This window comes from Pristiophorus japonicus, chromosome 5 (genome assembly GCF_044704955.1).
Source record: "Pristiophorus japonicus isolate sPriJap1 chromosome 5, sPriJap1.hap1, whole genome shotgun sequence".
Lineage (NCBI taxonomy): Eukaryota > Metazoa > Chordata > Chondrichthyes > Pristiophoridae > Pristiophorus > Pristiophorus japonicus.
Genome location: NC_091981.1, coordinates 32,784,023 through 32,928,201, shown reverse-complemented (window position 1 = coordinate 32,928,201; position 144,179 = coordinate 32,784,023).

The window sequence follows — 144,179 nt, the reverse complement described above, 5'->3', positions numbered from 1 at the left end:
CTACTTCCTGTATACATGACACATTAGCTCCGATCATACATAGTTGAGTCTACACTATTAACTCTCTTTACATTGTTAATTAAAGCATTTATATCACTTTCTTGTATCTCGGTCTCTCCATACATGGTTACATCTGTCATTTTAAAATTTCTATCATCATCATTAAGCATTACAAACTTGCTCTTAACATTACTTACACAAGCATTGGTTTCAATTTTCTCATCAGTTACTCCGGCATCACAATTCCACGTTACATTATCATACCTGCATTCGCCAACTGCATTTTTAACTTTAAAATCCTTGTCATCTTTAGAGTGAAACTGCCCCTTAAAATTCTTTGGGTTACCGGTCTCCTTTAAGGGGGCCTTCCAATCTAGTTTGCCGCTCGGAGCCACGTGTCGCTCCTCCAACACTGTCCCTCGTGGTCTGGTCGCGGCCATTTTGATTTTAGGTTCTTCGCCTCGTGGTGCGTCTGCCATCTTCTCGCTCTCCTCCAGGTGGCTATGGTGATCTTTTTATTGTGTTCCTAACACAAATGAGACTGCACACAGGGAGGTTAAAGTAACAGTGACCCAGAGTGAGGAACAGGCCTTAGGGACCGGCTTATATACAGTGCTTCCAAAGGATGCTGGGATCCCTTGGGACTTCAGGGGATGCACTCCCTGGTGGCGGAACATGGAAGTGCATGCTTTACAGATACACAACATCACTCCCCCCCCACCAAAGTCAAAGTGAAAACTATTTACAAGGTGAGGCAGTCGGGAGCCTTTCTTTCCCTGGTGGACCGCCTCAGTACAAATGTGTGTTCTGGTGTATTGGCTGTGTCCTCGCTGGGCTGGCGTGTTGTTGGCCCTGCAGGGCTGCTGGGTGAGTCTGGCCTTGCTGGGCTGTTGGGCGTGATGGGTTCGATTTCCTGGTCTGGGGTGGTGTTGTTGATCCTTTGGGTGTGTGTTGTGGGCTCGTAAAAGATGGTGTCTGCTGTGGGTTGTTCAGGGCAGTCTGTGAACCGCAGCCTCGTTTGGTCCAGGTGCTTTATGCAAATTTGTCCATTGTCTAGTTTGACTACAAACACCCTACTCTTCTTTAGCTATCACCGTGCCCACGATCCACTTGGGTCCATGTCCATAGTTTGGCACATACACAGGGTCATTCAGATCAATTTCCCGTAACACAGTGGCGCGACCATTGTTTACATTTAGTTGCTGCCGCCTGCTCTCTACCTGATCATGTAGGTTGGGGTGAACCAGCAAGAGTCTGGTTTTAAGTCTCCTTTTCATGAGTAGCTCAGCCGGGGGCACCCCTGTGAGCAAGTGGGGTCTTGAGTGGTAGCTGAGCAGTATTTGGGACAGACGGGTTTGGTGTGAGCCTTCTGTGACTCGTTTAAGGCTCTGTTTGTACTGCCCGCTCTGCCTGCCCATTGGAGGCTGGTTCAAACGGGGCTGAGGTGACATGTTTGATCCCATTCCGGGTCATGAATTCTTTAAATTCGGCACTGGTGAAATATGGCCCGTTGTCACTGATCAGTATGTCAGGCAGGCCGTGGGTGGCAAACATGGCCCTCAGGCTTTCAATGGTGGCAGTGGCGGTGCTTCCCGACATTATTTCACATTCAATCCATTTTGAAAAAGCATCCATCACCACCAGCAACATTTTACCAAGAAACGGATCCTTGACCATGGTCTGGAGGGCCAGGACAACAAACTTAGTGATGCCTCTCTGGGCATGTTGCTCAACTGAGCGCATACACTGCGTTGCCTTACACAGGACTCTAAGTCAGAGTCGATACCGGGCCACCACACGTGGGATCTGGCTATTGCTTTCATCATTACTATACCCGGGTGTGTGCTGTGGAGATCCGAGATGAACGTCTCCCTGCCCTTTTTGGGTAACACTACGTGGTTACCCCACAACAGGCAGTCTGCCTGAATGGACAGCTTGTCCTTTCGCCGCTGGAACAGCTTGATTAGCTCTTGCATTTCAACGGGGATGCTGGCCCAGCTCCCATGCAGTACACAGTTTTTTACTAGGGACAGCAGAGGATCTTGGCTGGTCCAAGTCCTCATCTGGCGGGCCATGACAGGTGATTTTTCATTTTCAAATGCTTCCATGACCATCAACAAGTCTGTGGGCTGCGCCACCATCAACAAGTTTGCAGGCTGCGCCATTTCCACCCCCGTGGTGGGCAATGTTAGCCGACTGAAAGCATCCGCACAGTTCTCGGTGCCTGGCCTGTGGCGGATGGTAGTTATACGATGATAGCGCGAGTGCCCACCTTTGTATGCGGGCTGAGGCATTAGTATTTATCCCCTTGTTTTCAGCGAACAGGGATATGAGGGCCTTGTGATCGGTTTCCAGCTCAAATTTGAGGCCAAACGGGTACTGATGCATTTTCTTTACCCCGAACACACACGCTAATGCCTCTTTCTCAATCATGCTGTAGGCCCTCTCGGCCTTAGACAAGCTCCTGGAGGCATAGGCGACAGGTTGCAACTTCCATGCAACATTAGCTTGTTGTAACACACACCCGACTCCGTACGACGATGCATCACATGCTAGCACAAGTCTTTTACACGGGATATACAATACAAGCAGCTTGTTGGAGCATAAAATGTTTCTGGCTTTCTCAAAAGCAATTACTTGTTTTTTTTCCCAAAACCAGTTCTTACCTTTATGCAAAAACACATGTAGGGGTTCTAAGAGGATGCTTAACCCCAGTAGGAAGTTCCCAAAATAGTTGAGGAGTCCCTGGAATGACCGCAGCTCCGTGACGTTCTGTGGCCTGGGCGCGTTCCTGATAGCCTCTGTCTTGTCATCTGTGGGCCAAATGCCGTCCACCGCGATATTTCTCACTAAAAACTCCACCTCTGTTGCCATGAAGACACATTTCGACCTCTTCAGCCGCAGCCCCCTACGCAATCCAGTCGCTGGAGGACCTCTTCCAGGTTTTGTAGGTGCTCGACGGTGTCCCGACTCGTGACCAATATGTCATGCTGAAAAACCACCATGCGTGGTACCGACTTGAGTAGGCTCTCCATGTTTCTCTGGAAGATCGCTGCAGCCGACAGAATTCCAAACGGGCATCTGTTGTAGATGAACAGTCCCTTGTGCGTGTTGATGCAGGTGAGGCCATTCGAAGACTCATCTAGCTCCTGCGTCATTTAGGCCGAAGTCAGGTCGAGCTTGGTGAACATCTTGCCTCCTGCCAGCTTCGCAAATAGGTTGTCTGCCTTAGGTAGCGGATATTGGTCCTATAACGAGAAATGATTAATAGTTTCTTTACAATCGCCGCAAATCCTGACCGTGCCATCACTTTTGAGTACTGGAACAATCGGGCTGGCCCACTCGCTGAATTCCACTGGGGAGATGATGCCCTCGCATTGCAGCCTGTCCAGCTTGATTTCCACTCTCTCCCTCATCATGTGAGGTACCGCTCGCACCTTGTGGTGAATGGGTCGTGCCTCTGGGACCAAGTGGATCTGCAACTTCATCCCCGAAAAGTTTCCAATGCCTGGCTCAATAAGGGAAGGAAATTTGTTAAGAACCTGGGTACATGAGGCCTCATCGACATGTGATAGGGATCGGATGTCATCCCAGTTCCAGCGGACTTTGCCCAGCCAGCTCCTTCCAAGCAGTGTGGTGCCATCGCCCGGGACAATCCAAAGTGGCAGTTCGTGCCCCGTGCCCTCATAGGTGACCTTGACCATGGCGCTGCCCAGGACAGTGATAAGCTCTTTGGTGTAAGTTCTCAGTTTTGTGTGGATGGGGCTCAGGGCTGGCTGAGTACCTTGTTGCACCACAGTCTCTCAAACATCTTTTTACTCTTGTTGGATTGGCTAGCGCCAGTGTCCAGTTCCATGGCTGCGGGTAAGCCATTCAATTTTACATTTAGCATTATAAGTGGACATTGTCGAAAATGTGTGCACCCCTTCCTACCTCCTCTCTCTGAGGCTCGAAATTGCTTTGATCCACCATGGACCGATCTTCCTCTGCCACGTGGTGGTTAGCAGGTTTTGCAGAGCTTGCAGCTCATCTGCAATTGGAGGTGCCCCATTGTTCCACAGCTCTTGCAAACATACCCTTTGAAGCGGCATGAATAGGCTGAATGGAAGCCTCCACAATGCCAACAAGGTGTGAATTGCCTTGCATTCATCCTTTGTTGCGGACTCTGAGTCATCTGGGTCACCTGAGGCCTGCTGGCAGTTGCAGACTAGTGGTTTCTGCCCTATACATTTCTGCTCGCAAACACAGTTTCAGTTAATTTATGATCATTGCTAGCGCTTGAGTGCTGAGAGATTTGTTTGGTGTTATCACTGATGGACATAAACGCCTGTGCTATTGCAATGGCCTTGCTGAGGTTCGGTGTCTCTACAGTCAAAAGTTTTCATAGGATGGTCTCGTGGCCAATGCCCAATACAAAAAAGTCTCTGAGCATTTGCTCCAGGTAGCCACCAAACTCACATTGTCCTGCAAGTCGCCTTAGCTCGGTGACGTAGCTCGCCACTTCCTGACCTTCAGATCGGTGGCAAGTGTAGAATCGATACCTCGCCATCAGCACACTCTCCCTCGGGTTAAGATGCTCCCGAACCAGTGTACACAGCTCCTCATATATGAGTTATCTGTGGGTTTCACTGGATCCAGAAGATTCTTCATGAGGCTGTAGGTCGGTGCCCCGCTGACCATGAGGAGGACCACTCTCCTTTTTGCAGTGCTTCCTTCTCCGTCCAGCTCGTTGGCTACAAAGTACAGGTCTAGCCATTCGACATAGGCTTCCTAGGCCTCACCCACCGAGAACTTCTCCAGGATGCCCACAGTTTGCTGTATCTTTGCGTTGGATTCGTATACTCGTCACCAGTTATTGTGTTCCTAACACAGATGAGACTGCACACAGGGAGGTTAAAGTAACCGTGACCTCAGTCTTTATTAAGACACTCCAGAGTGAGGAACAGGCATAGGGGCCGGCTTATATACAGTGCTCCCAAGGGATGCTGGGATCCCTTGGGACTTCAGGGGATCCACTCCCTGGTGGCGGAACATGGGAGTGCACGCTTTATAGATACACAACACTTTTCCTTCTCAGGTTCAGCCACAGACGTCGGGAATCCACTTTTTTCGACGATATTCTTTCCTTGGAGTTCTGCCACGGCCTGGAAGGTGAAGTCTGGACATTCAGTTCTGGTGATCTCGCCATGGTGTTGAGAAGTCGTCACTGCACAGTCGAGCTGGACAGTAGGATTTCTAGGTGCAGCGATGGATCCAAGTTCAGGACTGCGAGGGATGTGGATTGCTGGAGCCCGGAGGCCGTCATCACTTCGACTGACTTGGACCTGTTTCATCCAACTTCTTCTCAGCAGCGTTGGACTATCGCTGGCAATGATCCACAGGGGGAGTTTGTTCATCACGCCGCTCTGAGAGATCTGGACGTCCACGCTGCCAACGACTGCAATTTTGCCTTTGGTGTAGGTGAGCAGCTTCGCTTGGACAGGAGACAGTTTTGGTCGTTTGGCAGGATTGATCCAAAGTTTTTCAAAGGTCGTCTGGCTCATCAAAGACTGGCTCGCCCCTGTGTCGAGTTCCATCGAAACTGGAACTCCATTGATGTCTACTTCCATCTTCCATGGGGAACTTTCGGTGGAGCAGGTGTAAATTCCATATTCTTCTTCCAGGGGTTGAACTTCTTCATCTTCTTCTGTGTCGGAACCCAAGTGATCAGCCAACTCTTCAGCAACACGGAGAGTAAAGCTTTTTCTGCACATTTTCTGAAGGTGCCCTTTCTCTTTGCAGCCTTTGCAGGTATAGTCTTGGCACTGGTGGGCCCTGTGGTTTCCTCTACAGTGCCAGCACGGGGCTAGTCGGTTTGCCCCATGTGGCGGACTCAGGCTTGCGGGACTCATAGCAGCATTTCTGTCTTTAGAAGTAGCCATTCAGTTCACTGTGTTTGTCACTTTAGAGTCCTGGGTGTGGGTCATCATTCGCTTGGCCGACCGAAATCATGTAGGCCTGGCTCACTTGGATTGCCTTCTGCAGGGTAACTGTGATGTCTGCAGAGAGCAGTTTGTGGAGAAGGCCCTTGTGGCCAATTCCAATAATAGATATGTCCTTTAGTGCTTCGTTAAGGTGGTCACCAAAATCACACGGTGCAGCCAATCTTCTTAAATCTGCAGCATACTTAGCAATTTCTTGGCCTTCGGGTCACCAGTGAGTGTAGAACCGGTGCCTGGCTGTGAGGATGCTTTCTTTGGGTTTTAGTTGCCCCTGTATTAAGGTTACAAGTTCCTTATATCTCTTGATTGTTGTCTTCGCTGTGGCTAGTAGGTCCCTGACGAGGCCGTGGATAGTGGGCCCACAACTACGAAGCAGGATGGCCCTGCACTTGCTTGGCAGTGTAGCCGCTGTGTCCCCATCCAGGTCATTGGCTATGAAGAAGTGTTCCAACCTTTCCACGAAGGCGGCCCTATCTTTCCCATCGGTGAATTGTTTAAAGTTGCTGAGATTCGACATGTTGTGCGTGTAGGTTGTGACCCCATCGGCAGTTATTGTGTATGTAGGTACTCTGTTCATGACTCCATGAGGCAGGGGTATGGTACTTAAACTGTGAAGACTGTAGTCCTTTATTGCAGCTCCTAGAGTGAGGACACCAAGAGGTGAGCTCCCTTTTATACTGGGTTACGTGCAGTGTGCAGGTGACCCTTAGGTCTCCAGCAGCAGCACCCTCTGGTGTACAGGTAAGGTGTGTACAGGATGAAGGTACATTCAGTGTTACAGTACATCATAACATTACATCATAACATTGTAGGCATGCATACATAACAGCACCTGTAGCCCCAAATAACGGGCAATACGCAACCAAATTTCTAGGCCTCTGATCCTATTATTGAAGTGTTCAGCCTCCCTCTAGACTAGAGCATTGATAACATCCAACGATCACTTATAAGAACAAAAGAACATAAGAAATAAGAGGAGTAGGGCATTCGGCCCCTCGAGACTGCTCAGCCTTTCAATAAGATAATGGCAGATCTTCGACCTCAACTACACTTTCCTTCACTATCCCCATAATCCTTGATTCCCTTAATATCCCAAAATTCCCTTAATATTAAAAAAACTTGAAATTCGGTAGCATCTACTTCATGTTGTTGAAACTATTCAGCAGGGTAATGCATTCCTCATAATCATAGGCAGTCCCTCGAAATTGAGGAAGACTTGCTTCCACTCCAAAAGTGAGTTCTCAGGTGACTGAACAGTCCAATTCGGGAATTACAGTCTCTGTCGCAGGTGCAACAGACAGTGGTTGGAGGAAAGGGTGGGTGGGGAGTCTGGTTTGCTGCACGCTCCTTCTGTTTGCCTGCGATTGTTTTCTGCATGCTCTCGGCGATGAGACTCGAGGTGCTCAGTGCCCTCCCGGATGCACTTCCTCCACTTAGGGCGGTCTTTGGCCAGAGACTCCCAAGTGTCGGTGGGGATGTTGCACTTTATCAGGGATGCTTTGAGGGTGTCCTTGAAACGTTTCCTCTGCCCACCTGGGGGTGGTTTGCCATGTAGAAGTTCCGAGTAGAGCGCTTGCTTTGGGAGTCTTGTGTCCAGCGTGCGGACCAATGTGGCCCGCCCAACGGAACTGGTCGAGTTTGGTCAGTGCTTCTGTTATGTCTCAAATAAAGCAAATTGACTGAGTACTGTAGACTTGATCTGTAGACCTTAATCTCTTTATTATGACTTCAGAGTGCTGGCACAGTATGGGAGGCCTGCTTATATGCAGTGCTCCCAAGGGATGCTGGGATCCCTTGGGACTCCAACAGATGCGCCCTCTGGTGGTGGTAGAATGCTGGTTACAAGGTGTTGCATACATAATATTGCTCCCCCCAAAGTCAATAATATACTTATTTACAGGGTGAGACGCTGGGATTTTCCGCTCCCTAGTCGATCATCTCTGTACAAACACAGGTACAAGTGAGTTGATTGGGTCTTTGCTGGGCTGTTGCGCAGCTGGCCTTGCTGGGCTGCTGGGGATGATGAGTTCAGCTTCGTGGTCAACCGTGATGTCGGTTACCACTTGTGTGTGTATCGGAGGGTTGAAGTTGGTGGTGTCCTTTTCAGGTTGCTCGTGGCTGTCTGTGAATCGCAGTTTGGTTTGGTCCAAATGCTTTCTACAAGTTAGTCCATTTGCAAGTTTGACCTCAAACACCCTATTCCCTTCTTTCGCTATGACAGTGCCAGCAAGCCATTTGGGACCATGTCCATAGTTGAGTACAAATACAGGGTCATTGACTTCAATATCGCGTGACAAATTTGTGCGATCATGGTACATGCTTTGTTGATGCCGCCTGCCCTCGACATTATCTTGGTGGACTAGAGAGAGCCTTGTTTTGAGTGCCCTTTCCATGAGCAGTTCGGCAGGGGGAATCCCGGTGAGCGAGTGGGGTCTTGTGCGGTAGCTGAGCAGACTCGGGACAGGCAGGTCTGCAGGGAGCCATCCCAAAACACGTTTCACGCTTTGCTTGATGGTTTGGACTGCCGTTCTGCTTGGCCGTTAGATGCGGGCTTGAATGGAGCAGATGTGACGTACTTGATCACATTGCGGGTCATGAATTCCTTGAATTCAGCGCTGGTGAAGCACGGCCCATTGTCGCTGACAAGGACATCAGGCAGGCCGTGCATGGCAAACATGGCTCGTAGGCTTTTGATGGTGGCAGTGGACGTGCTTACAGACATTATTACAAATTCAATCCATTTTGAATAAGCATCCACAACAACCAAAAACATTTTGCCTAGAAATGGGCCAGCGAAGTCAACTTGGATCCTTGACCACGGTTTGGAGGGCTATGATCACAAACTTAGCGGTGCCTCCCTAGGTGCATTGCTTAGTTGAGAGCAAGTGTTGCATTGGCGCACGCAAGACTCCAAATCTGTGTCGATGCCCGGCCACCGCACATGGGATCTGGCTATAGCTTTCATTATTACTATGCCTGGGTGAGTACTGTGAAGGTCACGTATGAATGTTTCCCTGCCTTTCTTAGGCCAAACCACGCGATTACCCCACAAAAGACAGTCTGTCTGAATGGACATTTTGTCTTTGCGCCACTGGAATGGCTTGATCTCTTCATGCATCTCCGCTGGGATGCTGGATCAGCTCCCATGGAGGACACAGTTTTTTACAAGGGACAGTAAAGGATTCTGGCTGGTTCAGGTTCTGATCTGGCGGGCCGTAACGGGTGACTTTTCATTTTCAAACGCATCTATCACCAAGAGCGAGTCTGCAGGCTGTGCCATTTCCACCTCAGTGGGCAATGGTAGCCGACTGAGAGCATCAGCACAGTTCTCTGTGCCTGGCATGTGGCGAATTACATAGTTATGTGCAGACAGCGTGAGTGCCCATCTTTGGATTAATACCTTTGCTCTCTGAGAAGAGTAATATGAGCGGCTTATGGTCAGCTTCTAACTCAAACTTAAGCCCAAACAGATACTGGTGCATTTTTTTCACCCCGTAAACGCATGCCAGATCTTCTTTTTCTATCATGCTGTAGGCCCTTTCAGCCTTGGACAAACTCCTGGACACAAAAGCGACTGGTTGCAATGTTCCCGATTCATTTGCTTGTTGTAACACCCGACCCCGTACGAAAATGCATCGGAATCTAGCACTAAACGTTTACATGGGTCATACAGAACAAGCAGTTTGTTGGAACATAACAGATTTCTGGCTTTCTCAAAAGCAGTTTCTTGTGATTTTCCCCATACCCAGTCATCTCCCTTGCATAGCAACACATGTAGGGGTTCTAGCAAGGTACTTAACCCGGGTAGGAAATTACCCAAATAATTGAGGAGTCCCAGGAATGACTGCAGCTCCGTCACGTTCTGTGGTCTCGGTGCGTTCTTGATGGCCTTCGTCTTGGCGTCGGTGGGTCTGATGCTGTCTGCCGCGATTCTTCTCCCAAAAACTCGACCTCTGGCGCCAGGAAAACACACTTCGGGAGTTTTAACCGGAGTCCCACATGATCTAGCTGACTTAGAACCTCTTCCAGGTTCTGCAAGCGTTCGATGGTGTCCCAACCTGTGATCAATATGTCGTCCTGGAAAACCATAGTGCACGAAACCGACTTTAGCAGACTCTCCATGTTCCTTTGAAAAATAGCCGTGGCCGCTCGAATCCCAAACGGGCATCTGTTATAGATGAACAGACCTTTGTGCGTGTTGATGCAGGTGAGGCCTTTCAAAGATTCCACCAGCTCTTGAGTCATGTAGGCCGAGGTCCAACTTGGTGAACACCTTCCCTCCTGCCAGCGTCGCAAATAGGTCATCTGCCTTGGTAGTGGGTACTGGTCCTGCAGCGAAAAAGGTTAATCGTTACTTTGTAGTCCCCACGAATTCGGACCGTGCCATCGCCCTTGAGAACCGGAACACTCGGACTGGCCCACTCTTTGAACTCAACCGGTGCAATGATGCCCTCTCATTGCAGCTTGTCCAGCTCAATCTCCACTTTCTCTCGCATCATGTATGGCACCGCACGTGCCTTGTGGTGGATGGGTCGTGTACCAGGAACAAAGTGGATCTGCACCTTCACCCCAGAGAACTTTCCGATACCTGGCTCAAACAACGATGGGAACTTACTCAAAACCTGGGCACATGAGGCGTTGTCGACGGACGAAAGCGCTCGAATGTCATCCCAGTTCCAGCGGATTTTTCCCAGCCAGCTTCTGCCGAACAGTGTGGGGCCATCTCCTGGTACAATCCATAGTGGGAGTTCATGCACCACTCCATCATAAGGAGACTTTTACTGCTGCACTGCCAATTACAGGGATCAGCTCTTTAGTGTAAGTTCTCAGCTTGGTATGAATAGGACTCAGCTTGGGCCTTTGTGCCTTGTTGCACCACAGCCTCTCGAAGGCCTTTTTGCTCATGATAGACTGACTCGCACCCGTGTACAATTCCATGGATACTGGAATTCCATTCAGTTCAACTTTTAACATGATCGGTGGACATTTCGTGGTGAAGGTGTGTACCCCGTACACTTCTGCCTCTTTGGTTCGAGTCTCTAGTTCAGTTTGATCCACCATGGATCAGTCTTCCTCTGCAATGTGATGGTTTGCAGGGTTGCAGCTTGTCTGCACATTCGCTGGAGGTATCCCATTGTTCCACAGCTTCTGACACACAGTGTTTGAAGCAGCACTGATGGGCTCGATGATCACTTCCGCAGCGCCAACAAGATGTTAATTGCCTCGCATTCACACTTGATGGCAGATTCTGGATCATCTGAGGTCGTGCAGCTGCAGGCGTGAATGTTCTACCATATGCATTCCTGCCTGAAAACGACGTTACTTTGTGTACAGTACTTGCCGATGCATCTTTATGCTGCAAAATTTGTTTGGTGTTCTCGCTGGTGGAAATAAATGCCTGGGCTATCGTTATGGCTTTGCTCAGGTTTGGTGTTTCAACAGTCAATAGTTTGCGAAGGATAACCTCATGGCCAATGCCAAACACAAAAAAATCTCTTAGCATTTGCTCCAAGAATCCACCGAATTCGCAATGTCCTGCAAGGCGCCTTAGTTCGTTGACGTAGCTCGCCACTTCCTGGCCTTCAGACTGTTGACCTGTATGAAATCAATACCTTGCCATCAGAACGCTCTCCTTCGGATTTAGGTGTTCCCAGACCAGCGTACACAGTTCTTCATATGATTTGGTTGTTGGCTTCACCAGAGCAAGAAGATTCTTCATGAGGCCATAGGTTGTTGCCCCGCAGACAGTGAGGAGGATTGCCCTTCATTTGGCAGCATTCTCATTCCCTTCCAGCTCATTTGCCACGAAGTATTGGTCGAGTCGCTCCACGAAGGCTTCCCAATCGTCACCTTCTGAGAATTTCTCCAGGATACCAAGAGATCTCTGCATTTTCACATGATGGTTCGTTTTCTATTACTTGTCACCAGTTGTTATGTCATAAATGAAGCAATGTGACTGAGTACTGTAGACTTGAGTAAGTGTGACCTTAGTAACTTTATTCTGACTCCAGAGTACTGGCACAGCATGGTAGGCCTGCTTATATGCAGTGCTCCCAAGGGAGGCTGGGATCCCTTGGTACTGCAACAGATGCACCCTCTGGTGGCGGTAGAATGCTGGTTAAAAGATGTTGCATACATAACAGCTTCGATGCTGGGGATGTTGGCCTGATCGAGAACACTGACGTTGGTGCGTCTATCCTCCCAGGGGACTTGCAGGATCTTGCAGAGGCGTCGTTTGTGGTATTTCTCCAGTGATTTGAGATGTATACTGTATATGGTCCACGTCTCTGAGCCATACAGGAGGGTGGGTATCACTACAGCCCTGTAGACCATAGGCTTGGTGCCCGATTTGAGGGCCTGATATTCGAACACTCACTTCCTCAGGCGGCCGAAGGCTGCACTGTCACACTGAAGGCGGGTTGAACCTTGTCGTCAATGTCTGCTCTGGCTGATAATAGGCTCCCGAGGTATGGAAAGTGGTCCACGTTGTCCAGGGCCGCGCCGTGGGTCTTGATGGGGGGGGCAGGTTGGTGGAGGACCTTTATCTTGCGGATGTTTAGTGTAAGGCCCATACTTTCGTATGCCTCAGTGAAGATGTTGACGATGACTTGGAGTTCAGCCTCTGAATGTGCGCAGAAGCAAGCACCTTCTGCCTACTATAGTTTGACGACAGAGGATGGGACGGTCTTGAATCTGGCCTGGAGGCGACGAAGATTGAACAGGTTTCTCACGTATCCTACATGGTTACTGCTTGTACTATTACAAGGTGTGCCACCAGAGGGCACTGCAGTGGGAGACTTGTAGGTTACTTGTACAGGTGTGCCAGGCCTAGTATAAAAGGCAGGCCACCATGCGTGATCCTCACTCTGAAGTTACATTAAATGGACTAAAGTCACTACAGTTCAAGTACAATACATTGCCTCATGGAGCCACTATCAGAGCATCCGAAGACATAACAATTGCCGATGAGATTACGGACCTTCACGCGAAAATGGTTAACTTTGTTACATTGCAGCAGTTCGCCGATGGTGATGTTTGGGACACCTTTGTGGAGAGGCTTGAACATTTCTTCACAGCAAATGACCTGGCAGGCGACAATCCAACCACACTGACTAATAAGCGCAGAGCTATCCTGCTAACCAGTTGTGGGCCCACCATCTATGGCCTTGTCAGGGACTTGCTGGCACCATCGAAGACAATTACCAAGACATACGAGGAGCTTGTAACGCTGATCCAAGAACAACTCAAGCCCAAAGAGAGCATCCTCACAGACAGATACCGGTTTTATACCCATCGACGGCCCGAAGGCCAGGAAATCGTGAAATATGCTGCAGACCTCAGGAGGCTGGCGGCACTGTGTGATTTCGGCGACCACCTCACCGAAGTGCTGCGGGATATTTTTGTCATCGGAATCGGCAATGAGTGCCTTCTTCATAAGCTACTATCTGTGGGTACCACAGTCACACTGCAGAAGGCCACCTCCGTGAGCCAAGCATTCATGACCTCGACCTGCGGCTCTAGGCGGATGACTCATCCTCAGGACTCAAACCCGGCAAGTACTGTGCACAGAATGATGCCTTTTAAAGGCTGGACTGTAGAACGTGAATCTTCTCAGGGGAGAGAGAACAGGCCCCCGAGTCCCTAACTCAGAGTCCGCCGAGGGGGGCTAATCGAGTAGCTCCATGCTGGCGTTGCAGAGGGAACACAGGGCTCATCAGTGCCATTTTAAAGACTATGTCTGTAAAGGCTGCAGCACAAAAGGTCACCTCCAGCGAATGTGGAAAATAAATATGACTCACTGTGTTGATGAAGAGTCTGCAGATGGCCATGAATCCAGCGCGGATTATGAAGCGATAGTCAGAGATGCAGCTCAGCCCCACGATGAGGTATATGGCAGGCTTACCTGCACCACCGAACCTTCTCCATTGAGGATGGAAGTCGAGATAAATGGCGTTCCAGTCTTCACGGGGGCGAGCCAGTCAGTAATGCATCAAGAAGCCTTTGAGAGGCTATGGGACAATCAGGCTGAACGACCCAAGTTGGTCCTGGTTCAGGCAAAGCTGCGCATCTACACCGATGAAATCATCCCAGTCATTGGTAGTGTGAATGTAAAAGTACTCCATGAAGGCGTGGTGCACAAGTTACCACTGTGGATTGTTGCAGGTGATGGACCAACGCTGCTCGGAAGAAGGTGGATGGAGAAGATCCATTGGAGCTTGGAAGATTTCATCCCTCCAGCTATCGACGTCCTCCGTGCTCAGAGGCAAAACAAGCTCTCACCTGAGGTTGGGTCCTGCACTAGGAAGCAGACCAGCACAGCACCCGAGGCACAGACCACTCAGCACGACCGTGTGGAGATAATCCAGCTGAGACAACCCGAACGCACCTCCAATGGCAGGACTCCGGAGGAAGAAAATTGGAGGCAACTTCCCAGCCTCGGTGGCAGAACCGGGGAGAAGAGGATCACAGCAGTCGACATCATGGAGGGAAGAAAGATGGCATCTGAACCACGAAGTGAGGCGCTGAAGAAAAAGATGGCGGCGGCCAGACCACGAGGTGCAGTTCTGATGAAGCAACATGTGGCACCAAGCGAAGAAGAGGATTGAGGTAAAGAAAGCAAGGCTCTCTTAAAGGAGGCCTGCAACTCACCACACTTAAAGGGACAGTTCATCACTCTCAATCAATGTAATAGCAACTGTGAGTTAGATGTAAAATGTGCAATTGATGATCAGAGTTGTGTACATGCAATAAGCTAAGAAAAGTCACGCGATTGCGATCGGAGCTACAGGTTATTTACAATGAGTAACGAAACTTTGTGCAATGTAGGATTTCAATTGCATACAGTCAATGCAGCGGGCAAACATACATCGGGAGCATACAGGTCCAGCGAGCTACCCAATGATGTAGCCTGCATCCCTGGGACCAAAGTGATGCACCACGGAGTGTGGCCACAAGCAGCTAATATATACGAGCTGCAGAGCAAGCGATCTCAGGAGGATAACGGCACCGGTATCGATACCCTGCCCCTGATCGGCTCCACCTCTCAGGCATCCGATGGCACCAACCGCCACAAGCCTGAAAGAGCAAACTGCACGAAGGCGCAGCCCCCAGACCTTATTGCCACCAAGGCAACTCCCAGGAATGAAGGGTCACCCACAACGGTTCAACCCAAATGTGACTGGGACCAGCCAGGATCCCAAACCAAATAACGCCCAGGCAAGCGAGCCAGCAGTTCCCTGTGCACTGACAGACGACTGCTCCTCAGGGAGCAGCAGCGACCCGGGGCACAAGGAGACGGCAGGGAGGTCACAGGTATCTGTGAACCTGCCCGACGCTAGGAGCAATGGCAAAAGCCCCGAGAGCAGGCAACTTGAGCCAACCAGGTTCCCACTGCCAGCACTGGGCACCGCGCCGCCACCAGACTACCTGGACACCATCCAGCAGTTCTGGCACTAGTTTGCCCTCACGCACCGATGCTGACCCTAGCACTGACTCCATGTATATTCCAAGTATGTACCACACCATTCAAATGTACTTGCCTCACTACGGTACCACGAATGTAATACTGTAAATGCAAATTTTTTTGGACTCGAATGTATATAAATGTTATGAGCCAACGGTACAATCCATATGTGGGGAGGGGGAGAGAATGGAGTGGTCATGGACGCACAGATAGAAACCACCAGCACCTCTACTGCCAATGAAACACCACCTACTCCCCAAGATGGAAACGACCCTCCAAGGGTCAACCAGATAGAGCTAAGCCCAGAACAAAGTCTATGCAAAGGAGATTTGTACTAAGGACTTGGGGGAGAGTGATGTCATGTATCCTACATGGTTACTGCTTGTACTATTACAAGGTGTGCCACCAGAGGGCACTGCAGTGGGAGGCTTGTAGGTTACCTGTACAGGTGTGCCAGGCCGAGTATAAAAGGCAGGTCACCATGTGTGATCCTCACTCTGAAGTTACATTAAATGGTCTAAGATCACTACAGTTCAAGTACAACACATTTTCTCATGGAGTCATTATCAGAGCATCTGAAGACATAACAAGGTTCCCACTGGTTCTATAGTTTAGTTCCACTCCAACTTGTTGAGTGTGAGGTGGAGCATTGCAGCGAGAAAGGTCGAGAAGAGGATTGGTGCGATGACACAGCCCTGCTTCACCCCGGTCCGGATGATGATTGGGTCTGTGGTGGACCCGTTGGTCAGGATCACGGCTTGCATGCCATCGTGGAGCAGTATACTAACTCTCGCAACACAAGAACATCTTACGTTCAAGCAGGGAAAAGTTGTTGATACCTGAACCCCAAGCAGTCCCTTTTCATGTTGTTGGCCTGTAAAAGGACTGGGCTACAGTTGCTAGTGGAAAGTTTCAATTGCTTATTTTCTGGGCAAGCTGTTTCTTATGCATGCATATGAACGTCCATTTTATGGAGCTCACTGTTAAAACCGTACTCATACAGGGAAAGACATCCTCAGTGTGAGGTGTAGCAGTACCCTAAATCTGTTTATAAAGAACAGCTTTCTGCCTTCAGTTAACAAAGCACAGAGGAACCCCTCCTCCATTCTATCACATTTCCCTGCAGAATCCCCAATAAGCTGCTGTTAAACCATTTTCCCTCCCCTCCCTTCCCTCCCTCTGAGATGGACTGTGTGTCCCCTTCTGCGAATACGTTAATTTTATCCTAGAAAATCCCAACACATTGCATTTTAGAACAATGAAAATCGATTATCAGTGAGAAGCCTTTTCTGTTATTTCTGATAAAGCAACTGGGAAATGAAACGTGTTCTCAGTTATAATGAATCTGATTAATTCCCTGATGAATCCTCTGCTGTGAAACATTGTATTACGATTAATTAAAAGCAGCCCTTACTGTTGCACTTCTGCAAACTATGCATCTATTCTAAAAAGAATAGAAAATGGTTAGCATATGAAGTACTGCTGAGATGCGGAGAGATTAGCACTTGTGGATTGAAGCACAAAGAAACAATAAGAAGAAGGGCAGAATTCGGCACTCTTGGTGTCATGGCCACAATGCATTTATATTTCAATCTATGAGAAAATGTGTCTTGAAAAGAGGACAAAGGTATTCATTGGCATAAATCTGGGGGCTAGAAATTCGGTTGTTTAGCGACACCATTAGTGCCAGAGAAGGGTGCTAAGGGGCTGCTACACACCTACCGCCAGAGCGCCATGCTGACGGCACCAAAAATGGAGTAGTCCTCCTGCGCTATCACTCCGTTAGCGTCCTAAGAGGAATGTGGAATGCTTCGCGTAGCGCTCCACTCTCCTATTGGAGCTATACAACTGAATATCGCACTTTGAGGCGGTAGACATCGCCCTGTGCTAAAGATACACTAAATATATTCAAAAAGGAGTTAGATATAGTCCTTACTACTAGGGGGATCAAGGGGTATGGCGAGAAAGCAGGAATGGGGTACTGAGGTTGCATGTTCAGCCATGAACTCATTGAATGGCGGTGCAGGCTCGAAGGGCCGAATGGCCTACTCCTGCACCTATTTTCTATGTTTCTATGTTTCTATACTCCCTCACCCCATACCGAATTTCCAGCCTTGGGAGTGTAGTGGAAGGGAAGGGAAATCAGGTGAGATCCATTCAGGTGTTGAAGTTGTGCCCATAGTGGGGCCGGGAACTACTGGGATCGTTCAAAATAGATGAGGCCACCCAGATCCTCCAGTGGGGTCAGGATAAGGCCAGTGGCAGAGTGGGACTCCTGCTCTCCAGCACATTTACAGCAACACATTGGCGGGAATATTTACCTGGATACGTGATGGGAGCTAAGTTCAGTAGCGCTTGGGAATCCCAGAAGTTGCTGCAGTGCACCTGTCAGTGGCTTTTTAACCTAGCCACTGCATTTGTATCTGACTTCCTGGTTTCTCGACCAATTAACACGAGTGGACATGATGCCAACACGCATGGGTCTATTTCAGCTGAGGTATTTAAAGGAACACTGCAATGATGAGAGGTTGAAGGATTGTGGAGGTGGAAGAAAGAATGGTTGGTGATAACAATGGATTCTCAAGTTGCCAAAGCTGCCCCTTGCTTTAGTGATGCCTCCATGGACCTCATGCAGTGAGGTGTATGAGCCCGCAGGGAGGTTTTATTCCCTTCTGACGGGAGGAATAAGCCAGTCTAACGAAGAAGGCATCGCTGGTGACAGCGGAGGAGGTGAGCAGCAGGAGTGTGGTGGCACACTCCTGGATACAATGGAGGAAGACATTTAATCGCCTCATCAGGTCAGGAAAGGTGAGTACAATGCCACATTGCCCTACATCCTGATGTCCGTGTCACCCCAACCCCCTCACTCTGCCTTCCCAAGCCTACCCCTGCACATCACTCCTCACACCAATGCATCTTGAAGATGCACCCATCCCTCTCTGTCTATGCACTTCCTCACATCCCCATCTGATTAACCACCACTGACACTCACCCTCATCTTAACCCAACCTCCGCCTTTTCCTCATAGTCCCTCAACAGATGTTATCCATCCATCCATTCCACTCCTTGCCTCTTGGTCTCAAGGGCCTAGAAATTGGCCTACTTAGCGCCTTTTGTTATCGCCTCGGGCGATAATGGGGCACCAATCACTTACCGACCGGCACGGCGAGACGATCGACTCCCACTAAATTCGGCGGGAGGTTTGCGACAGCGTAAGCATATTGCACCCGGATCTCCTTCGCCCGAAGATCTTGTCGCCCCGGTAGCGCCCCGGACCCGAAGTTCAGTTCCGCCCCCTGCAGCATCGCTGGGCGAAAACACCGTCAGCTGCAGGAGCAGCTGCAGTATGTAACCAGCATACTACTGTAACCCTTATACAATTGTAACCCTTATGTAACCACTACATACTGTACATACTTACTAGAAATACATACCTTGACCACAGGGGGTGTACTTGTGAGAGACACTCCTTACCTGGAGATTCAGATATATAAGGTGAGGTCCCTCGCAGGGCCAGCACTCCTTGGTCCAGATAATAAAGGTGAAGATCACAGAGTGACTGTGTCTGCAGTATGTGCCTCGTGTGATTATGTTTAAGAGTTAAGGACTCAACACCTGGTGACGGGAAACGGGAATCACTGAACCCAGAGGATGGTCACCGGTAGCTCAGAGGAACATTACTGTGTGGATGAAATTTTGGATGATTTTGTGGAGAGACTCCAGCAGACCTTTGTCACGAAGGACTGGCTGGGAGAGGATGTGGCTGACAAGCGGAGGGCGCATCTACTAACAAGCTGCGGGACAAAAACGTATGCGCTGATGAAGGACCTGTTCGCACCCCACAAACCGGCCGACAAGTCTTTTGAAGAGCTCAGCCAGCTGATCAGTGAACACTTAAAATGGGTGAGTAGCATACACATGGCCCGGCACCGATTCTACACACACCGACGTCGGGAAGGACAAAACATCTCAGACTTCGTGGCAGACTTGCGGCGCTTGGCCAGCCTCTGTAAGTTCTCAGACACCTGCAGGGGGAGATGTTAAGGGATTTTTTCATTGAGGGTATTAGCCATGCCGGGATCTTCAGGAAGCTCATAGAGACCAAGGACTTAACTCTAGAAGGGGCAGCATTGATAGCTCAAACTTTCATAGCCGGGGAAGAAGAGACCAAGCTAATTTACGCGAGTAGTCCTGCGTCCAACGTGCCGACGGACCAAGGAGTTAACGTGATAAACGCGGCTCAAGATCTCGCAGTCAGGCAAAGACATTTTGAAACTGCAGCAGTCAGACAAAGGCATTTTGTAACTGCCCAAGCTAAAACCGACTCTAAGGAGGGCCCCCGACAGGGACAATGGAGAGGGGAGTGGCAATTCATGCCATCAAGGAGACCATTAACACCCAACCATCAGAGTGTTTAGAAACAACCAAGGGAACAATCAGAGAGGAATGCCTGCTAACGGTCCTTTTGTGAACAACGATCTCAGCCAATGCTGGAGATGTGGGGGCAGACATTATACGAAAAGCTGCAAATTTCAGCAGTTCGTCTGTAGGAATTGTAATGCCAGAGGACATTTGGCTCGGGTTTGCAAACAGCCGGTAGAGAGGCTAATCTATGAAACATTGGAATCAGGCGAGAGGCTTGCAGTGCAGGACAATACCTGGGGTAAAGCCATGGATGCTGAAGTTCAGCCGGTTCATGTGGCTGACGTCCACAGCTCATACACCAAAACACCACCCATGATGATGAAAGTTTTATTGAATGGCATCCCGGTGTGATTGGAGCTAGACACGGGAGCTAGCCAGTCCCTCATGAGTGCACAACAATTTGAGAAACTGTGGCCACACAGAGCTAGCAGACCCAAACTGGAACTAATTAATACGCAGCTATGGACATACACCCAAGAGATCATTCCAGTGCTAGGCAGTGCAAACGTGGTGGCAACACAAAATGGGTCACAGAACCGGCAGCCACTCTGGATTGTTCCAGGAAATGGCCCCACGCTTTTGAGAAACATAGAAACATAGAAACATAGAAAATAGGTGCAGGAGCAGGCCATTCAGCCCTTCTAGCCTGCACCGCCATTCAATGAGTTCATGGCTGAACATGCAACTTCAGTACCCCCTTCCTGCTTTCACGCCATACCCCTTGATCCCCCGAGTAGTAAGGACTTCATCTAACTCCCTTTTGAATATATTTAATGAATTGGCCTCAACTACTTTCTGTGGTAGAGAATTCCACAGGTTCACCACTCTCTGAGTGAAGAAGTTTCTCCTTATCTTGGTCCTAAATGGCTTACCCCTTATCCTTAGACTGTGACCTCTGGTTCTGGACTTCCCCAACATTGGGAACATTCTTCCTGCATCCAACCTGTCCAAACCCGTCAGAATTTTAAACGTTTCTATGAGGTCCCCTCTCACTCTTCTGAACTCCAGTGAATACAAGCCCAGTTGATCCAGTCTTTCTTGATAGGTCAGTCCCACCATCCCGGGAATCAGTCTGGTGAATCTTCGCTGCACTCCCTCAATAGCAAGAATGTCCTTCCTCAAGTTAGGAGACCAAAACTGTACACAATACTCCAGATGTGGCCTCACCAAGGCCCTGTACAACTGTAGCAACACCTCCCTGCCCCTGTACTCAAATCCCCTCGCTATGAAGGCCAACATGCCATTTGCTTTCTTAACCGCCTGCTGTACCTGCATGCCAACCTTCAATGACTGATGTACCATGACACCCAGGTCTCGTTGCACCTTCCCTTTTCCTAATCTGTCACCATTCAGATAATAGTCTGTCTCTCTGTTTTTACCACCAAAGTGGATAACCTCACATTTATCCACATTATACTTCATCTGACACGCATTTGCCCACTCACCTAACCTATCCAAGTCACTCTGCAGCCTCATAGCATCCTCCTCGCAGCTCACACTGCCACCCAACTTAGTGTCATCCGCAAATTTGGAGATACTGCATTTAATCCCCTCGTCTAAATCATTAATGTACAATGTAAACAACTGGGGCCCCAGCACAGAACCCTGCGGTACCCCACTAGTCACTGCCTGCCATTCCGAAAAGTACCCATTTACTCCTACTCTTTGCTTCCTGTCTGACAACCAGTTCTCAATCCACGTCAGCACACTACCCCCAATCCCATGTGCTTTAACTTTGCACATTAATCTCCTGTGTGGGACCTTGTCGAAAGCCTTCTGAAAGTCCAAATATACCACATCAACTGGTACTCCTTTGTCCACTTTATTGGAAACATCCTCAAAAAATTCGAGAAGATTTGTCAAGCATGATCTCCCTTTCACAAATCCATGCTGACTTGGACCTATCATGTCACCATTTTCCAAATGCGCTGCTATGACATCCTTAATAATTGATTCCATCATTTTACCCACTACTGAGGTCAGGCTGACCGGTCTATAATTCCCTGCTTTCTCTCTCCCTCCTTTTTTAAAAAGTGGGGTTACATTGGCTACCCTCCACTCGATAGGAACTGATCCAGAGTCAATGGAATGTTAGAAAATGACTGTCAATGCATCCGCTATTTCCAAGGCCACCTCCTTAAGTACTCTGGGATGCAGTCCATCAGGCCCTGGGGATTTATCGGCCTTCAATCCCATCAATTTCCCCAACACAATTTCCCGACTAATAAAGATTTCCCTCAGTTCCTCCTTCTTACTAGACCCTCTGACCACTTTTATATCCGGAAGGTTGTTTGTGTCCTCCTCAGTGAATACTGAACCAAAGTACTTGTTCAATTGGTCTGCCATTTCTTTGTTCCCCGTTATGACTTCCCCTGATTCTGACTGCAGGGGACCTACGTTTGTCTTTACTAACCTTTTTCTCTTTACATACCTATAGAAACTTTTGCAATCCGCCTTAATGTTCCCTGCAAGCTTCTTCTCATACTCCATTTTCCCTGCCCTAATCAAACCCTTTGTCCTCCTCTGCTGAGTTCTAAATTTCTCCCAGTCCCCAGGTTCGCTGCTATTTCTGGCCAATTTGTATGCCATTTCCTTGGCTTTAATACTATCCCTGATTTCCCTTGATAGCCACGGTTGAACCACCTTCCCTTTTTTATTTTTACGCCAGACAGGAATGTACAATTGTTGTAATTCATCCATGCGGTCTCTAAATGTCTGCCATTGCCCATCCACAGTCAACCCCTTAAGTATCATTAGCCAATCTATCCTAGCCAATTCATGCCTCATACCTTCAAAGTTACCCTTCTTTAAGTTCTGGACCATGGTCTCTGAATTAACTGTTTCATTCTCCATCCTAATGCAGAATTCCACCATATTATGGTCACTCTTCCCCAAGGGGCCTCGCACAACGAGATTGCTAATTAATCCTCTCTCATTACACAACACCCAGTCTAAGATGGCCTCCCCCCTAGTTGGTTCCTCGACATATTGGTCTAGAAAACCATCCCTTATGCACTCCAGGAAATCCTCCTCCACTGTATTGCTTCCAGTTTGGTTAGCCCAATCTCTGTGCATATTAAAGTCACCAATTATAACTGCTGCACCTTTATTGCATGCACCCATAATTTCCTGTTTGATGCCCTCCCCAACATCACTACTACTGTTTTGAGGTCTGTACACAACTCCCACTAACGATTTTTGCCCTTTAGTGTTCTGCAGCTCTACCCATATAGATTCCACATCATCCAAGCGAATGTCTTTCCTAACTATTGCATTAATCTCCTCTTTAACCAGCAATGCTACCCCACCTCCTTTTCCTTTTATTCTATCCTTCCTGAATGTTGAATACCCCTGGATGTTGAGTTCCCAGCCCTGATCATCCTGGAGCCACGTCTCCGTAATCCCAATCACATCATATTTGTTAACATCTATTTGCACAGTTAATTCATCCACCTTATTGCGGATACTCCTTGCATTAAGACACAAAGCCTTCAGGCTTGCTTTTTTAACACCCTTTGTCCTTTTAGAATTTTGCTATACAGTGGCCCTTTTTGTTCTTTGCCTTGGGTTTCTCTGCCCTCCATTTTTCCTCATCTCCTTTCTGTCTTTTGCTTTTGCCTCATTTTTGTCTCCCTCTGTCTCCCTGCATAGGTTCCCATCCCCCTGCAATATTAGTTTAACTCCTCCCCAACAGCACTAGCAAACACTCCCCCTAGGACATTAGTTCCGGTCCTGCCCAGGTGCAGACCGTCCTGTTTGTACTGGTCCCACCTCCCCCAGAACCGGTTCCAATGCCCCAAGAATTTGAATCCCTCCCTGCTGCACCACTGTTCAAGCCATGTATTCATCTGCGCTATCCTGCGATTCCTACTCTGACTAGCACGTGGCACTGGTAGCAATCCCGAGATTACTACTTTTGAGGTCCTACTTTTTAATTTAGCACCTAGCTCCTTAAATTCTTTTCGTAGGACCTCATCCATTTTTTTACCTATGTCGTTGGTACCAATGTGCACCACGACAACTGGCTGTTCTCCCTCCCATTTCAGAATGTCCTGCACCCGCTCCGAGACATCCTTGACCCTTGCACCAGGGAGGCAACATACCATCCTGGAGTCTCGGTTGCGTCGCAGAAACGCCGATCTATTCCCATCACAATTGAATCCCCTATCACTATCGCGCTCCCACTCTTTTTCTTGCTCTCCTGTGCAGCAGCGCCAGCCACGGTGCCATAAACTTGGCTGCTGCTGCCCTCCCCCGATGAGTCATCCCCCCCAACAGTACTCAAAGCAGTGTATCTGTTTTGTAGGGGGATGACCACAGGGGACCCCTGCACTATCTTTCTTACACTGCTCTTCCTGCTGGTCTTCCATTCCCTATCTGGCTGTGGACCCTTCTCCTGCGGTAAGACCAACTCATTACACGTGATACTCACGTCATTCTCAGCATCGTGGATGCTCCAGAGTAAATCCACCCTCAGCTCCAATTCCGCAACGCGGACCGTCAAGAGCTCGAGGCGGATACACTTCCCACACTCGTAACGCCCAGGGACACCGGAAGTGTCCCCGAGTTCCCACATGGTACAGGAGGAGCATATCACATGGCCGAGCTCTCCTGCCATGCCTTAACCTTGGATACACTTAAATTGATAATAACAATGTTACAGTTCACTTACTGATATAAAAAATAAAAGAAAAGCTACTCACCAATCACCAGCCAATCACTTACCTCATTGGCTGTGACGTCACTTTTTGATCACTTTCTACTTCTATTTTGCTTTCTCTCCCGCTGTAGCTGCCTTTTGATAGGCTGCTCCCGCGTCTCACCAACTGCCGCTGGCTCTCGATCTCCCGCTGGGCCTTTTATAGGCTGCTCCCGCGTTTCACCAACTGCCGCTGGCTCTCGATCTCCCGCTGGGCTTTTATAGGCTGCTCCCGCCTCTCACCAACTGCTGCTGGCTCTCGATCTCCCGCTGGGCCTTTTATAGGTCGCTCCCCTCTCACCAACTGCTGCTGGCTCTCGATCTCCCGCTGGGCCTTTTATAGGCTGCTCCCGCATCTCACCAACTGCCGCTGGCTCTCGATCTCCCGCTGGGCTTTTGATAGGCTGCTCCCGCGTCTCACCAACTCAGAAGGAGCTGGCTAGCTGAGATGAACTGGAAATGGGGGGGATGTGCATGCCATTTCATCTGTGGAGCGAAGCTCATGCTCACAGGTACTACAAAAATTCATGTCACTGTTTCAACCCGGTGTCGGAATGTTCAAGGGCACAAAAGTAGTTATACACATCACCCTGAACGCCAGACCAGTGCATCACAAAACCAGAGCGGTGCCGTACGTGATGCGTGAGAAAATAGAGAGTGAACTGGACAGGCTGCTCAGAGAGGGCATAATTTCGCCTGTTGAATTCAGTGACTGGGCAAGTCCCATTGTTCCTGTCCTTAAAGCGGACGGCTCGGTTAGGATCTGCGGTGACTACAAAGCTACCATCAACTGGGTGTCCCTGCAGGACCAATACTCGCTCCCGAGGGTGGAGACCTTTTTGCCACGTTGGCAAGTGGCAAGCTGTTCACTAAATCGGACCTCACTTCGGCCTACTTGACTCAGGAACTGGCTGAAGAATCCAAGCTTCTGACCACCATCACGACGCACAAGGGTTTATTCATCTACAACAGGTGTCCTTTTGGCATCTGTTCGGCGGCCGCTATCTTTCAGAGATACATGGAAAGCTTGCTGAAATCCATTCCCGGCACAATCGTATTCCAGGACGACATCCTAATAACGGGTCGAGAAACCGAGGAACACCTCCACAACCTGGAGGAGGTGCTACGCCGACTGGACTGGGTAGGCCTGCGGCTGAAGAAGTCCAAGTCTGTGTTTTGGGCCCCAGAGGTCGAGTTTTTGGGCAGGAGGGTTGCCGCAGACGGGATCCGGCCTACCGAATCTAAAACAGGCGATCCGTCATGCGCCCCGGCCCGGCAACACATTGGAGTTGCAATCGTTCCTGGGACTTTTGAACTATTTCGGGAACTTCCTGCCGAACTTAAGCACATTGTTGGAGCCGTTACACGTGCTCCTGCATAAGGGTTGCGAATGGTTTTGGGGGGACTGTCAAGAACGGGCTTTTAACAGGGCACGGAACCTGCTTTGTTCTAACAAACTGTTAACGTTGTATGACCCCTGTAAAAAAACTAGTTTTAACATGCGATGCATCATCATACGGGGTTGGGTGTGTGTTGCAGCAGGGTAATGGAGACGGACAACTCCAACCGGTGGCTTATGCCACCAGGTCGCTCTCCCAGGCAGAGCGTGGATACGGCATGGTCAAAAAGGAAGCACTCGCTTGCATTTATGGTGTGAGAAAAATGCACCAATACCTTATCGGCAGACCGTTCGAGTTAGAAACGGACCACAAGCCGTTAACTTCTCTGTTGTCCGACAGCAAGGCTGTCAATGCAAATGCGTCAGCTCGCATACAGTGATGGGCTCTCATGCTGGCTGCATATGACTACACCGTAAACTGCGCTGACGTGCTCAGCAGGCTTCCCCTTGCCACCACCGAGGGGGCGGCGGAGCAAAGCGCTGAGAGGGTCATGGCGTTGAGGCTTTTGACACCGCAGGCTACCCCATCACAGCCCGCCAGATCAAACTCTGGACCAACAGGCACCCAATCCTATCCATGATAAAGAAATGTGTCCTGACGGGGGATTGGGCGCCCACGCACGGCGCGTGCCCCGAGGAGGTCAGACCGTTTCAGAGACGGATGGATGAGCTCTCCATCCAAGCCGACTGCCTGCTATGGGGCAGCCGAGTGGTCATGCCCCAGAATGGGAGGGAAGCATTAATCAGGGAACTCCACAGCGAGCACCCTGGCATTATGTTAATGAAGGCCATTGCCCGGTCACATGTATGGTGGCCGGGGATTGACTCAAATCTGGAACACTGGGTTCGCAGGTGCACGACGTTTGCCCAGCTGGGCAACGCCCCCAGGGAGGCCCCGCTCAGCCCATGGCCCTGGCCCACCAAGCCTTGGTCACGCATTCACGTGGACTATGCGGGCCAGTTCATGGGAAAAATGTTCTTGATAATTGTCGATGCATACTCGAAATGGATCTAGTGCATCATATTAAACTCATGCACGACATCCATCACTGTGGAGAACCTGCGCACGGTTTTCACGACGCACGGCTTACCGGACATTCTGGTCAGCGACAATGGCCCGTGTGTCACCAGCCATGAATTTCAGGAGCTTATGTGGGGTAATGGCATCAAACATGTCCCGACGGCGCCGTTCAAGCCGGCTTCCAATGGCCAGGCGAAACGTGCGGTCCAAGTCATAAATCAAGGCATGCTCCGCATCCAAGGACCCTCTCTGCAGTACCGCCTATCGCGCCTCCTGCTGGCCTATAGGTCCCGGCCGCACTCGGTCACGGGAGTTTCGCGAACTCCTCATGAAACGTACGCTCAAAACGCGGCTGTCCCTCATCCACCCAACCCTGGCAGACATTGTTGAGGGCAAGCGCCAGTCCCAAACTGAGTCCACGATCGTAACTCAAGGGAGAGGTGTATAGAAATGGATGATTCGGTATTTGTACTTAACCATGCATTGGGACCCAAGTCGCTGGAGGGCATCGTAATTGGTAAAGAGGGAAACAGGGTCATAGTGGTCAGACTCAATAATGGGCAGATATGTCACAAACACTTGGAGTAAGTAAAGAAAAGGTTCAGCATAGACACCGATGAACATGAAGAAGAGCATGAGATGTCAACCACACCACTGCGAGTGGACGAGCAACAAGGACAATCACCAGCATGCATAGTCCCTGCGGCCAGCCCGGACAGGCCGGAATCACCTCAGGTGACAGAAACGCATGCCAAGGCTCAGCCACCAGAGTCTCAACTGCGGCGCTCCATGAGAGAGCGTCGACCACCTGATAGACTTAACCTTTGAGTCAAAAAGACGTGAGGGGGGAGGTGATGGTCATGTATGTAACCAGCATACTACTGTAACCCTTATACAATTGTAACCCTCATGTAACCACTACATACTGTACATACTTACTAGAAATGCACACCTTGACCACAGGGGGTGTACTTGTGGGAGACACTCCTTACCTGGAGATTCAGGTATATAAGGGGAGGTCCCTCGCAGGGCCAGCACTCCTTGGTCCAGGTAATAAAGGTGAAGGTCACAGAGTGACTGTGTCTGCAGTACATGCCTCGTGAGATTATGTGAAGAGTTAAGGACTCAACAGCATCCATCGGGATGCCGGGAGCTTCGGGGCGAAACTTCAAGGCGAGGTGACCGAGGGAAGTAAAACAATTTCCAAATTACTGTTTCAGCTGTGTCAGCTGTGGGTCAGTGGGTAGCACTATTGCCTCTGCGACAGAAAGTTGTGGGTTCAAGTCCCACTCCAGCGACATGAACACAGAAAATCTAGGCTGACATCCCAGTGCAGCATTGAGGGAGTGCTGCACTGTCGGTGGTGGTGTCTTTCGGATGAGACGTTAAACTAAGGCCCCGTCTGCCCTCTCAAGTGGACATAAAAGATCCCATGGCACTATTTCGCAAAAGAGCAGAGGAGTTATCCCCGGTGTCCTGGCCAAAAGAAACAGATTATCTGGTCATTATCACATTGCTGTTTATGGGAGCTTGCTGTGTGCAAATTGGCTGCCGCATTTCCTATATCACAACCATGACTACACTCCAAAAGTACTTCATTGGCTGTAAAGTGCTATGAGATGTCCGCTGGTCATGAAAGGTGCTATATAAATCCAAGTCTTTCTTTTTTTCTTTTTCATTTTTTTTGCTCCTTCTTCGGCCGCAATCGACCAGCCCGGCACTCTGCTGCAGAGCATCGGGCTGGTCGCGCTGGATCGCGGCTGCCATCAGGGACCTGGTAAGTGGTCCCAATGCAGAGCCTGCAATGATGGCCCTTCCCTTTAAGGGAGGGCAGGAGCCTCCGAACGCGGAAGAGCTGCATGTCCCAGTGTGCAGCACTACACACCTACCGCCCCGCTTGCGTCCTGTTGCGCTCCAGGAAGGAAGTGGAGCCCTTGATTTAGCACTCCACTTCCTTCCTGGAGCACAAACCCTGAATTTTTTTTAAGTTGAAAATCAGCAGCGCCTGCCGTGAATTTTGTCAACTTTTAAAAGTTAACACCGCAAACGGGGCGCTCCGGAAATTCTCCCGCAACGTCTCTCGTTTCCCTCCTTGCTGGAGCACAGGGAGAGGCAGGGAACCGGAGGTGGCCCTTCAGTCATAGCCACACTCACAGCTGCAGAGGAGGAGACACTCAAAATAAATGGAGTGTTGGTGAGCGTGGCGGTGGGAGCTGGAGTGACGGGGGAGCTCCCAGCTACCTGGTGACGGAATGAAATATCACACAGGAACATGGCATACAACACTCCCTTGTGTTGATTTGATGTCAGCAGCCAGCTAAATATGACCATGTACATCATGTTCACTTAAAACATTCTTACCATGACAGATCGAATTCATGTCTTTAATCTCCCACAGGCCCATCAAGTGTCCAACAGGCGGTGTAGCCGGAGGAGGAGGAAGAATCGCGAACACTGGGGGTGCAGCATCATAAGACGCATGCACACCAAGCACCAGCGCAGACTCATCGGTGGGGCCAGTAACTCAGAGAGTGGTGTTGTCAACTGGTGTCTCACACATCACATGAGCAGGACATGATGGTGGAGACAGGGACAGCAGTGGAGATTCCTCGTTGGAGGGCGTAGGACGCTCCCAGCTCTGCTCAGCTGGTCGCAGATGCTGACCTTGGGTGTCCGCGACAAAGAGGATGATTCTGGGATGGATGAGGCTCTGGCGGGATTTCCAGTCGCGATGTGCACGCTTGCGGAGAGAATGGCGGAGTCCTTCTCAAGCATGAGTGGCATGGTGCCGCAGCCTTAGCTGTGATGTATTTGTCCATGGAAAGGGTGGCCACCTGCCTGAAGCATCAAACGCGGCAGGCAAACTCATGCATGCTTGCCCTCACCAACAGATTGCACACTTTGAATGCCACCTTAACCAGGATAGATCAAAACCTCACCTTGGCCGTTCATCGCCCCACTGATGTGCAGCAAAGTGCTCTCCAGCTCATTGCGAGCAGGGAGGTGTGGGTGGGCCATGAGAGGGATGCTGGTGAAAGGAAACATTGACGTGGGGATTTCTGCTTAAAGTGCTTCCACTTCTCACCTGTTGTCCTCCCCACCACCCCACCCCCCCGCCCCGTGTCAGTGGCCCACATGCTGCTTCCTGTCCCGATGCCCGAGTCTGCCCCTGCACAGGTGCAGATGGAACAGTTTTTGGCTGGTCTCTCACGGGCTCCAAAACGCAGAGGACATCGGCCAAGAGCATCTGAGCAGGCAGAGCAGGGAAGTGAGCAGCCTGCCTCTACGTCTGCTGAAGCCACAGGAGTTGCACGTCCTTGGACTGAGAGGAAAAGGAAGATAAAAGATTATTTGTTGCACACGGGTATGCACATGGGTGCTTTAGACACATCACAATAATAAGTTATTGTATAAGTTTTGATTATATTATTTCTTTGCACCACTCCCCAGTCTTGCCCACTTTTGCCTGCAGCCTGCTAACTGGCCTTCTCACTTGTGCTGAATGGTAAAACAAGAATTAAATCCAAGCAAATCTGTGAAAGCGATGCTTTGTTGATTGCAGGACTGCTTTGTGCTGGAGGGTTCTCACGGGTGGGGGTGGGAGGGAGGGGGCGCATGGGTGGCTGGGAGGCAATGTGGCGGCAAGTGTGTTCAGCATGTGGCTGCCAGATGGGTACAGTGGTGCAACCTAACTAAATGTACCATGATGAGTCCATTCTGGGCAGAAATGCACGCTGTTACTGGTGGTGCTGCTGCTGGAGCTCATCTTGGGCCTCATCTGGGGTCCAAGGTGAAACAGCATAAGCGACACCCCTGCTGATCTGAGAGATGACAGATTTAATGTGGACATCAGAAGTCCAATCCTCTAATGTGGTGAGAGTGACCTCCAATGCAATGAAAGTCACCTCCAAAATAGTAAAAACCACCTCCAAAGTTGTAGAAATCACCTGCAAAGTACTGAAAGCAAACTCTCAGAACAAGTGCTGTGAGGAAAAACTTTTCACTTAAGCAAAGAAGCAGGTGTGAAGTCTCTGTTTGCCTGTCATTTCTTTCGCCCCCTTAGTTGCTGCGGTGCTCTGGCCTTGCTTCCACCGGCGAGGTCCAGGAACCTCAGGGAACCCATAGACCCCGGGAAAACTGAAACCCCCTGTTAAATACCTGTTAACTACTTCTTAATTGCTTTTAGTTGGCAACCCACCTCCCCCACGGGGTGGTTCTCGCATGCAGCCGAATGCGTTCCAATGAAATGTGGAAGTGAGCGGGTTGGAGCCTGCTTCTCGAAGCACTGTCAATTTCAGCACATTTTACTATCCACCCCTCCCAAACCCACTCACTGCTAGTAAAAATCCCCCCCCCCCACCCCCGCCCCATTTATCAACCTTATTTATCAACACTTGCTCTCCCGCGTAATTGTTCATCCATATCCTTCAGTCTCTTTCTATTGAGTGTATACTCATATTCCCTTGTTTTGCAATATTTCGCAGTTCTCCCCCTTGGCTTGAGTACAAAATCCAGGCTGGCACTCCAATGCAGTGCTGGGGAAGCCAATCTTTCTCACATGCACAATGTCTAGTGTGAACACCCTGCATGTTTTCTCATGCAAAAATATTCACACATGATTTAAAGTTTAGTAGAAATTAATGAATGTTCTATTACACGCGCATAGTATATTATTAATAAAACTTAACTGAAAGGAATGACAGTTGGCTAAAGTGTTAATATTAGGGAAATCTGGGACTAATCTAGGTCAGGCAGTGCCTCACCTGATAAACTGCCACAGATTGGAAGAAGCTTCATGCATTCCTAGGGCAGTCATCTGGTCTACTTTGGCTCCAGGTCCACCAACAGCTGAAATTTAAAATTCTCACCCTCATGTTCAAATCTCTCCATAGACTTGTCCATACTTATTTCTGTAACCTCCTTCAGCCCTACTATCCTTTGAGAACTCGGTGCGTGTCCAATTCAGACATCTTGTGCATCCCTCACTTCCTCCAACCCATCTTTGGTGGCCGTGCCTTCAGCCATCTAGGCCAAAAGCTCTGCAATTCCCTCTTTAGACACCTCCACCTCTCCTTAAAACCAACTAAAACAAAAGCAAAACACTACGGATGCTAGAAATCTGAATTAAAAGCGTTAACTCTGTTTTTCTCTCTCTAGAGATGCTGACTGACCTGTTGAGTGTTTCCAGTGATTTCTGTTTTTATTTCTAAAAACCTACCCCTTTGACCAAGGTTTCGGTCACCGTGAGAAAACGGGTAATTATAGACCGGTTAGCCTGACATCAGTAGTGGGGAAAATGTTGGAATCAATCATTAAGGATGAAATAGCAGCGCATTTGGAAAGCAGTGATAGGATTGGTCCAAGTCAGCATGGATTTATGAAAGGGAAATCAAGCTAGACAAATCTTCTGGAATTTTTTGAGGATGTAACTAATAGAGTGGACAGGGGAGAACCAGTGGATGTGGTGTATTTGGACTTTCAAAAGGCTTTTGACAAGGTCCCACACAAAAGATTGGTGTGCAAAATCAAAGCACATGGTATTGAGAGTAATGTAATGATGTGGATAGAGAACTGGTTGGCAGACAGGAAGCAAAGAGCCGGGATTAATGGGTCCTTTTCAGAATGGCAGACTAGTGGAGTGCCGCAGGGCTCAGTGCTGGGACCCCAGCTCTTTACAATATATATTAATGATTTGGATGATGGAATTGAGTGTAATATCTCCAAGTTTGCAGATGATACTAAACTGGGAGGCGGTGTGAGCTGTGAGGAGGATGCTAAGAGTATAATGTGGATAAATGTGAGCTTGTCCACTTTGGGAGCAAAAACACGAAGGCAGAATATCACCTGAATGGCGGCAGATTAGGAAAAGGGGAGGTGCAGCGAGACCTGGGTGTCATGGTTCATCAGTCATTGAAGGTTGGCATGCAGGTACAGCAGGCGGTGAAGCAGGCAAATGGTATGTTGGCCTTCATAGCAAGGGGATTTGAGTATAGGAGCAGGGAAATCTTACTGCAGTTGTACAGGGCCTTGGTGAGGCCCCACCTGGAATATTGTGTTCAGTTTTGGTCTCCTAATCTGAAGAAGGACGTTCTTGCAGCGAAGGTTCACCAGACTGATTCCAGGGATGGCTGGACTGACATATGAGGAGAGATTGGATCAACTGGGCCTTTATACTCTGGAGTTTCGGAGGATGAGAGGGGATTTCATAGAAACATATAAGATTCTGACTGGACTGGACAGGTTAGATACGGGAAGAATGTTCCCGATGTTGGGGAAGTCCAGAACCAGGGGACACAGTCTTAGGATAAGGGGCAGGCCATTTAGGACTGAGATGAGGAGAAACTTCTTCACTCAGAGAGTTGTTAACCTGTGGAATTCCCTGCCGCAGAGAGTTGTTGATGCCAGTTCATTGGATATATTCAAGAGGGAGTTAGATATGGCCCTTGCGGCTAAAGGGATCAAGGGGTATGGAGTGAAAGCAGGAACGGGGTACTGAAGGAATGATCAGTCATGATCTTATTGAATGGTGGTGCAGGCTCGAAGGGCTGGAAGGCCTACTCCTGCACCTATTTTCTATGTTTTTATGTTTCTATCTTACAAATGTCTCCGTCTTTGGCTAGGTGTCTTAACAAAGGCATCAACCCGTTTGAAATAAATTGGTTAATGGTGACCATGGAATGCTATACAAACATGTTAAGCTAGTAACCGCAACATTAAATGGTAATTCATAAGTACCACAAAGGCAAAACCCCTCCTTGCTGGCAGAACATTCCGGAAACCGAAAGTGCCACGCACAAGCTTGTGACTCATTTAAGCAAATGAATTCAAGTTGAACCAATCAGAAACTTCAAACCAAGATGTCTTCCCTTATCACTGACATAAAAAGTGTTTATTGCTGAGAACCAGAAAGAAAAACAATGAGCTCCCAGAGGTTTAATTAAATCAACTTTACACCAACATTTTTTGCGCCGCAGTGAGAGGCTTCCTTCTTTGGGCAGACACACTGAATAAGCACCTGGCAGACATTTGTCTCGATAATCATTATCATTCTTCTAACAAGTGCAACGAGGAACCGATAAGGTCACACTTGCTAGATTGGATGCAATTCTGATCTGCCGGAATAAATGATTTGATGAAATTCTTCCCTCAGACAAGGTGTGGGAGCAATGGAGAAAATGGGATTTTTAAAGCATATATGATCACAAGCAATTCCACAGCAATGAACACTGTAATCTTAACGCTAACAGAAAGTAATAATTTGACAATTTTTTTTTTACCACCTGCATTTCTAAAACATCACTGGATAGAATCAGAAATTTTGATTTTAAGTTTCTAACCCAGTTACCACTTTTGCTTTTATTGCCTCGACTCTTGATTCTTTGTCATCGCTCCATATTTTTGTCTCACAATCTCCTCTGACTTCACATGGGACCCTCACACCTCATCCATTGCCTCTAAGAAGCTTCCTCTTTCAGGTCAAACATATATTTTCCGCTCTGTAAAGCCCACGTCCTTCAATAATTAAATACTGCACTATATCTTAGAAGGTGACTCCAGCATTTAATTCCGACTCTTGGCAGGGTATAAGAAAACGGCCATCATTGAATAGACAATCCATCTCTTACCTCCAGAGTACAAACGTGTTTTGTGTTGTAGCTTACTTTGTCTTTCTTTGTTTAATCAATACTACAAAAGTAATGCTCCTTTGAACTTTTCTCAATTGTTCCGTCTCAGCTCCAATTCTAGTTCTAGATTCTCTTCCCGATCTCCATTCTGATGAAATCCAATGGACAGCCATGTGGATGCTGAGGATAGAAATATAAAAACATAGAAAATAGGTGCAGGAGTAGGCCATTCAACCCTTCGAGCCTGCACCACCATTCAATATGATCATGATTGATCATGCAACTTCAGTACCCCATTCGTGCTTTCTCTCCATACCCCTTGATCCCTTTAGCTGTAAGGGCCACTTCTAATTCCATTTTGAATATATCTAATGAACTGGCCTCAACAATTTTCTGTGGTAGAGAATTCCACAGGTTCACAATTCTCTGAGTGAAGAAGTTTCTCCCCATCTCGGTCCTAAATGGCTTATCCCTTATCCTTAGACTGTGACCCCTGGTTCTGGACTTCCCCAACATCGGGAACATTCTTCCTGCATCTAACCTGTCCAATTCCGACAGAATTTTATATGTTTCTATGAGATCCTCTCTCATTCTTCTAAATTCCAGTGAATATAAGCCAAGTCGATCCAGTTTTTCTTCATGTCAATCCTGTCATCCCGGGAATCAGTCTGGTGAACCTTCGCTGCACTCCCTCAATAGCAAGAATGTCCTTCCTCGGATTAGGAGGCTAAAACTGTACACAATATTCCAGGTGAGGCCTCACCAAGGCCCTGTACAACTGCAGTAAGACCTCCTTGCTCCTATACTCAAGTCCTCTCATTATGAAGGCCAACATGCCAATTGCCTTCTTCACTGCCTGCTGTACCTGCATGCCACCTTTCAATGACTGATGTACCATGACACCCAGGTCTCGTTACACCTCCTCTTTTCCTAATCTGTCACCATTCAGATAATATTCTGCCTCCTGTTTTTGCCACGAAAGTGGATAACCTCACATTTAACTACATTATACTGCATCTGCCATGCATTTGCCCACTCACCTAACCGGTCCAAGTCATCCTGCAGCCTCTTAGCATCCTCCTCACAGCTCGCACCGCCACCCAGCTTAGTGTCATCTGCAAACTTGGCGATATTACACTCAATTCCTTCATCTAAATCATTGATGTATATTGTAAATAGCTGGGGTCCCAGCACTGAACCTTGCAGTACCCCACTAGTCACTGCCTGCCATTCTGAAAAAGACCAGTTTATCCCAACTCTTTGCTTCCTGTCTGACAACCAGTTCTCTATCCACGTCAATACTTTACCCCCAATACCATGTGCTTTAATTTTGCACACTAATCTCTTGTGTGGAACCTTGTCAAAAGCCTTTTGAAAGGCCAAAAACACCACATCCACTGGTTCTCCCTTGTCCGCTCTACTAGTTACATCCTCAAAAAATTCTAGAAGATTTGTCAAACATGATTTCCCTTGCATAAATCCATGCTGACTTGGACCGATCCTGTCACTGCTTTCCAGATGCACTGCTATTACATTTTTAATATTTGATTCCAACTTTTTCCCCACTACCGATGTCAGACTAACCGAACTATAATTCCATTTTCTCTCTCCCTCCTCTTTTAAAAAGAGGTGTTACATTAGCTACCCTCCAATCCATAGGAACTGATCCAGAGACTATAGAATGTTGGAAAATGACCACCAATGCATCCACTACTTCTAGGGCCACTTCCTTAAGTACTCTGGGATGCAGACTATCAGACCCTGGGGATTTATAGGCCTTCAATCACATCAATTTTCCTAACACAATTTCCTGACTAATAAGGATTTCCTTCAGTTCCTCCTTCTCGCTAGTCCCTCGGTCCCCTAGTATTTCCGGAAGGTTATTTGTGTCTTCCTTAGTGAAGACAGAACCAAAGTATTTGTTCAATTGGTCTGTCATTTCTTTGTTCCCCATTATAAATTCACCTGATTCTGACTGCAAGGGACCTACATTTGTCTTCACTAATCTTTTTCTCTTCACATATCTATAGAAGCTTGTGCAGTCAGTTTTTAGGTTCCCTGCAAGCTTACTCTCATACTCTATTTTCACCCTCCTAATTAAACCCTTTGTCCTCCTCTGCTGAATTCTAAATTTCTCCCAGTCCTCAGGTTTGCTGCTTTTTCTGGCCAATTTATATGCCTCTTCCTTGGATTTAACATTATCCCTAATTTCCCTTGTTAGCCACGGTTGAGCCACCTTCCCCATTTTATTTTTATGCCAGACAAGGATGTTCAATTGTTGAAGTTCATCCATGTGATCGTTAAATGTCTGGAGCTTTCAAGATTGAGATCAATAGACTTTTGTAACAATAGATTTTTGTTAGTTAATGATATCAAGGGAGATGGAGTTAAAAAAGTGGATTGAGATGAGATCAGCCATGATGTATTTGAATGGCAAAACAGGTTCAAAGTACTGAATGGCCTAATCCATTTTCTATGTTCCTATAAACCTGGCCCAGGTGGCATTGGTAGAAGTCTGATTACAGGCTACCTGCCTGGTTACTTGATTGGGTGGATTGGGAAGACAAAAGGAAGAGGAATGTGGAGATGTTCAATAAAATATATCCATTTTTTTAATTCATTCACAGGATGTGGATGTCGCTGGCATGGCCAGTATTTATGGCCCATTCTTAATTGCCCTTGAGAAGGTAATGGTGAGCTGCCTTCTTGAGCTACTGCAGTTGTGTGGTGAAGGTACTCCCACAGTGCTGTTAGGGAGAGACTTCCAGGTTTTTGACCCAGCGACCATGAAGGAATGGTGATATATTTCCAGGTCAGGATGGTATGTGACTTGAAGGGAAACTTGGAAGTGGTGGTGTTCCAATGCACCTGCTGCCCTTGTCCTTTTAGGTGGTAGAGGCCATGGGCTTGGAGGTCTTTGGCGAGTTACTGCAGTGAATCTTGTAAATGGTACACAGTGCAGCCACAGTGTGCCGGTGGTGGAGGGAGTGAATGTTTAAGGTGGTGGATGGGGTGTCAATCAAGCAGGCTGCTTTGTCCTGGATGGTGTTGAGCTTTTTAAGTGTTGTTGGAGCTGCACTCATCCAGGCAAGTGGAAAGTATTCCATCACACTCCTGACGTGCCATTTAGATGGTGGAAAGACTTTCGAGAGTAAGGAGGTGAGTCACTTGTCGCAGAATACCCAGCCTCTGATCTGCTTTTGTAGCCACAGTATTTATGTGACTGGTCCAGTTAAGTTTCTGGTCAATGGTGACCCCAAGGATGTTGATGGTGGGGTATTCGGCAATGTTTGAATGGTTAGACTCTCTCTTGTTGGAGATAGTCATTGCCTGTCACTTGTGAGGCGCGAATGTTACTTGCCACTTATCAGCCCAAGCCTGAATGTCATCCAGGTCTGTTTGCATTCGGGTTGGACTGCTTCATTATATGAGGAGTGGCAAATGGAACTAAAAACTGTGCAATTATCAGCGAACATCCCCACTTCTGACCTTATGATGGAGTGAAGGTAATTGATGGAGTAGCTGAAGATGATTGGGCCTAGGACACTGCCCTGAGGAACTCCTGCAGCGATGTCCTGGGGCTGAGATGATTGGCCTCCAACAACCACAACCATCTTCCTTTGTGCTCGGCATGACGCCAGCCAGTGGAGAGTTTCCCCCTCGATTCCCATTGACTTCAGTTTTATTAGGGCTTCTTGATGTCACACTCAGTCTAATGCTGCCTTGATATCAAGGGCAGTTACTTTCACCTCATCTCAGGAATTCAGCTCTTTTGTCCATGTTTAGACCAAGGCTGTAATGAAGTTTGGGGCCAAGTGGTCCTGGCGGAACCCAAATTGGGCATCGGTGAGCATATTATTGGAGATTAAATGCCGCTTGGTAGCATTGCCGATGGCACCTTCCATCACTTTGCTGATAATTGAGAGTACGCTGATGGGGCGGTGATTGGCCGGATTGGAATTGTCTTTCTTTTTGTGAACAGGACACACCTTGACAATTTTTCACTTTGTCAGATGTCAGTATTGTACCTGTCCTGGAACAGTTTGGCTCGAGTCGCGGCTAGTTCTGGAGCACAAGTCTTCAGCACAGGATGTTGTCATGGCCCATAGCCTTTGCTCTATCTGCCCAAATGAATACCAGCTCTATTTTTCAAGCCCTCTTATCATATAAAAATCATGTTGCAAACATTTGGTGCCTGCAGACAATTTTCAAAGTGAAAACTTGTGCAAACACAACAAGGTCCATCGTGGTCTCTGCCATTCGGGTGTGAATTGTTGGCTGGGTGGAGAATCAGGCAGGGAGATTTGCACACCTGTACCAGAACCTTCCGGATTTAAATGGAGGGAAAAAAGGGGGAAATCTAGTCCAGCTATGCAGTGACTTTAAGAACGAATAATAGAAGATAGGAGGGTATAATACTGCAAAAACCCCTCAAAAAACTGTCTTCAAATTTTCAAAGCTTTCACTGGTGCAAGCTAGAGTAGAGATGGTTAAGGAAGATTTGCAACAACAACCACTAGTATTTATATCGCCCAAGTAAAAAGTCCCGAGTGGATGCACATGAGGCCAGAATTGGAGAAGCACAAAGATCGCAGAAGATTGTGGGGCTGGAGGAGGTTACAGAGATGGTGAGGGGGAGAGGTCTTGGAGAGATTTGAAAACAAGAATGAGAATTTTTTTAGTTGAGGCGTGGATCAATCGGGAGCCAATGTAGGTCAGCGAGCACAGGGGTGATGGCAATGTCACGGTAGTGGAAGTAAGTGGTCTTGGTGATGGGGCAGATATGTGGTCGGAAGGTCAGCTAAGGGTCAAATAGAACGCCAAGGTTTTGAATGGTCTAGTTCACCCTCAGACAGTGAGCAGGGAGAGAGATGAAGTTGGTGGCAAGGAAACAGATTCTGTGGTGGGGACCAGAGACAATGGCTTCGGTCTTCTTAATATTTAGTTGGAGGAAATTTTTGCTCATCCAGGATTGGACATCAAATCAGCATAACAAAGTAGAGACACTGGAGGTGTCAACAGAGGTGGTGGTGATGTAGAACTGGGTGTCGTCAGTGTACATGTGGAGCCTGAAGTGTTTACAGATGCTGTCGCTGAGGAGCAAGATGTAGATGAGGAATGGGAGGGCGTCATGGATAGATCTTTGGGGTACTCCAGAGGTAACCGTGCGGGAGCAGGAATAGAAGCCATTGCAGGTGATTCTCTGGTTGCAACTGGATAGATAAGAATGGAATCAGGCAAGGGCAGTCCCACCCAGCTGGACGACAGAGGAGAGGCTTTGGAGGAGATTGGCATGTCAACCATGTCAAAGGCTGCAGGCAGGTCAAGAAGGCTGAGGAGGGATAGTTTACCATGGTCACAGTCACATAGGATATCATTTGTGACTTTGATAAAGGCTGTTTTAGTACTGTGGCAGGGGTGAAAACCTGATTCAAAGGGTTCAAACATGGAGTTTCAGGAAAGATGGGCACGGATATAGGAGGCACCAACACGTTCAAGGATTTTGGAGAGGAAAGGGAGGTTGGAGATGGGGTGGTAGTTTGCAAGGACAGAGGGGTCAGGGGCAACATTCCCCCTAAGGTGCGTGGCCGCGAGGCCACCCATCAATCTGGTGGTCCCGCGCAGGCCGCTCACAAGCTGTTGCGGCTGAAAGAGATATCGCGCAGCAAATTTAAAGGGACCACGCACAAAAAGATTCGAGGGAAGATTGGTCAGGGGTGTTTTTTTTGAGGAGGTGGTGATGGCGGCAGATTTGATGGGGAGCAGGACAGTACCTAAGAAAAGGGAAAGGTCATCAATATCGGCTAACAGAGGGGTCAAGAAGTGAAGTTGGGTGGCCAGCAGTTTGATGGGAATAGGGTCGAGGGAACAGGGCATGGGTCTCACGGACAAGATGAGCTTGGAGAGGGCTTGAAGGGAGATAGGAGAGAAACTATAGAAAGATGCAAGTTCAGGGCTAGGGCAGGGGGTACCCTGAGGGGAAGTTTGGCCCGGTGGGCTAAGGTAAGGAAGGGAAGTGGCAGAAGCAGCTGAATGGATGGCCTCAATCTTAGGGACAAAGAAGTCCATAGGCTCCTTGCACTTACTGTTAGAGGTGAGGATGGAGGAGGCAGGGGAGAGAGGTTTAAGAAGATGGTTTGTATTGTTGAAGAGAAGCCTGGGTTTATCTTTTTATTCCTGGATGATCCTGGAATAGTCAGCAGTTTTGGCAGAGGAGAACCAGGACCCGATAGTGCTTTATGCGGCCCAGCCAGATCTGGCGATGAATATCTCAACCAATTGTCCACCATAAACATTCAAATCTATGTCCCTTGGATGTAAGGGAGCGGAGATGAGGGCAACCCTGTTGTTGTTGTTGTAATCTACAACAGACCCAGAAATGACACAAGGAAAAACCCAGTGGTGAATTGATTTGGAAACCAAAGATCCAAAGCAACCTGTTGCTCCCAGGCATAAGAACATAAGAAATAGGAGCAGGAGAATGCCATACGGCCCCTCGAGCCGGCTCCGCCATTTAATATGATCATGGCTGATCTAATCGTGGACTCAGCTCCACTTCCCTGCCCGCTCCCCATAACCCCTTATTCTCTTATCGTTCAAGAAACTGTCTATTTCTGTCTTAAATTTATTCAATGTCCCAGCTTCCATAGCTCTCTGAGGCAGCGAATTCCACAGATCCACAACCCTCTGTGAGAAGAAATTTCTCCTCATCTCAATTTTAAATGGGCGTCCCCTTATTCTAAGATCATGCCCTCTAGTTCTAGTCTCCCCCATCAGTGGAAACATCCTCTCTGCATCCACCTTATCAAGCCCCCTCATAATCTTATACATTTCGATAAGATCACCTCTCATTCTTCTGAATTCCAATGAGTAGAGGCCCAACTTACTCAACCTTTCCTCATAAGTCAACCCACTCATCTCTGGAATCAACCTAGTGTACCTTCTCTGAACCGCCTCCAAAGCAAGTATATCTTTTCATAAATATGGAAATCAAAACTGTACGCAGTATTCCAGGTGTGGCCTCACCAATACCCTGTACAACTGTAACAAGATTTCCCTGCTTTTATACTCCATCCCCTTTGCAATAAAGGCCAAGATTCCATTGGCCTTCCTGATCACTTGCTGTACCTGGTTACTAACCTATTGTGTTTCATGCACAAGTACCCCAGGTCCCGCTGTACTGCAGCACTTTGCAAACTTTCTCCATTTAAATAATAACTTGCACTTTGATTTTTTCTGCCAAAGTGCATGACCTCACAATTTCCAACATTATACTCCATCTGCCAAATTTTTGCCCACTCACTTAGCTAGTCTATGTTCTTTTGCAGATTTTGTGTGTCCTCCTCACACATTGCTTTTCCTCCCATCTTTGTATTGTCGGCAAACTTGGCTACGTTATACTCAGTCCCTTCCTCCAAGTTGTTAATATAGATTGTAAATAGTTGGGGTCCCAGCACTGATCCCTGCGGCAAACCACTGGTTACTGATTGCCAACCCGAGAATGAACCATTTATCCCGACTCTCTGTTTTCTGTTCGTTAGCCAATCCTCTATCCATGCTAATATATTACCCCCAACCCCGTGATCTTGTATCTTGTGCAGTAACCTTTTATGTGGCACCTTGTCAAATGCCCTCTGGAAGTCCAAATACACCACATCCACTGGTTCCCCTTTATCCACCCTGTTCGTTACATCCTCAAAGAATTCTAGCAAATTTGACAAACATGACTTCCCCTTCATAAATCCATGCTGACTCTGCCTGACCGAATTTTGCTTTTCCAAATATCCTGCTACTGCTTCTTTAATAATAGATTCCAGTATCTTCCCAATCACTGGCATATTGCACTTACCACAAGTCACGTCTCAAATTACTCATATACTATGTCTGAAAATGTTATTTTCTGTAACTCCAATCGATACGTTAGTTCCTGCTAAATGTTCTGGGGCAGCTTCCCAAAAGATACTTCCTTTCATTTGGCACTTGGGAATGGTAGGACCAGCTATAAAATGGTGCAACAGGACTCCAAGTGTCCCTTGTTATATAGAATTTACAGCACAGAAACAGGCCATTCGGCCCAACTAGTCAATGCCATTGTGTGAAGAAATGCATTGCGATTTCACTCCTGAATGACCTGGATCTAATTTTAAGGTTATGTCCTCTTGTTCTGGATAGTTTCTCCATATCTACACTATTCAATCCTTTCATCATTTTATTCTCCTCGATCAGATCACATCTCAATCTTCTAAACTGAAGGGAATACAAGCCAGGGTTATGGAACCTGGCCTCATAATTTAACCCTTTCAGCATTGAAATAAAACAACTGTATATTATTTACTGTAAACTTTACTACTGTTGAGGTCGTAATGTGAAAACTCGGTCTCCAGGTCGGGTAGTTATGAAGCTATTCATCTATTTCTGTTGTTTAAATGATTATTAGGTTGTTTCATTGAGCAAGAGGGGGACACTGGGGTAATCTATGCCCCTGGGAGTTAAAATTGGGGCACTTGACTCTAAACTCGAACAGATGTTCTGTTTCAAAGAACACACAAAGTTTTTTTGTAGTTTCAGCGTGGTGTTTTGGTTAAACTAGAGGACTACTTCTTTTGAATGTAAAATGTCCGCTCGTGTATCTATCCCAGTTTTAAGGGTGAACTGGGAGTTACCAATAGCTGTGTCCACACAATCAAATGTCTAAAATGTCCCTCTCCGCCTCTCTCCCTCTCTTTCCTCCTTTAAGATGTTCCTTAAAACCTAATTATTTGCCACCTGTCCTAATATCTCCTTGTGTGAGTTGGTGCCAAATCTTGTTTGACAATGCTCCTGTGAAGCACCTTAGGATGTTTTACTACTATAAAGGCACTAAATAAATGCAAGTTATTGTTGGCTTCAGTGGAGAGGGAGTGAGGGCAAAAACTGGCTCTTGCTAACAGATCTGTAGCGCAGGTGCGTGTAGATTATTATAGGCATAAGAAAGAACTTGGCATTTATTTAGCAGCTTATCAGATCCTCAGGACATCCCGAGGCATTTTTCAAACAAAGGGTTCACTTTGAAGTGTGATTAATCTTGTTATGCTGGCAAATTTAGCAATCAGGGTTGTGCACAGCAAGATCCCACAATCCCCAAATAAATTCATGATTAGTAGCATTGTTTAAGGGTACAGTGTTGGCCAGGGTACCTGGGAGAACACCCTTGCCCTTCTTCGAATAGTGCCATGGGATCATCTACATTCACTTGAGCAGCCATGAAGGGGCACAGTTCAATGTCTCATCCAAAAGACAGCAACTTCCATAGACAGGCTAAGTGAGTGGGCAAAAATTTGACAGATGGAGTACAATGTTGGAAAGTGTGAGGTCATGCACTTTGGCAGAAAATAATCAAAGAGCAAGTTATTATTTAAATGGAGAAAGATTGCAAAGTGCTGCAGTACAGCGGGACCTGGGGGTACTTGTGCATGAAACACAAAAGGATAGTATGCAGGTACAGCAAGTGATCAGGATGGCCAATGGTACCTTGGCCTTTATTGCAAAGGGGATGGAGTATAAAAGCAGGGAAGACTTGCTACAGCTATACAAGGTGAGGCCACACCTGGAATACTGTGTGCAGTTTTGGTTTCCATATTTACGAAAGGATTATGCTTGCTTTGGAGGCGGTTCAGAGAAGGTTCACTAGGTTGATTAGGGGGTTGACTTATGAGGAAAGGTTGAGTAGGTTGGGCCTCTACTCATTGGAGTTCAGAAGACTGAGAGGCGATCTTATCGAAACGCTTAAGGTTATGAAGGGGCTTGACAAGGATGTTTCCAATGATGGGGGTGACTAGAACTAGACAGCATAATCTTAGAATAAGGGGCCGCCCATTTAAAACAGAGATGAGGAGAAATTTCTTCTCTCAGAGGGTTGTAAATCTGTGGAATTCACTGCCTCAGAGAGCTGTGGAAGCTGGGACATTGAATAAATTTAAGACAGAAATAGACAGTTTCTTAAACGATAAGGGAATAAGGGGTCATGGGGAGCGGGTGGGGAAGTGGAGCTGAGTCCATGATCAGATCAGCCATGATCTTATTGAACAGCGGAGCAGGCTCGAGGGGCCGTATGGCCTACTCTTGTTCCAATTTCTTATGTTCTTATGTTCTTATGTTCTTATGATACCGCACTGGAGTCTTAGCCTAGATTATATGCTCATCTGCAGTGAGGTTTGAACCAACGACCTTCCAACTCTGAGGTAACAACAATACAAACCAAGCCAATCTGATGAATATAATTGGATTTTGAAATATTACTGTATGTTAAGATTTTGTTTTAAGTGTATCTAATTATTTTGATGGAAGCCATTAAGACAGAAAATGATGTTGATAGTTCAGATGAATTGACTCCTACTTTTCTTCAGAAAGGACCAGTTACTGGGAATGAAACAAATTGACGTTCTTTGGAACTTTGCTTTCAATTCCACTTTGAAGATTCAAATTTTAGATATTTGCGAAATTAACTCTAAAAATTCAAACCTCTCTCCAAAGGGACAGTAGGAAAGCTTCCACCAATGCCAGGGGATCTGATTAAATTGTTGGCTATACTACAAAAGAAAATTGAATCACTTTTATCTATTCATCATCAGAAGGCAAATGCAAATCTATCTTTCTATGATTGATCAGTGTGCCAAACCACATGGAGCAGCGATACACTCCCCAATACTAGCTGTTGAAACATCCTCATCAAGACTGATAAATCTCACACCGATCCCAGGAAAAATGGATAAATATTTTGTTGCTAGATTTCCATGGAGCAGTTGTTGCAATGAGACCACCAGGAATTCATTCCCTGTCTCTCATTAGACTACCAGGCAACAACAAAGTAAATGAATATGTTTTATAACACTTTAAGCAAACTAACTTTGTTACTCAGATTGGACATGACCTGAGAGGAATAGCGATGAGTAAGACATACAAAAATGTTGATTCTCTCTGAGGAAGCCAATTTGAATATAAAATGATCTAAACTGAGGGAAATTTGGATATTATGTCACAAAAGCAAAATGGCTCAATTCACATTAGTTCATGATTACATAACATAGGAACATAAGATATAGGAGCAGGATTAGCCATTTGGCCCCTCGAGCATGCTCTGCCATTTAATAAGATCATGGCTGATCTGATCTTGGAATCAGCTCCACTTCCCCGCCCGCTCCCCATAACCCTTCACTCCCCTATTGCCCAAAAAAACTGTCTATCTATACCTAAACTATATTTGTTGGGGTAACAAGAAGACTTCTCTTCCTCAAGGTGGACTCCCTGATATAAGGAATCGACACCTGCCCGTATTGTATAGCGACCACGGAATCACGCAGATGAAACCTCGGTTAACCGGTTTATTATTCGACCTTGCTCTGGAAATGTTCCGATGAACACTTCCCAGAACAAAGGTTTTACAATTACAATTAGACAGTTTTTCAAGATGTGTGGCCCTCCTACAAAACCACCGATTGGCCTACTGCTCAGACTGACTCGGAGTGGTTCTCCCCCACCTGTCCATCTCCTATGGTGTCACCCTTCTGGAATGTGTTCAATTTTGCCTCAGTTTCTTATGACATGTTGATTGACCTTGCTTCCCAGGGTTTGCTATCATAGAAATATAGAAACATAGAAACATAGAAAATAGGTGCAGGAGTAGGCCATTCGACCCTTCGAGCCTGCAACACCATTCAATAAGATCATGGCTGATCATTCACCTCAGTACCCCTTTCCTGCTTTCTCTCCATACCCCTTGATCCCTTTAGTTGTATGGGCCACATCTAACTCCCTCTTGAATATATCAGATTCAGATGCTGTTTACAATCTATGTTCCCAAACATTTGTGTCCTTGTTCTCTGTATTGAATGAGTGTTCTCATCTTCTATTTTCTGTGTTAAGATTCAATGCAGTATTGGCTACTTAAGTTGGTTCATTAACCATCAGGCATTGCTGCCTCCCTCTTCTTAACCCAATGTAAGCGAGTGTATAAGCGTGCTTTACATACATAAGCGAGTTTTACATAATCGATCAATATTACAATCCATACCGTAAGACAGAGGAACTCCCGATTCCTCAGAAGCTCCTAATTCCCTTATGCTTCTTACTCAAGTGTACTTTTTAACCCCCTTACATATTCAATGACCCAGCCTCCACAGCTCTCTGGGGCAGAGAATTTAACAGATTTACAACTCTCTGAGAGAAGAAATTGCTCCTCATCTCAGTTCTAAATGGGCGACCCCTTATTCTTAAGTTCTAGGTTCCCCCATGAGTGGAAACATCCTCTCTGCATCTACCTTGTCGAGCCCCCTCAGCATCTTCCATATTCCATATTGCTGATTTTTGGCGCAGTTGTAGAAGGACGACCGATTTTTTAGCGGCCGACTGCGCCAAAAAAAAAGTTACAAGTTCCGCTGTAATAAACTATCATTTTGGAGCGACGCAGATTTTCCTTAAGCTCTGTGGGTGGAGCTTAAGATCTGCGCCAAAAAACTGAGCTTGCCAGGGTAACGAGGGACACACTGAAGGGCTGAGGCCACAAAGTGAAACATACAAGATGCAGCAAGACATAAGCAATGTAAAGCCCTGGTACCACTGCTATCCCGGGCCAAATGGCCCTCCGCCCCCAGTGCTGTGTCTTCTTCCCACTCTCCCAAGCCTAACTCAGCTCCACTAAAACAATGGTGCTTTCTCTGCGATGATTTTCTCTTCTCTGCGACGTTTTTCTTAAGTTCAGGTAAGGTTTTTCAGAACAGTGCACTGCGCCATTTTTGAAAAGAATCCTAGTTGGCCAAACTCGCTTAAATGGAGAGAAATGGCGCTGCCGGCAGCCCCCAGTGATGTCAAAAAATCAGGAACTAAAAATAATCAGCTGTAAGTAGTTTAAGATGGCACAGAAATTTGGTGAAACATGCAGATTTTAGTTTGCTCCAAAAAAAAAACAGCGGATGTCAAAGAAACGTCGCAGAATGGTGGCGAAAATTCAGCCCTATATGTTTCAATAAGATCACCTCTCATTCTTCTAAACTCTAATGTGTATAGGCCCAACCTGCTCATCCTTTCTTCATAAGTCAACACTCTCATCTCCGGAATCAACCAACTGAACCTTCTCTGAACTACCTCCAATGCAAGTATATCCGTGCTTAAATAAGGAGCCCAAAACTGTATGCAATACTCCAGGGGAAGCCTCACCAATACCCTGTACAGTTGTAGAAGGACTTCTCTGCTTTTATACTCTATCCCCCTTGCAATAAAGGCTAACATTCCATTTGCCTTCCTGATTACTTGCTGTACCTGCATACTAACTTTTTGTGTTTCATGCACAAGGACCTCCAGGTCCCTCTGTACTGCAGCATTTTGTAGTTTCTCTCCATTGGCCCAGAAATCCCGATCGAGTTCTTCCTGTGGGCAAACTACTGAAAAAAGGGAAAAAAATGCGCACTTATCTGAAGGTGCTGCACTCGTTCGAACTTCCGATCCTGAGGCCTTCACTCACTGCGTGCATGCTGGGACATCCGTATACTGGAGCTGGAGTCACATGGCTCTGGGCAGCTAATCAAGATACAGTATTTTCTCATTCATTATAATGGGAACTCCGTAAGTTGGAGTTCCCATTATAATGAATGAGAAACCCCCCCCAAACACAAAAAAGACTAATAAAAAATAGAAAAATACACTACATATTTAAGATTCATGTAAATTAAAGTTCTTATAAAAAAATATATTTTCCCGACTTTTTTTAATGGTATTTTTAATTATGCCTTAAAATAAACTTACCGTAGTGGGGAGGGTTTTTAACAAGAAAATATGTTTTCATATGTGTTTATTTAATTTAATTTTAATGTTTATGTATGTTTTTAAACACTTGCGCCTGTAAAAGTAGGCTATACGCCTGCTTTTACAGGCGCAAGATTTTTGAGGACATTTGCTGGGCAAGATAGCAACATAGGAACATAGGAATTAGGAACAGGAGTAGGCCATCTAGCCCCTCGAGCCTGCTCCGCCATTCAATAAGATCATGGCTGATCTGGCCATGGACTAAGCTCCACTTACCCGCCCTCTCCCCATAACCCTTAATTCCCTTATTGCTTAAAAATCTATCTATCTTTGACTTGAAAACATTCAATGAGCCAGCCTCAACTGCTTCCTTGGGCAGAGAATTCCACAGATTCACAACCCTCTGGGAGAAGAAATTCTTTCTCAACTCGGTTTTAAATTGGCTCCTCCGTATTTTGAGGCTGTGCCCCCTAGTTCTAGTCTCCCCCACCAATGGAAACAACCTCTCTGCCTCTATCTTTTCTATCCCTTTCATGATTTTAAATGTTTCTATAAGATCACCCGTCATCCTTCTGAACTCCAAGGAGTAAAGACCCAGTCTACTCAATCTATCATCATAAGGTAACCCCCTCATTTCTCGAATCAGCCTAGTGAATCGTCTCTGTACCCCTTCCAAAGCTAGTATATCCTTCCTTAAGTAAGGTGACCAAAACTGCATGCAATACAGTCCAGGTGCAGCCTTACCAATACCTTATAAAGTTGCAGCAACACCTCCCTGCTTTTGTACTCCATCCCTCTCGCAATGAAGGCCAACATTCCATTTGCCTTCCTGATTACCTGCTGCAACTGCAAACTAACCTTTTGGGATTCATGCACAAGGACCCCCAGGTCCCTCTGCACCACAGCATGTTGTAATTTCTCCCCATTCAAATAATATTCCCTTTTACTGTTTTTTTTCCCCAAGGTGGATGACCTCACACTTTCCGACATTGTATTCCATCTGCCAAACCTTAGCCCATTCGCTTAACCTATCCAAATCTCCTTGTAGCCTCTCTGAGTCCTCTACACAACCCGCTTTCCCACTAATCTTAGTGTCATCTGCAAATTTTGTTGCACTACACTCTGTCCCCTCCTCTAGGTCATCTATGTATATTGTAAACAGTTATGGTCCCAGCACTGATCCCTGTGGCACACCACTAACCACTGATTTCCAACCGGAAAAGGACCCATTTATCCCGACTCTCTGCTTTCTGTTCGCCAGCCAATTCTCTATCCATGCTAATACATTTCCTCTGACTCCGCGTACCTTTATCTTCTGCAGTAACCTTTTGTGTGGCACCTTATCGAATGCCTTTTGGAAATCTAAATACACCACATCCATCGGTACACCTCTATCCACCATGCTCGTTATATCCTCAAAGAATTCCAGTAAGTTAGTTAAACATGATTTCCCTTTCATGAATCCATGCTGCGTCTGCTTGATTGCATTATTCCTATCCAGATGTCCCGCTATTTCTTCCTTAATGATAGTTTCAAGCATTTTCCCCACTACAGATGTTAAACTAACCGGCCTATAGTTACCTGCCTTTTGCCTGCCCCCTTTTTTAAACAGAGGCGTTACATTAGCTGCTCTCCAATCCACTGGTACCTCCCCAGAGTCCAGAGAATTTTGGTAGATTATAACAAATGCATCTGCTATAACTTCCGCCATCTCTTTTAATACCTTGGGATGCATTTCATCAGGACCAGGGGACTTGTCTACCTTCAATCCCATTAGTCTGTCCAGCACTACCTCCCTAGTGATAGTGATCATCTCAAGGACCTCCCTTCCCACATTCCTATGACCAGCAATTTTTGGCATGGTTTTTGTGTCTTCCACTGTGAAGACGGAAGCAAAATAATTGTTTAAGGTCTCAGCCATTTCCACATTTCCCATTATTAAATCCCCCTTTTCATCTTCTAAGGGACCAACATTTACTTTAGTCACTCTTTTCCGTTTTATATATCTGTAAAAGCTTTTACTATCTGTTTTTATGTTTTGCGCAAGTTTACCTTCGTAATCGATCTTCCCTTTCTTTATTGCTTTTTTAGTCATTCTTTGCTGTTGCTTAAAATCTTCCCAATCCTCTAGTTTCCCACTAACCTTGGCCACCTTATACGCATTGGTCTTTGATTTGATACTTTCCTTTATTTCCTTGGTTATCCACGGCTGGTTATCTCTTCTCTTGCTGCCCTTCTTTTTCACTGGAATATATTTTTGTTGCGCATTTTGAAAGAGCTCCTTAAAAGTCCTCCACTGTTCCTCAATTGTGCCACCATTTAGTCCTTGTTTCCAGTCTACTTTAGCCATCTCTGCCCTCATCCCACTGTAGTCCCCTTTGTTTAAGCATAGTACGCTCGTTTCTGACACAACTTCCTCATCCTCAATCTGTATTACAAATTCAACCATATTGTGATCACTCATTCCGAGAGGATCTTTTACAAGGAGATCGTTTATTTTTCCTGTCTTGTTACACAGGACCAGATCCAAAATGGCTTGCTCCCTTGTAGGCTCTGTTACATACTGTTCTAAGAAACAATCCCGTATGCATTCTATGAATTCCTCCTCCAGGCTACCCCCTGCGATTTGATTTGACCAATCGATATGTGGGTTAAAATCCCCCATAACTACTGCCGTTCCTTTTTCACATGCCTCCATTATTCCCTTGATTATTGCCCGCCCCACCGTGAAGTTATTATTTGGGAGCCTATAAACTACGCCGACCAGTGACTTTTTCCCCTTACTATCTCTAATCTCCACCCACAATGATTCAACATTTTGTTCATTGGAGCCAATATCATCCCTCACAACTGCCCTGATATCATCCCTTATTAACAGAGCTACCCCACCTCCCTTCCCTTCCTGCCTATCTTTCCGAATCGTCAGATACCCCTGTACGTTTAATTCCCAGTCCTGGCCACCTTGCAACCATGTCTCTGTAATGGCCACCAAATCATACCCATTTGTAATGATTTGTGCCATCAACTCATTTACTTTATTTCTAATGCTGCGTGCATTTAGGTAGAGTGTTTTCATCCTACTTTTTAAACCATGATTTTTAGTTTTTACCCCTCCTGCAGCCCTTTTATATTCAGTGGCCCTTTTTGTTTCTTGCCTTTGGTTTCTTTGCCCTCCACTTTTACTCATCTCTTTTCTGTCTTTTGTTTTTGTCTCCTTTTTGTTTCCCTCTGTCTCCCTGTATTGGTTCCCATCCCCCTGCCATATTAGTTTAACTCCTCACCAACAGCACTAGCAAACACTCTCCCTAGGACATTGGTTCCGTTCCTGCCCAAGTGCAGACCGTCCGGTTTGTACTGGTCCCACCTCCCCCAGAACCTGTTCCAATGCCCCAGGAATTTGAATCCCTCCCTGCTGCACCACTGCTCAAGCCACGTATTCATCTGTGCTATCCTGCGATTCCTACTCTAACTAGCACGTGGCACTGGTAGCAATCCCGAGATTACTACTTTTGAGGTCCTACTTTTTAATTTAACTCCTAGCTCCTTAAATTTGTCTCGTAGGACCTTATCCCTTTTTTTACCTATGTCGTTGGTACCAATGTGCACCACGATAACTGGCTGTTCTCCCTCCCATTTCAGAATGTCCTGCACTCGCTTGGAGACATCCTTGACCCTTGCACCAGGGAGGCAACATACCATCCTCGATTCTCGATTGCGGCCGCAGAAACGCCTATCTATTCCCCTTATGATTGAATCCCCTATCACTATCGCTCTCCCACTCTTTTTTATGCCCTCCTGTACAACAGAGCCAGCCACGGTGCCATGAACTTGGCTGCTGTTGCTCTCCCCTAATGAGTCATCTCCCTCAACAGCACTCAAAACAGTGTATCTGTTTTGCAGGGGGATGACCAGTTGGGACCCCTGCACTACCTTCTTTGTACTACTCTTCCTGCTGGTCTTCCATTCCCTAGCTGGCTGTGGATCCTTCTCATGCGGTAAGACCAACTCACTACACGTGCCACTTATGTCATTCTCAGCATCGTGGATGCTCCAGAGTGAATCCACCCTCAGCTCCAATTCCGCAACGCGGTCCATCAGGAGATGGAGGCGGATACACTTCTTACTCATGAAGTCGTCAGGGACACCGGAAGCGTCCCTGAGTTCCCACATGGCACAGGAGGAGCATATCACGTGACCGATCTCTCCTGCCATGCCTTAACCCTTAGATACCCTTAAATTGGTAATAACAATGTTACAGTTTACTTACTGATATAAAAATAAAAAGAAAAGCTACTCACCAATCACCAGCCAATCACTTACCTCATTGGCTGTGACGTCACCTTTTGATTCCTTTCTACTTCTTTTTTGCTTTCTCTCCCGCTGTAACTGCACAAGTACGCCTTTATAGGCCGCTCCGACGCTGCTCCCACCTCTCGCCAACTGCCGCTGGCTCTCGAGCTCCCACTGGGCCTTTATAGGCCGCTCCGACGCTGCTCCCACCTCTCGCCAACTGCCGCTGGCTCTTGAGCTCCCGCTGGGCCAATATGTGCAAATATCGCAAATCTTGCCCTGCAAGTTTCCTCACTCCCGACATGTGCACGATCTGTCAAGCCAGAAACTTGACAGATCGGAAAAGCCGGTTTTCAGCACATGCACATTGCGCGCTGAAAACCGGCTTTTCCGATGCCGTCCCGGGTCCATAGAAACTTTGTACAGACCCGAGACATCGGAATTTCAGGCTCATAAATTAGCTTTTTTATTTTTCTGCTAAAATGGATAACCTCGCACTTTCCCACATTCTACTCCAGCTGCCAAATGTTTGCCCATTGACTTAGCCTATCTATATTGGTTGCAGATGTTTTGTGTCCTCCTCACAACTTGCTTTCCACCCATCTTTGTATCATCAGCAAACTAGGCCACATTACACTCGGTCCCCTCATCCAAGTTATTAATATAACTTGTATATAGTTGAGGCCCCAGCACCGATCCCTATTGCACCCCATTAGTTACCGTTTGCCAACTGGAAAATTACCTATTTATCCCAACTCTCTGTTTTCTGTTAGTTAGCCAATCCGCTATCCATGCTAATATATTACCCTCAACCCGTGAGCTCTTGTGCAGTAACCTTTTATGTGACACCTTATCGAATGCCTTCTGGAAATCCAAATATACCACATCCATTGGTTCCCCCTAATCCAACCTGCTCATTACATCCTCAAAGAACTCCAGCAAATTTGTCAAATATGATTTCCCTTTCTTAAAACCATGCTGACTCTGCTTGACTGTATTATGCTTTTCCAAATGTCCTGCTACTGGTTCCTTAATAATGGATTCCAGTATTTTACCAACAATAGATGTTAGGCTAACTGGTCTATAGTTTCCTGCTTTCTGTCTGCCTCCTTTTATAAATAGGTGTGTTACATTTGTGGTTTTCCAATCCGCTGGGACCTTTCCAGAATCCAGAGAATTTTGGTAGCTGACAACCAATGCATCCACTATCTCTACAGCCACTTCTTTTGAGACCCTAGGATGCAAGTCATCAGGTCCAGGGGACTTGTCCACCTTTAGTCCCATTATTTTACCGAGTACTTTTTCTTTAGTGATAGTGATTGTATTAAGTTACCCCCTCCCTATATGCCCTTGATTATCTAATATTGAGATGTTTTTAGTGTCTTCTACCGTGAAAACCGTTACAAAATATTTGTTCAAAGTCTCCGCCATCTCCCTGTTCCCCATTATTAATTCCCCAGTCTCATCCACTAACGGACCAACATTTTCTTTAGCTCCTCCCTTTTTATATACCTGTAGAAGCTCTTACTATCTGTTTTTATATTTCTTGCTAGTTTACTCTCATACTCTATCTTCTCTTTCTTTATATTTTTTTTAGTCGTCCTTTGCTGATTTAAAAAAAAATCCCAATCCTCTGCCCTCCCACTAATCTTGGCAACTTTGTATGCCATTTTTTTCAATTTGACACCATCCTTTACTTCCTTAGCTTCCACGGATGGCTCTTCCTTCTCTTAAAGTCTTTTCTTCTCACTGGAATATATTTTTGTTGAGAGTTATGAAATATCTCCTTATATATCTGCCACTGTTTATCAACCTTCTTACACTTTAATCTTTTTTCCCATTTCACTTTAGCCAACTCGGCCTTCATACCTTTGTGATTGCCTTTATTTAAGATCAGGACGCTGGTCTGAGATCCAACTTTCTCACCCTCCAACTGAATTTGAAATTAACCATGCTATGGTCACTCTTTCCTTGAAGATCCTTTACTATGAGATCATTTATTTATCCTATCTATACAGTACCTTAATTGAGGTGTGTTTTGGCTCTTAATTTTATTTATTGCAAGTTTGTTTTTTATAGAGCCAATTTAAGTTTAAAAGTTTTAAAAGTGAACCAAAATGGGTATATGGAGGTAAGATTCAGATCAGCCAAGATCTAATTGAATGGTGAAACAGGCTTGAGGGGCTGAATGGCTTACTCCTAAGATTAGGAGACATTGCCAATTTGCCCTTTCCCAAGGATTAGCAATTGTTTTATTGGTAGCAATCTGTTTATTGGATTCAGCACTGTTGTGTGCTAAAAATACACTACTGTTTAATCAAACAAAAGCAACAACTACGTTTATTGTTAACTAAACACTGAAATGAAGTACCCTTTATAAATATGACATCCAAAGGATTGAGGTCACCAGACAAACAAGGTTACATTTAATAGGTTTCACCTTTTCATATCGCTTTTGTTTTTAGAATATGGTAATATTGCATATTGTAACACTACGTCCAAAGCTGAGCGCTAAACTGAGTCCTTTGATCACTTACCAGAATTCCAAAATAACTCCTTAATTCTTTGAAACTTTGGCTTATAACCTTTACATTCTTTTGAAGCAGAGATTTTCCGACAAAACTTAGAGTGCGTTAGTGCTACATGCAGATACACAAACAAATGCATCATGCAACTGTAGAGCTGGACTGGATTCATAAGGAAAATACAAGCTTGTCTTCGGAGATCCAAATGCAATTAACAACCCCTTTTAATCAATTAATTAATCGTTAAATCAAACCACTTTAATCTTTGGACCAAAAGAAATCACCTGCTCTTAAATTAAAATTGCTGAAGTAAAGCCATCGAGAGATGGGTGCTGGAGGGACTGGAGTGCATCATCACCCCGGCAACCAAATTTTAATTGGACTATTTAAGTTTAAAGTTTAATTTGTTTAATTTGCCGATTTTAGTGCCCCCACCCCCTTTTAGCCATGGGGCACTTGTATAATTTGTGTGTTGGTGCCCTCAAAAAAAAAGAGGCACTGTAAAAAAATATATTTTGGAGTGTGACCCCCCTTGTAGGGGACATTTGTTTAAAGTGCACAACTAAAATAGTTGAAGTAAAGCCATAGATTTGTTATACCCACTGAACGTTATCTTGAAAGAATAATAAGTGCCTAAAATGTATAGATTCAAATTTTATGGGGCCCATGACCACACATGCACAGAGTATGCAGCCATAAGTGCCCCGCAAGTTCTGGGTCTCCACATGCATGAAAACCCGGAATTTGCAATCTGTCAAGTTTCAGCTTGACAATTCATCCACATGCTATTTGCCCAACTACTGTCCAGCAAATGCTCACAAAACTCTTATGCCCGGTAAAAGCAGGCTTAGGGTCTTCCTTTACCAACATAAAGGTTTAAATAAATATTAAAATACATTTTTAAAAATCATTTAAACATTCTAAAACCATAAAATTAGTTTGGGTTATTTTTGACCATTTTAAAAATGTTTACATTTATTTTTCAAAAAATTATTTCTTTATTTTAAATGATGCATTAAATTGTATTTTCATCAATTTTAAACCTGTGGTGATTTATTTTTATTTAGGTTTTGTGAAAGTTTGTTTTGCTTAAGAGGATTCCGTACATAAATGGAATCCCCCTAAACATAATGGGAACCCCCCTTTGTGATTGGTTGGGCCGGCCGACGTGATCCCAGGGATTCTTGTGAACCTCATGTGCTCCTGGGATCCTTGGGCCTTTATGCAGGTGTATGCCTGCAGGCCCAGGACCGCAAGAGTCCGAAGATACAGAGTCAGCAGGTAGGTGAGTACTTTTCTTGCGGATCGGAGGCATTCGCCGACGGGAATCCTGCGACTGCACTTTCAGGGCCGTTAACTCCCAAGGCTGTCTGAATTCCAAATACAACTTGATTCAGTAATAAGTCATGTTGCTAGTGTAATGTTTTTAGTTCTGTCACTTGGCATATAAATACCAAAAGTTAAAAAATGTGCTCAATTCTACAACAGCTTTGATATAGAAATAAAACCCACAGTTAAAGCTGTCTAAGATTTTAAAAGAGTAAAATTTAACACTATCAACTCCCATCTGAGTGATCGGGTTCAGATGTTGTGCTCCTCGTTAGTATGGTTAAAGGTACATTATGGGTTGTAATGTCCTTATCAAATACAAGATCTGGGCCTGGAGTAGGTTTGACAGTGACATGTGAGAAAAAAATGTATTTCATTTGTGGAGATGCAATTTGACATCACTAAATTTATATTTTGGGAAAGTTTGCATATAGAAGTTCTATAAGTAATTCAAATAAGACATATCGGGGTTAAAATTCCGATCGGAGGCTTCCTTCCGATGAACGCCTCCAACCCAAAATCTTTTTGCAAAAATACCTGGTGGTCGCGGAGGCTTCTTCGACTGCGTTCAGAGGCCTTCATTCCATGCGTAGTGTACAGGGAGAAGACTTCCCCGTACGCACGGAAATGCTGGAGTCACATGGACCTGGACCACCAATCACACTGCGGTATTCTCATTGATAATAATGGGAACTTTGTTTCTCCGAGTTCCCATTATTATCAATGAGAATAAACCCCGAAGACAAGAAACACAACATAATAAATAAATAAAACACCTCACATATTTAAAATTAATTGAAATTATAGTTAAGTAAATGCTTTAGAGAAAAATAATATTTTTTGAATTTTTAAAAAAATGTGTTTTAATACGGTTTAAAATAAACTTACCTTAATGGACAGGGTTTTTCAAATAAAATTGTGTTTTTACATTTAATTTTTATATGTTTTAAAATTATTATGCTGGTAAAAATAGACAATGCGCCTGCTTTCACCAGGTGCAAGAGTTTGAAGGACATTTACTGGACATGAGTTGGAAAATAGCCCAATCTTGGCCGTGCGAATGTCCTTCCTGTGGGGGTGCGTTTGATCTGTCAAGACAAATCTTGACAGATTGGAAAAGCCGGTTTTCGGTGCATGCACATCACGCCCCTAAAACCAGCTTTTTTGCGAGGCATCGCTGGGTCCGTCCGCACTTCGTACACACCCAGCGAGGCCGGAATTTTAGCCATATCCTTTGGGCTTCAATGCAGAGGCAAGCGTATAGGATCATTGAGAGACTCCAATTGTATTTCACAAATTAGAAAAACTGGCTTGGTTATGGTAAATTCAGCAAGTCTAAAAAATGATTTAAACATAGCAACAGGAGTGGACCATTCAGCCCCTCGAGCCTGTCTGCCATTCAATTAGATCATAGCTGATCTGTATCTTAACTCCATCTACCTGCCTTGGTTCTGTAACCTGTGATCATTTTAATATCTTTGCCTCACAAAAATCTATCCATCTCAGATTTTAAATCTTTAATTGACCTAGCCTCAACAGATTTCCACCACCCTTTGTGTGAAGAAGTGCTTTCTGACATCACCACTAAAAGGCCTAGCTCTAATGTTAAGATTATGCCCCCTTGTTCTGAACTCTCACGACAAAGGAAATAGATTCTCTGGGGCTGAAATTCAGGTTCCCGGGAGGGATCGTTATCGTGGGTTTTCAGCAGCCAATTGGCAAAATCGATTGGCCGACGAGTACTGGTCCATTTGCACCCCCCCCCCCCCCCCACCCGACGCATATTCAGTGTGGTTTGTTTTTCAGTGGTGAGCACTTCTGCTGAAATCGGCTGACTGAAGCTGCAGTCAGGGGCTTGCGGCAATGGTGATGTCATCAGGGTGCGCACCGCTACTACGCAGTCACGCCACCCATATTGAGGTATAAAAAGAGAGGGTGAACAGTGCTCCCATCAGCTTTTTGGATCGCTACACTTTGCCGTGATACTCGACACTGCTGGAGGAGGACAACGGAGGAGTTCCGCGATCGGGTGTATTTTTGCTGCAAGCTTTTGCTCTTGGTTTTTTTGAATTTGTTTAACCTGCTGAATGCTCTTTATAATTTTTGGGAGAGTTTTCAGGACATTGAGCTCTGACTCATTAGTGGAGGCCTGTAGGCCTCATTCTGTGCTCCAGAGGCCTGCTTGTCAAGGTGCAGCCTTCAAACACAATGGGGCCAAAATTGGTGAAAGCCCCTGCCCAGCCAAGTGCCGCCCAAAGGACCGCTGATGGCCGCCGAGGTACCTGACGGTACTTTGGGACGAGTTTTCGTCAAAAAGGTCCTTGAAAGGGCAGCAGGCGGCAAAAGAGGGACTTACGCCGCCAATCTGGGCGGCAGCCGGCAGTAGCTCCCAATCTCGGCGGCAAAGGTGCTTGTCGCCCAAGTGCCGCCGAGGATGGAGTTGGGCCCACGGAGGGTCGAAGAACGAAAAAGAAAATCATCAAAAAAATAAGTAAAAACCATTGCAACATCTTCAAGTGACCCCATCCAGGTAAGTCGCTGTAAAGAAAAAAAAAAAAAAATGTTTACTAATCTTTCTTTTCAGCTCTTCATACTCATTGTCGGGGATAGAACACCCTCCAGCCAGGGGTCCTTCCCCGTTCTGGCGCCAGCTCCCACCCGCATCAATATGGCAGCTCGGCGGGCAGGTCAGTTGTGCCACTCGGCCGTCTTCTGACATCAGCGGGCGGTTCCCGGCGGTTGTCCCCTCCCACCTGCTCCACACCAAATGGAAAGTGGCACTGGGCGCAATTTCAAAAGGAATGTCGGCGGCAGTGGGCGGTAAGGCCATCAATTTTGGGCCCAATGGGATCAGTGTTGGCAGGGGAACACCTTGGAAACCTTGTTAAACACAGGGTGGCACGCAGGAGAAGGTGGCGCCTTCAGCACCATGCAGAGAAGCAGCGGGCAAGAGAGGCAGCAGCCATGCGTGCCCAATATCCAGAAGGACCGGCAGATGTGCACAGACCTGCACATAGAGAGGATGTCCAGGAGGGAGATGGTGTCAGGAGGAGTGTCAGGTATGCTGACATCCCCCACCACATACTGGGCCAGGGGCCTTGCCAGCAGCAGCCTGTGACCATGAGGAGGACCAGGGAGATGGCCATCCTCCAGCTGCCATTGGAGGTAGCCATCACAGAACTGGGGGAAGGTGGCCCTACCCTCAAAGGGTCTACAGATGCCAGTTATCCTTTCTCGAGTTCAGTGATGAGCAATTCCTGTGAAGTCTGACGTTCAGAAAGGAGGTACTGAGGGAGCTCTGCAAAGTGTTGCGCCAAGATCTGAAGCCTTGAACAAGGCTCAGGACCGCCCTGACCATTGAGACCAAGGTCCCCATAACTCCGAACGTTTATGCTACGGGGTCATAAGAACATGAAAATATAAGAAATAGGAGCAGGAGTAGTCCACCTGGCCCGTCGGGTCTGCTCCACCATTCAATAAGATCATGGCTGATCTGATCATGGACTCAGCTCCACTTCCCTGCCCGCACCCCCTTTACTCCCATATCGCTCAAAAATCTGTCTATATCAATCTTAAATATATTCAATGACCCAGCCTCCACAGCTTTCTGGGGCAGAGAATTCCATAGATTTACAACCCTCTGAGAGAAGAAATTCTTCCTCATCTCAGTTTTAAATGGCAGCCCTTTATTCTGAGGCTATGTCCCGTAGTTTTAGTTTCCCCTATAAGTTGAAGTATACTCTCTGCATCCACCTTGTCGAGCCGCCTCATTATCTTATATGTTTCGATAAGATCACCTCTCATTCTTCTGAACTCCAATATGTATAGGCCCAACCTACTCAACGTATCTTCATAAGTCAACCCCCTTATCTCCAGAATGAACCTAGTTAACCTTCTCTGAACTGCCTCCAATGCAAGTATATCCTTCCTTAAATACAGAGACCAAAACCGTACGTAGTACTCTAGCTGTGGCCTCACCAATACCCTGTACAGTTGTAGCAGGACTTCTCTGCTTTTATACTCTATCCCCCTTGCAATAAAGGCCAACATTCCATTCGCCTTCCTGATTGCCTGCTTCACCTGCAAACTATCCTTCTGTCATTCATGCACAAGGAAGTCTCGCTCTTTGTCTAGCTAGGTGTCAGCTGTGGCTCAGTGGGTAGTACTCTCACCACTAAGTCAGAAAGTTGTGGGCTCAAGTCCCACTCAAGGGACCTGAGCACAAAAAATCAAGGATAACACTCCAGTGGAGTGCTGCACTGTCAGAGGTGCTGTCTTTTAGGACCAGGCTGGCCGAGTGGTTAAGGCGTTGGCCTTAAAATTCAATGGGATTTTCCCACGAGGGTTCGTACTCGAATCTCTTTACTTTATCACTGATTTCCTCCCATGCTGATCAGTGATACCTGATTTTCAGCTGTTGAATCAACAATTTTAGACCCCCGTCCGGACGGAATTCCTCATCGGCGCCAAACCCCGGAACCTCCCTCGGGGGCCGGCGCCTCACAACTTGAGCCGCCTTGGGGAAATCCCCTCCGTGCCTTTCAGTTCCGCGCGGAGGGGTTTCCTGTACGGGCTGCTCCTGCACACCCTCAACTTTGCCATCCTCGCCGGCCGTCCGGACACGCCATGGCGTACCATCTTGCCGTCCGGAGGAGGCGGGGGTCCCCGATGGAGGGCACTCTACGCAGGGGTCCTCCCACTATTCATCGGGGACTTGGCCTGGAGGGTGGTGCACGGAGCAGTGCCGTGCAACAAATTTTTAAGCCGGTTCACGGACTCCCAGGCCGCCTGCAATTTCTGCTGTCTGGAGGAGTCCGTGTTCCATGTTTTTATGGAGTGCACAAGGTTGCAGCCCCTGTTCCACTATTTGAAGGGGCTGCTCCTGAAATTCTGGCTGCACTTCAGTCCCACTCTCCTGATCTTTGGGCACCCTGTGCGGAGGGGAGCGGGTAGGTCCGAAGGCCTCCTCGTAGGACTGCTCCTGGGCACGGCCAAGAGTGCCATCAGCCGGTCCAGGCAGCGGGCGGTCGAGGGGGTCGTTCAACCTGACTGCCTGCCTCTCTTCCGCTCTTACATCCGGTCCAGGGTGTCCTTGGAGATGGAGCACGCGGTGTCCACCGGTACGCTCGCGGCCTTCCGCGAGAGGTGGGCACCGGAGGGACTGGAGTGCATCATCACGCCCGGCAACCAAATTTTAATTTGATTTTACGTTTTAAAGTTAATTTGTTTTAATTGCCGGTGCTTTTAGTGTCCCCTTCCCTTTTATAGGGGGCACTGGGGAAAAATTGTGATTTTAGTGCCCAAAAAAAAAAGAAAAAAGAAAAACACAAAAAAAAACAAAAAAAAAAAGGGGAAAAAAAAGGGCCTTGTAAATGTCTGGAGTGTCACCCAGGTCGGGTGGCACCGTTTAATGTTTTATGTTTTGCAGGTGAACTCCAAAAAGAGTTTCATGCACAAGGAACCAATGGTAGAGCAGTGGAGGCGTGTCCTGCTCAGTTGGAGCTGTGAGCAGTGAGGAGAGCTGCTATCAACTTGAGCTCCTGCCTGGAGAGCCCTGAGACCAGCCCAGGAAGAGAAGGAAGGAAGGGGCTTCACCACCAACTTTACCCAGAGGGAGAGGAGGAGAACAGAAAACTTTTCAACATTTTTTACCATTCTGCAAGGAGTTGGAGAGAGGGGGAAAAGACCAACAACATCCAGTGTTGAAGGAGGGAGACTCTACATCTTCTACAGGTGGGTGTGGGTGCATTTCCCAAAAAGACTTTGTTGTATCGGTGGGGGGAGGAAAGAAGACCACTGAGGGCCGGAACATCGCGGGGGGTGTGTGTGTGTATGGTAGTGTGCGTGGGGGCCGTGCTTACAACTAGGCCCCCCCCCCACAATTGGAACCCCCCCCACCCCCCCACATTTGCCTAGCCTGGGATAGCTGGAGCTACCAGGCTGAAGATTTTTTCTCATTAACCCAATTAACATCGTTAGGAGTGTGTGCCTGGTGGCTCTAGCTACCCCAGGTGAAGACATCTTCTCCCCCCACCTGAAGACCAACCCAAAGACTGTGCTTGTGTGTTTTTGCCATCTGGGGAGTGCACCCACCCACAGCTGCGAGGGGAGACCTGCCCTCGCAGTTCCCCCCCCCCCTTCCCACCCCCCTCTCTCTTTCTCTGTTACTCTGTTTCTCCCCTCTCTCTCTGAGGCCCCTTCCTCCTAATTTTTCAAAAAAAAAAACAAACAAACAAAACAATTGAGACAACTGAGCAGAGGGAGCAAGGCCCCTCCCCAATTGCCAACTAGGGGAGAGGTGCCTCATTAAGGGCTCCTCTGCTCAGTCTAATCAAACGAGGCCAATTAAGACCATTAAGGCCTGTGACTTTGGGGTGGGTGTAGCCCTTAAAGGGACCCCGTGATGGCGACCCCATCCACGCCGGTGGCAGGGCCAGCGAAGACGTATGCGCAGGTGGCAACCGCTTCCACGGCACCTCCTGCGCCACCCGCTGCCCTGCCACCTTTCAGACTTATAACCAGGAAACACGGGGTCAAGAGCTACACTCACCCCACAATGAGCATCGAGGAGTGCGTGCGGGTGATGGCTGGGGTAGTCGGCCCCTCGGCCATTGTCGCAGCCTCCAAGATGTCTGGGAAGGCTGTGTTCTTCCTGGGGTCGGAGCGTGCGGTGTCCCTGGCCCTCGAAAGGGGGCTCACGGTGGGCGGGACGTTCCTGCCGGTGGATTCTCTCGAGGCCACCGCGCAGAGGGTCATCGTGTCGAACGTCCCGCCCTTTGATCCCGCTGAGCTCCTCCTCCCTCACCTACAACAACTGGGGGAGGTAAGGTCAGGGATCAACCCCATACCGCTCGGCCTCAGGGAGAACAGCCTGCGCCACGTGTTCTCCTTCCGCCGCCAGCTCTTTGTCCGGCTGGCGCGGGAGGAGACGACGGAGGGAAGTTTTAATGTGGTGCACGAGGGGACTGCCTACCGCGTCTTCTGGACGTCGGACGGCGTGCGGTGCCATGCCTGCAAGGAGGTGGGGCACGTTCGTAAGAACTGCCCCGCCTCCAAGGCCGCCAAACCACCGAAGGCGGCCAAGGCTGGCGCCGCCGCCACCCCTCCCCCTAGTTGCGTCCGCGTGCCGGGAGCCGTAGGTGCGCGGGCATCGTCGGAGGCCTTTGTTTTCAGGGCCTCCGGCGGGGGGGAGGGAGAGCGTCCGACCGGAAAGAAGGCGCGGAAGAAGGCAAAACATCAAGAGGCGGGTCCCCTCAGTGCGCCAGATAATTTGACCACCGCGCTCAGCCCAACCCCGTCACCGGCGAGCGCGGGGTGCCCCGAGCCCGTGCCCGAGCCCTTGAACAACACCACAGAGGGGCCCGGGCGCGGGCAAGAAAAGGAAAAGGGGGGGGCGGAGCGGGAGGCCTCGGCAGACATGGAGGTCTCCCTGACTCCGCGCGCCCCCAGGAACAAAAAGAGGCAACGCCCCAATGAGGCGGAGGGGGAACAACATCCCTCCGTGGAGGAGTCGGTGCCCGCCGCGTGTCCCGCGTCCCCCACCAGCGCCCCCAAATTGCGCTGCAGGCGCGAGGAGTCTTTCCCCGGGGAGGGTGAGGCAGTCGAGGCTGCCCAGCCGCTGCCTCCTGGGGAGGGCGTGGAAGATCTGCCTGTCGTGGGGGGCGTGGGGCCAGTGGAAGAATGCGTAGCCGCCGGGTCGAGCGTCCCGGGGACCGAGGCGGGCGGGGCCGAAAAGGCCGAACCTGAGCCCGCCCAGCTATTATCCAACTTCCCCCGGGAGTCGCTCGACCCGGCAGAAATACAAACTATTAAGAGATTTAATGACACTGTAGATGCTGGGCCGGGGGGTGGCAGCGGGGAGGGGGAGGAACACCCACCCTCGCCTCTTGCTGTGGAGCTGGAGCACTTGGGGAGCCTGGGGATTTTCTATGGCCGGGTCTCTCCTTGTTCCCCGGTTCCTGGGGCGGAGGGGGAACCCCTTCCGCTGTCATTTCCCGACCCAGCACCATTTTTAAAAGAGCCCAGTGGGGACTCCTCTGCCGACGATCCTGGGGGTGGGATCGGGGCAGAGCCAGGGCCGGTTGGAGCGGCCGGTTCATTTGCCGTACCTTGTGCGGTCGATTGGCCGGCTGCTGGCGGCCACCTCCCGGAGGAGGACGGGGACTCGGTGGGGGACGCGGGTGAAGACCTAGAGACCACCGCCAGCGAGGCGGTGGATCTGCTCGCGGCCGCCGCCGAGACCATCCTCATTCCTGCAAGGGAACTCCGGGACTTTTTGGCCCAGAGCCGGGGTCGCTGCAACCAAGCCCGACTGGCCCTGGAAAAATGGTCCGAGCCAGAGCTGATCAAGGGGTCCGTCCGCGCCGCCGTCAAAACCTTGGCCGCGGGCGGGCCCTTGACAAAGGCGCAACACCTTGAGCTGCGCGAGCTCGAGGGACTCCTCGCTGGGCTGCGGAGGGAGCGGAGTTCAACAAAAGACTCCGCTCCCTCCCCCACAATAGGTTAAGGTAGAGGTTGCACTATGCTTTTGCCATGAAGATAACCATAGCCAGCCTCAACATCAACGGCGGCAGAGGGGCACGCCGTAGATTTGACAACTTTTCGCTCCTGCGGGAGGGGAAATATGCGGTGTGCTTCCTGCAAGAAACCCACACCGTTCCGGGAGACGAAGCCACGTGGCTCCTGGAATGGCAAGGAGAGGTCCGCATGAGCCACCTCACCGCCATTTCTAGTGGGGTGGCCATCTTGCTGGGCCCGCATTTTCAGCCGGAGATCTTGGGGGTCGAGGAGCCCGTGCCAGGCCGCTTGCTGCACGTAACGGTTCGCCTGGGGGACGTGCCGCTCCATCTCGTGAACGTGTACGCCCCTCAGCCCGGCCCGCAGCAAACGCGCTTCTTTGAAGAGGTGTCCGCTCTTCTTGGCTCCGTCGACGTCGGCGACTGCATTGTCCTCGGGGGGGATTTTAACTGCACCCTCGAGGCGCGGGACCGCTCCGGTGCCCCGCAGTGCATGACGGCGATGGAGAAGTTGAGGGACCTGGTCGGGTCCTTCGACTTGGTGGACGTCTGGCGAAATCTCCACCCCGACTCCAGCGCCTTTACTTGGGTGAGGCCTGGAGTTGGATGGTCTAGAGTCGACCGCCTTTACGTGTCTCGGGCGTACGTTTCCTGCGTCCCGGCGGCCTCCATGCGGCCGGTGCCGTGTTCGGACCACCACCTGGTGTGGGCGGAGCTCGCTTCGCTCCGCGCGAGGACGGGGTCCGCGTACTGGCACTTTAACAACCGGCTGCTGGAGGACGTGCGGTTCCAGGACTCGTTCCGTCGATTCTGGTCCGACTGGAGAAGGAAGCAGGGGGGCTTCCCCTCCTTGAGGCTATGGTGGGACGTGGGCAAGGCTCACGTCCGCGTCTTCTGTCAAGAGTACGCGAGGGGGTCGACCAAGAGGCGGGCGGCCAGAGTCGGGCGCCTAGAAAAATAGGTGCTCGACCTGGAAGCCCGTCTCGGTCAAGTCGTCCAGGACCCGGCCCTGCGGACGGTGTACGAAGCGAAGAAGGCCGCGCTGAAGGACCTGCAGCTCGTCGGGTCCCGAGGCGCGTTCGTGAGGTCGCGGATCCGGTTCCTGCGAGATCTGGACCGCGGCTCCCCCTTCTTCTACTCGCTGGAAAAAAGGCAGAGTGTCCGTAAGCAGCTCTTGACGCTGCTGGCCGACGACGGCTCTCTCGTCTCGGATCCGGAGGGCGTCAACAACAGGGTCCGTGAATATTACGGGGCTCTGTTCTCTCCGGATCCGTCCAGCGAGGAAGCGCGTAGAGTTTTGTGGGAGGACCTGCCGAAGGTCAGCCCGGAGGGCGCCGAAAATCTGGAAGCTCCGCTAAGCCTGGCGGAGCTGACCGGTGCCCTCGCCCGGCTCTCGAGGGGAAAATCCCCGGGGCTGGACGGGCTGACCGTGGAGTTCCACAGGGCGTTCTGGGACGTCCTGGGGAGCGACTACGCGCGGGTCCTGGGGGAAAGTCTGGCGACCGGGGAGATGCCCCTCTCTTGGCGCAGGGCAGTCATCGTCCTGCTGCCTAAGAAGGGCGATCTCCGCCTCCTTAAGAACTGGCGCCCGGTCTCCCTCCTCAGCACGGACTACAAAATCTTCGCCAGGGCGATGTCTGCTCGCCTTGGTGCCGTGCTGGACCACATGATCCACCCCGACCAGTCCTACACGGTCCCGGGCCGGACAATCCACGATAACATCCATCTGGTCCGGGACCTCATCCATTGTTCCCAGGAGGCTGGTCTGTCGGTCGCCTTCCTATCCCTCGACCAAGAGAAGGCGTTCGACAGGGTGGATCACGACTATCTGCTCGGAACTCTGCGCGCTTTCGGGTTCGGGACGCATTTCGTCGCCCGGATCCGACTTTTGTACGCCGCCGCGGAGTGTCTGATTAAGGTTAACGGGTCCTTGACGGCGCCCCTTCGCTTTAGGAGAGGGGTGCGCCAGGGATGCCCCATGTCCGGCCAGTTATATGCTGTTTGCGTGGAGCCTTTCCTGCGCCTCTTGCGGACGAGGTTGACGGGACTGGCTCTGCAAGGGCCGGGCGTGGAGGTCGTCCTCTCGGCTTACGCCGATGACGTGCTCCTCGCGGTAGAGGATCCTGCTGACCTGCGGAGGATGCGTGAGTGCCAGGAGATTTACTCGGCCGCGTCCTCCGCCAGGATCAACTGGGAGAAATGTTCCGGACTCCTGGTGGGTCAGTGGCGGGTGGACTCCCTGCCGGAGGAGCTCAGGCCTTTTGCCTGGAGCACGACCCATCTCCTCTATCTGGGAGTCTACCTTAGCCCCGACGAGGGAGCCTGGCCGGCGAACTGGCAGGAGCTGGAGGCCAAGGTCGCCGCTCGCCTAGGGCGCTGGACAGGACTGCTCCGAGTGCTGTCCTACAGGGGTCGAGCGCTAGTCATAAACCAGCTGGTGGCCGCAATGTTGTGGTACCGGCTGGTCACTTTGACCCCTCCCCCTGCGTTTGTCGCCAAGATACAGAAGAAGCTGGTGGACTTCTTCTGGAACAACAGGAAGCACTGGGTCTCTGCCGCGGTCCTGAGTCTCCCGCTTGAGGAGGGCGGTCAGTCGTTGGTGTGCGTCAGCGCCCAGCTCGCGACTTTCCGTCTTCAGACCCTGCAGAGATACCTTTACGTCGAGCCCCCTCCTAGGTGGTGTGCTCTGGCGAGGTATTTCTTCCGCCAGCAGCTTGACCTCAATTATGACACGCAGCTCCTGTTTGTGAACTTGGGGGGTGCCAGGACCGCCCTCCGGGAGCTGCCTGTCTTTTACAGGGAACTCATCAGGGTCTGGAACAAAGTCTCCACCAAGCGCAGCTCTCCGCCGGCTGGAGTGGCGGCCGTCCTGCAGGAACCGCTGCTCGGGAATCCGTACCTCCACGGCCGAGGTTTTATGTGGCGGTCGGAAGAGAGGGCTGTGGCTGGTGAGGTGACCAGGGTCAGGGACCTGCTCGATGGCGGAGGAGCGGGCTGGATGGCGCCAGACACGCTGGCGCGGCGCCTAAATTCTGCCAACGTCCGCCACGCGGCCGATGCCATCGAGTCGCTAAAAACAGCTCTGGGCCCTGACTCCGTTAGGTGTATCGAGGAGGCTCAAGCACGTGGGGAGATCCCGTCCGAACTGACCCCCGTCCGGACGGAATTCCTCATCGGCGCCAAACCCCGGAACCTCCCTCGGGGGCCGGCGCCTCACAACTTGAGCCGCCTCGGGGAAATCCCCTCCGTGCCTTTCAGTTCCGCGCGGAGGGGTTTCCTGTACGGGCTGCTCCTGCACACCCTCAACTTTGCCATCCTCGCCGGCCGTCCGGACACGCCATGGCGTACCATCTTGCCGTCCGGAGGAGGCGGGGGTCCCCGATGGAGGGCACTCTATGCGGGGGTCCTCCCACTATTCATCGGGGACTTGGCCTGGAGGGTGGTGCACGGAGCAGTGCCGTGCAATAAATTTTTAAGCCGGTTCACGGACTGCCAGGCCGCCTGCAATTTCTGCGGTCTGGAGGAGTCCGTGTTCCATGTTTTTATTGAGTGCACGAGGTTGCAGCCCCTGTTCCATTATTTGAAGGGGCTGCTCCTGAAATTCTGGCTGCACTTCAGTCCCACACTCCTGATCTTTGGGCACCCTGTGCGGAGGGGAGCGGGTAGGTCCGAAGGCCTCCTCGTAGGACTGCTCCTGGGCACGGCCAAGGGTGCCATCAGCCGATCCCGGCAGCGGGCGGTCGAGGGGGTCGTTCAACCTGACTGCCTGCCTCTCTTCCGCTCTTACATCCGGTCCAGGGTGTCCTTGGAGATGGAGCACGCGATGTCCACCAGTACGCTCGCGGCCTTCCGCGAGAGGTGGGCACCGGAGGGACTGGAGTGCATCATCATGCCCGGCAACCAAATTTTAATTTGATTTTACGTTTTTAAGTTTAATTTGTTTTAATTGCCGGTGCTTTCAGTGTCCCCCTCTCCTTTTATAGGGGGCACTGGAAAAAGGAAAAATTTGATTTTAGCGCCGCAAAAAAAAAACAAAAACCAAAAAAAAAAGGGGCCTTGAAAATGTCTGCTGTGTCACCCAGGTCGGGTGGCATGGTTTTAATGTTTTATGTTTTTGCAGGTTAACTCAAAAGAGTTTCATGCACAAGGAACCAATGGTAGAGCAGTGGAGGCGTGTCCTGCTCAGTTGGAGCTGTGAGCAGTGAGGAGAGCTGCTATCAACTTGAGCTCCTGCCTGGAGAGCCCTGAGACCAGCCCAGGAAGAGAAGGAAGGAAGGGGCTTCACCACCAACTTTACCCAGAGGGAGAGGAGGAGAACAGAAAACTTTTCAACATTTTTTACCATTCTGCAAGGAGTTGGAGAGAGGGGGAAAAGACCAACAACATCCAGTGTGGAAGGAGGGAGACTCTACATCTTCTACAAGTGGGTGTGGGTGCATTTCCCAAAAAGACTTTGTTGTATCGGTGGGGGGAGGAAAGAAGACCGCTGAGGGCCGGAACATCGCGGGGGGTGTGTGTGTGTGTGGTAGTGTGCGTGGGGGCCGTGCTTACAACTAGGCCCCCCCCCACAATTGGAACCCCCCCCACCCCCCCACATTTGCCTAGCCTGGGATAGCTGGAGCTACCAGGCTGAAGATTTTTTCTCATTAACCCAATTAACATCGTTAGGAGTGTGTGCCTGGTGGCTCTAGCTACCCCAGGTGAAGACATCTTCTCCCCCCACCTGAAGACCAACCCAAAGACTGTGCTTGTGTGTTTTTGCCATCTGGGGAGTGCACCCACCCACAGCTGCGAGGGGAGACCTGCCCTCGCAGTTCCCCCCCCCCTTCCCACCCCCCTCTCTCTTTCTCTGTTACTCTGTTTCTCCCCTCTCTCTCTGAGGCCCCTTCCTCCTAATTTTTCAAAAAAAAAAACAAACAAACAAAACAATTGAGACAACTGAGCAGAGGGAGCAAGGCCCCTCCCCAATTGCCAACTAGGGGAGAGGTACCTCATTAAGGGCTCCTCTGCTCAGTCTAATCAAACGAGGCCAATTAAGACCATTAAGGCCTGTGACTTTGGGGTGGGTGTAGCCCTTAAAGGGACCCCGGGATGGCGACCCCATCCACGCCGGTGGCAGGGCCAGCGAGGACATATGCGCAGGTGGCAACCGCTTCCACGGCACCTCCTGTGCCACCCGCTGCCCTGCCACCTTTTACACTTATAACCAGGAAACACGGGGTCAAGAGCTACACTCACCCCACAATGAGCATTGAGGAGTGCGTGCGGGCGATGGCTGGGGTAGTCGGCCCCTCGGCCATTGTCGCAGCCTCCAAGATGTCTGGGAAGGCCGTGTTCTTCCTGGGGTTGGAGCGGGCGGTGTCCCTGGCCCTCGAAAAAGGGCTCACGGTGGGCGGGACGTTCCTGCCGGTGGATCCTCTCGAGGCCACCGCGCAGAGGGTCATCGTGTCGAACGTCCCGCCCTTTGTTCCCGCTGAGCTCCTCCTCCCTCACCTACAACAACTGGGGGAGGTAAGGTCAGGGATCAACCCCATACCGCTCGGCCTCAGGGAGAACAGCCTGCGCCACGTGTTCTCCTTCCGCCGCCAGCTCTTTGTCCGGCTGGCGCGGGAGGACACGACGGAGGGAAGTTTTAATGTGGTGCACGAGGGGACTGCCTACCGCGTCTTCTGGACGTCGGACGTCGTGCGGTGCCATGCCTGCAGGGAGGTGGGGCACGTTCGCAAGAACTGCCCCGCCTCCAAGGCCGCCAAACCACCGAAGGCGGCCAAGGCTGGCGCCGCCGCCACCCCTCCCCCTAGTTGCGTCCGCGTGCCGGGAGCCATGGGTGCGCGGGCATCGTCGGGGTCCTTTGTTTTCAGGGCCTCCGGCGGGGGGGAGGGAGAGCGTCCGAACGGAAGGAAGGCGCGGAAGAAGACGAGACATCGAGAGGCGGGTCCCCTCAGTGCGCCGGAAAGTTTGACCACCGCGCTCAGCCCAACCCAGTCACCGGCGAGCGCGTGGTGCCCCGAGCCCGTGCCCGAGCCCTTGAATAACACCACAGAGGGGCCCGGGCGCGGGAAAGGAAAGGAAAAGGGGGGGGCGGAGCGGGAGGCCTCGGCAGACATGGGGGTCTCCCTGCCTCCGCGCGCCCCCAGGAACAAAAGGAGGCGCGGCTCCGATGAGGCGGAGGGGGAACAAAATCCCTCCGCGGAGGAGTCGGTGCCCGCCGCGTGTCCCGCATCCCCCACCAGCGCTCCCAAATTGCGCTGCAGGCGCGAAGAGTCTGTCCCCGGGGAGGGTGAGGCAGTCGAGGCTGCCCAGCCGCTGCCTCCTGGGGATGGAGTGGAAGATCTGCCTGTCGTGGGGGGCGTGGGGCCAGCGGAAGAATGCATTGCCGCCGGGCCGGACGTCCCGGGGACTGAGGCGGGCGGGGCCGAAAAGGCCGAACCTGAGCCCGCCCAGCCAATACCCAACTTCCCCCGGGAGTCGCTCGACCCGGCAGAAACACAATTTATTGATTTTAATGAAACTGTAGATGCTGGGCCGGGGGGTGGCAGCGGGGAGGGGGAGGAACACCCACCCTCGCCCCTTACTTTGGAGCTGGTGCACTTGGGGAGCCTGGGGATTTCCTATGGCCGGGTCTCTCCTTGTTCCCCGGTTCCTGGGGCGGAGGGGGAACCCCTTCCGCTGTCATTTCCCGACCCAGCACCATTTTTAAAAGAGCCCAGTGGGGACTCCTCTGCCGACGATCCTGGGGGTGGGATCGGGGCAGAGCCAGGGCCGGTTGGAGCGGCCGGTTCATTTGCCGTACCTTGTGCGGTCGATGGGCCGGCTGCTGGCGGCCACCTCTCGGAGGAGGACGGGGACTCGGTGGGGGACGCGGGTGAAGACCTAGAGACCACCGCCAGCGAGGCGGTGGATCTGCTCGCGGCCGCCGCCGAGGCCATCCTCATTCCTGCAAAGGAACTCCGGGACTTTTTGGCCCAGAGCCGGGGTCGCTGCAACCAAGCCCGACTGGCCCTGGAAAAATGGTCCGAGCCAGAGCTGATCAAGGGGTCCGTCCGCGCCACCGTCAAAACCTTGGCCGCGGGCGGGCCCTTGACAAAGGCGCAACACCTTGAGCTGCGCGAGCTCGAGGGACTCCTCGCTGGGCTGCGGAGGGAGCGGAGTTCAACAAAAGACTCCGCTCCCTCCCCCCACAATAGGTTAAGGTAGAGGTTGCACTATGCTTTTGCCATGAAGATAACCATAGCCAGCCTCAACATCAACGGCGGCAGAGGGGCACGCCGTAGATTTGACAATTTTTCGCTCCTGCGGGAGGGGAAATATGCGGTGTGCTTCCTGCAAGAAACCCACACCATTCCGGGAGACGAAGCCACGTGGCTCCTGGAATGGCAAGGAGAGGTCCGCATGAGCCACCTCACCGCCATTTCTAGTGGGGTGGCCATCTTGCTGGGCCCGCATTTTCAGCCGGAGATCTTGGGGGTCGAGGAGCCCGTGCCAGGCCGCTTGCTGCACGTAACGGTTCGCCTGGGGGACGTGCCGCTCCATCTCGTGAACGTGTACGCCCCTCAGCCCGGCCCGCAGCAAACGCGCTTCTTTGAAGAGGTGTCCGCTCTTCTTGGCTCCGTCGACGTCGGCGACTGCATTGTCCTCGGGGGGGATTTTAACTGCACCCTCGAGGCGAGGGACCGCTCCGGTGCCCCGCAGTGCATGACGGCGATGGAGAAGTTGAGGGACCTGGTCGGGTCCTTCGACTTGGTGGACGTCTGGCGAAATCTCCACCCCGACTCCAGCGCCTTTACTTGGGTGAGGCCTGGAGTTGGATGGCCTAGAGTCGACTGCCTTTACGTGTCTCGGGCGTACGTTTCCTGCGTCCCGGCGGCCTCCATGCGGCCGGTGCCGTGTTCGGACCACCACCTGGTGTGGGCGGAGCTCGCTTCGCTCCGCGCGAGGACGGGGTCCGCGTACTGGCACTTTAACAACCGGCTGCTGGAGGACGTGCGGTTCCTGGACCTGTTCCGTCGATTCTGGTCCGACTGGAGAAGGAAGCAGGGGGGCTTCCCCTCCTTGAGGCTATGGTGGGACGTGGGCAAGGCTCACGTCCGCGTCTTCTGTCAAGAGTACGCGAGGGGGTCGACCAAGAGGCGGGCGGCCAGAGTCGGGCGCCTAGAAAAAGAGGTGCTCGACCTGGAAGCCCGTCTCGGTCAAGTCGTCCAGGACCCGGCTCTGCGGACGGTGTACGAAACGAAGAAGGCCGCGCTGAAGGACCTGCAGCTCGTCGGGTCCCGAGGCGCGTTCGTGAGGTCGCGGATCCGGTTCCTGCGGGATCTGGACCGCGGCTCCCCCTTCTTCTACTCGCTGGAAAAAAGGCAGAGTGTCCGTAAGCAGCTCTTGACGCTGCTGGCCGACGACGGCTCTCTCATCTCGGATCCGGAGGGCGTCAACAACAGGGCCCGTGAATATTACGGGGCTCTGTTCTCTCCGGATCCGTCCAGCGAGGAAGCGCGTAGAGTTTTGTGGGAGGACCTGCCGAAGGTCAGCCCGGAGGGCGCCGAAAATCTGGAAGCTCCGCTAAGCCTGGCGGAGCTGACCGGTGCCCTCGCCCGGCTCTCGAGGGGAAAATCCCCGGGGCTGGACGGGCTGACCGTGGAGTTCCACAGGGCGTTCTGGGACGTCCTGGGGAGCGACTACGTGCGGGTCCTGGGGGAAAGTCTGGCGACCGGGGAGATGCCCCTCTCTTGGCGCAGGGCAGTCATCGTCCTGCTGCCTAAGAAGGGCGATCTCCGCCTCCTTAAGAACTGGCGCCCGGTCTCCCTCCTCAGCACGGACTACAAAATCTTCGCCAGGGCGATGTCAGCTCGCCTTGGTGCCATGCTGGACCACATGATCCACCCCGACCAGTCCTACACGGTCCCGGGCCGGACAATCCACGATAACATCCATCTGGTCCGGGACCTCATCCATTGTTCCCAGGAGGCTGGTCTGTCGGTCGCCTTCCTATCCCTCGACCAAGAGAAGGCGTTCGACAGGGTGGATCACGACTATCTGCTCGGAACTCTGCGCGCTTTCGGGTTCGGGACGCATTTCGTCGCCCGGATCCGACTTCTGTACGCCGCCGCGGAGTGTCTGATTAAGGTTAACGGGTCCTTGACGGCGCCCCTTCGCTTTAGGAGAGGGGTGCGCCAGGGATGCCCCATGTCCGGCCAGTTATACGCCGTTTGCGTGGAGCCTTTCCTGCGCCTCTTGCGGATGAGGTTGACGGGACTGGCTCTGCAAGGGCCGGGCGTGGAGGTCGTCCTCTCGGCTTACGCCGATGACGTGCTCCTCGCGGTAGAGGATCCCGCTGACCTGCGGAGGATGCGTGAGTGCCAGGAGATTTACTCGGCCGCGTCCTCCGCCAGGATCAACTGGGAGAAATGTTCCGGACTCCTGGTGGGTCAGTGGCGGGTGGACTCCCTGCCGGAGGAGCTCAGGCCTTTTGCCTGGAGCACGACCCATCTCCTCTATCTGGGAGTCTACCTTAGCCCCGACGAGGGAGCCTGGCCGGCGAACTGGCAGGAGCTGGAGGCCAAGGTCGCCGCTCGCCTAGGGCGCTGGACAGGACTGCTCCGAGTGCTGTCCTACAGGGGTCGAGCGCTAGTCATAAACCAGCTGGTGGCCGCAATGTTGTGGTACCGGCTGGTCACTTTGACCCCTCCCCCTGCGTTTGTCGCCAAGATACAGAAGAAGCTGGTGGACTTCTTCTGGAGCAACAGGAAGCACTGGGTCTCTGCCGCGGTCCTGAGTCTCCCGCTTGAGGAGGGCGGTCAGTCGTTGGTGTGCGTCAGCGCCCAGCTCGCGACTTTCCGTCTTCAGACCCTGCAGAGATACCTTTACGTCGAGCCCCCTCCTAGGTGGTGTGCTCTGGCGAGGTATTTCTTCCGCCAGCAGCTCGACCTCAATTATGACACGCAGCTCCTGTTTGTGAACTTGGGGGGTGCCAGGACCGCTCTCCGGGAGCTGCCTGTCTTTTACAGGGAACTCATCAGGGTCTGGAACAAAGTCTCCACCAAGCGCAGCTCTCCGCCGGCTGGAGTGGCGGCTGTCCTGCAGGAACCGCTGCTCGGGAATCCGTACCTCCACGGCCGAGGTTTTATGTGGCGGTCGGAAGAGAGGGCTGTGGCTGGTGAGGTGACCAGGGTCAGGGACCTGCTCGATGGCGGAGGAGCGGGCTGGATGGCGCCAGACACGCTGGCGCGGCGCCTAAATTCTGCCAACGTCCGCCACGCGGCCGATGCCATCGAGTCGCTAAAAACAGCTCTGGGCCCTGACTCCGTTAGGTGCATCGAGGAGGCTCAAGCACGTGGGGAGATCCCGTCCGAACTGACCCCCGTCCGGACGGAATTCCTCATCGGCGCCAAACCCCGGAACCTCCCTCGGGGGCCGGCGCCTCACAACTTGAGCCGCCTCGGGGAAATCCCCTCCGTGCCTTTCAGTTCCGCGCGGAGGGGTTTCCTGTACGGGCTGCTCCTGCACACCCTCAACTTTGCCATCCTCGCCGGCCGTCCGGACAGGCCATGGCGTACCATCTTGCCGTCCGGAGGAGGCGGGGGTCCCCGATGGAGGGCACTCTACGCGGGGGTCCTCCCACTATTCATCGGGGACTTGGCCTGGAGGGTGGTGCACGGAGCAGTGCCGTGCAATAAATTTTTAAGCCAGTTCACGGACTCCCAGGCCGCCTGCAATTTCTGCGGTCTGGAGGAGTCCGTGTTCCATGTTTTTATTGAGTGCACGAGGTTGCAGCCCCTGTTCCATTATTTGAAGGGGCTGCTCCTGAAATTCTGGCTGCACTTCAGTCCCACACTCCTGATCTTTGGGCACCCTGTGCGGAGGGGAGCGGGTAGGTCCGAAGGCCTCCTCGTAGGACTGCTCCTGGGCACGGCCAAGGGTGCCATCAGCCGGTCCAGGCAGCGGGCGGTCGAGGGGGTCGTTCAACCTGACTGCCTGCCTCTCTTCCGCTCTTACATCCGGTCCAGGGTGTCCTTGGAGATGGAGCACGCGGTGTCCACCGGTACGCTCGCGGCCTTCCGCGAGAGGTGGGCACCGGAGGGACTGGAGTACATCATCACACCCGGCAACCAAATTTTAATTTGATTTTACGTTTTTAAGTTTAATTTGTTTTAATTGCCGGTGCTTTTAGTGTCGTCCTCTCCTTTTACAGGGGGCACTGGAAAAAGGAAAAATTTGATTTTAGCGCCCCAAAAAAAAAAAAAAAAAAAGAGGCCTTGAAAATGTCTGCTGTGTCACCCAGGTCGGGTGGCATGGTTTTAATGTTTTATGTTTTTGCAGGTTAACTCAAAAGAGTTTCATGCACAAGGACCCCCAGTTACTGTACTGCAGCACTTTGCAATTTTTCTCCATTTAAATTATTATTTGCTTTTCTATTTTTTCTGCCAAAGTGCATAACCTCACATTTTCCCACATTATACTCCATCTGCCAAATTTTTGCACACTCACTTAGTCTGTCTATATCCCTTTGCAGATTTTTTGTGTCCTCCTCACAATTTGCTTTCCCACCCATCTTTGTATCATCAGCAAACTTGGCTACATTACACTCGATCCCTTTATCCAAGTCATTAATATAGATTGTAAATAGGGAGGACCCAGCATCGATCCCTGCGGCACCCCACTAGTCACTGTTTGCCAACTGAAAAATGATCCATTTATCCCGACTCTGTTTTCTGTTAGTTAGCCAATCTTCTATCCATGCTAATATATTACCCCCAACCCCGTGAACTTTTATCCTGTGCAATAACCTTTTATGTGGCGCCTTATTGAATGCCTTCTGGAAATCCAAATACACCACATCCACTGGTTCCCCCTTAACCACCTTACATTCTCAAAGAACTTCAGCAAATTTGTCAAACATGATTTTTCTTTCATAAAACCATGCTGACTCTGCTTGATTGAATTATGCTTTTCCAAATGTCGTGCTGCTGCTTCCTTAATAATGGATTCCAGTATGGCTTATATCCTCGGTTCTTAAAAGAAGTGGCTGCAGAGACAGTAGATGTATTGGTTGTAATTTACCAAAATTCCGTGGATTCTGACAGATGTTAGACTAACTGATCTATAGTTTCCTGCTTTTTGTCTGTCTCCTTTTTTTAAATACGGGGCGTTACATGTGCGGTTTTCCAATCCACTGGGACAGCCCCAGAATCCTGATTCCCCATACCTTCCTCACTCATAGTCATACCCTCCTGTCCCTGACCACGGATCGAATTTGAATGAATTACTCGAATTGTTATGACTAGTAACTCTCCATCTCCCTGATGTGTCGTAGTGTCTGTAGCTCGGATTCCAGCTCATCAACACGGAGCTGAAGTTCCTCGAGCTGTGGACACTTGCTGCAGATGTGGTCTCCATGGACCTCAATGAGGTCAACCAGCTTCCACATGCAACAGCAGAAACACATCACTGCCATCTCTAATGTATTTAATCAATTAGATTTAGTTTTTAGTTATTAATCCCAGCCCCTACTCTAAGGCCCTTAATTTAAAGCAAGAAAAAAGAGAAAAACTCACCAACCAGTAACTTCCCTGCTTTCCTGTGACATTGGATGTAGTCGCCCTGTTCTTATTTGTCGCCCTCTCTTACCTGCTCGCGCTGCTCCCTGTGGTGGCTGGCTGCGCGCTGCCTTTAAGCTCCGCTGCTCCTCAGGTGTTCCCTCCTAGGTCGGGTGTGTCGGTGCTGTGTGCTGGGCTGGGCTTCTCGTTATGGTACTGCTGGATCGAACTCCAGCGGCTGTCCGTTCATTTGGGCCAGGCTGTGCAACATGCAGCAGACCACCACGAATATGGAGACCCGTTGAGGAGAGTACTGCAATGTGCCACCAGACCGGTCCAGGCAACAGGACCAATGCTTGAGGATCCCAATGCAGTGCTCGATGATACACTCCGTGCCAGAATGAGCATCGTTGTACAAATGCTCTGCCGCTGTCCTGGGGTTCCGCAGTGGAGTCAGCAGCCAAGTGGACAGGGGATATCCCTTATTGCCAAGCAGTCAACCACAATCCTCATTTGTGCTGGTGAGGAGGGGGGCCACACTGGTCTGGCGCAGAATGAACGAATCATGGCTGCTACCTGGGTACCTCACATCAACTGCCAGGATCCGATGCTGGTGGTCACACACGAGCTGCACATTGAGGGAGTGAAAGTACTTGTGGTTGACAAAGATCTCGGGGTGGTGTTGTGGTGCCCTTAGCCCAACGTGTGTGCAAGCGATTGCACACTGCAAACTTGGGAAACCTGCTATGGGGGAAAATCTGGCTTGCCACTCCACCTGCTTGTCCCTCGTCATTGGGAATGAGAAGTATCCACTCTTCTCCTGTACAATGCATCGGTAACCTGCCAGATGGATCGATGTGCAGAGAATTGAGAAATGTTGGCAATGTCTGCAGTGGTAGACTGGAAAGATCCAAGAGGCAGACAGAAAGCAGGAATCTATAGATCAGTTAGCCTAACATCTGTAGTTGGGAAAATGCTGGAGTCCATTATTAAGGAAGCAGTAGCAGACATTTGGAAAAGCATAATTCAATCAAGCAGAGTCAGCATGGTTTTATGAAAGAGAAATCATGTTTGACAAATTTGCTGGAGTTCTTTGAGGATGTAACGAGCAGGGTGGTTAAGGGGGAACCAGTGGATGTGGTGTATTTGGATTTCCAGAAGGCATTTGATAAGGTGCCACATAAAAGGTTACTGCACAAGATAAATGTTCACGGGGTTAGGGGGATATATTAGCATGGATAGAAGATTGGCTAACTAATAGAAATCAGAGAGTTGGGATAAATGTTTCATTTTCTGGTCGGCAACAGTGACTAGTGGGGTGCCGTAGGGATCAGTTCTGGGTCCTCAACTATTTACAATCTATATTAATGACCTGGATGAAGGGACCGAGTGTAATGTAGCCAAGTTTGCTGATGATACAAAGATGGGTGGGAAAGCAAATTGTGAGGAGGACACAAAAAATCTGCAAAGGGATATAGACAGACTAAGTGAGTGGGTAAAAATTTGGCAGATGGAGTATAATGTGGGAAAATGTGAGGTTATACACTTTGGCAGAAAAAATAGAAAAGCAAATAATAATTTAAATGGAGACAAATTGCAAAGTGCTGCAGTACAGAGGGACCTGGGGGTCATTGTGCATGAAACACAATAGGTTAGTATGCAGTTACAGCAAGTAATCACGAAGGCAAATGGAATGTTGGCCTTTATTGCAAGGGGACGGAGTATAAAAGCAGAGAAGTCCTGCTACAACTGTACAGGCCACACCTGGAATACTGCGTACAGCTTTGGTGTCCGTATTTAAGGAAGGATATACTTGCATTGGAGGCTGTTCAGAGAAGGTTCACTAGGTTGATTCCAGAGATGAGGGGGTTGACTTATGAAGATAGGTTGGGCCTATACACATTGGAGTTCAGAAGAATGAGAGGTGATCTGATTGAAACATCTAAGATAATGAATGGGCTCGACAGGGTGGATGCAGTGAGGATATTTCCACTCATAGGAGAAACTAATACTAGGGGACTTTGGGCTAGAATTTCCCTAACATGTTTTTCTGGCGCCCTCACTCGAGCTACGCCGCTTTTGTCCACCTCCAAGCGCGCCGAAAAAAGACCTCTGTATTCTGGCCACTCCCCAGCCTCTCCTCCGTCGTGGTGCAGCGTGGCCCAATGGATTGGGGGCGAAGTCAGATCCCGGCGCTGAAAACAGTGCCGGGACCTCTACACATGCGCACTAGAGTCTGCAGGCCATTTCTGCAAACGTGCGCTGCAGGCTGCATGGGAGGGGCCCGAAGCATGCCGTCCCTAGCCCTGGCCGAATGGGCTTCCCTCATCGGCGGCCAGATTGTGCACTGCTGTGTTATCTGATTGTTTTCTTCCCTTCATGTCAAAAGATGATTTGATTCCTTTCAGCCTTGGATAAGGGGATTTACAGATTAGAAACACTTTAAGAAAATCAAGATGGAACTTTGGCCTGGGAGGGGCCCGTGGTGATGGTTCTTGAATCCACCAGTGGTGACGCCTCTGACCTGATTGTAAAACTCCTGAAGAGTTTCTGGGGGTCTGGGTTTGTAACTCTCAACCAGATGAACTGGGGATTCATGCGGGTGTTTGATGCCATGCCGTACATCAGTCTAGACGTGCTTCGTAAGAGGATACTTCCACCTCCCTCCTCTCCCCCTCCTCTTCCCCCCCCTCCCGTCTCCTCTCTCCTCCCTCCCCCCTCCCCCCCTCCCCCCCTCCTCTCTCCCCCTCCTCTCACCCACCCCCCCTCTCTCCCTCCCAGCCTTGGCCAAATGGGCTCCCTCATCAGCAGCCCGCTGTGTTCCCTAAGGTAGGACTTCTATTTTTTATTTGTTATTTACTGATTGATTTTGGTGTTTTAGGAGCAGGTTCCTTCTATTTTTTCATTTTTTATTTATTGATTGCTCATTACTTTGGTCTTGGTGCTTTAGGGGCAAGGTTCTTTATATTTTATTTGTTAATGCATTGCTTATTACTTCTTGTGCTTTGTTTGGTGCTTGGTGGTGCTTTAAATGTAGTTACTTGTGCCAATTCCTTAACTGTAAGTAAGGTCTTTCTATGCGGACAAAAGTGGACACATACGTTGCCTTAAGTTAGTTTAGTACAACTTTTTTCTGGCCAAATTGGCATAAATGGTGTAAGTGGCTGGGAACGCCCCCTTTTGAAAAAAAAAACTGACCTAACAAAAAACCTAACTAACTCACTTACACTGGCGCAATTTAAATGGCCATATTTGCAACTAAAAAGATACACCAGAAAAATCAAGTTACACCAAAAAAATCGGTGCAACTCATGGGGAAATTTGGGCCCAGAGTATCAGAATAAGGTGCCGCCCTTTTAAAACTAAGATGAGAAGTAATTTCTTCTCTCAGGGGGTTGTAAATCTATGGAATTCTCGGCCCTAGAGAGCTATGGAAGTTGGGTCATTGAATATATTTAAGGCGGAGATAGACAGATTTTTGAGCGATATGGGTGTAAAGGGTTATGTGGAGCGGGCAGGGAAGTGGAGTTGAGTCCATGATCAGATCAGCCTTGATCTTATTAAATGGCGGAGCTGACTCGAGGGGCCAGGTGGCCTTCTCCTGCTCCTATTTCTTATGTTCTTATGTATCATCTGATGATGAGGAGGCGCATGAGGAGGCGCAGGAGGACGAGGAGGATCCCCGTTGCCACCCAGCCAGGAGGTGTTGTCCCCATCGCAACCCTGCAAGGGAGGTGCAGCTACGTCGCATTGCTGCTTGATTCACATAATCTCATCCATACACGACCCTTCAGCTCCCACTTTCCATGGCCATCCCAATGAGTGCCTATACACAGAATTGCCCATTCCCAAATGAAACACCCGTCGAGATAAATGTGCAAAAATAAAGATTTATGGGGCTAGAATCTCCACTTTTGTGCTTATCGCCCCAAAATGGGCGTTATTTCTAGCGTGGTGGTAAAAAAGGGTTTTCAGATTGCCGGCTTCTCGCCCATTCTCAAAGCACCTAATCTCCATTTTTGAAAAAGGGCGTTACCGCCAGCGATATGAAATGGGTGGCAACGTAAATTTTTTTTGACCTTCTGCCGTAAAGTGTGGCCGTCCTTAGCAACGGCATGGCAATGCTCGATTCCCGTGTTTCAGGAGGTCAAGATTCATCATGACATGTGCAGAAGAGGAGACAGAGAGAGAGGGAGCTCAGAGGGACTGAAGGCATGTCTTGGTGTAGTGTGGCTGCTTTGGGAGGAAGGAAGGCAAATTTAGAGCTTCACAGCAAGTAGGCAAACAAAAATTAGCTGTTACCAGCCACATATTTGCCCGAATTTGGCCTATAATGGAGGGAGAGGAGGAGGCATCACAGCACGCTGTGGAGACTGACGCTGGAGAGAGCAGTGAGGTGGGAGAGGAGCACATTGGAGGGCGCAAAAGAGCCAGGAGGATCTCGGATGAGGCAAATGTCTCCAACCTGCAGGAGGTCGAGTTATGCTGGGGTGATTTGACACAGGGAGGGCATGGGAAGCCCACTCCAAAGGCCTACCAGATGATATGGACCGAGATAGCAGAGGTGGTCTCGTCAGCGACCAACGAGGTTCATGAGGACAACCAATGCCGCAAACGATGGAACTAACCTTGTGGGATCTACAAGAGTAAGTATTACATTGATTTACATGTACTTATGTATTTATCTAATTTGATTTGTAACAGTCATGAGTGACTATCAGATGTGAGGTCTTTCACTTTTACCGGAAATGTTTTACTCAAAGCCTATGATCACGGTGTACGTCTTTAGGTAAAGAATGATATTATCATAATAATCATGATTTCATCTGTCGGTTATGTATTGTATCAGTGTCTTTGACAGTACCTAGCAATGATATCACGCAATGATCTCATGCCATGTCATCCTGTCACCTTTTACAGAAGAAGCTATCGACGATGAGGTCCGCGCAGAGGCAAACGGGTGGGGGGCCACTAGTCACCAGCGACATCACTGAGATGGAGGAGCGGATGCTCGCACTCGTGGGGAAGCACCCCCGGACAACCTCGAATGCATCTGCAGACCCTGAAGTGATGCCACGTGAGTAAAGCTTACACCATTGTGTGATGTGAAGTCAATAGATGCCACACCCACTCATATCCGAACAATCATATAAGATAGATGATTTCTAAAATTGTCATAGAAGTAATGATGGCCTAATGAAAATCATTGCAATGCAAATGTGTTGATGTTCATGAAAAGTGATGTCTGTGATGTGTTTGAGAGCGGTGGTGCTTTTATCGTGCATTTGCTGTATGTAGTGCTGACCTCACCTTGTGAACCTAGCACCCTCTTGTCCTCTAATAACCTCATTTGTGTTTTGCAGCTTAGCCAGCAGTGCGGCCCCAGGCAAGGCCATAGAGGCCAGAAGGTGGGAGAGGCGGGGCCCGACTCTCCGGATGATCCTACATCTGGTGCTGAGGAGCTGCGATTCTCGCCCGTCAATCCGTTGGGTCTGTTCTCCACGGATGAAAGTGCCGATTTCGAGGAACCTGTATCGCCACGCTCCAGAAGCCATTCCAGCCCTAAGGCCATCTACTGGTCCTCCTGTCATTCCCGCCTCCACTCTGGAGGTACCGGCCCCAAGCATCTTGCCACAGGGGACCCCATTTGTCCCCAGGACGGCGCCGACCATGCGGAGGTCTCGTGGACGCGGCAGGTCTGTTCCACAAGCGCCACATGAGAGCGGAGAGATGGTACAGTTGTCCAGGAGGACTGTAGACATTGGTGACCAGCTCATCGAAGCATTGGGGGGCATATCCTGACAGCAGGCCACCATGACCGAGTACATTCCGCGCATGGTGGAGTCCCTGGATGCGATAGCCAGGAACACTGCTGGCACAAGCCTGCCAGTGGTCCACGAACGGGGCACTCCACCCCTCGGTTCCATGCCACCACTGCGAACGACAGATGAGAGCAAGGACCAAGATCCTGCTTTTGCATCAGAGAACGTTGCCCCCTCAGCACCCCCCCGCTCCCGTACCTTACAACGACCGCATCTGCCTTCATCCCCCCCAATGAGGCACCGCCTGAGGTGTCCTCGGCCAGGCACTGTGGAGCGAGGAGGGGATGGGATAGAGGTGGGGAGAAGAAGGGGAGGGGGGAAGGAAAGTGAGGTGCATGTCCACAAGTGATGGCTGTGTTATATCTCCATCTGGGTATATACAATTTGTTGAAATGTATGGGGGGAGGGGACCACGCTCCTGCTTTGCCTTTATATTCTGTGTTGCTGGATATGTTGAACATTTGATTGATGTCAATGGTGGAAAAAGAGGGGTGTGGGCAGGGGTTGGGTGTTATTGGCTGTGATACTTATGATTTCAGACCAATGTTGGTATAACATTTTTGTTCTTGACCATAATCTTGTTGCGAATTGTCTCAGATAGCTGCACCATTACACACTGATGATTCCTTAACATGAAAGGGTTAAATGCAACTTAACATCAATCAAAGTAAACTTTAACTGGCACCAAGATGATGGGCACCATTGATGTCTGAGCTGTACACACACCGCAGTGTGTCAGCATTGTCACTCACATCAACGCTCTTTCAGGCAAATCGTTCAGATATCAGCTCCTCACGTAAGAATCTTGCAGCTATGTAGCCACCACGGGCCCTTTCCTGCAGTCTGGAGGGGGTAGTGGGCATGGTTGCATAGCCAGCCTGATTGTCTGGCCCTAGGCCAGCGTCCAGCCCCTCATCGTCCTCTTCCTCTCTTTCTTGAGGTGGAGCATCAGTGCCTTCTGGCAATTCTTGGCCCCTCATGATAGCCAGGTTGTGCAGCATGGAGCACACGACCACGAATTTACCTACTTGCTCAGGGTTGTATTGGAGCTCCCCTCCTGAATGGTCAAGACATATGAAGCGCTGCTTAAGCACAGTTATTGTTTGGTGGCCCTATTGGATTGAAAGTATAATAGCGATTGATCAGAAGCAATGATTTCCTCACTAAAACACACCTAGAGTAAACCCCCAATAGTCCAGAGTCTGAAAATATGTCTGTGAGATGTTCACTTCACCTGAGAAGAACTCCAGAGTCAATCCAAACTCCCCCGAAGTTGAAGCAGCCTTTTGAATGAAGCGACCTGAGATTTAAAAATGCCAGCCACACCGCTGGCGTTCGTTCAGAAAAGTTCCACTTTTTATGGGCGTTTTTTTGGGCGAGTGATATTGTGGGCAGTATGTGTGCGAGGTGGTGAAAGTGACAGCGGGTGATCTCCTGGGCGTTAGTTTTGCCAAATGTGCTCTTTACGACAAAAAAAAGTGGGCGGGCGGTATTATTGAATCTCGGCGTTAAGCACATGGGGAAAGTAACGCTCGGCGATAAGTTTCCTAAAAATGCCCGTCACTTTCCATTTTGTGCCAAAATAGGCGATATGGGCGTTATACGTCATTTCAGCGGTAAAATGGGCATTAAGTGGGCGTTAAGCATGCAAAAAAAGAGGAGGTTCTAGCCCATGAAATGATGCAAGTCAGTGCAAAAACACAATAGAAACAAAAAAACTACCATAAACTAACACAATACAAACTAACAGAACTAAAATAATCATTTTTTACCCCTGTGCATCTCCTTATAACACCTCTTACGTGTGCATATCCTACGCCTACGTGTCTTCCTTGTGGCTGCATCATGGGTCTGGGAAAGCTGCTGTGGTTGTTGTGTGGGAGCTACAGATGTCCTTGTCGGATGCTCTTGAACACCTTTGCACCTGGAAGGGCCGGGTGCAGACTGGCAGCACCCTCTTGGGAGAGTTCAGTCTGGCTTGGCTTGGGTGAGGCCATACGTGGAGACACTGGCGGAGTGGCAGGTCTGAGGCCAGGAATGTTGTGATCCTGAAAGAGTACATGATCAGAATCCTGGTCTAAGGAGGCTGAGTCACTCACCGGGGGCGACTCACTACCACCACCATCAAGTTGAGGAAGGTCAGGTCGGTGCTGTGGCGCGATACCGGACGGTCCCCCATAGCCCGTGGTGGTCCCAGCCGCGAACGCAACACGGAGGTGTGGGGTGTCATTGAGCTGAGATTGCATGAGAGCAGCCAGAGTCTCAAATCCACCAGAGATGGCAGCAGTTTGATGCTCCATGGCAGCACTAAGACGCTCCGTGGCCTGTTGCCCAGAGAACATAAGAGCATTTTGAGCGTCTAGGCTATCCTCTCCAATCCAACACTGATGCGCTCATTCCCTCGTGCCTGTGCTGAAATGGCAGCTGCCACATCACCTGCAGGTTGCAACATTACAGCTGGATCCGCACGGTCACTCTGGGAGTCCACCATCGCCTGCACACTGGCAATGATGGGCTCCATGATGTGCGCAGAGCTGTCGACTATGCGGGAGACGCACTCCTCCATACTCCTCACCACTTCCGACAGCCTCTCTGGCACCTTTGTCAGTGCCCCCAACATCTGGGATTGCATGGCCTACAGCCTTCTTTTGTATGCCGCTACATCGATGGCATCACCTGAGTCCTCGTCGGCAGAACTCCGTTGCGGACTCATTCCCCGGAGAGATGGCACCTGAGGTTGCCTAGCCCCATCACCATGATGCAGCCCGATAGGCCCCGGTGCATCACCCAGTGCAGACCCCTGTACCACCTCATCTATATCACACCGTGCACTACCAGTATCTGAGCTGGCGGATGTGGGTGGAAGCAGTGACACGTTGGTGCCATTGGTGTCCTCATCTTCCTCTTCCTCTTCCTCCTCCTCCTCAGTGGCATCCCCAAATGAGAGAGTGCTGCGGATGTTCTCAGCAGGGCTTGAATCCTCAATGTTCTCACTGCTGAGACCTGAGATTTCAGGGCTTATGTGGAGAAGGGTGTGATGCAGGCCTCCAGCTGGAGTTCGAGGTCTCTCATCACTGGTGACTGTACTCGGTGTGCTACTACTTGGTCTGTCATCTGCAAGCATAAATGGGAGAAGGGCTGTCATGGGGGGGAGGTGGGGGATTGACGCATGGAGCCGACAAATAGCAGACTTCCAGAAGGAAAGGCACAATAGGTGCTGCCACATTTCAGTAGAGAGCGCATTCAAGGATGGCCTCACTTACCCATGCTGCCCACATCGGCGTCGCCAGTACCGCAGCCAACAGGGGGTGTGTCATCTGCAAACATAGATGGGAGAAGGGCGGCCGTGAGGGGGAGGTGGGGGATGAAGGCATGGAGGATGCAACTTCCATGAAGGAAAGGAACAGTCGGTGTCGGTGCATTCAAGGAGAGAGCACATTAAAGGAGGGCCTTCACATACCCACATCGGCATCAGCACTGCCCTCGCCCACAGGGAACACACCATGTCCACTGACCAGCGCCTCAGCCCTCTCCTCCAGAGGTGTGAGGACCTGCGTGTCTGCCTCACCATCACCAGCCTTCCTTTGCTCAGCTCTATTGTGAGCCAGTTTGGCCGGCAAAAGAAAGCATGGTTGATGAGTACCACTGTGGTGACGCATCAGAAATGAGTGCACAAGTGTTTGTCCCTGACACGCAGCTGTAAGTGTGAGATGAAAGGGAGCCTCCATTGCAAGGACACACACATATATGTATAGAGGCATGAATAATGAAATGCTGCTCGAGTGACTAAACAGTGAGTATGGGAAATAAGAGAATGTTGAAGGAGAGGCTCGCAGATGCAAGGTCTGCAGTTGCTGGAAGAGGTGCTCACTTTCTTAAGATGGCTTATGTCGTGGAATCGTTTCCTGCACTGCATGAGAGTCCTCTGATGAATGGAGGTGCCTGAGACCTCTGCTATCTCCCACCATGCTTTAGTCAAGACCTGCCGAGTTGGTCTCCCCATGTCGGGATACAGCAGTCTCCTCCTGCCCTCTATAAGGGTGTCCAGTTCTGCATGTGTGAAACGGCGTGCCCTCATTGCCCCTCTAAAAGCAGCCATCCTCAAAGTCAACTCCTTCCCTCCTCAGGGCCTAGCTGCAGACCCTGACCTTTAATAAGGCCAGGGAGTAGCTGACTCGTTAGATACACATTAGCAGCGTGCTGAATTTCTCCTTGGGGATCCCGCTTCAATTAACACACCCACACCGCTGCAAAGTGCACTTTGGAGGTGCTGGTTAGCGCAGGAACCCATTCTTTAACTTTTTGGCCTGAAAATTGATCGGGGCACCGCCGGAAAAATTTCAGCGGTGATGGCCCCAAAAAGTCGGGAGGTGCGCCAGCTTTCTTGCGCAAGTGAATTTCGGCCCCTTTCTATCAAACCTATCCAATCCTTTAATCATCTTTAACACCTGAATCTTCTATACTCAAGCCTAGTCTATGCAACCGGTCCTCGTATGTTAATCTTTTTAACAACTTTTGAATGATTAACTTTGTGCAACAGAGGTTGAAACATTTAAAAAGGAAATGGAGAAAAGAGTAGAGCAACATGGGCTTAATCCCTCGGCAGAAGCGGAGTTGAATTCTATCCATGGCTATTAAAGCTGGACATGAGCTGGATGACCCGAATAGCTTTTTCATCATTTCCTACATTTTCTTGCAATCTATCCTGATAATTTAACCCTTTTAGCCCTAGTATCATTCTGGTCAATCTGCACTCCATCCCCTGTAAGGCCAGTATGTTTTTTTCTGAGATACAGTGGCCTGAACTGAATTTAGTGCTCTAAATGGGGTCTCAACAGAGCTTTATATAGCTAACATAACTGCCACCCCTTCGTATTCCAGACCCCTTCAGATAAAGGCCATCATTCCATTAGCCTTTTTAATTATCTTTTGTACCTGTCAACTAGCTTTTAGTGATTTATGTACGCGGAGCCCTAATTCACTCAGCTCATCACAGTTCATAGCTTCTCACCATTTAGAAAATACTCTGATCTATATTTTTTGGCCCAAAGTTGATGATCCCACACTGAACTCCATCTGTAATGTATTTTCATATGGTTTGTCATATGGTTTGGTATGAGCGTGCTCAGTTTGCTCTGTCCTAGTAAAGCAAGCACATTGACTATCAACTTATCGTGCCTCTGTCCTTCATTTGTTCTACCCACATATATTGCACTATCTGTCACAGGTTTGCCCACTCACTTAATCTATCAATATCCCTTTGCAGCTTTCTGCTCCCATCTACACTATATTACTGTGCTGCCTGACTTGGTGTCATCAACAAACTTGGATATACATCAGCATAGTACTTAACGTTTTCACTTGTGTGATTGTATATCTTTCGCTAAGTGCCATAAAAGAGGAAACGTTCAAAACAGTTAAAAAGACTTGACATTAAAGCTAACATTTGTCAAAAACAGAAAGTGCTGGGAAACACTCAGCAAGGCAGCCAATATCTGTGGAGAGAGAAACAGAGTTAATTGCCCCCATTTTTACTGGGCCGGGATTTCCAAATGTGGAGGAGGTATGGGTTGGGGGGGTGGAGGAGGAATTCTGGTCTGGTCCCGAATGCTGTATTTTATCACCATAATGGCGTCTTTATTTCCCACCACGTTCAATGCCTGGAAGCCAGCCTGGTTGACAGGCTTGGCTCCGTCGGGCGGGGAATGTTCTGGAAGAGGCTGCAGGCCAGAAGCAGGTAGGGAGCCTGCAGCTGTGGTAGTGATAGCAGGGGGTGGGCGGGGGGGGGGGGGTGCAGTCTGAATCATGGGGGGGATCCAAATCTTGGAGGGGGAGGGTTCCGATCCTGGGGGTGGTCCGCTCAGGGGTAACGATTGGTGATCTTGGAGTTAGGGGTTGGCAATCCTGGAGGTGGAGGGGGAAGGGTCAGATCCTTGGTGAGAGGGGAGGAAGCAGGTTAGCTTGGTGGGCCGGGGGCAAGCACACCTGCTCCTCCTGGTCCACAAACAGTGCTGGAGAAGCACTTACCCATTGCACACAACAGTTCTCACCTCCCTTTAGCTGCCGGGTTTCCCGAGGCCCGGGAAACCTGACTGGCCAGGGTCAATCTTGGAAGAGTGATAAATTCTGAGGCATGCAGCCTCATTATAATGTTTAAATGACCAACCTGCCTCCTGGGAGAGAATTAGTTTCCTGCCTCTGTTAAAACCGGAAGTGTGTGGGTTTGAGGCGAGTTTGAGCAAGGTTTTTTGGTTTTTTTAAATTTTCCCACCCTGACTGTTTTGGGGGGGGGGGGGGGGGCTTAATATTGCTCCCTTTGTTTTACATTGGTCTGATTTTTGCATTGGGCAGGTGCGAATTTGAAGAGGTGTGAGATGTGTAGATTTTATCTAATGGGTTGTGCCACATGGGCAGTCGATAGTGCTCGCAGGTGGTCTGTGGATTCTGAGGGCTAGGCCTCAGTACCATGTTGCCATGAGCTGCAGGCGCCAAATAGCTCACTGGTACTGAGCGAATGTAATTTTGATGGTGGCATGGTGTCCTGGCAGGGTGTGTGACAGCGGAGGCCATAGCGGGCAGGGTGTGTAATGGGCAGAGTGCGTGAGAGGCAGAGTGAATGATGAGCGGGGCTATGTGGCGGGCAGGGGTATGTGGCGGGCGGGGTGTAAAGCGCCCACTGAACACTATCACCAAATGTTAAAATGATCCCCATTGAGTGAATGAAAAATAAAGAAACAGAGAGATAGAACTGTTAGCCTCCATATCATGGTAGTCTCTATAAGTAAATCCTATCAGAGGCAGTTCTATAACTGTTGCCTTTTTTGTGCAGGTAAAACAGTTGCCTGATTATTAAAGAGTCACATAATGGATACTAATTTGATTTTGAACATATTTTTCCTTTATAGCTGATATTATTGCCAAATAATTACCTACCAATGTTTTGCTCTGATTGATGAATTGTAATGACATTTAGAAGAATACTAACCAATGTGTTCTGTTCAACAATATGATTCTCTTGGGAGCAGAGTTGTCCTCTCTTACTATTTAGCTTCTTACACAGAATCCACAGTGGACGTGTGGCAATACTATTCCTGTCGATAGACAGCTGTTCAGGGTTCCTGCACAGCCTGCTGGGAAGAGAGCAGCCATCTGCCTGCTCCGATTCTAAAAGCCCACCACTAATGGCATTTGGGATTTTCCCAAGAAATCTATTAGGTTCTGGACTACTGAAAAAATAGACATTGAACCATCTGTTACCCATTTCAAAAAGTTAATTTGTTTCTATTGAATTAATAATTTTCTGCACAGCAATGGTGCAGCGATTATTTGATTAATTGAGGTCTGGCTGACTCTTCCCATCCTTTTTTTCCCCCGAGATGATCCGGTATTATTTAGGTTTTATATCATATGACCTTGATCCATATGCCTTTTATGGTGTAGCTATTGTCTGGAGTTTACTGCTGATGATGTTATTGGATGGGTGCCGAGTGCCTTTGTACATAGAATTTACAGCACATTCGACCCAACATTATGAAGCAATTCACAAACAATTAGTTACTTTTGAAGTGCAGTCAATGTTATATTGACATCGAATTTACTGCACCGAAACAGGTCATTTGTCACAAGTGGACTATGCTGGTGTTGATGCTCCATATGAGCCTCCGCCCACTCTATTTCATCTAACCCTGTCAGCATAACCTTCTATTCCTTTCTCCCTCGTGTACTTATCTAGCTTTCCCTTAAATGCATCTCGGCTATTCATCTCAACTATTCCACGTGGTAGCAATTTCCACATTCTAACCACTCTCTGGATAAAGAAGTTTCTCTTGAATTCCTTATTGGATTTATTAGTGACTATCTTACATTTATGACCCCTAGTTTTTATCTTGTAGAGCATTCTTTTTGTCATCTGTGTTATCGAAGGTAGTATCCTGTTTAAAATAATATCACCAACAGTAATCTTTTGGCTTCTTTCTGATATATTCCCACAGGTTTCGGTCGAGCAGTTTGTTTCATTTGATGCAAAGCTCTTTCATTCTTTCATTACCTTTAATCTTTCCTTGGGCATGTCCTAACTTGTCTTTGCCAGGCTCCTTCAGCCTGACCATGCCAGTTGTGATGAAGAATTACAATCGAGAAGTGAAACTTCCTTTCTCTTTCAAGTGCTGACTAGTCCATTGTACATTCCCAGCATCAGTTTACCCTCTGTACCCATCGCCAGCAGGAAGATAAAACACATATTGAAGCCTTTTGAGCTGTAGTGGAGTATTATATCTCTTTTACATGTGCTGAACCAGGAATACGTGCATCAATTCCACTTCTTACAAAGTACCAATCTTAGCCATGATCTTTTCAACCAAGATATTTATTTTAATCACCTTAGAATTATAGGGTTCAATTTTCCTCAGTGATTTGTGCCGTTTTTTTGGCGCAGGTTGCTTTTTTTGGTCTAAGTTTAAAAAATACAAGTTTCTCCAATCAATTTGCACCAGCGTAACTCAGTTAGTTATGATTGTTTTAGGTTAGTTTTTTTTCAGTCAAAGTAACCTGCCACCCGCGCTAATTCTGGGCAGTTAAGCAAGTTTGACCAGCTCAGAGTTACTCCAGTTCTTCTTAGGGCAGCGTACAGGCGCTTTGGCATGGGATAGGCCTCTGTAGGAAAACCTTCTGGGTAGTTAGGGAAATCGGTGCAGGTAAATAAATCAGCGCAGCAGATGCCTGGACAGCAGCAGGAGAGGTACGAGAGAGTGGGAGAGAGGGGTGGGGGGCGGGGGGCCTTTCAGGTATAGTTAGATGTGGGGATCGGGACCGGGAGGCCATTCGGCCAGGGATAGGAGTGGTGACTCGGACTGGGAGACCCTTTGGCCTGGGATAAGTGTGGGGACTAGGACCGGGAGGCCATTCGGCCAGGGATAGGTGCGGGAATCGGGACCGGGAGGTCCTTTGGCCTGGGATAGCAGCGGCAACTGGGACCGGGAGGCCCTTTGGCATGGGATAGGTGCGAGGACCGGGACCGGCATTGAGAGGGGGGGGTCGGGGGTGGGGGGGACTTTAATAATTTAATGGAGGTAAGTTGCTGTAATGTGCTTGTGATTGGTAAGTTGCTGCAGTGTATTTTAATGTGCTTGTGCAGGTTGCGAGCTGGCTGTATGTTTCACTTTCCAGCTTCAACCCGCATTGTGTCCGTGGCAACCCGATCTTTTTGGCGTAGATCAAGGTTCCACGGCCAAAACGAAATGACAGGTGACAAGCCCCGCTCCCTGTCAAGCTCTGCACCCCCTCCCGGCTGAATCATTCCATGAACGTGGTGCCGAGAAGCAGGACTTGAGGCTCCGACTCTTCCCCCCCCCCCCCAGCTGGCGTGGGCCTGATAGTGGCGGTGGGGGGTGGGTTGACCTGATGGCAGTGGGGGGGTGGCCTGATGGCGACGGGGGATGCCCGATGGCGGTGGTCCTGGGCCCAAGAGCGCTGGTGAGGGGGGGGGCCCGATGGCAGTGAGTAGGAGGCTGAGAGCGAGAGAGAGGCTGGGGGGGGGGGTGGGTGGGGGAGAGGGAGAGAGGCTGGGGGGAGAGAGAGAGACGGGGATGGGGGGGGAGCGAGAGAGAGGCTGCAGGGGGAGAGGCTGCGGGGGAGAGAGAAACGCTGGGGGGGAAAGATAGACACAGGGGACTGGAAAATGGACACGGGTGGGGGGGAAGATGGATCACATTCTTCCAACCCCCATTGGAGTGGATGATATCCACAAGTCAAGACTGTCACTATTCACTTCATATCCAATAAACCTGTTAACATTCGTACATAATGCCTGTCCCATCTCTGGTGGTGGTGGGTGGGAGGGATGTACTTGGACTGGGGTAAGGCACTTCAGCTGGGGAGGCATGCATTTGGACTAGGGTAAGGCACTTCGGCTGGGGGAGGGATGTACTTGGACTGGGGTAAGGCACTTCGGCAGGGGGAGGGATGTACTTGCGCTGGGATAAGGCACTTCGGCTGGGGGAGGCATGCACTTGCGCTGGGATAAGGCACTTCGGCTGGGGGAGGCATGCACTTGGACTGGCGGTTTTGATACTAGCCCAATTGCTAGACGGACGGTTTGAATCGCCCCCGCCTTACGAAAGTTCTAGACCCGGGAATTATTATTCAGAGTGTAAATGAAATGAGTCACGGACAGGAATGCTTCGGTGAAAAATCGTACTTATATATATTTGGTCTAACATACATTGGCTAAAACATGCACTACTAAACGAAATCACTGTCTCTGTGGAGAATAAAATCCAGGTTACAAACAACATGCATACAGTACAGAAATGAGACCTAGTAACATGCAGTAATTCCCTGGCGGATTCTAACTTCACCCCGACCCATGAATTACACAGTCGAAGCTCCCTCCCCAGAATAGCCCTGAAAAGCTTCACCTCTGAGAAAACCCGGAGCCCTTAGTCTCACCCAGCTTGGGACACTCACGATCATGCTCACCACTGCACACACAGTTGGTTTCCTCGCTCAGCTCAGCCGTGGGAAGTCACTGCCTGGTTTTCAGTCTTGGCGGCTTCTTCTGCAGAACTGCAGCTTCCTCCTGGTACATCGATCTTGGTGGAGCGAGAGCGAGAGGGAGAGAGAGCTCTCTCTAGATATAAGCTGCAAGTTGCAAGCTTCAAGCTTCACTCCAAGCTCCAAGCTCCAAGCTAAAAATAAAGTGGAAAAGACCCTGTCTTTATGGTAGTTTTGCTACCCCTATCTTTCCCGCCAATCTTTAAAATCCCTTTGTTTCTAAGTATGGGTATTTAGTCAGTGATGGGCTATCCAAGTCATATGCATTGGACTGATGGCCCTTAATCTGGGCATCTCTCCTGAGTCTTTGTGTTGGGAAACACCTGGCTCCTCCTTGGCTGGCCAGGCTAGTGGGTTCTATGGGCCCAAGTTTCCACAAGAAAAAAAACCTCGGTATTCTCTACCTACCTGTAGGTCCTCTGGCCCTCGGCGCAGCCAGCACGAGCTGTGGGGGGGCGGAGCCAGGTCCCTGCGCTGAAAACAGTGCCGGGACCTCTGCACATGCGCGCTACTGTGGCCATGCAAGTGCAGTAGCTCCAGGCGTCGAACTGTGTGGGAGGGGCCCGAAGCACGCAGCCCCTAGCCCTGGCTGAATGGCCTCACTGGGGCTGCGTGAATAAGGCTCTTCCCACGGCCAGCTCCTGCTCCCCGCCCCCGCCAAGACCCGACACCCGCCCCCCGCCCCGCTGACCAGACCCGACCCGAAACCTGCTCCCCCCCCCCGCCCCGATACCCGCTCCCCCCCCCGCCCCGACCCGAGACCCGATACCCGCTCCCCCCCCCCGCCCCGATACCCGCTCCCCCCCCCGCCCCGACCCGAGACCCGACACCCGCTCCCCCCCCCCCCCCGATACCCGCTCCCCCCCCCGCCCCGACCCGAGACCCGACACCCGCGCCCCCCCCCCCGCCCCGATACCCGCTCCCCCCCCCCGCCCCGACCCGAGACCCGACACCCACCCCCCCCCCCCGACTGACCCGACCCGCGCTCTGTTCCCGCTCCCTGCCCCCCGCACCCCGACTGGACCCAACCCGACCCGCGCTCCCGCCCCCCCCCCCCCCCACTGGACCCGACTCCCGCTCCCGGACTGGATCTGATTCGACCTCCCCCTCTCCCTCCCTCTCTCTCTCTCTCTCCCTCCCTCCCTCCCCCTCTCTCTCCCTCCCTCCCCCTCTCTCTCTCTCCCCTTCCCCCCCCCCCCCGCTCAGCAGCACGAACGGCTTTCTCTCCGCCCCCCCCCCCACCCCCGCTCAGCGACACGAACGGCTGCAGAATTCTCCCTGGCTGAAGCACTTTCACACAGGTAGGAAGATGGTTTATTTAATCTTTTCTTGGCTTTAAATGTTTATTCAGGTTGGATTTATTTGTATAATATTTGTAGAAGTATAAATAAGGATTTATTGTAGAATTTAATGAGTTCCCCTCCCCCCCACCTCGTTCTGGACGCCTAATTTGTAACCTGCGCCTGATTTTTTAATGTGTAGAACAGGTTTTTTCAGTTCTACAAAAATCTTCACTGGCTCCATTCTACTTTAGTTTGGAGTACGTTTTCACTGTGGAAACTTTCAAATCAGGCGTCAGTGGCCGGACACGCCCCCTTTTGAAGAAAAAATTCTGTTCTAAAGTAGAATTGTTCTACCTGACTAGAACTGCAGAAAAAAAAATGTGGAGAATTGCGATTTCTAAAATAGTCCGTTCTCCACCAGCTGCTCCTAAAAATCAGGCGCAAATCATGTGGAAACTTGGGCCCAAAGTTTCTGTTTTTCCTTCTGAGATGGAGGTGAGAAGTGCTTTTGCATTTTAGAGTGGCTTTGTCAATGGCCCCCCCCTTCCTGGCCTACAACTCTTTTGTCAATATTCGTGGCCCCCTTCCTTTAGCTGTGACTGGTGGGCAAACCCGTTCTGGATGACTGACAGTTCTTTTGTCACAGCTAACTGCCATGCGGTCTCTGGAGTTTTAACAAAACCAGCTTTTTCACATATCTGCGCTGGGTGACCCCATAAAATCCACAAAATATTCGACTGAGTCCATCCTTTAAACAGAAACTTTGCGATCTCTTCAGTCCCCCATTTGAAGCTTTTTCTTTCCAGAAAGCATCACCCGACGAGAGAGCAAAGGCCAAAGGCCCCCACAAGTGAAGCTGTTCCCCTGATTTTACGTTTTAAAACCCCAGAACTGTACCCCTTACTGCGTGTCACAGTTCCTTTCTACAGAGTCAAGACATCAGTGAAAACGGCTTCTTAACACATGGTCGGGTTCCACTCCACGCGACGTTACAAAAAACGGCGCACATATCGCACCGTACAGCATTGACAGGTGGTAACACATTACAAAAATAACAACAGCACACACCGTGCAATACAGAGTATGAAACTCGAACCAGAATATATAATACACTTGCTTAAAGAACTTTGGTACATTACAAATTTTAGCAGGGAGAAACCATCAGCAACATAAATCAATTACACCTCTCCGGGTCGATCTAACACCCCTTGCCTCTGTGCTCGGAGCATCTGGCTCCATCGCCTGCAGCTGGTGTAAAACAAGCAACACTTGTATGATAACCAATGCATGGGAACAGACGAGGATCCAGGGAGGAATCTCTACACTCAGACCGATGTCCCACCACGGGGACGAGACAATCCCCTTGATCTCCTCCCCCAGTTCTATTGTCTTTTGCTCTAAAGTGTAAAAATGTTTCTGGGAGAGCTCGACGGCCTTTATTAACTCAGTGAGGTGTTCTGGCAGCAAAAGAATCGGGTACCCGAAATGCTCCACATAGTCCTGGAGATGCGTTCACAGTGAGGTGAATAGTCGAGGGTTCGGGGATGGGAGTAATTCGCTCTTGTGCCACTTGAACCTCAGCCTTGGGTTTGAAACAAAAGCTGCTGTCGCTCACCGGACACCACATGTCCTGGCTGTACCGGTAGCGGAGCGCACTTGTGATGACACAGTATGTCCCGCTCCCCACGTATGCTACCTGTGGAGGTACGTGATCTGGTGCCATCACTTCCATGGTGCAATTGATAGGTTCCGCGCCTGCAGAAGCAAACCCACATTCTGATCGGGCAAAAGCAGTCAAGTGCTGGGGACACAGTATTACGTGTGCACCACGGCTCTGGCATCCGGAGAGGTCAGTGCCTGTCATAGCATGCTCCCACTTTATGACACACAGCGGGACTGCTTTAAAACGAACATGCACTCCTCCACGAATAATCCCGATATTCTCAACCTTCTATACCGATGCTGGCTGGGTTGACCCGCCCATTACTGGCATCCTCACTACAATTCCCATCACTGTATGGTTGGACCGCCCACGATCTACAGGGACAGGGTAGGCTTCAGAGGCTAAACGAAGCTGGCACGGGCTCAATGAATTGCTATACGGGTGCAGTGCGGTGAGATGCTTGTTGCTTATCCATGAAAGGACGCGACCTTGCCTCAGGTCCTCCAGGTTGCTGTGGCCCTCGCCCAGCAACCATGCTCCATACAACACGCACACCTCATTCCGTACAGCCTGCTCCGAGGTGTTCCTGTCCTCCCGTATCAAATAATTAACAGTTTTAGCGTGCCTCTCCAGTTCCGCAATGACCTCCTTTAAATGAACGGTCATTGCCTGGTCCTCATGAAGCCCTGAACCCACCATTGTGTTCTCTTCCCCTAGAATCTTATGCAGTTGGTTCTTTAACCAGGTGATCTGTATCTGAAGTTGTACATCATCCATGCTATTAACAATCCCATTCCTGTACTGAACGCTGTGGCTACATCGTTCCAGGTCCCTCTTCTCTGCTTCCCGGACCCCACACTATTCCCAACATTCAGATCATAAAGTTGTTCTTTATCTACTTTTCCATAATCCAGTTCATTAAATTCCTGAAACTTTTAACAGAGCTTCATAAAGCTTCTCCGTCTTCTTCGGGCACCACACAGGCAGGTGGACTTCAGTCAGGTTCCGGATCACAGATGCCACAGAGTAGTGCACATTCTGAAACACATCTTTGTCAGTAGGGATTAACACCAACCCATTCCCTGGACCTTTGGTGGTGGTGGGACACCTATCTACAGTCGTCGGGGCACTGGGCGGGGACTTCCTGGTGTATGAGATGAGCTCTGTGGCGTTGATCGTGTTCGGGGGATTTGGGATCACACAGACATTGGGACTCAAACCCACACAGACGCTGGGCCTCAAACCCACACAGACGCTGGGCCTCAAACCTACACAGACAAGACAGACAAGACATGACATGGATCCTTTGTTTCTCCTTCCACCACTTTTCCCAACACAATCTCATATCTTTGGCTCAATTCGCTCCTATTAAGACAAAAAAATGAAAGAAAAATCTTTTGCTCTGTTGGGGCCGCCCCCTCACAGGTCCTTCTCCAGTTATTCGCATATCTTTAAATCAATTTAGCTAAGTCAAATGACCAGCCTTTGTGATCTAAGTTACTGGAGTTCACACAACACTGTCCCATACAGGTTCAAGTTCAGCTACACCTTGAGGCCATTTCCATATAAATCAATTACACCTCTCCGGTAATTGCCCGCTTGAAAGAAAAAGAAAAGAACATCCATTGTGGCTTTTCTGTCTGCCCAATGGGTTAATTCATCAAGCTGATTTTCCCTTACTGTTACTGAGGGAAAACATCCATTCAAAATATAACTTAAAATATAACTTCAAAATTTTACAAATGCTCAGAATAATACATTACTCTTGACAAGGTGTTGCTTTCTGCTTGTACAGAGTGTTACCTTTTTTTAAAGTTCGACAAACATGCATACTAATGTATGGTACTACGCATACCAATAGCTTACACATTACAATGGTTCACTCTTTCATGCATAATAGCAGTACACAGCCTTTTCTCCACTGGTCACATTTTAGAATTGGTCAGAAAATTTTTATTTTAAAATACCAAATATATGTAATTGCCTCATGTCCGGAACTAGAGGTTCTTCCACACAATTTAACCCAAACAAAATTCCACCATGGCCATAATGAAAGTTTGATTTTCCCAGGTTAATTAACCTCAATTCCAAATTCATTCAAACCAATTTCAAACTAACCAGTGCCAGTTGAAAAAAAACTATACAGACACACACAAACTTAAAGGCAAGTTACAAACCACCCACATGCTTTTAACTTTACCATTCATACTGTAACATCAGAGGTTTTTAGTCCAGCATTCCTCCACCCGTGCCTGTAACATGCCACTAAAATTTGTACTGGGCTGTCAGCTGCCTTCCTGTGGCTCTGTTTAGCCTCAGCAGCCTCATAAACTGGCTTCCCTCCTTTCGGGAGCTTACAATTCCTGCTCCAGTGTCCCAAATTCCCACAGTTATAACACGCTTGGGATTGACCCGCATTACCTCCCTCTTGTCTCCATTCTTTCTTTTGCCGAACTTCTCCTTTAACTTAGTGCACTCTGCTCCCTACTACAGCCCTTGCGTCTGACTGTGCCTCGGACTCCCTGAGCTCTGCCGCTAACTTACCAACGTGCTCATCTAGCAGTTGGATTGGTCTTTGAAGACAGACGAGCCATATCGCCTTTGCTCATTGCCCTTCATCCATTCTGTCGCTGCGTCCACTGGACGCTCAGCATGCAACAAGCCTAGCACCCATTTCTTAGTGAGGTCAACCTTCTTAAATACATATGAAGAAATCTCTTCCTCCATTTGGGATATTTTGCCAGAAGCACCGTCCATGACTGATTTACACTCCTTTTACCCGAGTCCTGCTGCGGTCACCAAAGATGTAAGCGGTTTTGATCCGAGCCCAATTGCTAGACAGACGGTTTGAATCGCCCCCGCCTTACGAAAGTTTTGGACCCGGGAATTATTATTCAGAGTGTAAATGAAATGAGTCACGGACAGGAATGCATCGGTGAAAAATCGTACTTATATTTATTTGGTCTAACATACACTGGCTAAAACATGCACTACTAAACGAAATCACTGTCTCTATGGAGAATAAAATCCAGGTTACAAACAACATGCATACAGTACAGAAATGAGACCTAGTAACATGCAGTAATTCCCTGGCGAATTCTAACTTCACCCCGACCCATGAATTACCCAGTCGAAGCTCCCTCCCCAGAATAGCCCTGAAAAGCTTCACCTCTGAGAAAACCCGGAGCCCTTAGTCTCACCCAGCTTGGGACACTCACGATCATGCTCACCACTGCACACACAGTTGGTTTCCTCGCTCAGCTCAGCCGTGGGAAGTCACTGCCTGGTTTTCAGTCTCGGCGGCTTCTTCTGCAGAACTGCGGCTTCCTCCTGGTACATCGATCTTGGTGGAGCGAGAGCGAGAGGGAGAGAGAGCTCTCTCTAGATATAAGCTGCAAGCTGCAAGCTCCAAGCTTCACTCCAAGCTCCAAGCTACAAGCTAAAAATAAAGTGGAAAAGACCCTGTCTTTATGGGAGTTTTGCTACCCCTATCTTTTCCGCCAATCTTTAAAATCCCTTTGTTTCTAAGTACGGGTATTTAGTCAGTGATGGGCTATCCAAGCCACTTGGATAGGTTAGGTGAGTGGGCAAATGCATGGCAGATGAAGTATAATGTGGATAAATGTGAGGTTATCCACTTTGGTGGTAAAAACAGAGAGACAGACTATTATCTGAATGGTGACAGATTAGGAAAAGGGGAGGTGCAAAGAGACCTGGGTGTCATGGTACATCAGTCATTGAAGGTTGGCATGCGGGTACAGCAGGCGGTTAAGAAAGCAAATGGCATGTTGGCCTTCATAGCAACCTTGGCTTCTTCATTGCAGCCATGACGTCTTGAGATTTTCTTGGAATATCTCTTGTTGTCTTGACCACCCCCTGTGGTTATGACCATTGTCCAGTCTAGGCCAACTGGAACACAGTCTTTGAACTTACAAAGCAATTTACAAGCTTCCAACAGCTCTGGTTACAAGTTTACAGACCTGTTCAACAAATACCTGCTAGCCTTTATGTCATTTTGAAAAATGTTTTGCTTGGCAGAGCATTTTTAATGTATACCAAAATTAAGAATTAGGGTCTGTATATTCTTACAATTGATCCTACCAAGGTAAATACTTTGCGAACCTTTTGCAATTGTCTATAATTAGCCACATTTCCCGCCAATTCATTCTATTTAAGGAAGTCCGATGAGTCTGCAACACACTGCTTTTAAGTGGACTGGTGATTGTATGTATGAGCGACTGCTTTCAAATTCAGTGTACACTACAGGTGCAAACAGCGACTGAACTGAAGAGGGAGAACGCAAAAAAAAATGACAGCTGGAGATTAATGCACAGTGAGTCACTGCTGCTTAAGGTTAGACTGTGACTAGCTCCTTGAGAAAGTCATTGCTAAGAAGGCAAACAACAACTGAATTGTGCTGTACGGGTACAGGTGTCAGAAGCTGGCAAGTGGCTGCAAGGAAACTTGTACAAGTGCGGACAATCCGTCAGGCATTTTCTTTCCTTTCATGCGGAGCCGCCTTGTGTTGGTTGGAAGCCACTCGCTCATTCGTCCAGGGAGAGATTCCACGCGCCACGTGGCCTTGTGGGAGAGGCTGGGAGGGAAATAAGGAAAGACACTTTTCCGTTTCTGGGCCTGCGGCAAAGCTGTAATAATTGGGATCTGGTGTGACTCGCAGGAGAGTGGGATCTCTGTCCAAATCACCCCAAGAGCCTAATTTTTTTTAATCAGCAGTTGGATCAATGCTCTTTTGAATGGTGACTTCTCACGATGCCTTTTGATGCACTGGCATTGACAGCTAGAGAATTATTTATGTTTTCACTCGTTCAACTTCTGATCTTTAAATTAATTTATAATTATATCATTTAAAAAAAAAAATCCAAAATGGAGGAATTTTAGGCGAGTCCAAACCAGCCTGTAGCGAGCACTCTGCTTGTTGCTCCTGGTTCATTTCATGTTTAGCAAATGGTTGATGGGGTTGAGCAGACCTTGGGCAGCAAATCAGCACATGATGTAAATTTAGAATAAAAACAGAAAATGCTGGAAATAGTCAACAGGTATGGCAGCATCTGTGGAGAGAGAAACAGAGTTAATGTTTCAGATCAATGATCTTTCGCCAGACCTGAAATGTTAACTCTGCTTCTCTCTCCACAGATGTTGCCTCACCTGCTGAACCTTTCCAGCATTTCTGTTTTTATTTCAGATTTCCAGCCTCTGTGGTATTTTGTTTCTGTAAACCTAGGACTTAATAAATTCTTCTTTATTTAAGGAGCAATAGAGCTATCAATAACTAGTTTTTATGCAGAAAAAATACTTGTGTTGTGCTACAGGGGGTCCGTGGAATTTTTATAACATGGGACGGGGGTCGGAAACAAAAAGGTTCAGAACCCCAGTTGTACTCTATTATGGGCTTCATTTTCATTTCGATTTTGCCTCAGTTAGCGCCCGGGAGGGGCGGTAATGGGTCTGGAAATGGGTTCCGCGTGGGCGGCCAGCTTCTAGCACCGGGAAATTTGGTGCTGGGTTTCTGGAGGCACTGAGCAGTACCATTCGGGAGCATCGTGCCCATGTGCAACGTCCCCGGTTTCGACAGTGGCATGATTTTTGGTTGGAGCGGTACCTGCAGCGTCCTGTAGTGAGACTGCCAGGGAAACCTGCCGGTCAGAACTGATCCGACGGCAGTGAGGGAAGGATTGACTGCATGAGGTAAGTGTGATTGTTTTTTTTTTTGCTTTTTGTGATTTATCTTTATTTCTTATTTTCTGAGTTTTGTGGTGCCGATTTCTTTTTTTTGCAGAGAGGCCGCTCTTAGGGCACTCCGAAACCATCTCTTTAGCAATGGATTTTCAGTTAATCAGCTGCTTAGCGCCCTAAGCGAGGTATTGACGCCTCCCTTAGCGCTCCACTCCACTCTCAGGGCCCAGCTGCTGAACTGTATGGCTGCAGACGCAAACCATTTTCCGGCGCAAAATTTACCGTCCCGTCGACATTATCGCTTGAAAAAGCCTCCAACCGAAAATTCAGCCCTATAGTTTAATTTGTATCATTTAGGTCATACTTACCATCAGCATTATTTTATTTTTTATTTGTTCCATTGCATTCCTTACCAGTATGTTACAATCTTTATCAATGTTTGCTGACATTTTGCACAAGGGCCTTTGGGTGTAAACTAACTCCTTTAAGGTAATGACTACAATAGTCTCTCATTAATTTACATCTAATACATCCATTACACTGGCAAACCCCGCAGGGTGCCTGGAAATGGAACTAAGCAGCTGAACCACCGGTAATGTTGATATCACAGCAACCATGTCATTATTTGATGTTTAGTTTAATGTCATTGAATATACTGTTCAAATTAAGTTGTGAGGCAGATGACTCTTTCTTTCAAGTTGAGTCAAATCTCTTCCTATGTCTCATGGAAAGCAATCCTTTTATTCAGCCTGTCTGGAATGTAATTGAAAATAAAGGAGTCGGAATGCCATTAGGGCAGTTTGCAGGCTTAAAATGGATGCCCCAATTGTGGCTGGTCTAAAATTGGACCTCAGCACTCTTTAATAATAATTAGGTGAGCTGCCGACACCTATCGTACCATCAAAAACAGCTCGGCTGTTTAAAGAAAATTAGCATCAGGCCTCTTGCCTCGTCGGGAGTGGCCTGAAGGTTATTCCCGGGGAGGGTCATAGAAACATAGAAACATAGAAAATAGATGCAGGAGTAGGCCATTCGGCCCTTCGAGCCTGCACCACCATTCAATATGATCATGGCTGATCATGCAACTTCAGTACCCCATCCCTGCTTTTTCTCCATATCCCTTGATCCCTTTAGCCATAAGGGCCACATCTAATTCCCTTTTGAATATATCTAAGGAAGTGGTGGGATGGAGTGGTAATGATGATGGGGGAGGTGATCAGAATTGTGTGGGGTCGGGGATCGGGGAAAGGTAATAGGGCTGAGCACAGGCCGGCAGCAACCCTAAGTTATGTCCTGGGCGTACTCCTGTTCCTAGCTCCACATTGAGGTCCGTATATTAAAAGAAGAGCACTTTTAAGGACTTCTGGATAGGCCGCATATGAAGTATAGAAACATAGAAAATAGGTGCAGGAGCAGGCCATTCGGCCCTTTGAGCCTGCACCACCATTCAACATGATCATGGCTGATCATGCAACTTCTGTACCCCAATCCTGCCTTCTCCCCATACCCCATGATCCCTTTATCTGTAAGGGCCACATCTAACTCCCTTTTGAATATATCCAACGAACTGGACTCAACAACTTTCTGTGGTAGAGAATTCCATAGGTTCAAAATTCTCTGGGTGAAAAAGTTTCTCCACATCTTTGTCCTACATGGCTTACCCCTTATCCTGTGACCCCCGGTTCTGGACTTCCCCAACATTGGGAACATTCTTCCTGCATCTAACCTGTCCAATCCCGTCAGAATTTTATATGCTTCTATGAGAACCCCTCTCATTCTTCAAAATTCCAATGAATATAAGCCTAGTCGATCCAATCTTTCTTCATATGACAGTCCTGCCATCCCGGGAATCAGTCTGGTGAACCTTCGCTGCACTCCCTCAATATCAAGAATGTCCTTCCTCAGATTGGGAGACCAAAACTGCACACAATACTCAAGGTGTGGTCTCAGCAAGGCCCTGTACAACTGCAGTAACACCTCCTTGCTCCTATACTCAAATCCTCTCGCTAGGAAGGCCAACATGCCATTTGCTTTCTTTTCTGCCTGTTGTACTTGCATGCCTACTTTCAATGACTGATGTACCATGACACCCAGGTCTCGTTGCATCTCCGCTTTTACTAATCTGTCACCATTCAGATAATAATTTGCCTTCCTGTTTTTGCCACAAAACTGGATCACCTCACATTTATCCACATTAAACTGCATCTGCCATGCATTTGCCCACTCACCTAACCTGTCCAAATCACCCTGCAACCTCTTAGCATCCTCCTCACAGCTCACACTGCCACCCAGCTTAGCGTCATCTGCAAACTTGGAGATATTACATTCAATTTCTTCATCTAAATCATGAATATATATTGTAAATAGCTGGGGTCCCAGCACTGAACCTTGCGGTACCTCACTAGTCACTGCCTGCCATTCTGAAAAGGACCCATTTATTCCCACTCTTTGCTTCCTGTCTGACAACCAGTTCTCTATCTATGTCAATACATTACCCCCAATACCATGTGCCTTAATTTTACACACTAATCACTTGTGTGGGACCTTGTCAAAAGCCTTTTGAAAGTCCAAATACACCACATCCACTGGTTCTCCCTTATCCACTCGACTAGTTACATCCTCAAAAAATTCGAGAAGATTTGTCAAGCATGATTTCCCTTTCATAAATCAATGCTGACTTGGACCGATCCTGTCACTGCTTTCCAAATGCACTGCTATTACATCTTTAATCACTGATTCTAGAATTTTCCCCACTACCGCTGTCAGGTTAACTGGTCTATAATTCCCTGTTTTCTCTCTCCCTCCTTTTTTAAAAAGTGGGATTACATTAGCTACCTTCCAATCCATAGGAACTGAACCAGAGTCCATGGAATGTTGGAAACTGACCACCAATGCATCTACTATTTGTAGGGCCACTTCCTTAAGTACTCTGGGATGCAGACTCTCAGGCCCTGGGGATTTATAGGCCTTCAATCCCATCAATTTCCCTAACACCATTTCCTGACTAATAAGGATTTCCCTCAGTTCCCTCAGTTCTTCCTTCTCGCTAGACCTTCAGTCCCCTAGTATTTTCGAGAGGTTATTCGTGTCTTCCTTCGTGAAGACAGAACCAAAGTATTAGAAACATAGAAAATAGGTACAGGATTAGGCCATTCGGCCCTTCGAGTCTGCACCACCATTCAATAAGATCATGGCTGATCATTCACCTCAGTACCCCTTTCCTGCTTTCTCTCCATACCCCTTGATCCCTTTAGCTGTAAGGGCCACATCTAATTCCCTCTTAAATATATCCAATGAACTGGCATCAACAACTCTCTGTGGTAGGGAATTCCACAGGTTAACAACTCTCTGAGTGAAGAAGTTTCTCCTCATCTCAGTCCTAAATGGTTTATCCCTTATCCTTAGACAGTGTCCCTTGGTTCTGGACTTCCTCGACATCGGGGACATTCTTCCTGCATTGAACCTGTCCAGTCCCGTCAGAATTTTATATGTTTCTATGAGATCGGCTCCTATCCTTCTAAACTCCAGTGAATAATGGCCCAGTTGATCCATTCTCTCCTCATATGTCAGTCCAGCCACCCCGGGAATCAGTCAGGTGAACCTTCGCTGCACTCCCTCAATAGCAAGAACGTCCTTCCTCAGATTAGGAGACCAAAACTGAACACACCATTCCAGGTGAGGCCTCACCAAGACCCTGTACAACTGCAGTAAGACCTCCCTGCTCCTACACTGAAAACCCCCAGCTATGAAGGCCAACATACCATTTGCCTTCTTCATTGCCTGCTGAACCTGCATGCCTATTTTCAATGACTGATGGACCATGACAGCCAGGTCTTGTTGCATCTCCCCTTTTCCTAATCTGCCGCCATTCAGATAATATTCTGCCTTCGTGTTTTTGCCCCCAAAGTGGATAACCTCACATTTATCCACATTATATTGCATCTACCATGCATTTGCCCACTCACCTAACCTGTCTAAGTCACACTGCAGCCTCTTAGCCTCCCCATCACAGCTCACACCGCCACCCAGTTTAGTGCCATCTACAAACTTGGAGATATTACACTCAATTCCTTCATCCAAATCATTAATGTATATTGTAAATAGCTGGGGTCCCAGCACTTTCCCCACTATTGATGTCAGGCTAACCGATCTATAATTACCCGTTTTCTCTCTCCCTCCTTTTTTAAACAGTGGTGTTACATTAGCTACCCTCCAGTCCATAGGAACTGATCCAGAGTCGATAGACTGTTGGAAAATGATAACCAATGCATCCACTATTTCTAGGTACAGACTATCAGGCCCCAGGGATTTATCGGCCTTCAATCCCATCAATTTCCCGAACACAATTTGCCGCCTAAGAAGGATATCCTTCAGTTCCTCCTTCTCAATAGACCCTCAGTCCCCTGGTACTTCCAGAAGGTTATTTGAGTCTTCCTTCGTGAAGGAACCAAAGTATTTGTTCAACTGGTCTGCCATTTCTTTGTTCCCCATTATAAATTCCCCATTACAGATTCCACATCATCCAAGCTTACTATTGCGTAAATTTCCTCTTTAACCAGCAACGGTACCCCACCTCCTTTTCCTTTCTGCCTAACCTTCCTGAATGTTGAATACCTGTGGATGTTGAGTTCCCAGCCTTGGTCACCCTGTAGCCATGTCTCCGTGATGCCAATTATATCATATTCATTAATTGCTGCCTGTGCAGTTAATTCGTCCACTTTATTACGAATACTCCTCGCATTGAGGCACAGAGCCTTCAGGCTTGTCTTTTTAACACACTTTGTCCTTTTAGAATTTTGCTGCAAGGTGCCCTTTTTGATTTTTGTCTTGGGTTTCTCTGCCCTCCATTTTTACTATTCTTCTTTCTGTCTTTTGCTTCTGCCCCTATTTTACTTCCCTTTGTCTCCCTGCATTGGTTCCCATCCCCCTGGCATATTAGTTTATCCCCTCCCCAACAGCACTAGCAAACATTCTCCCAAGGACATTGGTTCCGGTCCTGCCCAGGTGCAGACCATCTGGTTTGTACTGATCCCACCTCCCCCAGAACTGGTTCCAATGTCCCAAGAATTTGAATCCCTCCCTTCTGCACCACTCCTCAAGCCACGTATTCATCTGAGCTATCCTGCGATTCCTACTCTGATTAGCACGTGGCACTGGTAACAATCCTGAGATTACTACTTTTGAGGTCCTACTTTTTAATTTAACTCCTAGCTCCCTAAATTCAGCTTGTAGGACCTCATCCTGTTTTTTTACCTATATCTTTGGTACCTGTGTGCACCACGACAACTGGCTGTTCACCCTCCCCCTTCAAAATGTCTTGCATCCGCTCCGAGACATCCTTGACCCTTGCACCAGGGAGACAACATACCATCCTAGAGTCTTGATTGCGGCTGCAGAAACATCTATCTATTCCCCTTACAATTGAATCCCCTACCACTATAGCTTTCCCACTCTTGTTCCTGTCCTCTGTGCAACAGAGCCACCCATGATGCCATGAACTTGGCTGTTGCTGCTCTCCCCTGGTGAGTCATCCCCCTCAACAGTACCCAAAGCGGTGTATCTGTTTTGCAGGGGGATGACCGCAGGGGACCCCCTGCGCTGCCTTCCTTGCATTGCTCTTCCTGTTGGGCACCCATCCCCTATCTGGCTGTGTACCCTTTACCTGTGTTGTGGTCAACTCACTAAACATGCTATTCACGACATCCTCAGCATCATGGATGCTCCAGAGTAAATCCACCCGCAGCACCAGTGCCGCAATGCGGTCTTGTCAGGTGCTGCAGGCGGATACACTTCCCGCACATGTAGTCGTCAGGAACACTGACTTCCCACATAGCACAGGAGGAGCATAACATGTGTCTGAGCTCTCATGCCATGACTTAACCCTTAGATTAACTTAATTTGGCAACAACAATAATAAAGGTTACAATGATAAAGGAAAGAAAAAGAAAAAACTACTCACCAATCACCATCCTATCACTTACCCCCTTGGCTCTGATGTCACTTCGATTTCTTTCTACTTCTTTGTTTCCCTACTGTCCTTGCAGCTGCACCGGCCGACCTCTCCAACTGCCACCTCGATCTCCCGCTGGGCCTTTATAGGCCTCTCCGATGCTGGCTCGGACTCCTGCCTCTCCGACTGCCTCCGCGATCTCCCGCTGGGCCTTTCTAGGCCTCTCTGATGCTGCCCCGGACTCCTGCCTCTTTGTTCAATTGGTCTGCCATTTCCTTGTTCCCCATTATGAATTCACCTGATTCTGACTGCAAGGGACCTACATTTGTCTTCACTAATCTTTTTCTCTTCACATATCTATAGAAGCTTTTGCAGTCAGTTTTTATGTTCCCTGCAAGCTTACTCTCATACTCTAGTTTCACCCTCCTAATTAAACCCTTAGTCCTCCTCTGCTGAATTCTAAAGTTCTCCCAGTCCTCAGGTTTGCTGCTTTTTCTGGCCAATTTATATGCCTCTTCCTTGGAATTAACACTATCCCTAATTTCCCTTGTTAGCCAAGGTTGAGCCACCTTCCCCATTTTATTTTTACACCAGACAGGGATGTACAATTGTTGTAGTACATCCATGTGATCTTTAAATGTCTGCCATTGCCTATCTATCGTCAAAGCTTTAAGTATCATTCGCCAGTCTATCCTAGTCAATTCATGTCTCATACCATATGCACCAAGTAATCCTTGAGCAGAGCAGGGCCCGATTTCCGGAATGGGGGGGTCCTAAAGTAGTGTTAGGCCCCTCAACGACTAACGCCTGTTTTAGGGAGCTGCCAGGGTTGCCTGAAAAATCATCTGACCCAAAATGGAGTTGGATGTCTTTTGGGCATCCTTGGGGCACAGGACATAGCCCTGTGAAATTGGCCATTTTTCTAGATGGAAAATGGGCACTACAAGGTCCAATTTCTTCCTCTTTGGTCTGGTGGTCAGTATGGTTTTGTGGTCAGTATGGTTTAGTGGTCAGCATAAACTTAGCTTCAGGCTGCATGTCAAAGTACATTATGATTTGGAGAAAAAGGGGGCGCTTTAACTTAAAAAAACAAGTGGGTTTGGAGTGTGAGGATAGTTAAATGGTTCAAAATCAGATTCCCGACCTGAACCCACCTCCAACCCTCCCACTTCTGGTTTTATCACAGGCCAGACAGGAAGCAGGATGGGGGAGGGTGAGCAACCCTCTCCCCAGGAGATGGGACATCAATTCAAATATTATAATGAGGCTGGAAGCCTCTTTTTTAACCATTTTATTTTCAACTGCATGTGGACGGGTTTTACACAATTTGTAAAACCTGGTAGTTACAGCAAGGCGGGGACTGTTGGATCCAGGAGGTAGGTGTCTTTATACAGACCTCCTGGGTCCAGGGTCCCTACCTAACCCACCATCCGCCACCCCTCCCCTGTCCCCGGGAACACAGATCCACCCACGAGGTCTCCGATCACCCCCCCCCATCTCCAGGGCTCGCCCCCCACTGATGAGGCTGAGGCTGGCCACAATCTTCTCTCCCCCCTTCACCGATCCTCCAGTGGCCAGTCATAACCTTCGCTTCATCCACCCACGCACTCCCCCATCATCTAGCCTCCCGGTTTTCCTGACTGCCTCGGAGCCCGCCCTCCAGCCTCCCAACCCACCCTCCTCCTTAAAATCCAGCCCACAGATTCAAAATCTTGAATGCTTACCCTCAGTTACAGGCTCATTAAGTAATACTGCTTACTGCACTACATTTTGCATTAAGTGAGGCATTGAATCAAAATTCATTTTTGTTTATGATGTATTGATGTTCCTATTAGACCATCTGGTATTCTGTTTTTTAATTGCATCAAGGAAAAGAGATCTCTATATACCATCTCCTCCTTTGGAAATCTCATGGGGGTTCTGTGCTGTTATAGACCCCTGTAGAACAGTACGTGTGAATAGATACACAGACGTAGACTTCCAGCTACCCACCTGGCAGTTTATTGGCATTGTGAATCAGTTGTAGAAAACACCCGATTTTCATTTTCATGGCAGAAGGTTTCTATAATGATTTGACTGTCAGCCGTGGCTCAGTTTTGTTAGCTGTGGTTCACTCTCTCCTCTGGTTTGAGTCCCACTCCAGAGACTAGAGCACATAATCTAGGCTGACACTCCAGTGCAGTACTGAGCGAGTGCTGCACTGTTGGAGGAGCTGTCTTTTGGATGAGAGGATAAACTAAGGCCCTTTCTGCTCTCTCAAGTGGACGTGAAAGATCCCATGGCACTATTTCGAAGAAAAGCAGGGAATTTCTCCTTGATTTCCCAGCCAATATTTATCCCTCAACCAACCTCACTAAAAACAGATTATCTGGTCATTATTACACTGCTGTTTGTGGGACCTTGCTGTGCACAAATTGTGTTTTCTACATTACAACAGTGACTAACTTCAAGCACTTAAATGGCTGCAAAGTGCTTTGGGACATCCTGAGGTCATGACAGGTGCTATATAAATGCAACTTCTTTCTTTCTTTTTGATCCATAGTACCCGTCTTAGTTTGGGCAGCAAGTTGAAAAACAATCCCAATATTCCTTTAGAATGTTGTATGCACTCGGGCTCCATCTGTTCTGTTATGTATGTAAACCTATAAATACCATGTCTAACCACCAGAGGGTTTATCCCTTGGAGTCCCAAGGGATCCCACAATCGCACCTTTCTTTGAACTTTCAGTATCCAATCTGACTATTTATTCAAGACATAACAACTGGCGACGAGTTACAAATGACGAACCCCACCGAAACAATGCAGAGAACCGTGGGCATCCTGGAGAAATTTTCAGAGGGAGATGATTGGGAAACCTTCATGGAGTGACTTGACCAATAGTTCGTGGCCAACGAGCTGGAAAGAGAAGTGAACGCTGCCAAATGAAGGACGATCCTCCTCACCATTTGCGGGGCACCAACGTATGGCCTCATGAAAAATCTACTCGCTCCAACGAAATCCACAGACAAGTTGTACGATGAGTTGTGCACACTGGTCCGGGAGCATTTAAACCGGAAGGAAAGCGTTCTGATGACGAGGTATCAGTTCTACACGTAAAAGAGGTCTGAAGGCCAGGGAGTGGCGAGCTATGTCACCGAGCCAAGGCGCCTTGCAGGACATTGTGAATTTGAAGGACACTTGGAGAAAATGCTCAAGGACTTCTTTTACTTGGCATTGGCAATGAAGTAATACTTTTCAAACTTTTGACTGTAAAGACCCCAACCTTGAGTAAAGCCACAGCGATAGCCCAGGTGTTTATCGCCACAAGTGACAATACCAAACAAATTTCTCAGCACACAATTGCTGCTGCAAGTACTGTGAACAAAGTAACGTTGTTTTCGAATTGAAATGTAGGACAGGACCTACACGCCTGCAACTGCATGTCCGCAAGTGACTCAGTCCACCATCAAGGATGGTGAATACAAAGCTATTAACACCTTGTTGGCACTGCGGGGATGATCATCGTTTCCATTCATGCCAATTCAAAGAGTATGTTTGCAAGGGCTGTGGAACAACGAGACACCTCCAATGAGTGTGCAGGCAAGCTGCAAACCCTGCTAATCCTGCAAACCACATGTTGCAGAGGAGGACAGATCCACAGTGGATCACAACGAACCAGAGCCTCAGACCGAGGAAGCAGTGCATACATTTACCACAGTGTCCCCCGATAATGCTGAAGGTTGAATTAAATGGACTCCCATTGTCCATAGAGCTGGACACAGGCGCAAGTCAGTCCATAATGAGCAAAAAGACTTTCAATAATCTGCGGTGCAGCAAAGTCTGAAGGCCCGTCCTGACTCCCATTTGTATTAAACTGAGAACGTATACAAAGGAACTGATTCCCGTAATCGGCAGTGCAACCGTAAAGGTCTCCTACAATGGAGCGATACATGAGTTACCACTCTGAGTGGTACCGGCCGATGGCCCCACGCTGTTCAGCGGGAGCTGGTTGGGAAAGATAGGCTGGAACTGGGACGTTTTCCGAGTGCTTTCATCCGTCGACGACACCTCATGTGCCTAGGTCCTAAACAAGTTCCCCTCGCTGTTCGAACCAGGCATCGGGAAGTTCCAAGGAGCAAAAATGCAGATCCATTTGATTCAGGGGGCGCGACCCATCCATCACAAGGCGAGAGTGGTACTTTACATGATGAGAGAGAGGGTGGAGATTGAGCTGGACAGGTTGCAACGAGAGGGCATCATTTTGCCGATTGAATTCAATGAGTGGGCCAGTCCGATTGTTCCAGTCCTCAAGGGAGATGGCACCATCAGAATCTGTGGTGATTACAAAGTAACAATCAATCATTTCTCACTGCAGGATCAATACCTGCTACCAAAGGCAGACGACCTATTTGCAACGTTGGCGGGAGGGAAAACGTTCACGAAGCTGGACTTAACCTCAGCCTACATGACGCAGGAGCTGGAGGAATCATCGAAAGGCCTCACCTGCATCAACACGCACAAAGATCTCTTCATTTACAACAGATGCCCGTTTGGGATTCGATCAACCGCGGTGATATTCCAGAGGAACATGGAAAGCTTGCTGAAGTCGATCCCGCGCACCATGGTTTTCCAGGATGACATCTTGGTTACAGGTCGGGACACCGTCAAGCACCTGCAGAACCTGGAGGAGATTCTTAGTCAGCTTAATTGTGTGGGGCTCAGGGTAAAATGCTCGAAGTGCGTTTTCCAGGTGCCTGAAATGGAGTTCCTGGGGAGAAGAATTGCGGCGGACGGCATCAGGCCCACTGAGTCGAAGACGGAGGCAATCAAGAATGCACTAAGGTCACAGAACATGACGGGGCTGCCATCGTTTCTAGGACTCCTGAACTATTTTGATAACTTCTTACCGGGTCTTAGCACATTGTTAGAACCCCTGCACTCTTTACTGTGTAAAGGAGATGAATGGGTATGGGCTAAAAGCCAAGAAAATGCCTTTGAGAAAGTTAAGAAGCTGTTATGTTCAAACAAATTGCTTGTGTTGTACGATCCACGTAAGCGTTTGGTACTAGCATGTGATGCGTCGCAGTATGGGGTCGGGTGTGTATTGCAACAAGCTAATGAATTTGGGAAATTGCAACCGGTTGCTTATGCATCCAGAAGTCTGTCTAAGGCCGAGAGGGCCTACAGTATGATCGAAAAAGAAGTGTTAGCGGGTGTTTACGGGGTAAAGAAAATGCATCAATATCCGTTCGGGCTCAAATTTGAATTGGAAAGCGACCATAAGCCGCTTATATCCCTCTTTTCTGAAAGCAAGGGGATAAATACGAATGCATCGGCCCACATCCAGAGATGGGCGCTCACGTTGTCCACATACAACTACGCCATCTGTCACAGGCCAGGCACAGAAAACTGTGCCGATGCTCTCAGCAGGCCGCCATTGCCCACCACAGGGGTGGAGATGGCACAGCCTGCAGATTTAATTATGGTAATGGAAGCATTCGAGAGTGAGCAATCACCAGTTACCGCCCGACAGATTAGAACCTGAACGAGCCAGGACCCCTTACTGTCCTTAGTAAAAAACTGCGTGCTCCACGAGAGTTGGTCTAGTGTCCCGTTAGAGATGCAGGAAGAAATAAAGCCGTACCAGCGACGCAAAGATGAAATGTCTATACAGGCAGACTGCCTCTTACGGGGTAATCGAGTAGTGGTGCCAAAAAAGGGCAGGGACACTTTCATCAATGATCTCTACAGCTCCCACCCAGGCATCGTAATGATGAAAGCGACAAGCAGAGCCCACGTGTGGTGGCCCGGCATCGATGCAGACTTAGAGTCCTGCATGCACAAATGTAATACATGTTCACAGTTAAGCAATGCACCCAGGGAGGCGCCACTAAGTTTCTGGTCTTGGCCCTCCAAACTGTGGTCCAGGGTCCATGTAGACTATGCAGTCCCATTCTTGGGAAAAATGTTCTTAGTGGTTGTATATGCCTACTCCAAATGGATTGAATGTGTGATAATGTCGGCAAGCATTGAAAGCCTACGGGCTATGTTTGCCACGCACGGCCTGCCTGATGTCCTTGTAAGTGACAATGGGCCGTGCTTTACCAGTGCCAAGTTCAAGAAGTTCATGACCCGCAATGGGATCAAACATGTCACATCTGCCCTGTTTAAATCAGCGTCCAACGGTCAGGCAGAATGAGCAGTTCAAACAATCAAGCAGAGCTTGAAAAGGGTAACTGAAGGTTCACTGCAGACTCGCTTATCCCGAGACTAAGACCCCACTCACTCACTGGGATTCCACCCGCTGAACTGCTCATGAAAAGGGCACTTAAGACAAGGCTCTCATTAGTCCACCTTGATCTACACAAACAGGTAGAGAGCAGGCAGCTTCAACAGAATACATATCATGATCGCGCAAATGTGTCACGCGAAATTGAGATTAATGGTCCTGTATTTGTGTTGAACTATGGACAAGGTCCCAAGTGGCTTTCTGGCACTGTGTTGGCCAAAGAGGGGAGTAGGGTGTTTGTGGTCAAAGTCTCAAGGACTCACCTGCAGTAAACACTTGGACCAAACCAAACTCAGATTCATGGACTATCCAGAACAACCAACAATAGACTCCACCTTTTTCGACCCTCCAACACACACACAAGTGGCAACCGACTCAGCGGTTGACCACAAAGCAGAGCCCATCACCCGCAGCAGCCCAGCAGGACTCACCACCCCCAGCAGCCCAGCAAGGCCAGCTGCGCAGCAGCCTAGCGTGGGCCCAACAAATGACTCACCAAAACCAGCATTTGCACCGAGACGATCAACCAGGGAAAGGAAGGCCCCAGATTGACTCACATTGTAAATAGTTACACTATTGACTTTGAGTGGGAGTGTTGTTATGTATGTAAACCTGTAACTAACATGTCTAACCACCAGAGGGCTTATCTCCTGGAGTCCCAAGGAATCCCACAATCCCTTGGGAGCACCTGTATATAAGGAGGCCTCACAGGCTGTAGAGGCACTCTGAGATCTGTAATAAAGGACTATAGTCACACCTTACTTTGTACTTGCAATATCCAGTCTGACTCTTTATTCAAGACATAACATGTTCTCTGTCTGTTGAGGGATCCCTATTGGCTGGGAAGTTGTGTGTAAAACTAACACAAATATACAACTTATCACAGAAATCTAGTGTTGTTCCAGCTGGCCATTTAATGGACATTGATCGGTCAGTCACCTAGCTAACCTCAGTCTCCAGGCCGCTCTAAGCCTATGAGCAAGAGGATGAGTGGTAGATTTCGCTAAACAGTAGTGTTTTTGAAAGGTGAACAGAAAGCTGTGAAGAACTCCAATTATTCAGAATCCATATGGTCACATAATTGTTTTGTGTCTGGCTGACTGAATGAATGTCAGTGTAGTCACGCACAGTACTTGCTTTTAATCACCAGCTCACATCTTGGCAAAGGCGATCACTTTTGGGAGTCACACTGGAAGGACCCAATAATAGAGGTCAGATAAATCTAAAATGTCACATTGTGTAATATCTGCGACTCTTGCTTTGCTAGGGAAATGTTAATTTTTCAAAAACATCTGGTTATTTTACACTCGTGGCTGCATTTGGTGCCTGTAGCCCCCAGCTGTGGGTAATAACTCCAGGCCTTCAAGCTATACTAACAGGTGATTGGACACCCCCTGCCTGCCGCCCTCCTGCCAATAGTTAACATGACCTTTTTGCTTCTCAATTCAACTGTTACATCGGAGCATAGGAACATAGGTACAGGAGTGGGCCATTCAGCACTTGTTCCGACAGAAGATTGGGAAGCTTTTAAAAGCTAGCAAAGAATGACTAAAAAAATGATTAAGAAAGGGAAGTTAGACTATGAATGTAAACTAGCATGAAATATAAAAACAAATAGCAAGAGTTTCTAGAGGTATATAAGGAAAAGATTGGCTAAAGTAAATGTTGGTCCCTTAGAGGACGAGACTGGGTAATTAGCAATTGGGAACATGATGGCAAAAACTCTGAACAAATATTTTATATCATGCTTTACGGTAGAGAACACAAACAATATCCCAACAGTGGATAGTCAAGGGGCTATGGGGGGGGGGGGGGGGGGGGGGGAGGAACAATCACAATCACTAAGGAGGTGGTACTCAATAAGATAAAGGGACTAAAGGCTGATAAATCTCCTGGACCTGATGGCTTGCATCTAAGGGTCTTAAGAGAAGTAGCGCCAGGCATAGTGAATGCATTGGTTGTAATTTACCAAATTCCCTGGATTCTGGGGAGGTCCCAGCAGATTGGAAAACTGCAAATGTAATGCCCCTATTTAAAAAAGAAGGCAAAACAAAAAGCAGGAAACTATAGACCAGTTAGCCTAAAATCTGTGGTTGGGAAAATGTTGGAGTCCATTATTAAAGAAGCAGTAGCAGGACATTTGGAAAAGCATAATTCAGTCAGGCAGAGTCAGCATGGATTTATGAAGGGGAAGTCATGTTTGACAAATTTGCTGGAATTATTTGAGGATGTAACAAACAGGGTGGATAAAGGGGAACCAGTGGATGTGGTGTATTTAGATTTCCAGAAGGCATTTGACAAAGTGTCACATAAAAGGTTACAGCACAAGATAAAAGTTCACAGGGTTGGGGGTAATATATTAGAATGGATTTCATCAACATCATAGGCAGTCCCATCGGAATCGAGGAAGAATTGCTTCCACTCTTAAAATGAGTCCTTAGGTGACTGAACAGTCCAATATGAAAACCACAGTCCCTGTCACAGGTGGGACAGATAGTTGTTGAGGGAATGGGTGGGTGGGACAGGTTTGCTGCACGCTCTTTCTGCTGCCTGCGCTTGTTTCCTGCATGTAATTGGCGACGAGACATGAGGTGCTCAGCACCCTCCCGGATGCACTTCCACCGTTTAGGGCGGTCTTTGGCCAGGGACTCCCAGGTGTCAGTGGGGATTTCGCACTTTATTAGGGAGGCTTTGAGGGTGTCCCTGTAAAGTTTCCTCTGCCCACCTTTGGCTTGTTTGCAGTGAAGGAGTTCCGAGTAGAGCACTTGCATTGGGAGTCTTGTGTCTGGCATGCGAACGATGTGGCCTGCCCAGCGGAGCTGACCAAGTGTGGTCAGTGCTTCAATGCTGGGGATGTTGGCCTGGTCGAGGACACTAATGTTGGTGCGTCTGTCCTCCCAAGGGATTTGTAGGAACTTGCAGAGGCATCATTGGTGGTATTTCTCCAGCAACTTGAGGTGTCTACTTTATATGGTCCATGCCTCTGAGCCTTACAGGAGGGCGGGTATTATTACAGACCTGCAGACCATGAGCTTGGTGGCAGTTTTGAGGGCCTGATCTTCAATCTTTTTCTCAGGCGGCCAAAGGCTGCACTAGCACACTGGAGGCGGTGTTGAATCTTGTCGTCAATGTGTGCACTTGTTGATAAGAGACTCCCGAAGTATGGGAAATGGTCCACGTTGTCCAGGGCCGCACTGTGGATCTTGATGACTGGGGGGCAGTGCTGTGCGGAGAGGACAGGCTGGTTGAGGACCTTTGTCTTACGGATGTTTAGCGTAAAGGCCCATGCTTTCGTACGCCTCAGTAAATATGCTGACTATGTCCTGGAGTTCAGCCTCTGTATGTGCGCAGGCACATGCACCGTCTTTTTACTGTCGTTCGACGACAGAGGTTGGGGTGGTCTTGGACCTGGCCTGTAGATGGCGGAGGTTGAATAGTTTCCCACTGGTTCTGTAGTTTAGTTTCACTCCAGCGTGGAGCTTGTTGACTGTGAGGTGGAGCATGGCAGCGATGAAGATTGAGAAGAGGGTTGGGGCAATGGCACAGCCCTGTTTGACCCCAGTCCAGACGTGGATTGGGTCTGTAGTGGATCCGTTGGTAAGGATCACAGCCTGCATGTCGTCGTGGAGCAGGCAGAGGATGGTGACAAACTTTTGGGGCATCTGAAATGGAGGAGGACGCTCCATAGACCCTCGCGGTTGACAGTGTCAAAGGCCTTTGTAAGGTCGAAGAAGGCCATGTATAAGGGTTGGTGCTGTTCCCTGCATTTTTCCTGCAGCTTTCGCACTGCAAAAATCATGTCCGTTGTGTCCCGGAGGGGACAAAATCCACACTGCGACTCTGTGAGGCGCTCCTCAGCCACAGGAAGAAGACATACTTCAGTGCCTCAGCAGGGATTCCATCCACTCCCGTAGCCTTGTTGTTCTTAAGCTGTCTTATGGCTTTTTCTACCTTGTGCAGTGTTGGGGTTTTACTGAGGTGGTGGCGGGATGGAGTCGAGAACACCTAAGTCAAAGACAAAGTCTTGATTGAGGAGATCTTTGAAGTGCTCCTTCCATTGGGTCCTGATTGCCCCAGTGTTCTTGATGAGTGTTTCCCCGTTCTTTGCCAGCGGTGGGGTGGGACCTTGTGCATTTGGACCGTAGGTGACCTTAACTGCGGTGACGAAGCCTCGCACATAATGGCTGTCGGCCAGCTGCTGTATCTCCTGTGCTTTCTCCATCCACCATCATTTCTTTAGGTCCCGGTTTTTTGTTAGACCTCAGCCTTGAGCCATCTGTAATGTTGCTTTGTTGCTCCTAAATTGGGTTGTTCTTTAAGGCCCAGAAATGTCCTGCGCTTGTGATCTATTAGCTCTTGAATCTCCTGATCATTCTCATCAAACCAATCCTGGTGTTTCCTGGTTGAGTGACCAAGCGTCTCCTTGCAGGCACTGGTTATGGAAGCCTGGAGGGCAGACCAAGCGCTGTGGGCATTCTGTGTCTCAGGGTCATCAAGGCACGGCAGGTTAGCTGTGAGGTACTGACTGTATAGGGCTCTCTTAGCTGAGTCTTTAAGTGTCCCGGCATTGACTTTTTTGTGGCACTGCTTCTGCTGCCCGCTCCACTTTGGGGCTATGTTGATGTCATTGATGCATCGGATTAGGCGGTGGTCCGTCCAGTAGTTGTTAGCTCCTGTCATGGCACGGGTGATGCGCACATCCTTGCGATCCCTGGCTCGGACGATGACATAGTCAAGCAGGTGCCAGTGTTTGGCGCGAGGGTGTTGCCATGATGCCTTGTCTTTGTCCCTCTGGAGGATCAAGATGTTGGTGATGAGAAATTCATGTTCTAGACATTTTGTCAGGAGTAGGGTACTGCTGGAGTTGGCTTTCCCTCCCCCCTCTCTGCCAATCACACCTCCCCAGAGGGTTTTTACTCTAACCTTGAAAAATCCCTGTCCCGTGTTCTTGCTGACCCAGAGCGGACAACAAACTGATCCTCCTCGGTGACTTCGCCAGGGTTAGCAAGGATGCGGGACAGGGATTTTTCGAGGTTAGAGTAAAAACCATCTTTGGTCTCATCTGTTGCATCGAGTGTTGGGGCTTATGCACTGATGACTGTGGCGCATTGGTTCCGGGAGAGGGTGAGTCAAAGAGTCATGTGGCGTTCGTTAACCCCGCAGGGGGAGTCTTTGAGGTGGTCAACCAGCTCATTTATGATGGCGAAGCTGACTCCGTGGAGGTGGCGTTCTTCCTCTGGTTTCCCTTTCCAGAAGAAGGTGTAACTTCTACCTTGATCCTTGAGCTGGCCTTCCCCTGCCCACCAGGTCATTTGACAAGGTGCCACATAAAAGGTTACTGCACAAAATAAAGTGTTTGGGGTAATATATTAGCATGGATAGAGGATTGGCTAACTAACCAAAAACATAGAGTCGGGGTAAATGGTTCATTCTTTGGTTGGCAATCAGTAACTTGTGGGATGCTGCAGGGATCAGTGCTGGGACTCCAATTATTTACAATCTATATTAATGACCTTGAAGAAGGGATCGAGTGTAACGTAGCTGAAATGTATGTACATAAGGTCTGCCCACCACCAGGGGGCACTACTGTCGGAAGTCCTAAAGTCATAGGTACACTCGTGCTAGGCCTGGTATATAACCTGAACTTCACCTTTGTATCTTCACTTCTGAAAGCCATTAAAGACTGACCAGGTTACACCTCGTCACTGGCTCACAGTACGGAGTTCATTGTATCATTTCACACACTACAATTGGCGACGAGGCAAATACAAACCCACGCAAAATTATGGCGAGCACAGCACGATCGAGTACTGTTGGAATTCTCGAGCGATTCAATGAGGGAGAGGATTGGGGAGATTTCACGGAATGCCTTGACCAGTATTTTGTGGCAAACAACCTAAACAAAGACAAGGATGCAGAGAAATGCAGGGCAGTTCTTCTCACCGTCTGTGGCCCCACGATCTATGCACTCATACTCATCAAGAATCTGCTCTCACCCACTCTTCCTACAGAAAAGGATTATAAAGAGCTGTGTGCTCTAGTTCGGGAACACCCTAAACCCACGGAAGGAATCCTCATATCCAGATATCGCTTCTATACACATGTTCGTCCAGAAGGCCAGGTCGTAGCGGCAATTGTTGCCGACCTGAGACGTCTTGCAGGCCCTTGCAAATTTGGGCCTGCGTTGGAAGACATGCTGCATGACTTGTTCAACCACGATCTTAAGTAAGCTGCTGGCTGCAAAGATGCCCGACCTCAGCAAGGTCATCACCATCGCCCAGACTTGCATGTCCATGCAGAAAAGCATGAAGCAGATATCGCGACAAAACAGGAACTCCACGGCAAGTACTGTGTATAAAATTTATCAACGGCCAGCAGAGCTGCACATGGCAGGGCTTACTCTACAGTGTCTGCAAGACCATGAGCCACTCAAAGTTCGCAATTGGGCTTACTCGACTGCGTATGCGAGAACGGGAGCCGCTCAAAGTTCGCCATCGAGGGCCTACTCGACTGCGTATGCGAGAACAGGAGCCGCTCAAAGTTCGCCATTGGGCGCAAATCCGAGCTCAACGTGTTGGCGTTGCAGGGGCAATCACCGACCCCATCAGTACCGCTTCAGGCAGTATGTATGCAGAGGGTTTGCGAAGACAGGGCATCTTCAGCGAACGTGTCCACAGCGGAGCAAGTGAGCTGCGACACACCATGTGGATGATGATCAATTCAGCGTGGATCTGGCGATGCAGCCCGAGGCATTTCAGAGCTCCGAGGAGAAAGTGTATGGCGTATGTGCATTCCTAACAAAGAGCCAACCGATAATGATGGAGGTAAAATTAAACGGCGTGCCTATATCCACGGAATTAGACATGGATGCGAGTCAATCGATAATGAGCCAGAGGACTTTCAAAAAGCTGTGGGAGACCAAGACAGAGAGACCTAAGCTGAGTCCGATAAATGCGAAGTTGTCTACCTACACCAAAGAGCTCATACCAGTGATCGGCAGTGCAGCAATAAGAGTGTCATACGAGGGAGCGGTTCATGATCTACCGTTATGGATTATCCTGGGAAACAGCCCATCATTATTCGTCAGGAGCTGGCTCGAGAAAATAAAATGGAAACGGTACGATATCAAAGCCTTGTCATCAGCGGATGATGATTTGTGTGCTCAAGTGCTGAGCCAATTTCCCTCACTGTTTGAACCGGGAATTGACAGCTTCAAGGGAGCTAAGGTACAGATTCACCTAGGCCCAGATGCAAGTCCATCCATTACAAAGCCAGGACGGTCCCACACATGATGAGAGAAACGGTCGAGCTCGAATTGGACAGGCTACAATGCGAGGGAGGTCATCTCACCTGTCAAATTTAATGAATGGGCCAGTCCCCTTGTTCCGGTGTTAAAGAGTGACAGCACGGTTAGGATTTTTGGTGATTACAAGATCACGATCAACCGAGTTTCGAAACAAGATCAGTACCCGCTACCGAAAGCTGATGACCTGTTTGCAACGTTAGCCGGGGGAAAATCGTTCACCAAATAGGATCTAAAGTCGGCCTACATGACACAGGAACTGGTTGAATCATCAAAGAAACTTACGTGCATCAACACGCACAAATGACTGTTTATTTACAACAGTGCCCTTTTGGCATTCATTCGGCGACAACCATATTTCAGAGAAACAAGGAGAGCCTGTTGAAATCCGTCCCCAGGACTGTGGTATTCCAAGGCGACATACTAGTCACAGGTTGTGACAGGGCCGAGCACCTGCACAATCTGGAAGAGGTTCTGCGTTGTCTGGACAAAGTGGGATTCAGGCTGAAACGTATGAAATGCATTTTCATGGCACCAGAGGTCGAATTCCTTGGACAAAGATTGCTGCAGATGGAATCAGGCCTACAAACACGAAAACAGAGGCCATCAAAAATGCACCCAGGCCCTAGGAGCTGCGTTCGTTCATGGGTCTTCTCAACTACTTCGATAACTTCTTCCCCAAATTGGGCACAGTATTAGAGCCTTTGCACAAGCTGCTCAGGAAAGGAGACGACTGGGTGTGGGGTGAACTTCAAGACAGAGCCTTTGAGAAGGCTAGAAATCTGTTGTGTTCCCACAAGCTACTGGTACTGTATGACCATGCAAGCATCTAGTTTTGACCTGTGATGCGTCACCCTATAGGGTCGGCTGCGTACTTCAGCAAGCCAGTGAATCAGGCAAACTACAACTAGTTGCATACGCGTCTCGAAGCCTGTCCAAGATGGAAAGAGCCTCCGGCATGGTAGAGAAAGAGGTTTTAGCATGTGTTTATGGGCTTCGCTTCAAGCTGGAAACCATCACAAGCCGCTAATATCGTTGTTCTCGGAACATAAAGGTATCAATACCAACGCCTCGTCCCGCATCCAGAGGTGGGCGCTGACATTATCTGCCTATGATGATGTCATTCACCATAGACCAGGCACCAACACCAACAACTGCGCTGATGCATTGAGCCGGTTACTGTTGCCCACACCAGAGGTGGAAACGCCATTGCCCGCAGAGCTACTCATGGTCATGGATGCCTTTGAGAGTGAAGGGTCGCCTGTCACTGCTCAACAAGTTAAGACCTGGACCAGCCAGGATCCGACCCTATCGGTTGTAAAACGTTGTGTTCTTTACGAGGACTGGTCGACCATCCCCAAGGAAATGGGTGATGAAACCAAACCGTACAGCCGTCGCAAAGATGAGCTTTTCCATCCAGTCCGACTGTTTACTGTGGGGTAAGCGTGTTGTAATGCCCAAGAAAGGCAGGGCGAGATTTGTACGGTAGTTACATAGTACTCATCCCGATATTGTCATGATGAAGGCCATCGCCAGGTCCCATGTTTGGTGACCTGGCATTGACTCGGACTTAAGAGTCATGCATGCATCAGTGCAGCACTTGCATGCATTTAAGCAATGCCCCAAAGGAAGCTCCGCTCAGTCTGTGGTCACGGCCATCCAAACCATGGTCTAGAATCCACATCGACTTTGCAGGCCCTTTCCTCGGTAAAATGTTTTTTGTGGTGGTTGATGCCTACTCCAAATGGATAGAATGTGTGATCATGTCATCCAGCATTTCCATTGCCACCATTGAGAATCTGAGAGCCATGTTTGCCACACATGGTCTGCCAGACATCGTTGTCAGCGACAAAGGACCGTGCTTCACAAGCTTGCAGTTTCAAGAGTTCATGAAACGCAATGGCCTAAAACACGAGAGGTCAGCCCCATTCAAACCCACGTCCAATGGTCAAGCAGAGCTGCCAGTTCAAACCATCAATCAGAGCCTGAAACGCGTAACTCACAGTTCCTTTCAGACACGCTTGTCATGCATACTGCTCAGTTACAGGACAAGGCCACACATGCTCACCGGGGTCCCGCCTGTGGAACTATTGATGAAGAGAGGCCTCAAAACCAGGCTCTCTCTAGTCTATCCTGACCTTCACGATCATGTCGAATCCCAATGTCAACGCCAACAGTGGTATCACGACCTCGCCACAGTGTCACGTGACATATCTGTAAATGATCCAGTGTATGTACTTAACCATGGTCAAGGGCCCAAGTGGCTCCCGGCAATGTTACGGATAAGGAGGGTAACTGGGTGTATATGGTTAAGCTCAAGAATGGGCAGATGTGTAGGAAACACATTGATCAAATCAAGCGAAGACACACTGACGAACCGGAACAGTTGGAAGAAGACGCCGCGAGCTTAGATGACCAACCAACTCATGTCCAGCCATCAGAAGAACCCACTCTGGTCAACACCCAGCCCCAAGTCGTGAGAGACTCAAAGAACTGGGATTGTACTGAGATGGTCAACCAGGGAGCGAAGGGCTCCGGACCGTCTGAATTTGTAATATGGACTTGTGCCAAGAACTAGGGGGGAAATTATGTAATGTATATACATAAGGTCTGCCCACTTCCAGGGGGCACTACCATCGGAGGTCCTAGGGTCATAGGTACACTTGTGCTGGGCCCGGTATATAACCTCAACTTCACCTTTGTATCTTCACTTCTGGAAGCCATTAAAGACTGACCAGGTTACACTTAGTCACTGGCTCACAGTACGGAGTTCATTGTACCATTTCATACACTACAGTAGCCAAGTTTGCTGATGATACAAAGATGGGAGGAAAAGCAATGTGTGAGAAGGACACAAAAAATCTGTAAAAGGACATAGACAGGCTAAGTGAGTGGGCAAAAAAATTGGCAGATGGAGTATAATGTTGGAAAGTATGAAGTTATGCACTTTGGCAGAAAAAAATCAAAGAGCAAGTTATTACTTAAATGGAGAAAGATTTTAAAGTGCTGCAGTACAGCGGGACCTGGAGGTACTTGTGCATGAAACACAAAAGGTTAGTATGCAGGTACAGCAAGTGATCAGGAAGGCCAATGGAATCTTGGCCTTTATTCCAAAGGGGATGGAGTATAAAAGCAGGGAAGTCTTGCTACAGTTATACAGGGTTTTGGTGAGGTCACACCTGGAATATTGTGTACAGTTTTGGTTTTCATATCTAAGAAAGGATATACTTGCTTTGGAGGCAGTTCAGAGAAGGTTCACTAGGTTGATTCCAGAGATGAGGAAAGGTTGAGTAGGTTGGGTCTAAACTCTTTGGAATTCAGAAGAATGAGAGGTGATCTTATCGAAACGTATAAGATTATGAGGGTGCTTGACAAGGTGGATGCAGAGAGGATGTTTCCACTGATAGGGGAGACTAGAACTAGGGGGCATAATCCTAGAATAAGGGGCCGCCCATTTAAACTGAGGTGAGGAGGAATTTCTTCTCTCAGAGGATTGTAAATCTGTAGAATTTGCTGCCTCAGAGAGCTGTGGAAGCTGGGTCATTGAATAAATTTAAAACAGAGATAGACAGTTTCTTAACCGATAAGGGAATAAGAGGTTATGGGGAGCGGGCAGGGAAGTGGACTTGAGTCCATGATCAGATCAGACATGATCATATTAAATGGCGGAGCAGGCTCGAGGGGACATATGGCCTACTCCTGCTCCAATTTCTTATGTTCTTATGTTCTTATAATAATAACTTTTATTTATATAGCGCCTTTAATGTAGTAAAACGTCCCAAGGTGTTTCACAGCAGTTTTACAAAAAAACAGATAAATTTAACACGAAGCCACAGAAGAAATTAAGGCAAATGATCAAAAGCTTGTTTAAAAAAGGAGGAAAGAGAGGTAAAGAGGCGTAGAGGTTTAGGGAGGGAGTTCCAGAGCTTAGGGCCCAGGCACGTCCACCGATTGTTGAGCAGTTATAATGAGGGATGTTCAAGAGGCCAGAATTTGAGGAGCAGAGTCATCTTGTAGGATTGTGAGGCTGAAAAAGATTACAGAGAAAGGGAGGGGCATGGCCATGGAGTGATTTGTAAACAAGGATGAGAATTTTGAAATCAATGCATTGTTTAACAGGGAGCCAATGCAGGTCAGAAACATAGAAGCATAGAAACATAGAAAATAGGCGCAGGAGTAGGCAATTCAGCTCCTCGAGCCTGCACCACCATTCAATGAGATCATGGCTGATCATTCACCTCAGTACCCCTTTCCTGTTTTCTCTCCACGCCCCTTGATCCCTTTAGCCGTAAGGGCCGTATGTAACTCGCTCTTGAATATATCCAATGAACTGGCATCAACAACTTTCTGCGGTCGGGAATTACACAGGTTAACAACTCTCTGAGTGAAGAAGTTTCTCCTCATCTCAGTCCTAAATGGCTTACCTCTTATCCTTAGACTGTGTCCCCTAGTTCTGGACTTCCCCAATATCGGGAACATTCTTCCTGCATCTAACCTGTCCAGTCCTGTCAGAATTTTATATGTTTCTATGAGATTCCCTCTCATCCTTCCAAACTCCAGTGATTAAAGGCCCAGTCGATCCAGTCTCTCCTCATATGTCAGTCCAGCCATCCCAGGAATAAGTCTGGTGAACCTTCGCTGCACTCCCTCAATAGCAAGAACATCCTTCCTCAGATTAGGAGACCAAAACTGAACACAATATTCAAGGTGAGGCCTCACCAAGGCCCTTACCACTGCAGTAAGACCTCCCTGCTCCTTTACTCAAAACCCCTAGCTATGAAGGCCAACATACCATTTGTCTTCTTCACCGGCTGCTGTACCTGCATGCCAACTTTCAATAACTGATGTACCATGACACCCAGGTCTCGTTGCACCTCCCCTTTTCCTAATCTACCGCCATTCAGATAATATTCTGTCTTTGTGTTTTTGCCCCCAAAGTGGATAACCTCACATTTATCCACATTATACTGCATCTGCCATGCATTTGTCCTCTCACCTAACCTGTCTAAGTCACCCTGCAGCCTCTTAGCTTCCTCCTCACAGCTCACACCACCACCCAGTTTAGTGTCATCTGCAAACTTGGAGATATTACACTCAATTCCTTCATCTAAATCATTAATGTATATTGTAAAGAGCTGGGATCCCAGCACTGAGCCCTGCAGCACCCCACTAGTCACTGTCTGCCATTCTGAAAAGGACCCGTTTATCCCAACTCTCTGCTTCCTGTCTGCCAACCAGTTCTCTATCCACATCAGTACATTACCTCCAATACCATGTGCTTTAATTTTGCACACCAATCTCTTGTGTGGAACCTTGTCAAAAGCCTTTTGAAAGTCCAAATACATCACATCCACTGGTCCACTCTACTAGTTACATCCTCAAAAAATTCCAGAAGATTTGTCAAGCATGATTTCCCTTTCATAAATCCATGCTGACTTGGACCGATCCTGTCACTGCTTTCCAAATGCGCTGTTATTTCATCTTTAATAATTGAATCCAAAATTTTCCCTACTACTGATGTCAGGCTAACTGGTCTATAATTACCCGTTTTCTCTCTCCCTCAGTTGCTCATGTTACTGCTTGGGATGTCAGCGATGCCCTTATTAATGCAAGGTTCACTTAGGTTGCACCAGTTCATCCATGCCACCAGAAAATGCAACAGCTACTCCTCGCCCTCCTCCCCGCAATGCCACTGACACAAAGCAGCCCTGCAACCAACCAACCCCGCCTTCAACATCCCTCCATTGGTCCCCATCAACTCATGTCTTCTCATTCATCATCGAACAAGTTAGAAGGTCACTTACTGCCCAGCACCTAAGAATGTACAAGACAGGAAAGTGGTGGAAAAGAATAATATTTATGTGATCTGAATAAATAACCAAAACTTAATCAACACAACATTTTATCAAACTCCTAAGTGCATAACCTTGTGCAACTACAAAGCCTTACTCTTCATTTTTCTGTTACTCTTCCATGGTGCAACCCCTGTGGCTTCAGCAGAGGTAGAGGCAGGCTGCTCAGATCCCTGCTCTGGCTGTTGAGATGCTCTTGGTCATGCCCTCTGTGTTTTGGAGCTGGTGAGGGCCCTGCCAAAGCCTGCTCCACCTGCATCTGTGCAGGGGCAGACTCGGCCATCGGGAGACGAGGCAGTAAGTGGGGTACAGACTGAGGTGGGCTGAGGATGAGAAGTGGAAGCGCTTTGAGTAGAGTCCCTACTTCCATGACCTCTTTTGCCATCATCCCTCTCGTGCCCCAGCTGCACTTCACTACTACCACTGTGCTGGAGAACACATCGGTGCAGATCAATTCAGCCCTGTAAGGCCCAGACTAAGGTATATGTCAACCCATTTAAGGTGGCAGATATGTTGGCATCCAGAGTGTGCACGGTGGTGTTGAAAGCCGGCATGGACTCATTTGATTGGAGCGTATGACAGTACACGATGTTGGCCACTATCTATGGAAGAACACATCATCTCAGTGGCCTGTGACATCACTCCCCTCGAGCTTGAGGTGGACCCCGCCAATCTCTCTGTAATCATATGAATTCCTCCTTCAAATCTCCTTAAATCCTATCGTTTTGACCAAGCTTTTGTATACCTGCCCTAATTTCTCCTTATGCAGTTCAGTGGCAAATTTTTTATCAACAATAACTTGAATTTATAAAGCACCTTTAATGTAGTAAAACATCCTAAGGCACTTCACAAGTGTGTTAGAAGACACAAATGTTGACACCGACCCATATAAGAAGTAATTACAACAGATGACCAAAAGCTTAGTCAAAGAGGTAGATTTGAAGCAACGTCTTAAAGGAGGAAAGCGAGGTAGAGGGGTGGAGAGGTTTAGGGAGTGAGTTCCAGAGCCTGGGGCCCAGGCAGCTGAAGGCACGGCCACCGTTGGTTGGGCGATTATAATCAGGGATGCTCAAGAGGGCAGAATTTGAGGAGCGTAGATATCTCAGGGGGTTGTGAGGGTGAAGGAGATTACAAAGATATGGGGGGGGGCGAGGCCATGGAGGGATTTGTAAACAAGGATGAGAATTTTGAAATCGAGGCGTTGCTTAACCGGGAGCCAATGTAGGTCAGTGAGCACAGGGGTGATGTGTGGGCAGGACTTGGTGCAAGTTAGGGCACGGGCTGCCGAGTTTTGGATGACCTCAAGATTACGTAGGGTAGAATGTGAGAGGTCAGCCAGGAGTGCATTCGAATAGTCAAGTCTAGAGGTAACTAAGGCATGGATGAGTGTTTCAGCAGCAGATGAACTGAGGCAGGGGTGGAGACAGGCAATGTTATGGAGGTGGAAATAGCTGGTATCTCATAATACTCCTGCAAAGCGCCTTACTACATTAAAGGCACTATATAAATACAAGTTACTGTTGTTGTTGTTGTTGTTTGAAGGCCTGTCAGTGCATCACACATTCTCTGCTACTGCTTGTTGCTCTTCCTCGTCATAGACAACCCCCGGGGTACAGCATCTGTGTGCAGCTGAGCAGAGCTTGGCGAGGGCTTTGTCCTCCGACGCGGACTCGCCACTGCTGTCCCTGACTCCCCCATCTGCTCTTGCTCACTTGTGAAGTATGAGTGACCAGGTGAAAACCCGACTATCTGTTTTACTGGTCCCACCAGAGTGTATGTATCTGAGCTGCTGCATGGTCTGCATGAATCCTGTGACGGCTCACCCTCAGAAGCATTCAGCTCATCTGGGGAATCGTCATCAGCGACCTCCACCGACTGCTACTTCATGTGTGAAGGCCCTGTGGCAGATAAAAGACATCAATTAATCCTGGCATGGTAAGAATATGCTTCAAGTTATCATTATAATAAGAACATAAGAAATAGGAACGGGAGTGGCACCACACACCTGCTGCTGACCTCCTCCTCTACCTCCAACCACACCTTCTTGGTCTCTGCCGCTGGTAGGGAAGAGTATCTCTCTGTCGACTCCTCACAGCACAGCCAGGGAGGCATCACTGAAACGAGGTGCAGCCTTTCCTCGTCTGGACTCTATTCTGTGACCTCCTCTTTGGTTCCCAACTCCAAACTGCTTCAAATTGCATGTTTGGAGTGGGCCTTTAAATATTGGAGTTGAGATCGTGTCATGCGGGACCACATCATGATTGGACATGAAACTGGGAAGTAAAATTATACTGAGGTGGCTGAGTTAAAAAGCCACTGACGGACTTACCTCCGAGTTTCCCGCACGCTATCGGACCCCAACCACACCTCCAGTCCCAGAGCATTGCGGAATTTAAATCGGGGCCACTAGTGGGGAAATTCAAAAGGACAGAGCACAATCTTAAAATTAGAGCTTGGTCATTCAGAAGTGAAATCAGGAAGGGCCTTTTCACACGAAGGGTAGAAATGTTGAACTCTCTCTCACAAAAGGCGATGGATACCGAGGGTCAATGTCATTTTTCGAAGGCTGAAATTGATATATTTTTGTTGGGTAAGGGAGAAATTGCCCCTTTTTAAAAGCCCCTGTTAGTGCCGCTGGGGGATGCTAACGTGGCGGAAGAGACTTTTCGCCTGGGGAAGGGGGGGCTACCACCTCCCGGGAAATTACCCGGGAATCTGTGGAGGCGCCGCCATGGTAGCACTGCATCCCGGGCCGCTGCACAACTGGCGCTGACATCATTGCCATGCACAGCGACCCCTCAGTGCCCTGATCCGACCCTTTTAACGCCCCATGGGGGAAATGGCCCCGCGGGCCGCGAGGCTGGCATCAGCGGATGTCGATGCCAGCTTTGCGGGTTGTGAAGCTGACAGACATCCGCCCTTGGGGCGCTCCTTAAAGGGGAAGGCGCCAGCGTCCCAGGCCGCCATTTTTCTTTGATTGCCAATCCTCGAATCGGCTCTACATTATAGTCTGGAGCATCCGCGTAGCGTTCCCTCGCTGCCCTAGTAGTGCCCCGGTAACCGTCCCCAAAGGAAGTGGAGAGCGCGAGATTGCACTCCCTTTCCTTTTGAGGGGTGAAAAGCTGAATTCTGCGCTGGGGGCAGGACCTCTGCACGGGCACAGAACGTTTCGGTCCCAGATGGTTACCGCATCCAATCGGGGCGCAAGGCAATTTTGCCCCATGGTACAAAGGCAGGAAAATGACGTTCAGGTGTAGATCAGTCATATTCTAATTGAATGGCAGAATAGGCTTGAGTTGCTGAAAGGCCCATTCCTGTTCCTAAGTTAAAACCTGAGTGAATGCTAGCTCTTAAAGATTCTGTGGGAGAAGTACAGTAATATCAATCATGTAAATAGAATGTTGTTTAGAAAAACAGTGATAGCATCTGTCAGTTAAAAGACACACTTTATTACCACGCGTCAAGTGAAAGACATCAGGTTACGTGTTATAACCAGGTAAATCACTTGGCAAATTTCTGCAGTCTTGGCAACTGAAGAAATCATAGAATCATTGGAAATTAAGTAGGTATTTCAAGAAGTCAAAGTACCAATAAAGTACAAATGAAAACCCTTGAATGTTTTCCTCAGACTGTATTATCTATTTCAGGCACTATACCTGAGGGTATGTTTGCAACAACAACTACCTGCATTTATATAGCGCCTTTAACATAGTAAAACATTGCAAGGTGCTTCTCAGGAGCATTATCAAGCAAAAGTTGACACCAAGCCACTTAAAGAGACATTAGGACAGATGGCCAAAAGTTAGGTCAGGGAGATAGGTTTTAAGGAGCATCCTAAAGGAAGAAAGAGAGAGGTGGAGAGGCGAAGAGGTTTATGGGTAATTTCAGAGATGGGTCCAGTCTGCTGAAGGCACAGCCACCAAGGGTGGAGCGATGAAAATTGGTGCTGCGTAAGAGGCCAGAATTGGAAGAGTGTAGAGATCTCAGATGGTTGTAGGGCTGGAGGAGATTACAAAGATAAGGAGGGGCGAGGCCACGGAGGGATTTGAAAACAAGGATAAGAATTTTAAAATTGAGGCATTGCTGGACTGGGAGCCAATGTAAGTCAGCGAGCACAGAGGGTGAACGGGACTTGGTGTGAGTTAGGATACTTGACACCAACTTTCCCTTTAACCTGCCGGTCTCGTGCAGTCCGGGACCAGCTTTTCCAATGTTAAATTTCAAGCATGCACAAAACTGTGAATGGGCCACGCAACCAGAAAAAAAAAAATGAGGGGGAATATTGCTTGTTGCCCAGGTGTAAATCTGCCGCTGTAGATCGTCTACCCATTATAGATCAACAGAAATTAAAATCAGGCGACTTCTATAATGGGCAGCCCAAATGGTGAAGATAATAATTGCTTCCCTTGAGTCTAAACCAAATGGTTTGCACCCAAACGAGCTCTCATTCTTTGCCTTGCACCATCATCAGTTTTGTCCCCTCCCTATCTCTGTAATCTCCTCCAGCCCTACAACCATCTGAGATCTCTGCACTCTTCCAATTCTGGCCTCTTACGCAGCCCTGATTTTCATCACTCCACCCTTGGCGGCTGTGCCTTCAGCAGACTGGGTCCATCTCTGAAATTCCCCATAAACCTCTACGCCTCTCTGCCTCTCTCTCTTCCTTTAGGATGCTCCTTAAAACCTATCTCTTTGACCTAGCTTTTGGCCATCTGTCCCAATGTCTCCTTAAGTGGCTTGGTGTCACCTTTTGCTTGATAATACTCCTGAGAAGCACCTTGCGATGTTTTCTGTTCTTTTCCTGCCTTCCCTTTTTCCCCTGGCTCTGCACTTGCTTTAAAAGCTGTTCATCGCTAACACCTTCTGCAATATATGCACCTGTGAGTATGGTTGCATAGCGGTTATGTTACTGGACTAGTAATCCAGAGACTGGACTAATGATCCTGAGATGTACGTTCACATCCCACCATGGTAGCTGCGGAATTTAAATTCAGTTAATTAAATAAATCTGGAATAAAGAGCTATTATCAGCAATTTGACCATGAAACTTCTGGATTGTTGTAAAAACCCATCCAGTTCACTAATGTCCTTCACATAGTGTCCACCGGTACGCTCATGACCATCCACATCCAATCCAGGGACTGGAGTGCATCATCAACCCCGACAACCAAATTTTAATTTGAACCATTATTGTTAAAAGTAAATTTGTTTAATTTGTCAGTTTTAGTGCCCCTTTAATAAGGGGGCACTTGATCTTTCCTTTTACTAAAATAGTTGTCAAGCTGTTGCATTGTGAGTGGCTTAGCCAGCCACGTGATAGTCACAAGACTCAATAAAACCCTAGTCAGCTGTGTCTAGGTTATCCACGATGAGGCATGCGGTTGTGAGCCTAGTGGATGAACTGGTAATGTGTAGTGTGATTGTTAAACCTTTGTTAATAAACCAACTAGTTCTTCATCGCAATGTGTTGCTATGAATTCTTACACAAAGAACCCCTGAAGCAAATACGTTACACCTTCTAGGTCTGATGAAAGGTCATCGACCTGAAACGTTAACTCTGTTTCTCTCTCCACAAATACTGCCTGACCTGCTGAACCTTTCCAGCGTTTTCTGTTTCTATTTCATAAAACTTTGGCTTCTCAGAATTTTGGCATCAGTGAAGTAAGAAATCAGTATCAAGGGATTTAAGCAGCATCTCTGGTAACATATTGCAGCTCATAGCCTCTGCCCATACAGTGAAATACAATGATCAACAGGCTCCTAAAATCTTTGGCACTTGGAAAAAGTTGTGTTCATTTGGATGGATTCTATTGCTTCTAGAAATTAAAGTGCAACATTCAGGTTAGTCTCAATTCTCGGGTTCTGAAGGCAGATGGATTTTAAATGAGTTTGGCTGATAGCATTGGCAGAATATAGCACTTTTTCAGCCTTCTGGCAATCAATCTGCCTCAGTTTCTGTTTAAACCCAGCCTTTATAATTCCTTTCACTTCACTTCAACATTACCTCCTGGAAATGACTTCTATGGATGCTAATCCCAAGGTAAAACTTAGATCCTAATCCCCTTTGCACATTTCTTTTCTTTTCTTTAACGAGAGAAATGGAGGGAAACGAACCCTGGGGAGAAATTGCATTATTAAAGATGATTTAATATTGATTCTGGACATGACGAACTGCTTTAATGCATTAACCATTTCCAGCTTTTTCCATATAGCTTCTTAATGTACGTAGCAAACCTCAGTGCCACTCTACACTACCGTAAACAAGAATCTCTGAAGTGTATAATTTAAATGACTTTAATCATAAAATCGGCTATGCTTTATCTTAAAATTGTTAAGCATCTGGCTGTAGACATTAGAGAGTACAACAAGAATGATAGAGTGGGATTTGTGGTCCAGCCAAGTTTAAGGCTGCAATGCCAGGGTCTAGCTGACTAATCAATGACCTGACCGAGAGCAATGTTGCAGTGGTCAGCTCATTCATGTCATTAGTTACAACTCAAGTTGCAGAGGCCAACCCAATGGAAGGATGTGATTCTCATCAGTGTGTTCAAATCCCTCCCTGGCCTCACCCCTTCCCTATCTCTATAATGTATCGAGTACGGGAACATAGCGATTATATCACTGGATGAGTAATGGACTAAGTGAGTTCAATCCCACCATGGCAGCTGGGAAATTTAAATTCAGTTAATTAAATAAATCTGGAATAAAAAGCTAGTACCATGAAACTACTGGATTGTCGTAAAATCCCATCTGGTTCACTAATGTCCTTTAGAGAAAGAAAGCTGCCTACATTTGCCCCCAGACCCACAGCAATGTGGTTCACTCTGATATAGCCTAGAAGAGCTGAGGGCCCAGGGGCAGCACGGGCCTACCCACACTGCGATATCTGTGCGCACTCGGTTCGTGCAGCAGAGCAGGCCTCCAGTCGTCCTGGTTAATCCCTTGCCACTCGATAAAGGCCTAGTTCTGTCAAGCCCGTGTGGTGGCTAGTGTGCAGTGGACACCACACGTTAAAATAATTCACGCACAGGCATCTTCCACCCTTTCAATTAAAGTTGAGGACTGGAACATCGGGTCCTTCATTGAAACATCTGTGAACTCATGTGGAAGCAAGTCATCCTCGTTCAAGGGACCGTCTATGATGATGATGAGCCTGGCAAGCCACTCAGTTGCATGAGGCAGCTCACCACCACCACCCTCTTCGCAAGGGCAGTTAGGGATGGGCAATCAAAAAGGATTTTCTTCCTGGAAATGCCCATATCCTGTGAACGAATAAATTAAAAAAAACTACTCATAGAATCATAGAAATTTACAGCACGAAAGGAGACCATTTCAACCCATCGTGTCCGTCGGCCGACCAAGAGCTATCCAGCCTAATCTTACTTTTCAGCTCTTGGTCTGTAGCCCTGTAGGTTACGACACTTTAAGTGCACATCCAAGTATTTCTTAAATGTGGTGAGGGTTTCTGCCTCTAGCACCCTTTCCAGACCCTCATTACCCTCTGGGTGAAGAAATTTCCCCTCATATTTCCTCTAAATCCTCCTCAAATACTTTAAATCTATGCCCCCTGGTTGTTGACCCCTCTGCCAAGAGAAACAGGTCCTTCCTATCCACTCTATCCAGGCCCCTCATAATTTTATCTCAATCAGGTCTCCCCTTAGCCTCCTCTGTTTCAAAGAAATCATACCCAGCATCTCCAATCTTTCCTCATAGCCAAAATTCTCCAGTCCAGGCAACATTCTTATAAATCTCCTCTGCACCCTTTCCAGTGCAATCATATCTTTCCTGTAATGTGGTGACCAGAACTGCATACAGTACTCCAGCTGTGGCCTAACCAGTGTTTTATACAGTTCAAGCATAACCTCCCTTATATCTCCTTACGTGGCTTACTTATTGTGGAGCCGGGTGGACAAGTGGTGCTCCTCCTGGTTCCACATCAGAACCATGTACTGCTGACAATTACTGTTCACCTCCCCTGCCCACCCCCGGTTTTTGGATAATTCCGGTTTTTGGAATTCCGGATTCGGGATGTTATAATGTACTTTCAAGTTTTGTGTCATCTGCAAATTTTGAAATTGTGCCCAGTATCTCCGCAATTTCAATTTTTACTTCCCTCAGCATTCTAGGATGCATCCCATCCATTCCTGGTGACTTATCTACTTTAAATGCAGCCAGTACCTCCTCTTTGTCAATTTTTAGCCCAGCCAATATCTCAATTACCTCCTCTTTCACTATGACTTCGGCAGCATCCTCTTCCTTGGTAAAGAGAGATGCACATTCCCCCCTGAGTATCTGCTCCAGAAATCAGACCTCGGGTATTTTAACATATTTAGAATGCAAATTCTAATCAATGTACCCATCAATGTGTGTTGTCCAAGGAAGACGAGAGATCATTAGACATGGAACTGACATGCCAGCAATAATAACACGGACATATTGATTGAGAGGTATGAAAATATAACTTGGCCCCAAAATTTTTTCCCTGCACAGATGCCACAGGACATCTGCTGCTTCTGGGAACTGTGAAAATGACACTGTCTTTTCCAGTGCACGCTGCTTGTCTCAACTCGGTAAAACCCGGCAGGTTGGAGACGGATTCCCATACGTGCTCGGAATTTTTCCCGATTTAACTCCCCTCCCCCACCCGATCCCAGGCGCACACCCATGTTAAAATTCCCCCCTTGAGCATCTGCTCCTGAAATCAGCCCTGGGGTATTTTAATTCTGGGCCTCATTTAAATCCTGCCGATTGACTTCCCACCTATTCCGGATGGGAAGAGGCAGAAAATCGCATGGCCCAGAGGTGGGAATCGGCAGCCCGGAGTCATCCCACAGGAGTCTTGCAATTGGGAAGGAGAGGTGAGTCCCGAACAGGGGAGGCCTCAGGTTTTTTTGTGAGGTGTTGGGTTCCTGTTTCAGATTTTTAACATTTTAAACTCCCACCCGACCCAAACCCACCTGCTTTGCGGGAGTCAAAATTACCCCTTTATAGAATTCTTATTGTACCCATCAATGTGTGTGGTCCAAGGAAGACAAGAGATCATTAGACGTAGAACTGACATGCCAGCGATAATGACACAGGCATATTGATTGAGAGGTATGAAAATGTAACTTGGCCCCATTCCTTTCTCTGCATAGATGCCACAGGACATCTGCTGCTTCTGGGAACTGTGAATGAATGTTGACACTTTAAATGTTGATTTACACAGGTCCGATTTTATAGAAGGCCAGAGGAGACAGGCTATGAGATCACTGAGAACATGAAGGACCAGATGGGGAAATGAGTTGCAGATCAGTGGACAGTGGGAAAGACAGAGACACAACAGAAGACGCTACAGTCTGGTGTGACTCTCGGCTCATCTGTACCTTTCAAGTTTGTTACATTTATGTGACCCTCACGCTTTTTCTTGGTTTCGTAATAATTACTATACAATTAGGACATTGGCACACCACAGCTACTAGTCTATGAGAAATTAGGGCCGCCGACTCTTCAGGATTGTCCTGGAGTCTCCAGCAATTAAAGATCAAATTCCTGGACATTGCTGTGGGCAACCCAGGAGAAAATTCATAGAGGTGTCAAAACACCTGGGGAGAGAAATGCAGTCGTGCCTCAGTTGGGGCGGTGTTCCGGGCGGAGCGGTAAGTTTTGCGCTGGCAAATGGTTTGTGTCTGCCACTGCAAAATATATCAGCAGGGCCGGGAGTTTGGAGTGGAGCGCTAAGGGAGGCATTGCACACCTCTTTTAGGGCACTCGACCGGCTGAGCAAGGGAAAATCCCGAGCTAAAGAGCCGGTCTCGGAGCGCCATAACAGAGGCCTGGGGAAAAAAAAACTGAAAAAAACCCCACTAAAACATTCCCAATACATAGCTCACGCCACCACAACATAAATCGCAAAAATAAATGTAAAAATAAACAGTCACACTTACCTGAGGTCAGCATTACTTGCCTCACTGCGGCCACTGCAGCTCGGACCGCCAGCTTACACGGGCATTACCACCAGAGCCACGGAGTGCTAAGGGTCAGACGTCAACCAAAAATCGAGCCGTTGTCACAACCAGGGGCATTGGACACCGGCTCGCCACTTCTGGGCGGTAATGCACCGTGCCCCTTCGATATTGGCACCGAATATCCCGGCAGGGCGCTGCGAGCTGGCCGCCCAGACGCATGTGCTTTCCACCGTCATTGTCGCCCCTCCGGGACGCTAAGAGGGGCGGCAGAAAAACGAATTTCTACCCCTTGGTGCATTTGCTCTGAACAATTTTGTTCATTAGTTATTAGAAATATCGGAGATGGGGAATAAATGCTGTTTGACCGGGCGAGGTGGGAGGTGGGAGATCATGAGATGTAATCTCCAGGAATATGTCCAACCAGAATTGGCAACTCTATGAGAGTGGCATGCAAGACTTGAGTTACAAGAGCTGGTTCATGTTGTGCTATCCAGCCGAGGAATACAGACTTTATGCCGAGTCTGGCTCACTAAAAGCCAGTTAAATGTTAACGTTAGCAAACCCCTGTCCGATTAACGTCAAGAAGAAATTTGCAAGGTTCCCAGTTATACCGCAGCTAAAGCAGCTTGATAACATGTCCTGGTGGAAGTCTTGTTCCCTCGCTTACGAACACTATGGGTGACTTCACACCCAAATTACACTGTGTCATTTCATTGGTGCAAAGCCCAAATCATTTTTTACCAACATTAATCGTGCAGTGAACTGCTTCATTCCATTTAAAGACACGTCACTCTTAGCTCTGTGTGAGTTTGAACCCGAGCAGCACAGTTTGATTTTCAAGCTGCTGATTTATCGATCTGGTCTTCAAAGGTGACTTTTGATGTCCTGCAGAGTTTACAAATATAAATCTGCGAGGACCTCAGGCAGAGCCTCTAGACTCTGTATTGGAAATCGAATTGCCTTTGGCAAGAGGTGAAGGAGCTGAAATACCGCAAAGATGAAGCTTTTCCAAGACTCCGAAGTAGGGCGACAAGAATGGCTCTGATATTTTTAATGCCCTGTCACCTGTTATTGCCAGCAGCTTATACATAGCATCCTCCACCTTCTGTGGTGGCTGGGAGATCAGTGCATGTCCCTGTAATCCAGCGGATTGGAGCACCAGGAAAGTTCAAAGACTGATGGTGCATTGCAAGTGAAAATTCTTCACATTGATTATCAAGCCTTCAATTTCCATTCGGCCTTATTATTGTGTGTCAGTAGTGGCTCAGTTGGTAGCACTCTCTTCTCTGAGTCACAAGGTCATGGATTCAAACGCCACTCCAAAAACTTGAGCACATAATCTAGGCTGACACTACTGAGTGAGTGTGCTGCACTGTCGGAGGTGCTGTCTTTCAGGTGAAATGTTAAACCAAGGCCCCATTTGCCCTTTCTGCTGGATGTAAAAGTTCTTATGATACTATTACGCAGAAGAGCAGAGGATTTCTACCTGGTGTCTCGGTCAATATTTATCCCTCAACCAACACCTAAAAATAGAATATCTGGTCATTATCATATTTCTGATTGTGGGAGCTTGCTGTGTGCAAACTAGCTGCTGTGTTTCTCTACATAACTGTCATGTATTCAACTATCATTGCAACCCATGTATAAGCTGACCTAAGTTGTACACCTTGAAAACATTGACCACAAGGGGAGAACGTGTGGGAGACACTCCTAACCTGGACTTTCCGGTATAAAAGGGGGGAAGCTCCACCCACCTTCATCACTTGAGGTCTTGGTAATAAAGGTAACTGGTCACAGAGTGACCTTCTCTTAAGTATGGGCCTCATGTGCATTTATACTGTATAGTAAGGACATATCATTGGCGATGAGAAACTGGGATTTAAACCATGCGAGCATGGCCACTAGCAGCACAGAAGAGAGGTATTGTGTTGGTGATGATTGGGCGACTTTATTGAGAGACTACAGCAAAGTTTTGTCACTAAGGAATGGTTGGGACAGGATTCGGCCGACAAACACAGGGCTCATCTCCTGACGGTTTGTGGATCCAGAACGTATTCCCTGATGAAGGACCTTCTAGCGCCAGAGAAGCCGGTGGACAAGATGTTCGAAGAGCTCAGTAAGTTGATCGGGGAACACCTTAAACCAGCGAGCAGCATGCACATGGCGAGACACCAGTTTTACATGCACCGGCGGCGAGAAGGGCAAAGCATTCCAGACTTCGTGGCAGATCTCCGGCGACTGGCGAGCCTATGTAAGTTCCCAGATGCATGCAGAGCGGAGATGCTACAAGACTTTTTTATTGAGGGCATCGGGCACGCTGGGGTTTTCAGGAAACTGATTGAGACCAAAGACTTGACCTTGGAAGCGGCGGATCTGATAGCCCAGACATTTATCTCAGGGGAGGAAGAGACCAGAATGATGTATGACAAAAATCTTGGCTCAGATGCGGCAAACGACCAGGGAGTCAACATTGTTAACGCAGCACACAGTTCTCTAGGCAGACAAGGGCAATCGGACATGTCCCAGCATGTAGTCGAACCCAAAGGGGGAATTCAACAGAGACAATGGCTAGCTGAACGGCGATTCATGCCATCGCAATGAATAATGCGACCAGTAATGGGGCCATCAACACCTGTTAATGGTGTGCTTAAGGACAGTCACAGGGACAGTCAGAGACGATCAACTGGTAATGGACTTTTGTTTCCAACAATGGGGCCTCCAGCTTATGCTGGAGGTGTGGAGGCAAACACCCAGCCAGAGCTTGCAGGTATCAGCAATATACCTGCAGAAACTGCAACGTCAGTGGTCAGTTGGCACATATGTACAGGAAGCCTGCAGCCAGGTTGATCTACGAGGAGGACAGGCCCGATGTAAGCCCTACGAGGCCAAATGAATACTGGGGGAAATCGCTGGAAGCTGAAGTTCAGCGAGTTCATGTGGAGCACATATACAGTTCGTATACAAGGACGCCACCAATAATGATGAAAGTCCTCCTCAAAGGCATCCCAGTATTAATGGAGCTACACATGGCGGCCAGCCAGTCCCTGATGAGTATCAAACAGTTCGAAACGTTGTGGGTGTCCAAGGTCAGGAGGCCAAAATTATTGCCGATTGACGCACAGCTACGGACATATACAAAGGAGATCATTCCGGTGCTAGGCAGCGCCATGGTAGTCGTGACCCACAAAGATTCGGAGAACAGGTTGCCATTCTGGATTGTCCCAGGGGACGGTCCCGCACTACTGGGGAGGAGTTGGCTTGCTGTCATGAACTGGAAATGGGACAATGTCAATGCAATTTCTTCTGTGGAGCGAGTATCATGCTCACAGGTCCTGGACAAATTTGACTCATTATTTCAACTCAGCATTGGCACTTTCATGGGGGCCAAGGTAGTGATTCACATAAACCCGGACGCCAGGCTAGTACACCACAAGGCCATAGCGGTGCCGTACGTGATGCAGGAAACGATAGAATGCGAATTGGACCGCCTGCTGAGGGAAGGCATCATCTTGGCAGTCGAATTCAGTGATTGGGGGAGCCCGATCCTGCCAGTGCTCAAGGCGGATGGATCAGTCAGGATATGTGGCAATTACAAGGCCACCATCAATCAGGTGTCGCTCCAAGACCAGTACCCGCAATTGAGAGTGGAGGACTTCTTTTCGACGCTGTCCGGTGGCAAACTCTTTTCAAAATAGGACCTGACCTCAGCTTACATATCCCAGGAGCTGGCGAGTGAGTCGAAGAAGCTGACCACCATCACGCCACACAAGGGGTTGTTTGATTATAACAGATGTCCATTCGGGATTCGTTCGGCCGCCGCGATCTTTCAGCGAAATATGGAAAGCCTCCTCAAGTCGACTCCAAGGACAATGGTTTTTCAAGACGACATCCTCATCACGGGTCGCGATATTGAATAACACCTCCACAACCTGGAGGAGGTGCTACGCAGACTGGACCGGATAGGGCTGCGACTGAAAAAGGCGAAGTGCGTCTTCATAGCTCCAGAGGTAGAATTCCTGGGGAGGAGGGTAGCAGCAGACGGGATCAGACCTACTGCGTCCAAAACGGAAGCGATCCAGAGAGCACCCAGACTCCGTAATACGACGGAGCTGCATTCGTTCCTGGGGCTCCTGAACTATTTTGATTACCTTCTTCCCAAATTGAGCATGCTGTTAGATCCGCTACACTTGCTCCTATGCAGTCAGGATATGTGGCGATTACAAGGCCACCATCAATCAGGTGTCACTCCAAGACCAGTACCCGCAATTGAGAGTGGAGGACCTCTTTTCGACGCTGTCCGGTGGCAGACTCTTTTCAAAATAGGACCTGACCTCAGCTTACATATCCCATATGAACTTATTTTTCCATATTTATAAATCAAACTTAACCACTGGTTTTCTGTTTCGAAGAGGATACCTTCGCTCTCGAACAGAACTCTCCAAATTCGATGTCAAACTTAGATTAGGCTGAGCCTGAGGAGAATGTTTCTCCAATGGCAACACTTGATCTACATTTTGACTTTACAACTTTAGACAGTTTGTCTGCCTGACTCGGACTCAGACTTAAACTCTGGCGTTCTCTTGGACTTGTTTCCAGTGCATTTGAGTAGGATATACTACGGTACTTTACTTGTATCAAAACCATCTGATGAGTCAAAAATAATCGAATCATTCCAACTTTCAATTCCTTCCACGTCTGTAGGTAAAATATGATCAGTGAACAAACCGAACCTTACCATGATCAAACATCTTGACCAAATATGTGTGAGGGCCACATATCTTCGCTACTCTTTCTGGTAACCACTTTAACCATTGATGGTGATGGCCCCTCACTCTAACCTTCTGATTCAATTTCACATTTCTCTCTCTTACTCTACCTCGAACATGATTCTCTTTCTGTTTTGATTGTTTCTCTTCTACTGACTGTGCCAAGTTTGGCTTTAACAATGAGAAATTGGTTCGTGGCTGTTGTTTGAGAAACAACTCTGCTGGTGTTCTACCAGTAGTTGTATGAGGAATAATCAGAACATTTTCTAACTTGTGATCCAACGAAAACCGCCATTTCTTTGGATTTGGATCTATCATTTACTTGATGAGGGCATGTTTTACAATTTGTACTGTGCACTTAGCTGCATCATTTGAAGCAGGGTGGTACGGTGGAAGTTTGATATGTTTCACACCGTTTCTGTTCATGAACAGTGCAAATCCTTCTGAACAAAATTACGGTCCATTATCAGAAACAATTTCTTCTGGGAGGCCATATGAAGAAAACAAACTTCGTAAATTGTCCAGTGTTTTACTTGTTATTTTCCGCATCGGAAACATCTCGACCCACTGAGAATGAATATCAATCACTATAAACAATTGTTGTCCTTCCAGCTCAGCAAAATCAATATGTAGCCTTTGTCACACCCTGGGAGGCCATTTCCATGGATGTAATGCTACTGATGGTGGTTTCTTGCTTACCGATTGACATGTTGTACATTGACTAACGATGTACTCTATATCTAAACCTGGCCACCATAAGTTGTGTGCAAAGCTCTTGGTCAAGCACATTCCCAGGTGCTGGTCATGACGATCTCCGAACAATTTGGACCCGAACATATTTGTAATAATTACTCTTGCAAACCACATGATACAATCTTTATCCACTGATAATTCATTCCTATGAACGAAGTATGGATGAATATTTTTCTCTGGGGAATAATCAAGGGAATAATGGAGGCATGTGAAAAAGGAATGGCAGTAGTTATGGGGGATTTTAAACTACATATCGATTGGTCAAATCAAATCGCAGGGGGTAGCCTGGAGGAGGAATTCATAGAATGCATACGGGATTGTTTCTTAGAACAGTATGTAACAGAGCCTACAAGGGAGCAAGCCATTTTGGATCTGGTCCTGTGTAACGAGACAAGAAAAATAAACGATCTCCTCGTAAAAGATCCTCTCGGAATGAGTGATCACAATATGGTTGAATTTGTAATACAGATTGAGGATGAGGAAGTTGTGTCAGAAACGAGCGTACTATGCTTAAACAAAGGGGACTACAGTGGGATGAGGGCAGAGTTGGCTAAAATAGACTGGAAACAAGGACTAAACGGTGGCACAATTGAGGAACAGTGGAGGACTTTTAAGGAGCTCTTTCATAATGCGCAACAAAAATATATTCCAGTAAAAAAGAAGGGCGGCAAGAGAAGAGATAACCAGCTGTGGATAACCAAGGAAATAAAGGAAAGTATCAAATCAAAGACCAATGCATATAAGGTG